This window comes from Nycticebus coucang, chromosome 1 (genome assembly GCF_027406575.1).
Source record: "Nycticebus coucang isolate mNycCou1 chromosome 1, mNycCou1.pri, whole genome shotgun sequence".
NCBI classification, from domain to species: Eukaryota; Metazoa; Chordata; class Mammalia; order Primates; family Lorisidae; genus Nycticebus; species Nycticebus coucang.
Genome location: NC_069780.1, coordinates 187,878,506 through 188,022,684, shown reverse-complemented (window position 1 = coordinate 188,022,684; position 144,179 = coordinate 187,878,506). Strand labels below are relative to the sequence as shown.

The 144,179-nt window shown below is 41.2% G+C and overlaps 2 protein-coding genes and 1 non-coding gene across 4 annotated transcripts in view; all 3 read left to right on the top strand.

Moving 5' to 3' along the window:
• Positions 1-25,117: 25,117 nt before the first annotated feature.
• On the top strand, positions 25,118-119,437 carry MARCHF6 (membrane associated ring-CH-type finger 6). 2 transcript variants are annotated; one of them, XM_053592986.1, is made up of 27 exons: positions 25,118-25,395; positions 44,891-44,987; positions 45,983-46,056; positions 48,503-48,646; positions 49,810-49,882; positions 53,077-53,245; positions 55,097-55,286; positions 57,844-57,905; positions 59,789-59,821; positions 62,816-62,867; positions 67,167-67,225; positions 69,309-69,389; positions 69,618-69,686; positions 69,766-69,840; positions 71,170-71,304; positions 73,026-73,145; positions 73,915-74,015; positions 76,122-76,229; positions 76,983-77,120; positions 77,934-78,138; positions 80,811-80,880; positions 85,309-85,490; positions 87,460-87,594; positions 106,232-106,321; positions 109,559-109,691; positions 110,685-110,820; positions 115,642-119,437. In XM_053592986.1, the coding sequence occupies exons 1-27, from the start codon at positions 25,377-25,379 to the stop codon at positions 115,730-115,732; spliced, it is 2,841 nt and encodes a 946-aa protein (XP_053448961.1). In that variant the 5' UTR covers positions 25,118-25,376; the 3' UTR covers positions 115,733-119,437. The 2 variants fall into 2 exon arrangements, with proteins under 2 accessions (XP_053448961.1, XP_053448963.1); XM_053592988.1 differs by lacking the exon at positions 76,122-76,229 and having other exon boundaries at positions 25,169-25,395.
• An 8,350-nt stretch (positions 119,438-127,787) lies between these two features.
• The window catches only part of ROPN1L (rhophilin associated tail protein 1 like), a 19,180-nt gene continuing 2,788 nt past the window's right edge, over positions 127,788-144,179 (top strand). The window contains exons 1-5 of the mRNA XM_053592985.1: positions 127,788-127,827; positions 127,943-128,117; positions 132,329-132,452; positions 133,182-133,343; positions 143,327-143,502. Coding sequence (XP_053448960.1) covers positions 127,987-128,117; positions 132,329-132,452; positions 133,182-133,343; positions 143,327-143,502 — 593 coding nt within the window. The 5' untranslated portion in view covers positions 127,788-127,827; positions 127,943-127,986. The remainder of the gene's footprint in view (positions 127,828-127,942; positions 128,118-132,328; positions 132,453-133,181; positions 133,344-143,326; positions 143,503-144,179) is intronic.
• Positions 137,007-137,113, top strand: LOC128592044 (U6 spliceosomal RNA). Its single transcript, XR_008381751.1, has one exon. It is a non-coding gene; the product is annotated as a U6 spliceosomal RNA (small nuclear RNA).

Here is a 144,179-nt window from a genome sequence, read left to right as displayed (position 1 = left end):
GAGAGAGCTGCAACACAGAAGGTATTCCCCTCAAAAGAGCAAAAAGGGAAAGCATATTTTGCTAATGCAAAAAAAAGCAGCAAAGTACAAAAGAGAGAAGATTCAAACTCCTCGGAGTTGGAAGCGAGCAAAGCACCAGTGAGGACAGAAAGAAGCAGCGGTCTTTTTTCTGTTTCTTGCTCTTCCCTCCCTGACTACCTTTTAGCCTCAAAAAGGGTAAAGATTATTATGCCTTGGAATTCAAGGCTCAGCACTCATAGCACAGTGGTTATGGTGCCAGGCACTTGCACTGAGGCTGGCAGGTTCGAATCCAGCCTGGGCCAGCTAAACAACACTGACGACGGCAACAAAAAATAGCTGGGCATTGTGGTGAGCGCCATCTTATGCTTAAGCAATTCTCTGAGGCAAAAGAATCCCTTAAGCACAAGAGTGTGAGCTTGCTGTGAGCTGTGATGCTACCGCACTCTACCGAGGGCAACATAATGAGACTCTGTCTCAAAAAGCCCCCCAAATCTTGGCATTCAAATCTAAATTCATAGGCTATCTTCAACAACTTTGCTTTCTTATTTCAAAGGTGAAAATTCTAACCTATTGCTCTGAAAAGTTGGGAAATGTCCCATCTCCTTTAAGAGAGGAAATCTACTTTTATACAAAAAGGCCCCATTTAAGATGCTGTTTGTATTGGTTATCTACTGCTTCAGAACAAACGTCCCTAACACTTAATGCCTTAAAACAACATTGAATAATTTCTCATGGCTCTACTGGTTTCTCCTGGTTCACTGAGGCTGGATGGCCGCACCTGTGTAGGGTCTTGGTATGGCTGTCAGCAGGGCTTCTCTCACCAGGTGGGTGCAGGGTGTTCCAAGAGATTGAAAGTGGAATTTATGGCTCGGCGCCTGTAGCTCAAGTGGCTAAGGCGCTAGCCACATGTACCGGAGCTGGTGGCTTCGAATCCAGCCCGGGCCTGCCAAACAACAATGACAACTACAACCAAAAAATATCCGGGCGTTGTGGTGGGTGCCTGTAGTCCCAGCTACTTGGGAGGCTGAGGCAAGAGACTCACTTAAGCCCAGGAGTTAGAGGTTGCTGTGAGCTGTGATGCCACAGCAGTCCACCCAAGGTGACAGCTTCTGTCTCGAAAAAACAAAAAAAAATGGAGGGGTGGTGCCTGTGACTCAAAGGAGTCAGGCACTGGCCCCATATACCGGAGGTGGCAGGTTCAAATCCAGCCCCAGCAAAAAACTGCAAAAAAAAAAAGAAAAAAAGATGGAGACTTTGCATCTTTTATATGTACCTGGATGGAATTGGAATACATTCTTCTTAGTAAAGTATCACAAGAATGGAAAGATAAATATCCAGTGTACTCCATACTAATATGAAATCAATATATAAACAATTACATGTTCCTAAGAACCATCAAACACTATTATAGGCCACTTTGGGGGTACAGGGAAGCGGGAGGGGGGAGGAGGAGGAGGAGATATGGTAGAAAGAGGGAGGGCAGGAGGCGGGATCTCACCTAATGTGCACTTCTGAAGGTATATAACACGCCCCCTGGGTGAGGGGCTCTTCTACAAATGGAACTTTACCCTGGAAGTGAGAACAATGTAACCTGAATATTGTACCCTCATATTAATTTAATAAAGTTAAAAAAATAGAATTTACAATACTTCTTACACTTCTTAAGACCTATTCCCAGAGGTTGTACAAAGTCATTTCTGCTGCATTTTATGGCCTAAAGCAAGTCATAAGGCCAGCTCAGAGTCAAGGGGTAGAGAAAGAGATCCCACCTCTTGATTTAGGGAGAAGGACCAAAGTCACATTGCAAAGGAGTGAGGATACAGGGACACTATTCATTGGGGGCCAGGACTGCAGAAATCTATTACATGTACACAGACCACACTATTGTTAATGATGTTTAAAGCAGATGAAAACACTCATTAAATTAGCTCTTGTCTCTGAACTTGTAAACTGGATGAAATTAGTCCAAAGATATATTTTGGATCAGAAACTTGCATTCAGACCAGCTTTAATACAGTTAATTCTTATTTTAAAACTATCAGAAATCACTTATAGATGAGTAAGAGAAACCTGACCCCCTGGTTGTTATGGGGGATATTAACCATCAGCTAAGATAAAAACTAACACAGAATCCATTTAGTTATTTTAAAATGTATTATAATTCTCTAATTGGAGGTTTCGTTTTCTGATGTCTAAGCATTTCACAATGTTGTAGAATTATGAAAGCATCCAACTCCCAAGAGGACATGGGCAAATTTCAATATAAATGTGAACTAAAGCTAGACCATTGTCGGGTTTCTAGGGTAGAAGACACAGAGAAAGACCAGGATAATCCTTGCATATGCAGTTCAGACTTGGCCCCCTGTCCCCACTGGCTGCCAAACCTGTCACACTCTGGCAATAAGGAGCAATGCTTGGATAGGGACTAGCACCACGCTGAGATTCAGGACCACCTCTGCAGACTCAGTGAATGCCAAGAAAACCTGGGGAGGAAGTGCCACGCGCGCCTCCCCCAACTATTCACCTTCCATGAATTCTTCACACTCTTCCCAGCTTCAGATACTTTGTCCTAGCTATTCTCCCTGACCATGAACTTGACACCCAGGGACATGTAGGTGAGTAATGAAGAGTAGGGGCATAAGCAGAGGTTTCAGCTTGGCATCCTGAAAGTGCTCTCTGCCTTGCCACTCCACAGCTCCAGGTCAGATTTTCAGCTTCCATCCCTCCTTCAGGAATGCTTTTCCTCTCATCTCTTCAGCCAGGGCCCCTTTCTGGAAGTCCCAGCCTCTGCCTGAGCCCAGGGCCTTAATGATGGAGAGAGTATGATGCCACCTTGAGAATGGCTCGTCAGGAACTCCAGAGCCACTGTAGAATTCCGGGTACTTACAGGGAAAGAGAGAGAAGAAACACAGAAACAGAAATGAGAAAAGGAGGAAGAAAAAGGATGAAAGAAAAGAAAAAAGATGAAAAGATGAAATCTAGAGACAAAGGTTTCCTTTTCTGTGCTTTTGCTTACATTGAGGTGGGCCTTAAGTTGCCAGCCAGAAGGAGTCTGGAGAGGTTTGGTTGCTTCAGAGTGGAGTGGGGGGCCTGCCAAAGAAGGCGACTTCTTGGGCAGCTGCTACAGGATGGGTGCCCATCAGGATAGAGACCAAAGGCTTTGTCCTGAACCAAGAGAACTTGCAAGTTCTGAGTTTTTTTCTGAAGCGAATTCCTTGCAATTAACAGGGTAAACCAATCATGCAGTTGAAGCATTTAGAAGCTATACATACCCTGAGTGTTGTAAATACCACCCTGAGTGCTGTAAATACCAAAGACAAGGCTATTTATCTCCATGGGGGTGGGGAACCCCCTGAAGCTTTAATAAACTTGGGTGGCTGTCTCCATTCCCTCACTACCTGCACCTTTTGTGTAGCCCTGTGGACATTATGACCTGTGTCCTCCCCTTGATACCAGAATTTCTTCTTCAGTCCTTGGTCTTAGAGATTCGAAGAATGAATTCACAGACCACATATTAGTGGTAAGACAAGATTTATTTTATAGAAAAGAATACAGAGAAAAAAACACCAGAGCTCCTGGCAGAGAGAAAAATCTAAGTGGGAAGAAAGCTCTCTCTCTCTGCCTGGGTTCTTTGTCTAGGGGTGTAGATAGTCTCACGGGTTCCTTGTAGTTACTTTAGGCCTGGACTTGGTAACAAATGAATGGATAGGTCTTTTCTCCCTTCCACTGGGGTAAGATGAATGAATGCGTTAATGCATGGATACAGTCCATTCATGATAATGACCAGGCCTGGGAAATGGGGGCGGGGGTTCCCTGTTTAGCTGCAAATGCCAGGGGAAGGAGACACAAGGCACTGGTGTCTCCCCTGCAGTTGTCTGGCCCCTCTGGCTACTGGCGCCTTCTGCTGCCTACCCCCCACCCCCAACCTGCTGATTCCTCTGCAGCTGAGGGCTGGGGTGGCAGGTCCTCCCCTCAGCTCCAAGGAGCTGGCTGGGGCGCCACCCACCCTGTATGACCCTCTTCCTCACCCTTATCCCCAGACCTACCCCCGGCTTTCCTGGTCTCCCTTTCCTAATGGCAGTCTCCCTCCCTGATTCAGACCCATCTTCCGTCCTGTTTGCCCCCCCACGCCCAAGGCCATGGCTCCAGAACATGAGTTGACCATCTTGCACAACCTCAAGTCCTGAAATGGCACCCAAGCCCCATAGATTAAAATTTAAACTCCCTAGTGTGGTGTTGAAGTCATGCTCAGCCCATCTCCCCTGATGTCTATCCTCCTCCTCCTCTAACCACTGCCAAATGTATCAAGCACTCCCACGTGGCTGGGCTATAACCTGGCTTGTTCTCTCCTCCCAGAAGGCTCTTCTTTGACTTGCTGACAAAACACAAAGTCCTTTGGAGGTGGAGATAAATATTATTTCAGCTGTAAAGCTCCTCCCCAGGGCCTCGCCAGTCCCCAGCTCAACCAGCCTCTTGGCCATTCCTGTGGGTCTCTGCACTCTGAGTTAACACATCTGTAATGGGTTAGCCGGGGAATTGGAATGTCTGCCTCCCTTGTCACTGAGAGGAAGAGGAGGTCCTCAGTGGATGGAGCCTTCCCTGAACACTGGCTTGTTCCTTTCACTATAGTGAGAAGGTCTCTGTACAGAAGGCTCTCCATAAACACATGAGTGTTCATTTATCCACTGCCGTTGCAGATCTGTGAATTGCTTTATTTATTTGTTTTGAGACAGGGTCCCACTCTGTCACCCAGGGTAAAAGGCAGTGGGGTCCTCATAGCTTACTGCAACCTCTAATTTATGAACTCCAGTGATACTCCTGCCTCAACCTCTCCAGTAGCTGGAACTACACACACCCTTCACCACACTGGGATCATTGTTCTATTTTTTGTAGACAAATAGAATCTCTTGCTCAGATTGGTCTTGAACTCCTAAGCTCAAGCAATCCTCCCACTTTGGCTTCCCAGGGTGCTAAGATTATAAGCAGAAGCCACTTCTCCTGGCCTGCAATTGATTTTTTTTTTTGGAAACAGAGTCTCACTTTGTTGCCTTCAGTAGAGTGCTATGGTATCATAGCTCACAGCAAACTCAAGCAATCCTCTTGACTCAGTCTCCTGAGTAGTTGGGACTACAGCCTCCTCCCCCCCCGGCCCACCCCACAACAATATAGGGCTTTTTTTTTTTTTTTTTTGAGACCAGGGTCTCACTTTTACTCAAGCGGGTCTCAAACTTGTGAGCTCAAGCAATCCACCTGCCTTGGCCTCCCAAAGTGCCTGCAATTGATATTTGAACTGGCCCTACCTCCCTCGGCCCAAAATATCTAAAGTTGGGTCTTTGATGATTCTTCAAAATACTAAACTTAGAGTTGCATGCCCCCATAATCACTCAAAGGTGTGTAGCCACAAGAACTGAAAACATATGTCTATATGAAAATTTAAACACAAACACTACAGCATTTTTCTCATCCAAAAATTGGAAGCAACCTAAGTGTTCATCACCAGATGAAGGGATTAAATAAATGTGGTATGTCCATACCATGGGATATTATTTGGCAATTAAAAAGAATGAAATACTGACGCATGCTACCACATGGATGGACCTTGAAAGCATTATGTTAGGTGAAAGACACTGGCTACAAAAGACCAGTATTATATAATTTCATTTATGTGAAATGTACAGAAACAAATATGTAGAGAAAGGAAACAGATTAGTGGTTGCCAGGGACGGGGGGACACAGGAGGATGGGGATGAGTTAAAGGATATGGCTTTCTTTTTACCTAGAAGAAAAGGTTCTGAAATGGATTGTGGTCATGGTTGCAAATCCGTGTGCCAGTTACACCACATCACTGAGTCGCACCCTTCAGACGGGTGAGCAGCACGGCCTGTGCGCTGTGTTCTCAGCCGTGGAGGGCTGTATATCACGTTTGTCTTAAGCGCAAGAAAAACGCTTTGTAACAGCTCCTGAGAGGCCGGCGCCGGGTGCCAGAGGGCACTGAGGGTCGTCTGGGCAGAGGCTGCCCAGGCCTAGATGCTGTTGGGGTTGGGGGTGGGGCCGACCTAGCGCACCAGGGGCTTCAGTCCGGGAAACCGCTGGCACATGACGCTAAACGGGCTGTTTTCAGCTTCCTTCAAGTTCTCGGCGCCAGCGCGCTCAACTGCCCTGAGAAACCCCCGTAAACCAACCGTCTGCATTCCAAGCCGAGGGACAGGGCTTTCTGGAGGGCACGATGTCGGGCCCCACCTGCTCGCCCTCTGCTCTGCACCGCGCCTGGGTTGCGTCCCCCCGGGATGGCTGCAGACTGGAGGCTGGGGGCGGAGAGGAGAAGGAGCCGGGCCTCGCGGGACCACGGGGACAAGGCGGGCTGCGTCTGGGCGGGCGCGATGCTGCCCAAGGGCCACCAGAGATCGGAAGTGGACAGACTGGGATGGGAACCGTGTGCACGAGTTTGGGACGCCGAGTCAGCGGAAAGAGTCCTGACCGCCCCTGACCGAGATCCGGCTCAGAATCAAAGGGACCGCAGGGGGCTCGGGTGGGGGTTGGAAGTTTCCGGAAATGACAATATTTGTACTAGGGAGAAAAAGAAATAGGAGCGTCAGCAGCAGGGGTTCGGGCAACGCGGGAGGGAGGAGAGAAAGCTGACTTCCTGCGGCCGGGTGGCGAGGGGCTGTGGGGACCGCGGTTCACAGGACGCCCCGAGGCGGGTTCCGCAACCACACGGTGCTCGCAGCGCGTCTGCCCCAGTGGAAGCCGCGTTCCCAGCGCTTTGTCCTGGTCTTTCTTCTAAAACGCATGTCAGCGGGAGGACTCGCAGAGCGGGGAGGGAGCACGAAGTCTTGCCTGGGGGGGCTCTGGCCACCTGGCCGCTGAGTGTTTGCTGGGCCGCCCTCGGCGCAGGGCGGCCGCGCAGCTCCCAGGGCGGGTGGAGGTGGCTGCAGGAGCGCGCTGCTCTTCTGGGCTTTTTTTTTTTTTTTTACAACTTTTACTTTGTTTTTATATTCTCAAAATAATTGTTATTTATTTTAAAAATACATAAAATAGAGCGACGCCTGTGGCTCAGGCGCCGGCCCCATATACCGAGGGTGGTGGGTTCAAACCCAGCCCTGGCCAAACTGCAACAAAAAAAAATAGCCGGGCGTTGTGGCGGGCGCCTGTAGTCCCAGCTACTCGGGAGGCTGAGGCAGGAGAATCGCCTAGGCCCAGGAGTTGGAGGTTGCTGTGAGTCGTGATGCCAAGGCACTCTACCGAGGGTGATAAAGTGAGACTCTGTTTCTAAAAAAAAGGAAATACATAAAATAAATTGTAATGGTCAGGATAATGGCCCTCCAAAGATGTCCACTTCTTAATCTTTTTTTTTTTTTTTTTAGGAAAGAAATGCATGCACAAATATGTTTTTAAAAATAAAGAAAATAAATCACTTATAATCCACCCCCCAGAAGGAACTCCTGGCTGCTATTATGTATAACTTAGCCGTCTGATTAGCAGAACAGCTGTGTGAAGGCATTTGTAAAGGGCAAAGTGCCATATAGCTAATAATGGTGGTGCGTCCCAGTGATTCCAGTGGCTGAGGTGGCCTTGAAGCTCAGCTGGGTTTCCAAATACCATTGTACACAGCTATGATTTAATAAATAAATAAATAATAAAAAAAATGAAATGAACTTGACACTGAAGAAAGAAAAAAGAAAAAAAAAATACCATTGTTCACGAAAAGGAACCAAGGTTAACAAATGCAATCAGTGTAACTCGGTTTCTTGTACCCTCAATGAATCCCCAACAATAAATTTTTAAAAAAGGAACCACGGTGCTGGTGAAGGGAGGAAAAGAGTAAGATGAGCCCAGAACATATTATGCTGGCAGACGGTAATGAAGTGCTCATGGAGTGATAGGAATGTATCAAAAGAACAAAAAAGAAAGGAAGCTTGAAGGGACTCTCCTTGGCCAAATGTGGGGATCATTTGAGTAACAATAATGATAGAGTTGAATTTTAACTCTTCCTCCTTTATTGTAATCCGTCTAAAGTAAGAGTGAAGGAATTCATACTGATATATAAATGGAAAAATAAATAAATGGGGACAAAGGAAAGCTCTACCTTATGGTAAAATATCAACTAACAAATGGGGAAGAAATACGGGGAAGAGGAACTGCCCTTGGAACCACCATGGTAATAATGGTGGTGTCAGGGAGAATAGCAAATGAATGAAGTGATGAGGAAAGTCTGAGAAACAGGATTTGCCTATGGTCTCAAACTATCTCCCCAAGGGGAGATACTTACCAGCTACAAAGGGGAAAATAGTAACTTCATACTGGAGGAACCTGACAAACTTCAACCAGGCAATCCAAGCTAACGTCACCGGTAACTGGACAAGCAGACCACAGGTGCCCCTGGCATGTTGCAACAGAAGGGCACCAGAGTCCTTGCTGCCCTGCTCTTGTCAAAGGCCCCAACCTGAATTCAACTGTGAGGAAATATCAAACAGATCAAATCGAGATATGTCTTGCGAAATAACTGCCCTGTAGGTCACAACTGGATACAATATGAATTTTGGATGCTGGGCCAGGAAAAAAAATTTTTTTCATTATCAAGAACATTCGTCATACTACAACACAGGTGAAACTTGAGGACATTATGCAAAGTGAAATAACCTAGACATAAAGAGAAAAATATTGTGTGATTTCACTTACATCAGCTATCAAGAATAGTCAAATTCATAAAGACAGAAAGTAGAGTGGTGCTTACTGGGAGCTGGGAGGAGGGGAAATGGGAAGTTTAATGGGTCCAGAGTGTCGGTGTGGCATGATGATGAGGTGCCAGAGAGAGATAGTGGCAGTGGTTACACAGCATTGTGAATGTCATTAATGCCATAAATCATGTGTTAAATAATTGTTAAAGTGGCATGTCATAATATACTGTTTATATTTTACCACAATAAAAATATTTTTTAAAAACAGCAACTTTCAGCCAGGTACAGTGGCTCATGCTAGTAATCCCGAGATGGGTGAATTGCTTGAACTCATGAGTTTGAGGCCAGCCTGAGCAAGAATGAGACTCTGTCACTATTAAAAATGAAAAACTGAGGCTAGGGGATCACTTGAGCCCAAGAGTTTGAGGTTGCTATGAGCTATGACACCATGGCAGTCTACCAAGGGTGACAAAGTGAGACTCTGTTTCCAAAATTAAATAAATAAAATAAAATGCAATGAAAACATTAAAAAAAACCCTGCAACTCTGAAATAAATGGACATCAGTAGATAACCAAATATGTATAAAGTCTGTAGATCATATAATAATGGTGTGCCAAAGTTAATTTCCTAATTTTTATAAATGCATTGTGGTTATATAAGAAAATGTGTATGGGGTGGCGCCTGTGGCTCAGAGGGGTAGGGTGCTGGCCCCATATGACGGAGGTGGCAGGATCAAACCCCACCCCGTCCAGAAACTGAAAAAAAAAAAAAGAAAAAGAAAATGTGTATGTGTGTTTGAGAATTATACACTGAGGTATTTAGGGGTACCAAAGCATCATGTTGTGTATGGACAGAGGTAAAAAGAGTGGTGAAGCAAGTGTGGTAAAATATTAAATATTTGACGAGTGTGAGTGAAGTGTTTATGGGAACTTGTACTATGTTGTGGCATTTTATAAGCCTAAAATTATTTCAAAATAAATAGTTTAAAAAATTAGAAGAGGGTCACCTAACTGAAATGGGACACTCTCTGGAGGAAATATAATTCCTAAGGTCCGGATGCAGTGAGCTGTCTGGCCGGCCAAGGCTCTGGGATGTCCAAAGGCAGAAGGGCTAGGAACAAGGGATTCAGGGGCCCAGTCTCACTGGAAAGCAATGCAGAGATGGGCCAAATCCAAGGATACAAGGTGAGCCTGGGTTTGGTTCAGACAGGCAGCCATCTGAGGAGCACCAATGTGGAAGGTGAGGCTGAGAAGCCATGAGGCTGATCAAGGTCAGTTCTGGCAGTCCTGGAGCTTGGGACAGTGGGATGGTGCTCAGCAGCACCCCCTTCTCCAGCACCACATTCACGACAGGCAGACTTTCACCCACTTGAGTGAAGTAAATTATCTCCACACACTGTGTGTCTATTCATATGAAGCTCAGATACAGACAGAACAAGTAGATGGTGACGAAAGTCATATCCATATTCACGGGAAGTGGGAACATGGTGGGCTTCTTGGTGGGCTTGTTGTTTTCAATTTATCGAGATAGCACTTACATTTTGTGCACTTTTCCTAGTATGTGTTAATCCTCCATTTAAAAAGTTTCACCCCCACCCCCACCTTGGCGTAGAGCACTGAGATTTTGTTCATCTAAATGAGGCATTCACAAAGATTCAATAGAGATTCGATTAGCCTTGTTTGTTATTTCGTTGCTAAGCAACAGTCTAAGCTGCACAACCAAGCAACGCCAACCATCCACAGCCAAAGACTGTGGGGGATGTGCTAAGCCAGGGACCCAGGAGTGATAGCCATGGACGATACCCCTTCTTCCCACCCTGCTTTTGTTCTCAGAGGTGGGAATTGGGGGGTAGTGGTCATGGAGCAGTACAGGCCCAGCAGAGGGCTCCCGCCCCTCCCTCCTGGTGTGGTCACGGGGCTTCTGTGAGCCACTCTCCCGCCTGCCTCCCTGCTGCATCCATCGCCATGGCAACTGCTTCCCCAGCTCTGGGGCTAAAATGAGGCTCTGTGGGTGTCTTGCAGTGATTGGAGGTCTCCCTGCCATGGAATGGAATGGCCTTATGAGGAAACTGATGAGTCATTGCAGGGAAAGGCTGATACTCAATGGACAGGGTCATTCCTGCCAAAATGGTACAGATTTGAGGCTGGTGGGCAGCTCTCAGAGCATGGTGAAGGTTGTGTGAAGGCAGGGGCAGCAGGCCCTCCACAGAAAGACCTAACAACCAATTAAAATTAAAACGATGAGGAAATAAAGACCACCCAAATGAGAGCAAACAACGGCTATTCAGAGCTTGCTCTGCAAAAGGAGTCAGCCACCTGTCCCTTGTGTTTGGCAGAGATTCAAAGGCAGTCAGAGGAGTGCAAAAGCTTCACAGTGGGAAAAGGGAAGGCTCCGTGTGTCCTGACTGCAGGCTGCTGGTCTGGGGACACTGCAGGTGGCTAACTAGAAGCAGGCAGCCCGTGTGACTGGGAGCAGATTTGGCTTCCTCTGGCTGGTCTTAAATGGAAGCAGCAGCAAATGGTCAGGAAGCTGGTAGTTGTTAAGTACTGGCCACTTTGGGCAGACTGCTGCAGAGGCTATGGACTGGCTTCCTGGCTGGCTGCAGCAGACTATAGGTCAGAGTTCTATTGTTGTGCGTGATCTGACTTAGGCATGGTCTGTTTGCATACCCAGCCTCTTGGTGAATACCATAAGTTGGACTGGTCAAGAGAAAGGTCCCCAATGATTTTATTAATAAGGGACTAGGGCATTCTGAAGTACAGGGGCACAGTTTTGAGGGCTACCCTAGGAGACGTGGGACACAGAACTTCTGAATACTTGGTTATAATGTAAATGAAAAATACTGTTATGATCACTGTCACTCTCTGTTGGTGCAAGTGTCGACTAAAGTGTGAGAAGCCTGGACTCCCAGTGAGGCAAAGGGTAGTAGGTAGGTTGAGGGACCAGAGGTAGAAACTCAGCACCAGTGGCACCAGGGGATGTTTGGTCCTGCCTAGACAATCTGTCCTCCCCAGGAGAGGGAAGGATGGGCCCATGGGGAGACTTGCTGCTCACCCTAGAACTCTGTGTCTGAGTGAGGGAGGAGCAGGTCTCCAAAGGAAATGTGGATATTATCATCAGGAGAAGAGGGAAGGAGGACTTCACAGACAAAAATAACATCCATGTATTCCTACATAGTTCTTTTTTTTGAGAAAATGTCCCACGCTATTGCCTGGGCTTGAGTGCAGTGACATCATCATAGCTCAATGCAACCGCAGGCTCTCAGGTTCAAGTGATCCTCTTGTCTCTGCCTCCCAAGTAGTTGGAGCTATAGCTGTGTCCCAACATGTCAACTAATTTAAATGTTTTATAGACATGGGGTCATACTACACTGCTCAGGCTGGTCTTAAACTCCTGGGTTTTCTTGGCTTCAAGTCATCCTTTCACCTCAGCCTCCCAAAGTGCTAGGATTATAGGCTTGATCCATCCTGCCCAGCCTCACAAGTAATTATTAATTCAACTGTAACTTTATTTGAGGATAGGAATCAGGTCTGAGACCTGCTTAACCTGCTTATTTGGGGGTCTAACCTAACATACGCCACAGAAGAGGCACTCAAAGGATGTTTGATAATAATTGTCTGCTGTAACAGAATATCACAGACTGGGTGGCCTAAACCTCATAGGGACACTAATCCCATCAGGGGCACCCCACTGTTATGACCTCATCACAACATAATTACCTCCCAAGGCCCCATTTCTAAATACCATCGCATTGAGAATTAGGATTATAATATATGAATTTTGGGGAGGGGAGCACAAACGTTCAGTTCACGGTGATAATAAAGACACACAAGAAGATAGCAAAGGGGGCAGGGCCTGTGGCTCAAGGAGTAGGGCGCCGGTCCCATATGCTGGAGGTGGCGGGTTCAAACCCTGCCCCTGCCAAAAACCAAAAAAAAAAAAAAAAAAAGAAGATAGCAAAGGAAATTCAACCTCAGAGCTTAATGATTCCCACAAATAAAGGAAATATGCCAGATAAAAACCTAAAGGTTTCTTTGGATTCTGTATATCTAAGATAAAGACTTTCAGGAAGAGTTTTACTTTGGAGCAGATATACAATTTCAAATTAGAAGCCAAATTTTCAGATGAAAATGTAAGTCTCTTCTCAGTATTCATGGGGGAACAGTTTCAGGACTTTGAAAATAGCAAAATCCAGGTGGTGCCTGTGGCTCAAGGAGTAGGGCGCCGGTCCCATATGCCAGAGGTGGCGGGTTCAAACCCAGTCCTGGCCAAAAACTGCAAAAAAAAAAAAAAAAGAAAAGGTAAAATCTGTGAATGCTCAGGTAGGTCCCTTATATGAAATGGTGCAGTATTTACATATACTGTGCACATCCTTTTGTATACGTTAAATCATCTCTAGATTACTTAGAACACCTAATACAATATGAATGCTCTGTAAATAGTTGTTATACTATATTGATTAGGGAATAATGATAAGAAAAAACAAGCCTATGCATGTTCAATACAGGCACAACCGTCCTTTTTCTTTTTTTTTTTTTGGAGACAGAGCCTCAAGCTGTCGCCCTGGGTAGGGTGCCATGGCATTACAGCTCACAGCAAACTCCAACTCCTGGGCTTAAGCGATTCTCTTGCCTCAGCCTCCCAAGTAGCTGGGACTATAGGCACTTGCCACAACACCTGGCTATTTTTTGATTGTAGTTGTCATCACTGTTTGGCAAGCCTGGGCTGGATTTGAACCCACCAGCTCTGGTGTATGTAACTGGTGCCTTAGTCGCTTGAGCTACAAGTGCTGAGCCCATCCTTTTTAATTTCTTAGAATATTTTTGATCTGATTGGTTAAATTCGTGGATGCGGAAGCCATGAATATAGAGGGCTGACTGTGTATTTAAAGGGAATCATCGATTAGGAAGTACTCACCCACCGGCCTGATCCTAAGGAATGTTGCAGCCTTGTGTGGCACAGGATGTTTAACCCTTGGCTCTGCTACAGCCTTTGAAGTGATGGAGTCATCACTGAAGTCTAACCTGGTGACGACTAAGGTGGCAGCAGGCACCAACACTCCTCACCTGCAGTTGCTGTAACAAGCTACTACAAAGTGTGAGACTTAAAATAACATGTTTATTCTCCCACAGTTCTGGAGTTGAGAAGTCTGAAAAGCAGGTGTTGGCTAGGCCACATGTCCTGAAGAGACTACGAAGAAAATCCTTTCCCTGGCCTCTGGCTTCTTCACTCCAATCTCTGCTCCGTCCTCCTACTGTGTTCTCCTCTTCCTCCCCTTGCCTCATTTTTCTTCTTCTTTTTTTTTTTAATTAAATCATAGCTGAGCACACTAATGCAATTATGGGGTACAATGTGCTGGTTTTATATACAACTTAAATACTTTCATCAAACTGGTTAACATAGCCTTCACCTCATCTTCTTAGTTATCGTGTTAAGACATCATATTCTACTCTTAGTAGGTCTAACCTGTGCTCCTGCCTCATTTTTACAGGGACACTTGTCATTGGCTTTATGACCCACCTGGATAATCCAGGATGATCTCCTCATCTCTGGATCATTCATTTAATTACATCTTCGAAGATGTTTTTCCAAATAAGGTAACATCACAGATTGTGGGGGATCAGACACATCTTTTGGGGGTGCCACCATTTAGCCCATTACACTCACCTCCTAAAGGCAACAACATTGAGAAGTTCATGGTCTGCTGCTGAAAATGCACATGACTATCACAGAGCTCCCATGACGCACTGGAGCTAAGCCTATGGACTGCCCTGGGGCAACTCAGCATTCACTCTCAGAGATGGGATTTATTGCCTGCCTGAGGTGATCTGACTTAGCCTGGGGAACCCAATGTGGCTTCAAAGTGATTCTTGGGTTAAAAGAACTACTGGAAGTGGATGGTTCCACAGTCAATGCCATCAATTAAATGGATGAACCTACCCCCAATTCATATATTAAACTTCTATTCCCCCAGGTGATGGTATTAGGAGGTGAGGCCTTTGGGAGGTGAATAGGTCAATAGGGTAAAGTGGGATTAGTGCCCTTATAAAAGAGGCCTGGGCGGTGCCTGTGGCTCAGCACGTAGGGCACCAGCCCCATATGCTGAGGGTGGTGGGTTCAAACCTGGTCCTGGCCAAACTGCAACAAAAAAATAGCCAGGTGTTGTGGTGGGCGCCTGTTGTCCCAGCTACTTGGGAGGCCTAGGCAAGAGAATCGCCTGAGCCCAGGAGTTGGAGGTTGCTGTGAGCTGTGTGAAGCCAGAGCACTCTACAGAGGGCGATAGAGTGAGACTCTGTCTCTACAAAAAAAAAAAAAAAAAAAAAGAAGCCTGAGAGAGACCTCTCAGTCCTCCTGCCATATGAGGTTATGGTGACAAGGCTCCATCTGTGAACCAGGAAGAAGGCCCTCACTGCACAATGTATAAGCTGGCACTTTGATCTTGGACTTGTTGGCCCCCAGAACTTTGAGAAATACATTTCTACTCTTTATAAGCTAACCAGTTTATTGCATTTTGTTATAGCAGCCAGAACAGACTGAGACAGTTGAATCTGGTGCTTTTCTATTCTAGGGGCAGATTTCTTGGTTCTTTTGTCCCTGGGATTTGTAGGGCTTGCTTGGTTTAGCATTTTGCAGAGTGTATGCTAGGACCCTTGAGCTATGTGAGATGACCTCCCAGGAAAGGTTCACTGGTCAAGGACTTGTGAGCCACTCTGGCAACGGTTTTCCCTTTTTCAAGACCTTTGCCGCCTTTTAATAGGTTAAACTCACCCAGAAACCCTAGTTCCCAGCTTGCCTACAACCCTTCACAAATACTAACACACACACTGCTAAGGAAGGGAAACCTATTGAAAAAAAAAAAAACGTATGGCCATGTGTTTGCAGTGTGTGTGCTCTGGGTTGGCAGAACTAGGGAATGTCGGATTGGGCCTGATATCCGGCCTTCTTCCAGGGCTGGTGCCAGTTGCTGACTACAATAGCCCTGTTCCTGCTAAACACCTGCTCACCTGCTCACATATTGCTTCATCCAAGGATTCAGTCATGCTTGCGCAGGATTTATAGGTCTTGGTTGACACTGTACCAGAGAGCACAGAGCCCTCAGGTAAGCAGAGCCCCTTGCGGCTCTCTCCATGTCCTGCCTTCTCACAGCACTCAGGGAACCTTTTGCATACGTGGGTGCTAAATAAAGCTGCATGTTCTCTGTCTGGCTTCACTGAGTAAAGAGGTAAGAAGTGTGGCAACCGGATCAAGATTTATGTGTGTCTAAAAGAAGAGGTTCCAGGCTTCTCTTTTCCCTCTTTAATCGCTTCACAAGGAACTTCAAGGTCCATAATTTTACACAGACACTCAGGCGCTATGGCAGTGGTCAACCATAGTTTTGTCTGTTTTTGCAGGAATGAGGAGATTAATGCAAATAGAAGGAGGTTTTATCTCATTGTAAACATTATGAGGAAAAGCTTAGAAAGTTGTTTATTTTATTTTATTTTTTTGACAGACTCTCTCTCTGTAGCCCTGAGTAGAGTGCTGTGGTGTCATAGCTCACAGCAACCTTAAACTCTTGAGCTTAGTGAGCCTCCTGTCTCAGCCTCCTGAGTAGCTGGGTCTATAGGCAGCCACCACCATGCCTGGCTGGTTTTTTTACTTTAAGTAGAGATGGGGTCTAGCTCTTACTCAGGCTGCTCTCAAACTCTGAGTGTAAGCATTCCACCTACCTCAGCCTCCTAGAGTGCTAGGTTTACAGGCATGATCCACTGCAACCTGCCAGCTTAGAAGGTTTTGTAAAATAAATGTATCTTTATGAATATTAATAAGAATGTTTTCAATGATAATATGCAATTTCAAATTTAAGAGGCTTGGCACCCATAGCTCAGTGGTTAGGGTGCCAGCCACATATTACAGTGCCAGCCACAAAAACCTGACCTAGGCCTGCTAAACAACAATGACAACTGCAACAACAACAACAAAAAATAGCCGGGCGTTGTGGCGAGGTGCTTGTAGTCCCAGTTACTTGGTAGGCTAAGGCTAGAGAATCACTTAAACCCAAGAGTTTGAGGTTGCTGTAAGCTGTGAGGCAACTTCACTCTACCGAGGGTGACATAGTGAGACTCTGTCTCAAAAAAAATTTTAATAATAATTTTAAAATTTGGCTGTCTTACTTAATGAGAAAGATGTGAGTGGAAGAATATGACGATTGTGGCATCAATGTATTACTTCTAGATTGCTTAATAAATGGTAAGACTTGATGGTCATTACCTTAAGCAAGTGATTAAACTCAGAATGCTAATTATGGAACAACATGACTTCCTGGCCTCCTGATGGACTGTACATAATGTGAAAAGCACATCATCATCTATCAAATATTCTTGCTAAAACATGCTTAACTTGAATCAAATCAAGCCCCTAGGTCTAACGTCTAGTTTATAGGAAATATAGGGACTAAAGGAACAAGTTAAATAACACCGAAAGGAATCAATCATACAATCTAGAATGAGGAAAAATTGCATAAAACAGCTGTCTTGTGGTCTTCCAAAAGGCACCGTCATCAGGAAATTGGTGGGTTGCAGTGGTCACACCTGTAATCCTAGCACTTTGGGAGTCTGAGGCAGGTGGATGGCTTGCGTAATCTCTGTAAGTCTCTAAAAGACTTTGAGGTTGCTGTGAGTTATGATGCCACAGCACTCTACCAAGGTGACAAAGCAAGAGTCTGTGCAAAAAGAAAACAAAGGAAATAAAAAGAAAAAAAAGTACAGGGAATGTTATAGATTAAGCGAGATCAAACAGAGGCAATGTGTTAAACTAGATTGGGCCCTTGTTAAACAAACAAAATTATAAAGGACATTCTCGGAACAATTAGAAAAAATTTAGATTCTATACATTATTAGGGAATGGTGATGATTTTTAAAGGAGATTATGCTAAACCTAGGAAATGCTTGCTAAAGTGTTTAGGGATGAAGATGTTCAAATACATACTTCCAAATGATACAGAAAATCAAATAAACTATGTAGTTAAAATAAACATGGCTAGCCAGGTATAGTGGCTCACACCTGTATTCTTAACACTGGAGTTTGGAGACCAGCCTGAGCAAAAGTCTCTACTAAAAAAAAGGAAAACAAAACAAAACAAAACAAAACACCAAAAAACTAATTATGTGTAGTAAGGAGTGCCTGTAATCTCAGCTACTTGGGAGGCTGAGACAAGAGGGTTGCCTGAGCCCAAGGTTACTGTGAGCTATGATGATGCCATAGCACTCTACCCAGGTGAAAGAGTGAGATTCTGCCTCAAATACGTGTGTATTTTTACATATTAATGTAAATGTCAATGATTCCGAATCCAGGTTGAGGATATAGGTGTTTATTGTATTAGTCCTTTAACTTTTGTGTATATTTCAAAATGTTTAGTAACAAAAGTTTAGAGAAAAAAACTACAGTCCTGAAGGCCTTCATCTCAGCAACATTTTGGGTTAAATTATAAGTAATTTTTATGTGAATACTATATCTGAATATGTTAAAAATAAGAAACGCGTGGTGCTCTACTTTGCTTATTTGAAGTGACTCAGTGTACATCATTGTGGAGAATATCTACATGAAGTACTGAAATTAAATTCATTACAACCAAGAAATCCAGATATAAAAGTATAGGCACACTAGCCCTAATGTATGCTTGTTACTGGATTAATTTTTCAGCTATCCTATAAATTCGTTTCTTCCTAAGAGAGGCATCAATACATGTTGTTATTTCAGGACCATAAAGTATCTCTAGGAAAATTCTACATTATTCATTAGGCCAAAATTTATTGACACCCTACTTTATATTAAGCTGAGTGTTTGCCTTAGTGAAATATCAGAGACCACAGACTTTCACAAGAACAGGTGTGCCCTCATTCATGGAAAAAGTGCAGAGTTCTCTAAAGATTTTGCTTGTGTACACCCTAAAAAGTTCTAATTTTTTATTTTACATTGACATGGTGGCAAAGATGTAATTCCAGTGTAAAAATTGGTATTTGAAAATAAAATTGTTTCGTAGTAAGTGCAGTTGCTTTATAACCTGTGTCTGGCAGCTTCTGGACCTGAGGTCTTTGTGGATGATTTTGTCTGTTCTTGCCCACAGTGTCTAATGCTACATGTGCTATATGATGTGCGATGTTAACTATTCCTCAAAGACTCTCCACAGGTGAGTTTACAAGGACAATGCGTAGCACGTAGGTACATTCTTCCAAAGACAATTTGTGTTTTCTTCTACCAGGTGCTTAGGGGTCCCAGCAGTCCAAGATTATTTCAAACTAAATTTACTGTTTGCGATTCTTTGATCATGACAGTATGAGTTTGGTATGCAGTCCATGCCAGAGCTGATTCATGTGCACAGGTCTTTAGGAACTTAAAAAATTAAATAAGATTTAGCTAAGACAAGTTTCCTAGAAGTCTCCAGGACTCAGATTTCCTTTTGGTTCACCACTCCCCTGGCCTGGGAGCATGATGAGGAGCTTGGGGAAGGTCCCGGTGGATGGTCTCTTAACATGCCTCATCTTGGGCAGGCTCTGGGCTTTGGCAGCTTCCTTTTTGCCCCAGAAACTGTCAAAACAGAAGCTCAAGTTTGCCTGGATCAGCAGAATAAAAGCAGCTTTCATGTTCCATTTACCTTGTGATATTCCTTCTTGTCCTTAGATTTTTGTCCTGGTAATCACTTTACTGTTTTTATCAGCTCTTCAGTGCTTTTAAGAAAATATTTCTTATATTTTATCTAGTATTTCAACTGTTGGTCTAAATAACCCAGCCTGACAATGCTACAAAACTACCATTTACAGATTCTATTCAAATTTCAATTTTGCCAACTGTCCCAAGGATGTCCCTTTAAAAAATATGATGGGCCAGGTGTGCTGGTTCACACCTATAATCCCAGCACTCTGGGAGGCCAAGGCAAGTGGACTGCCTGAGCTCACAGTTTCAAGACCAGTCTGAGCCAGAGCGAGACCTTGTCTCTAAAAAAACTAGCCCTTGGGCAGCACCTGTGGCTCAAGGAGTAGGGCGCCGGTCCCATATGCCGTAGGTGGTGGGTTCAGACCCAGCCCCAGCCAAAAACCACAAAAAAACAAAGAAACAAAAAAAAACTAGCCCTTGTGGTGGGTGCCTGTAGTCCCATAGTCCCAGCTACTTGGGAGGCTGAGGCAAGAGAAATGCTTGAGCCCAAGAGTTTGAGGTTGCTGTGAACTATGATGCCACGGCACTCTATCAAGGGCAACAAAAGGAGACTCTGTCTCCAGAAAAAAAAAAAAAAAAGGAAAGAAAAGAAAACTAGGCCGGGCTCCATGGCTCAGGGCTGTAATCCTAACACTCTGGGAGGCCAAAGCTGGTGGATTGCTTGAGCGCACAAGTTGGAGACCAGCCTGAGCAAAAAGCGAGACCCCATCTCTACTAAAAATAGAGAAACTGGGGCAAGAGGATTCACTTGAGCCCAGGAGTTGGAGGTTGCTGTGATCTATGACGCCACAGCACCAGGATGACAGGATGACAGCATGAGACTCTGTCTCAAAAAAAAAAAAAAAAAAAAAAAATTCTGGTCCAGGATCCCATATTCAGGAACACACACTGAATTATTAAAAAAAAAAAAAAAAATAACCAGACATTGTGGCAGGCACCTGTAGTCCCAGCTACCTGGGAGGCTGAGGCAAGAGACTTGCTTAAACCCAAGAGTTTGAGGTTGCTGTGAGCTGTGATGCCATAGCACTCTACTGAGGGTGACATAGTGAGACATTGTCTCAAAAACAAAACAACCCCCCTGCCCCCAAATCTGTGTTCAGTGTGCTCACAACTACTGGGGTATCATTGCATGGAGATCCTCTCAGAGGGCAGAACTGGGAAATAGATTTCCTAGTATTTATCTTATATGTACTATGTATACACATATAAAGTATATAGGGAGAGGTGCACACATCCATATACAACTAACTCTATAGTTGTTTATAATTTTAAAAGTGGATCTATAAAAAAAGAATTCATAACGATACTTACATTTCCATTCTAATACCTAAGGGTTCTTTTTAGCCTTTTCTTTTCATGTTTGCTTTTCTCCAGCAGGGAGAGATATGGCCATTGATATTTTCAATATATTTACTTATTTGCTCCATGTAATGAGTTATCCAACCACACCAGTCTTCTGCCACCTGTCCCCCTCCTTTCAGCCCCTGTGTTCTTGTTCCATCATTGTGTGTCACTGAAGGAAGATAAGAGAAACAGAAGCAAAAAAAGATGGAAGGGAAGGGAAGAAGAAAAGGGAAAAGAAAATAGAAAGTGAAGGGAAGATGGAAAGAATTTAATATTAAGATAATGACATGAATTGCCTTCAGTAATCTGTTAATGTCAATAATGTTAAACTTACGGTAAGGCACTTTGCTTAATTACCACATCCATGTTTCTTCAGCAGCAATTCTATGCAATTGTTGTAAAGTCACAAGTTTCAATACAAACTCATGCTCCAAGTAAAAATGTTGAGTTTTATGACAATGTTAGGCAGGTAGCTGGTAATGGCAAACTAGTGAGGTTTAAAATTGGGAGGCCTGGAGTCAGGCAGACATGTGCCTCAAATCTGCTTCCTCTTCTGCTATATGTGTGGCTGAAGGCTCATTACTCATCTTTGAGTAATTACTCATCATTGGACAGCTGCGTGTCCAATTCCCCAAATGTAAAATGTATTTAATATTTACTTTACGGGATTGTTATTGATACTCATTGGACATATTTGGGAGTTTGGTTAATTATTAGTTTGTTCTTGTTATTATAGTTAGCACTTGAAAACTGTACTGTTCTACATTTCTCCTCTTATCCATTTTATTGCTGTATGGGAAATCAGCACTACTATAATATCCTCACAGTACAGTAAACACACATACACACACAAATGAGGCAGGAATCATTTGTACTTTGTGTCTTTAATAAACTGTGTCTCTTGATTGGAATAACATTTTTCCAGACTGAAATTCTATACTAATTCTAACAGAATTGGTTTTCTTGAATAAAAGTGCAGCAAATGAAACTATTTTCATAGGTAGTATAATCTAAGTGCCTTCATTTGAAAACAGAACAATGAGAATTCTAATTCTATGGACATCTATTCTGTCCTCCCCTTCTTATGGGAAATTTTCTCTCCCTACTTCAACAGGTAACGTCCATTTTTCTTACACGGCAGTGCCAATGTTCTTACATGAACATAGAGTTACAAGAACATGATGTGTTCATACAGATTCTAGATCTTCAGCACAATCTTTTGGTTCAGGGATGAACAACTAGCTGGATAAATAACTGTTCTTTTGGGGAAAAATTTTTTTTACTTTTTTTTTTTTGAGACAGAGCCTCAAGCTGTCACCCTGGGTAGAGTGCTGTGGCATCACAGCTCATAGCAACCTCCAACTCCTGGGTTCAAGTTGATTCTTCTGCCTCTGCCTCCCAAGTAGCTGGGACTACAAGCACCCACCACAAAGCCTGGCTATTTTTTTTGGTTGCAGCCATCATTGTTGTTTGGGGGGCCCGGGCTGGATTCAAACCTGCCAGCTCAGGTGTATGTGGCTGGTGCCTTAGCCACTTGAGCCACAGGTACCGAGCCTTTTTTGGGAAACTTTAAACTTGGAACCAATGTTCATCATCCTTAGCCTTGGGCCATGGAAAAGCTGAAGATGTGACATTGAGAGATATTGTTGGCCTGTTTCAGCCAGGTGGAGGAAGTTTGTCCAAAAGCATGAAGCCAATCTGAGGAGAGAAGCAGAGCTGAGGGATTGGCAGAGAGAGGGACTCAGGGTCTAGCAGTTCCTGAGGCCCAGCAGACCCCTCCTCTTCTTGCAGTTTGTTCACATCAACAGCACATTTTTCCACCTAACTGTTGAGTTCATGTCAATGGTAAGCATGTGGTGGACTGACTCACAAATTCAAAGAGCTGTAGTGAGAACCACTGCCTGACATGAAGTAAGGACGCAACAAATGTCGGTTTATTACTTCTATGTTCTACACCCCAAATCTGGATGATGAAAAAAAGGCTAGGGCAATCCCAGAAGGGTATTACCATGTAGAAGGGAGAATTGGTTAAAAGGTTAATTTTCCTATGAGCATCATATAGGAAGATATCTAAGGAAGGAGCCCTGGTCGGTGCAGTGGCTCAAGCTTATAATCCCAGCACTTTAGACGGATAAGGAGGGAAGCAGGAGGATCGCTTGAGGCCAGGAGTTTAAGATCAGCCTGAGCAACATAGTGAGACCCACATCAAAATGAAAAATTAAAAAATAGCTGGGCAGATGTGGTGGTGCTCCTTGTAGCTCTATCTACTCTGGAGGCTGAGGTGGGAGAATCCCCAGGAATTTGAGTTTGCAGTGAGCTACCACACCACTGCACTCCAGCCTAGGCAACCCAATGAGATCTTGTCTCAAAACAGGGGAAAAAAAAAAAAAATCTCCCAACCAAAACTGATACCGGACACGTGGCACCCCAGCCAGCTTGGTGGAGCTGGTGGACCGGCTGCCTCAGGCTTGGCAGTGATGGTGCCCTGGCAGCAAGTAGAGGAACCAGCCGGCTGAGGGTAGGCAGGGCCTCCCTCCTCTCCCCACAAGGCAGGAGGGTAGGCAGGTCCCTCTCCCCCACAAGCTCCTGTAGCCAGAGGGGCCAGACAACTGCTGGGGAGACACCAGCACCTTAGGTTTCCCTCCACTTGCACTTGCGTCTTAATAGGAAACCCCCATTTCCTAGGCCTGGTCAATTTCAAGCAAATTTTCTAGGCCTGGGAATGAAAGGGATTGTAGCCATTCATTCATGACCCAGACGTGTTCCAGACAGGCTATCCCAGACATGCTAAATGTAACTACACAGGGTCCCAGACACGCTAAATGTAACTACCCAACCCCGCTACATGTAACTACAAAGGGCCCGTGCGACTATATATACCCCAGACAAAGCGCTGGAGTGAGACAGAGAGCTTTTCTTTCCCGACTTGGCAGCTTTGGCGTTTTTGTATTCTTTTCTGTAAATAAGTCCTATCTTACCACTGATCTGTGGTCCGCGGATTCATTCTTCCAATCACGGAGACCAAGAACCTACTGAAGACGAAATTCCAGTATCAAAACCAGGGAGCTACCTTTACTACAGGTACAACACAACATTCCCTAATTCTAATCTGGCTCTGGGCCTGGAGGGCAGAAGTACTTGCCTTGCCTTTAAGTACTTCTCGTCTTTCCTTTAGCAAATCTCAGTCTTTCTTTCAGAATCTTTCTGTTATACATCTGATGGGTCTGATGGTCCAGATCTGTGCCTGTGCCCCTAGTCTCAGCCTGTGTGATCTCTTGTTGGGCTTGAGTGGAATGGGTGGAGGGTTCGGTAAAGAGCTGCCTTCAAATTTAGTTTCCAAGCAGGTAGAACAAACTTGTATTTAAGGAACAACTTAAATATCTATTCAAGTCAGCTCCTGAAACCAGTGGGTGTCCGCTGTTGTGCAAAGGCTCTTTTTGAAGGACTCCATTTCATTATTTTTATTGTAAGCCTTATTGTGATGAGGCTTGGGGGAGAGGTCTTCCCAATTCTTCCACTCAGACAGGAGAGGTTGCTACTAGCATTCTTAAACCTACTTGTGCTAAGTCATCTGCATATTGTTTAAACATTTTTTTTGAGGTTGTAAAGTTTTTCTAATGAGGCAATTCTACTGTGGTGGCTCTTCTATATCTGCATCCTCTAAGTATTCCTTCATTCAGAGAAAAAGCCAAAGATGATAGTGAGGAAGGGTGGTGCAATGAGGGCAGAACTCATCTTTCTTTCCTTCGCACTTCGGCTCTGGCCAAGACGGCTTGCCCTGCCGGCATCTGCCCCATTTCCCTTGGAGACAGATTATCCTTCAATCTTCAGGTAGTCCTTCCAACCAAATGCAGAAGTATCTTTGTGAAGAACTGTGGTAAAGTCAGTGTTTGCCTTTTTCCTTTCACCGACCTTTTACTATTTCCTAAAAAAACGTGCATCTCAACTACCCTGGTGCTGAACAAAAATGCTTATTCCGGGTCTCTCTCTAGACAAGCGGTAGCAGAAGCGCGGGGAGTCGGTGTGTGTGTGTGGGGGGGACGCGCAAGCTTGTACTTTTATAAGCGCCTCCAGCCGCAGCTAAGCACCCTAAGGACCGGGCCTTTGTCTCGCTGATCGCCTGGGTGGGCGCCAGGCTCGGTGCTCTATGCTCGCGGCTCTCCGTCTTCTTTGTTCTCTGGATGCTGCCATCAAAGGTCAGATGCTGCTTAGATCTCAGCCCCATTCTCCAGCAGACTTCGTGCTTTCCCGACGTGGCCCAGTAGCCGCCGGGGCCAGCAGCCCCGCCCGGTACAGAGCCTTTTGCTTCCAGTTGTCAGCCGAACGCGCGCGCCCCCGGAAGTGACGCCACATGTCGTTGGAGCGCTCCCGCCCCTTCCGCCTCGGCGCCCCGCCCAGGCCTCGCCCCTCGGCGCTCCCTGCCCCTCCCCCTCCCTGTCGCTCGCTTTCTGTCAGCCTCTCTCCCTCTCCCTCTTCCCCTCTCTCCTTCCTCTCTCGCACCTGAGCACACGCACCTGCCCAGGCCCGGCTCCCTCTTCCTTCTCCCCTCCTCCCCCTCCCTTTTTCCCCGCCCGGCCGGAAGGCTAGGGCCCCGGCTGCGGGAGCCTCGTGGCTGCGTCACCGCCGCCCCCCCAGACAAGATGGACACCGCCGAGGAAGGTAAGTCGGCGGCGCCCGCGCCCTCGCCCTGGGGCCCGCGTTCGCTCCCCGACCCGCGCGGGTCTGCGGCGCTCCAGGCCGGCGGCAGAATCGCGGTGGGGCGGGTGCCCGGGCCGTTTGTCCGCGGACTGGTGCGAGGGGCGGCCGGGCGGCTCGGCGGGGAGCAGAAGGTGACCCCCCGCGCGTCCCCTGCCGTTTCCCGCTCGCGCCGACGAGGGGGGCGGGGACCCTTCCCAGGCCCAGCGTGTCCGGGCCGCGAGTTGCCCGGAGCTCCGAGCCGGGGTGCCTTCCCCACGCTGCGGCCGTCGCGCCTTTCCCTGGAGGAAGGGGCCGCTGTGGTTGCCGTTTGAAGTACGGGGGCGTTTTCTACACCCTTCCCCCACTCGGTTTTGTCTTTCTTTATGTCCTTTTGCCTACTGCTGTAAAGGCCCTAGCCCCTCGCCATAAAACTTCTTTGTTGACTTGGAAACTTCGCGAAAAACACCCGCCAGGTGACGTCCGAGTGGAGTGAACTGACCCCTATTTAAAAACCTTGCCCTCTGATTACCTAGCCCTAAAGCATTTGTTTACTAAGCCGGGAGAGGAAGGACTAAAGACGTTAATCGGAGGAGGGAGGCTCTTTTGTTTTGGTGTTTTTTTGTTTTGTTTTGTTTTTTTTAATCCTAGATACCAATAAGCAGGGTTTTGTTTTGCGAGTGAGTGTTTTGATGTGGTTATTTTGAACGAACTGATCCCTGTAAAGCGAATACACCAGATATGAAGAGCCAAAAAAAAAATTTTTTTATACTTTATGATTACTGAAATGCATTTTCTTCTCTGCTGAAGGTTAGGGTTATAGTGATTTAATACAGGAAATTATTAAATTATTTTGCTTCTTGATGTTCTGGTTATTGGTGCAGATACTTTTACATTTTGGGTATATTTGTGTGGCGATAAGGGTCTTTGAACCTTATGGATTACATTTTGGCGAATTTAAAGACTAAGGAATTTTTGAACACTCGTGTAGTGCAATGATGAGTGATAAAAAGTTTAATATTATCTGTGTAATGAGTTGATAAAACTTGACTTAAGGAACTTTTTCATTAATAAAAACCTTAACAATAATGACATATGACACTTGACAGGTTACAAAGCGTACTTACATACATTCCCATTTGATCTTCCTAACAACCCTGTGGATTAGATAGGTATTGTCTTCTACAGATTTGGAAATTTAGGCTGAGTTATTTTTGTTTGTTTATTTATTTATTTTTGAGACAAGGTCTTGCTTGGTCTGTTGCCCCCCAGCAGAGTGCAGTGGCATTGTCATAAGTCACTGCAACCTCAAACTCTGTGGGCTCAAGCTGTGACTACAGGTGTGTGCCACCTTATGCGGCTAATTTTTTTTTTTTTTTTTGGTACAGATGGAGTCTTGTTCAGGCTGGTCTTGAACTCTTGGCCTCAAGTAGTCCTTGGACCAGGTTCCCAAAGTGATTTATTACAGGTGTGAGCCCCTGACCAGCCCCTGACCCCTAGTTATTTTAATAGCTTGTCCAAGGTTCACACAGGTTGTAAGAGACAGATTTGGACCTAAGTATTCTGATTGCATATAGTCTCCTTTTCATTATGCCACACTTAATAAAATTCCCATTCTTTTGACCTTGGTACTTAGGATTTGCATATGTTTATGAAACCACAGTAGTTACTGGTAATTCAGTAATTGAAGAATCTTGGTATATGTCTGTGAAAGGAATATTTTCAGTGTACTGTGTTTGAAAACCTTTTTTACCTTATTAAATTATGATTAGGAGAAGGTATAAATGATACTTACTGACTTGAACACTATTCCCTATTAAAATAACTAAAGTATACTGAGTAATTGATCTGTGGTATATACTTTACTAAACATGTTATGTACATCTCATTTAATTTCCTCAGTATTTTTTAGATAGGCAGTATGCACATTTTACAGATAGGGAAACTTATGGTTAATATGGTTAAGTAACTTTTCCAAGGTCACATGGGTAGTAGTAAATGGCAGAGGCAAGATCTAAACTTTTGTCTGACAGACTGTACTTAATTATAAGTATATACCAGGTGGTGCCTGTGGCTCAAGGAGTAGAGCACCGGTCCCATATGCCGGAGGTGGTGGGTTCAAACTTAGCCCCGGCCAAAACAAACAAACAAAATAAGTATATACCAAGTGTCCAATGTTTAAATTATTTTTGTCACTTATTCCTTTTTTTTAATTTAAAAAAAAAATTTTTTTTTTTTTTGTAGATAGAGTCTCACTTTGTCACCCTCAGTAGAGTGCTGTGGCATCAAAGCTCACAGCAACCTCAAACTCTTGAGCTCAGGGGATCATTACCTCAGCCTCCTGAGTAGCTGGGACTACAGGCACTCACCACAATGCTTGGCAGGTTTTTTGAGATGGGGTCTCACTCTTGCTCAAGCTGGTCTCAAACTCCTGAGCCTCAGGCAATCCACCTGTCTCAGCTTCCCGGAGTGCTAGGATTACTGGTGTGAGCCACCACACTGGCTTTTGTCACTCCTCATTCTATGGATGAATCATTTGTAATATTTGATGGAAACTTTGTTTTGCAGATGTATGTTTTATGAAAACATTTTTGAAAGTGAATTTTACAAAATTCCAATTTGGAAATCTGAAATTTTCATGATTTAGATTTTATTTATTTTATTTATTTTTTTGAGACACAGTCTCATTATGTCGCCCTTGGTAGAGTGCCCTGGCGTCTAACTCCAACTCTAAAAGCAACCTCCAACTCTTTGGCTTAAGCCATTCTCTTGCCTCAGCCTCCCAAGTAGCCTGGGTCTCGCCACATCACCTGGCTATTTTTTGTTGCAGTTGTCATTGTTGATAAACCGGGCTGGGCAGGTTCAAACCTGTCAACCTCCGTGTATGTGGCTGGCGCCATAACCACTGTGCTACAGGTGCCGAGCCAAGCCCATAATTTAGATTTAACTTAAAATAATAATTGAAGGAAAAGTGAGGGTAACGGAAGATTAAAACTGCTAAAGTGAAGATGTCAAACAGCTTATAAAAACTGTTCTGTTTATAAATCAGTAATGGATAAATTTGAGACAGAGTTGTAACTCATTTGCCCTTGGTAAAGTACTATGGCATCCTAGCTTACAGCAACCTCAAACTCTTTGGGCTGAAGCAATCCTGTTGCCTCCTTCTCCCAGGTAGCTGGGACTACATGCACCCACCACCACCACAACTGTATCTTGCTCTTGCTCAGGCTGGTTTCGAACCCTTGAGCTCAAGCAGTCCACCCGCCTCAGCCTCCCAGAGTGCTAGGATTACAAGAGTGAGCCACCATGCTGGGCCTATTTTGTATATTTTTTAAATTGCAACTTAGGTTTTTATCTAATTATAAGAAAAGTTCTTAGAGACAATTTGGAAAATTTGGTTAAACAGAAAATCAAATTAAAAATCTTTTAATCTTATCACCCACTATTGAAAGCACCAATAATGTGGTTTATCTTTTCTCTTTTTAACAAAATATTTTAGTATTCTGAGCAACGAGATTGTTACTAAAACACAGTCTGTGCAAATAGAGTGTAACTCTTCCTTTCCTGTGTAAGAACACAATATATAATATGTATAACATATAAAATGTGTCAGTTGACTCTTTGTTATTGGTAGGGTTGGTATTAGGCTATTCATTATCAGAGTGTTTTGTATCTGTAGTAAACAATTCTATGATCTTGTCTTTTCATAGTAAATGTTTGCTATATTTTAAAGATCTCTGAAGGGGCTAGTGTTAAATTTTATTTTTGTAAAATCAGGCTTATAATCCATTTTCATAATGCAAATAGATGAATCCTTTTTTTCATTTGTATGTGTAGATTTGTTATCTCAACTGCTGTCATCAAATCTTTAAGCTTTTTGCATAAGGAGGAGATCCTTAGATGTTCAGCCTCCTCACATTTTATAGGTTTGTAGTCTGATCCTACAATGCACTGAAGATTCTGTTTTAGAAAAACATCTGTCCTTAAGATTAAACACTTAAGGGAAAAGCACACCAGTATTGGAATAGGTGTTACAAGTATCAAAATGTGAAGCTCTCATAAAGATAATTATTATTTTGTCAGAGTAGAACACTCACGTATGTAGAATGCTCAGTGATATGTAAAGCTTATTTTTTTTTCGTTTTGGTAGATTATCACTTAAATTAGCAAAACATAATATAAAATCTTACCAGTAGTTTTTTATGGGGTACCAAAGCAATTGTTACGGTTTATGGAACATATTCATTTGAAAGGTATAAAGCTGAAGTATATTGCAGTTTGATCACATTGTAATCCACTATGAAAAAAATTTGTAACTTAAATTAGGAAGAAATGAGATAAAAGGATGAGAAGTTGTCAGGATCAGCATCTAGTTACCTTCTTTCTAGAACCATATGGCCTTTCTTCTCTGTTTACATATATATCTGCTTCATTCTTCTTGCCACAGATCAACTTTCTTTGCTTTGGCATGCTTGTGACAAAGCAAACTTGCATTTCTTTGACAGATGTTTATTGAGCACCTATTTTATGCACCCTTTGCTAGGCAAGGGAACAAAATAAAGTTCCTTCTCTCTAGTTGTTAGCTTGGTAGGGGAGGAAGAGAAAAAAAAAACTTCTAATGACTTATGGCATAACTGTATGTTTATAAGTGCTGTAGGGAATAGTAAATTGGGAGAGAATAAAGAGTGCCCAGGTTATGAGAGCAAGGGTTGCAGTTTTAAAATACAGCAGTAAAAATAAAGTGCTGAGGAGTTAGGCATGCAAATGATCAGTGGCAGAGCATACCAGGCAGACGGAACATAGCCTAAGTGAGAAGTCTCTGAGATAGGAGGATGCCTAGACTAGTATTCAAGTAATAACCAGGATAGCAAGGTAGCTGGAATGGAGTAAATGAGTTGGGGAAAGAATAAGTATACTAGGAGGTCTCAGAGATCATGGGGTCAGCAGGGAATGCGCATGTAAGAGTTCCGTTGACTTTTATTTATTGAGCTAGGGAGCTAGGGGAGGGTTTTGAACAGAAGTGAGCCATATAGATCTGTGAATTCATCCAACTTTGGATTGAAAATACTCAGGAAAAAAGCTCCAAATAGTTGTGTCTGTACTAAACCATGTACAGACTTTTTTTCATTATCATTCCCTAAACAATATAGTATAACAATTATTTGCATAGCATTTACATTGCACTAAGTATTATTAGTCACTGAGCTATGATGTAAAATAAACTTGACCCTTAAGCAGCATGGATTTGAACTGCCTGGGTCTATTTATCCATAGATTTTTTTCAATATATATTGGAAAAATTTTTGGAGATCTTTGACAATTTGAAAAATTTGCATATGACCTGCACCTAGGAATATGAGAAAAAAATTAGAAAAAGGTATGTCATGAATGCATAAAAGTAATGTAGATAGTAATTAATTTTGTCACTTACTACCGTAATATATACAAAACTGTCTTAAAAAGTTGAAATTTATCAAAACTCACAAATACAGAGACCATACATGGCGCCAGACATAAAGATGCAGTGTTAAATTATAACTGCATAAAGTTAACTGTAGTATGTACATACTGTACTATAATAATTTTGTAGCCACCTCCTATTGCTATTGTGGTGAGGTGAGCTAAAGTGTTGAGAGTATTCCCTTAAAACACCTTGTGGCTGGGTGGCGCCTGTGGCTCAAGGAGTAGGGTGCTGGTCCCATATGCTGGAGGTGGCGGGTTCAAACCTAGCCCCAGCCAAAAAAAAAAAAAAAAACAAAAACACCTTGTGGCATGGGTGGCGCCTGTGGCTCAAAGGAGTAGGGCGCCAGCCCCATATACCGGAGGTGGCAAGTTCAGTCCCATCCCTGGCCAAAAACTGCAAAAAAACCCAAACAAACAAACAAAAACACCTTCTGGCACTAATCATCTCTGCATGAGCAAGTCATCTTACCAATTGCATATTGTAGTAAAAAGTGATCTCTTGTGTATTTTTCGTTATGTTTAGTGCAATACCATAAACCTTGAATGATACCAGGGGACTCATTCAGAGTGCCATTAATGATGCTGGAAGTGCTTGCAAGAAACAGAAAAGTCATGACATTACGAGAAACAAGTTGAATTACTTGATAGGTGTCACAGACTGTGAAGTTTGCAGCTTTTGGTTGCCCACCATTTAAATCAGATAATTCATCTTTTAAACAGATATAAAATTATGGTATCAAATATAGTGCAGTACTGTTGTTAATAACTATTTTCTTTAGCTTAAAGAACACAGTATATAATATGTATAACATACAAAATGTGTCAGTTAACTCTTTGTTATTAGTAGGGTCAGTATTAGGCTATTCATTATTAGGTAAGTTTGTGGGAGTCTAAAGTTACATGGGATTTTTGATTGTGTGACAGGTTGCTGTCCTTAAATCCCCAGGTTCTTCAAAGGACACCTGTATATAGGAGGATTTGTACAGGTTATATGCAGATATGTTGCCGTTTTATATAAGAGACTTGAGCAACTGTAAGTTTTGGTATCTGTAGCTGGGCATTGTGGCGGGTGCCTGTAGACCCAGCTACTTGGGAGGCTGAGGCAAGTGAATCGCGTAAGCCCAGGAGCTGGAGGTTGCTGTGAGCTGTGATGCGACGGTACTCTACCGGGGGTGACAAGTGAGACTCTGTCTCTAAAACAACAACAACAACAACAAAGTTTTGTTATCTGTGGGGATCCTGAAGTCACTGCCCCACAGATACTGAAGGACACCTCTTCTTGCCTCATCGCCTCTTAAACCTAAATTTCTGGTAACTAATCTAATTGAGTCATTTTAGGTTAGGTGGCTGCCCTTAAACCAGGTGGCTGTATAGTGGTGAGAAAAAGTAATATAAGAAAAAAGTACTGAGTGGTTATTTCTCTTCTTGAGCTGGGCAAACATTCCAAAAGAGATCCGAATACTTCTTAGGCTGAAATGCTGTAAGTGAGTAATGCTGGGCTGTCATCCTCTTCCAGACACAGACCAGGTATGTTTAGTGGGTTTTATTTTTCTCCTGTAATGACATGAAGATAACTTGATTTTAATGTGATACAGGCAGAATGGAAAGAGTTCTTAAAAAGGGAACAGGAAGTCAGACCCCTAAAGGGGGTCAGACTATGCTATGGAGTACTATTGTTGGCAGGTAGGCAAAATATTATAGGAGTTTCAATTAACGTAATGGGAATGGAAAGAATGGGAAAGAAGAAACAGACCAGAGTAAAATTAATAGACCATAGTAATTGATAAAGTGAGGTAGCAAGAAGGAGTTAGAAGTGATTGATTTTTAGCGTTTTTCGTCAACAGGGAATGGGAGGAGGTAAGTCCAGTTTTGGATGTTCTAGTTTACAAGGGCTGCCATAAAAACAAAATGTAGTACAGAGTGCTTAAACAACAGAAATTTATTTTCTTAAGCAGTTGGGGAGGCTAGAAGTCTGAGATCAAGGTGCTGACAGGATTGGTTGCTTCTGAGGCCTCTTTCAGCTTGTAGGTAGTTGTCTTCTCCCTGGTTCTTCATGTGATCTCTGTGTTTATGTCCTAATTATTTTCTTTAAACGATGCCAGTCATATAGGATTAGGTCCTGCTCTCACGACCTCATTTTAATTTATTCACCTTTTTGAAGATCCTATCTCCAAATAGTCACATTCTGAGGTCCTGGAGGTCAAAGCTCCAACATAATAAATGAATTTTGGGAGAGATGGGGGACACACAGTTTGGCAATTATAATATGATGATTTCTTGAAGGCTTGAAAGACATTAAAGCATTTCCTGTATACTTAATTTCATTATAATACCCTTTTTACTTTTTTATCTCTTCCCTACTGTCCCCTGGAGTCAGGTTAATAAAATATAATTTACACAATTGAATTTGTCCTTTTTTTTATTGTTAAATCATAGCTGTGTACATTAGTGCAATGAAGGGGTACAGTGTACTGGTTTCATATACAATATAAAATATTCTCATCAAACTGTTCAACGTAGCCTTCATGGCATTTTCTTAGTTATTTCTATGTAGACATTTGTATTCTGCCTTTTGAATTCCTTCTTTTAAACATGAAGTTCTAGCACTTGTGAAATAGGAGAATTGGAGATTCCATGGCTTTTTTGCTTTTTTTCCCCATTTACCAAATACTGTACATGTACCTACCATGTACCTAGAACCTTTGCCAATAATGTTTCCTAAATAAATTTCATTTCCCTAAGACATTGCAAAGTGTTTAGAGGCACTTTCATTCAGTGGAATGGCTTCAAGATCATGATACAGACCAGCGATTCTTCATAAAGGGGTCTTGGTAAAGGGATCTCAGGGCCCCTTTAACACTCTTAAAAACTGAGGACTCAAAGGATTTTTGTTTATGTGGGGTACTTTTTTTTATAGAAACAGAAAGAACTTTATGATAAATATTTTTTTAGAGAAAATTTTTCTAGTGAGAAGAGTAGCTTATTTTTTTAAATTTTTGCAAATCTCTTTCATGTCTGGATCATTAGAGACAGTTGGATTCTCACCTGTACCTTTGCAATCACTCTGTTACTATATGTTTTGGTTAAAGTATGTGAAAGTTTGGCTTCACACACATGTGATTTGAAAGATGAGTATTATTTTCAGATACTTTTGTATGTGCCTTTATATTATATCAAAACTCAAGGAGAAGTAGTTTCTTTCTTTCTTTCTTTTTTGTTCTTCTGTTGCTCTAGGCTGCCAGGCTAGAGGGCTGTAGTGTCATAGCCCACAGCAACCTCAAACTCCTGGGCTCAAGCAATACTCTTGCCTCAGCCTTCTGAGTAAACTGGGACTATAGGCACCAGCCACAATGCCTGGCTAATTTTTCTCTTTTAGTGGAGGCAGGGTCTTGCTCTTGTTCAGGATGATCTGGAACACTTGAGCTCAAGCAATGCACCCACCTCAGATTCCCAGAGTGGTGGGATTACAGATTTGAGCCACTGCTCCCAACCAAAAAGTGGTAGTTTCATTTCATTTCGTTTCTTTCCCTTTCCTTTCCCTGTCCCTCTCCCTTTCCCTCTCCATTTCCCTTCCCTTTCCCTTCCTTCTCCCTTCCTTTCCCTCTCCCTTCCCTTCCCTTTCTCTTCCCTTCCCCTTCCCTTCCCTTTCACCTTTCCCTTCCCCTTTCCTCTTCCCCTTTCCCTTTCCTCTCACTTTGTCACCTTTCCTCTACTGTGATGCCACAGTAGAGTGTGTGGCATCACAGCTCACAGGAACCTCAAACTCTTGGGCTCAGGAGATTCTCTTGCCTCAGCCTCTCAAGTAGCTGGGATTACAGGCGCTGCCACAACACCCAGCTATTTTTAGAGATGGGGTCTTGCTCTGGCTCAGGCTGGTCTCAAACCTGTGAGCTCAGGCAATCTGCCTGCCTCTGCCTCCCAGAGTGCTGGGATTACAGGCATCAGCTACCATGGCTGGCCAAAAAGTGGTAGTTTCTCAATCAATTTTGTATCTAAAAACATGTCAATCAATTTTCAAAAATTATATCAACAGTTGAAAGTCATTGGTTTAATATTGTGAGATAGAGAATCCAGAAATAGACCCACACATACATGGACAGTTGGTTTTTGAGAAAAATGCAAATGCAGTTCCATGGAGAAAATACAGGTTTTTCAATAAATGGTGCTGAAATAATTGAATATCCTTAGGCAAAAAATGACTTTGAGCTATAAATTTTGCTATATACTAAAAATAACTCAAGGAGATGTTACACATCTAAATGAAAAATCTAAACAAGTGTGAAACTTCTAGAAGAAAATATAGGAGAAAATTTTTGTGGTCTTGAGGTGGGTCAAATTCCTTAAGCATAAGCGGTAAAAGAAGATTGGATGACATCAAAATTCTGAACTTCTTTCAAAATTTGAAAGACACTGTTAAGAGAAGGAAAACAGGCCACAGACAATTTTTGTAAAATGTTATCTAATAAAGGGCTTAGAATATATAGAGAACTCTCAAAACTCACTAAGAAAGCAAATAGCGCAATTTTAAAAATGACCCAAAGATTTAGATGATCACTTCACCAGAGAATATATGTGTGGATATAATTATTAAGCCTATGAAAAGACGCTGAGTATCATTAATCATTAAGTAAATACAAGTCAAAATCATAATGAAATACCACTTCACACACCCTAGAATGTCAGTAATCAAAAGGGACAGATTACAAGTGTTGGGGAATAGTGTGGAGAAATTGGAAGCTTCATTTGTCGATTGGAAATGTAAAATTGTACAACTAATTTTTGTAGTTCCTCAAAAGGTTAAACTGAGTAATTATATGACTCAGCAGTTCCATTTCTAGGTGTATATCCCAGAGAATTTAAATATGTATACTTACTTAGCAAAAACCCAAGTGTTCATAGGAGCATTATTCATACTAGCTAAATAGTAGAAACAACCCAAGATCTGTCAACTGATGAATGCATAAATGCCATCTATACATAAAATGAAATAGTATTCAACGATACAAAGGAGTGAAGTACTGACACATGTTAGAGCTTGGATGCACCTCATAACATTAGGCTAAGGGGAAGAAGCCAGTCGTGAAAGGTCACATTTTATATGATCCAGTTTGTATGAAGTGTTTAGAATATGCAGCCCCATAGAGAAAAAGTAAACTAGTGGTTGCTTGGGCCTGGGGAAAGCAGCGGGAACAGGGAGTGACTGTTAATAGTTATGAGATTTCTTTCTGGGATAATGAAGTTGCTCTAAGATTATGGTGATGGTTGCAAAAGCCGGTAAATACACTCAAAGCTGTTGAGTTCCACACTTTAAAAGTTAAAACTACAGGGGTGGTGCCTGTGGCTCGGAGGGCTAGCGCGCTGGCCCCATATGCCGGAGGTGGCGGGTTCAAACCCAGCTCTTGCCAAAATCTGATTAAAAAAACAAAAACAAAACTACAACGAGGTAACACTAGATGTTACTGAAGTGGCTAAAGTGATAATATAAAGACTGACCATACCAAGTGTTGGTAAGGATGTGGAGCAACAGGAATTTTCATATACTGCTGGTGGGAATACATAGTGGTGTACTACTTTTTCTAGGGAGCAGGAAACAACCCTTCATGGGGCGCATGAGCCAAGGTTGATGGCGTGTCTTGCAGAGGGAGTTGGGATATCACTGTGTTTACCTGGAGTGTACTGAGTGGGCTGTGGGAAGAGGGAAGGTGATAATATTAAAACAGACCTACTGACAGCAGGAGCAAAGATGCCTCCTTCCTCTTGGATGGCCCTCTAGCACCCTCTACTGACAAAGTTTAACTTAAAAAAAAAATAAGGCTTAGAGATCAGGGCCCCGGTCACTCTGGGAGGCTGAGGCGGGTGGATTGCTTGTGCTCAGGAGTTCAAGACCAGCCTGAGCAAGAGCTCAAAAACCAACTGTCCACATCTGTATGGTCTCTAAAAACAAGCTGGGCATTGTGGCAGGCGCCTGTTGTCCCAGCAACGGGGGAGGCTGAGGCAAGAGGATCACTTGAGTCTAGGAGTTTGAGGTTGCTGTGAGCTATGATGCTATGGCACTCTACTGAGGGTGACAAAGTAAGACTCTGTCTCAAAAAAAAAAAAAAAGTTCAGTCTCTATCACTGAACAGGTACTGACGGGGAAATTTGAAACTGAAGAGGAGATATACTGATAACTGGCTCCCTCCTGCTGATACTGTTGGAATCATTGCCTGTGCTGCTGAAGCTCGAAGTTGCCCACTGTGTCAGGCAGAATCACCACTGTGATGGTAGCTCTGGATAACTACCGCAGAAGTCCACACTACCTACAGTTAGCTGCCACTGCTGGTCTTTAGAGACAGAAGTAGAAAATGTGTTTGTACTTTTCTCCCTCTGATCTCACAGAAGTGCTCAAAATTGATAGAATCTAATTCAAGTGCAGTCAGCGAAGAGACTAGAAAATGCAGTTTTCAGGCTTCTAGTACCAACAGTGAATTGTTAATTTAGTAATAATAGTAATCTGGAGAGATAAGAACATAAATAGAATTATACAGTATGTAGCCTTCAAGTCTGGTTTCTTTAATTTATTATAATGAGTTTAAGATTTATCCATATTGTTACATGTATTGGTAATTCATTTCTTCTATTGCTTAGTATTCTATAGTAGGGTACACATAACATAGTATGTGTATTACCCAGTTGTGGAATTCTTGGGTTGTTTTATTTTCAGGTTTAGGGAATTATGAATGAAACTGTTATACAAATTCACAAAGGTTTTTGAGTCATTGTTAAGTTTTCATTTTACTGGGTTGAATGAGGAGGATTGTTGGGTTGTATGGTAAAAGTGGTTTTTTTTGTTGTCTTTGCCATTTTCATAGGTATGTAGTGGTATCTTACTGTGATTTAAAAAATTATTGTGGTAAAATATACATAACAAGATTTGTTATTTTAGCCATTTTTAAGTATATAATTTAGTAGCATTAAGTACACATTGTTGTGCAAACATTGCTATCTTACTGTGATTTTAATTTGCATTTCCCGAATGACTAGAACTTTTTTTTTTTTTTTGAGACAGAGTCTCACTCAATAGAGCGCTCTGGTGTCATAGCTCACAGCAACCTCAAACTCTTGGGCTTAAATGATTCTCTTGCTTCAGCCTCCCAAGTAGCTGGAACTACACGTGTCTGCCACAACACCTGGCTATTTTTTGGTTGTTGTTTGACAGGCCCAGGCTGGGTTGGAACCCTCCAGCTCTGGTGTATGTGGCTGGCGCCCTAGCCACTAAGCTACAAGCGCTGAGCCGACTAAGAACATTTTTTAAATTTGTATTCTTCCTTTGGTGAAGTCTATGTTCAGATCTTTTGCTATTTTTTTTGATGTCGTTATGACCCAAATTAGTAAGTTAGACAAAGAACGTGAATAGATAATTCTCAGAGAAATAGAACTTGGTAAAATGTGTAGAATATGTTTAGGTTGTCTAGTAATAAGACTGGTCCTTCCCCTCCCCTCGCAACCACACCCCCCCTTAATAGGAGGGTGCATAGGATTAGGTTACATTGTTTGTCTTTGTAAGGTAAAGGTAAAACTCCTTTTAAATTAGATGCTATACTACTTAGTTTTTATCCTTATATTCATTAATATGTGTTTTATTAGAGCATTGGTTCTCAACCTTCCTAATGCCTCAGCCCTTTAATACAGTTCCTCTGACCCACGACCCACAGGTTAGAGGGACCAGTCTATTGTGGAAGTAGGAGAATATTCTAAAATTGGAGGAACAGATAGTAAAGATAAGTAGAATATTGATATTACGAAAAAGATAAAACATTTAATATAACTTGTTTTCATCGTGAAGGTAGTTGGGGAGGAAGTATGACAAGGTCAAATGAAATACTCTTTTTGGAACTGGGAGTTAAGTTGTTAACCCACATTTCCTCACTTGCTTGTTAATTACATGGGTCTCAGTAACTGCAACAGAATCGGTTTTCTGATGTGATAATTCAGTAGTACCCCAGATTGCTCGCATACTATTATTTAGTCCTATGTTGCCTTAGATGCGTTGCCCTCCCTACTCCTTTCAACCTCAGTTTCCCAAACTGTGAGTATTATGAGGAGTCAATGAAATAAGGCATACAGAGTGCTTAGATCTCCACCTAAAGATGTTAGGCACTAAATAAAGGGTAGTGTTTACTGTCAGTCAAAAATTTGGGGCTTTTTTTGCTACTTATTTGTTTGAGGGAATGGCTAGTCTTTTTAAATGCCTTTGTTAAAGGTCCTTGGTCATTAAACCAAATAGGAATTAAAAGACTTGAAAGATCAAATGCTATTAATTACTTGAGAGTATTTTGAGGCTAAGAAAACACCAATTTGGATTTATTTTCAGGAGAATACCATGATAGAACAGAAAATTAATTTTCCTGTTTTTGATCTTCCTTTTTATGTGAAGACCCAATAAAGGTGGGAGTGGACTCTACAATATAATGGAAAGATTTTTATTCTTTTATCATATCTGTAATATTGTCAGTAGAAATAATGCTTTATGAAATAAATGGCCATTTTACTAGCTTATAAAATAAATTTTGACTTAAAAGCCTATAGCAATAGAGAATGAATATTAACTCTTTAAAATTATTTATATTTCATTATACAATTGGCTAAATGTGAAAATAGGTAAGAGGGAGATTTTTAGGAGTTATTAATTACTGGTTGGGATTAGTGAGATGTTAGAATTCCCTTTAGGACTTTCTTTTTCTCTCACTAGAGCAGCGGTTCTCAACCTGTGGGTCGCGATGTACAGGAACTTGCATACTGGCATTAGGAAGCTTGAGAACCACTGCACTAGAGACCCTGTGTGCCATTGTTTTCATATAATCAAGACTAAAGTAACAAATGGATTAATGCACTTGTTCTTTGAACTCTTTAACTCTTTGAAGAACAATTTTACAAATTTGTTAATCACTTAAAAAATAACACCTCATCATGTGCTATTATAAATAGTATTTTCAAGGAAAATAATATATTCCAAATCCCCAAAATTGGTGAGAAAAGTGGATTAATTTTATGTCAATCTCTTTAATATTTGGTTTAATGGGAAGCAGTTGGATTTTTTTGGTCTGTGCCTACTTTCATTCTTTTGTATAGGCTCTAGAAAACACTGTAAAGTGTCAAAGACAATGTGAATAGAAGTCTATGAAAATAGTTTTGATCTTTCAGTCTCTAAGTGGACCACAGGTATCCCATTTCTCTCCTCTAGGTCAACCAGAGCTCCAGGGCTTGATTTTAGAGTTGTGTTTGCTTTGTGTTGTGTTGGTTTTGTGTTCCGAGGGGCAGAAATCTGAAAATCACTGTCCTGTCTAATGCATGTGTGTCTCCATCTCTCAAGTGTAGAGATCCTGGCATTTTTGCCCTATATCCCCACCCCCGGTTTGATCATTTGCCCACTGGCTATCTCCCTGGATCCTTGGAGCAAGTGAGCATTCCTTATGTGGGTGAATGCTTTTTAGAATTTGCTGCTGCTTTGCTCTCTCCTGGTGCTTTCTCAGGCCATCTGGTGTTAAGTCACCTAATGTGGGCTAGCTGCAACGTGGAATAAATCTACCAAGTTACCAACCAGCCAGATGGATATGGCTCCTCTTATTGTCCTTGCATCTGACAGGCAGTGGGGTGCCAATAAAGTCTATCCTTGCCTTACCTCAGTTCGTACTTGGTGGCCATCCAATCACCTTGTTCCTTGAGGGCAGCGTGGCAACTCTTGTTCATGTGAGTGTGGCTGTGTGCCTGCTGTCCTGAGATGCATGATGTCCTTTTGCCACGTTGTAGGTGCTGTGCCCTACTGCGATTTCTACAGTGGAGGGTGGTTTGGGGAGACTGGACCCTCTGGCACCTGTCCACCAAGCATTCACCCCCATCCTGCCTGGTAGACACTACAATAGCACTTCCTGGTCTAAAAAGTTAATCCACAGGCATCTAAGTACTCTGCAGTGACTCAGCTACCTAGATCGTAGCCAGCAGTCTTGGTGATTCTAGGTAACCTAGAGTGATTGCATGCCCCTGTGCCTATCAGGGTGACCACAGTGACTGGGAATCTTGGTAATGAGCAATCTTGGTTCTGTTCAGTTTTCCTGATAAAATAATACCTCCTCTAAGGAGGGCAGCAGGCACACAAATTACCTGCTGCCAAACTGGAAGGCACGCAAACAACGGGACTCTTGCCCTGTAATTGGAATGAGTCTGCTTTAAGTCCTTTAAGGAGGATCAGTTGCAGGGGAGGTCTGGTGCTGGTAGCCTGTTTCAGTGCCATGTATTAAATTTGATGCAAAGTGCTTGTACTTGGACCTTCAAATTAAGGGTGGGCTGTGAGGAAGTTCCCACCCCTTGCCTCTAGGTGCCTTAACAAACTCATAGCCATTTCCCTTGGGGGCTGAAGCATGTATTTGGAGAAAATTAAGAGTGTTTAAAAGTGGGTTAGGGCTACCTGGATACCACTGGTGGGATGATGGAATGGGAGAGTGGTTCTATTTTGTTTATGTTGGAACTTTGGGGAAGCTGATTAAGCAAATGATCGGGTTGTCAGTATTGAGCCACTAGAAGTCAGATCTTGGGCCAGAGTGAAAACCTTTTGCCAAGGATGTTTTCATTTATCAAGGATGAAGGTAAGGTGGGAGGTTTAAAGAGGTTCAGGTCCCATGTAGTTCTGACCACATATGATAATGCTGCTGACTGTGACATTATGCCCATAATAAACTGGCAAAAGTCCTTCAGACATGGTGGTTGGGGAAGGTTCTAGTTTCAAAGATGAAATTGAAAAGCACCTGCAGGGGCATCCGCAATTAATTTGACTCAACACAGGCCACTTCCCCCAGCTTCAGCGTGGACAGAATTGACCCATTGATTGTTCTTCCATGGGTGGGAGTGCCTGACTTTTCTGGGTAGGTGGAGCGATTTGCCTGGTTAATTGATAACTGGTTAGTAGGTGTCACTAAATGCTCAGTATCTTTCAGTTTAGACAAGTGGCACTCAAGACACCAGAGATTGAGCAGCCAACCAATTAGGCACTCACATCCATTAAATCTATTAGTGATGGGGTTTAGGATTGCAGTTATTTTTCATTAATGAGGAATTCCCTGTAAGAGAGGAGGGAAAAAGCCTGCATTAAGTCACTTCCTTGCTCCTTGTTCATACTGCCCATCATGCCCCTCCCCTGCACTGGCCATTTGGGATTGGCTGTTGACCCTGACCAGTAGCTGAGAAGATCCCCTATGTGAAAGTTGTAACCAGGTTTCCCTCAGTAGACTGTAGAGAAGCTTTAAGGAGCCAAGTGAGTGCATGTGGAAAGGATCATTTGTTAGCATGAAGGATCAGTCGGGGTTCCTGGGGTTCCTTCATGTTCCTTCATAGCACTGTGTCACAGGCCACTGTGGACCACTCCAGGTGGCAAGAAAGATGTGCCATTAATGTTACTTGGTGCTGGGTGTGAGGGGCAGGCTGCGGTCCTTAGGCTGTGGACCTCTCAGCCCTGCTTAGTCCCATTTGTTTAAGGCAGCCTCTGGCTCACCTCTCTGTGGCCTGACACCATTGTGGCTTTGGGATCTTCCCTCCCCCTGAATCCTGATATTACCTGTTTGTGCATCCATGGATGGCTTTAGACAAGTGGCAGAGCTTTTATCTAAAAGCTCTGGTTCTTTTGGGGACAGATGATGCTTAAAGTGCTGTTTATTGTACCCATCTACTACTGTTACAGTGTTAAGTCATCAGATATGTTTTTTTTGGGTTTAAACTATTGAGACTTGAAACAGTTAAACTTTTAAGGCTGGAGTTTGTTTTTTTTTTTGTAGAGACAGGGTCTCACTTTATGGCCCTCGGTAGAGTGCCATGGCATCACACAGCTCACAGCAACCTCCAACTCCTGGGCTTAAGCGATTCTCTTGCCTCAGCCTCCTGAGTAGCTGGGACTACAGGCGCCCGCCAAAACGCCCGGCTATTTTTTGGTTGCAGTTTGGCCGGGGCCGGGTTTGAACCCGCCACCCTCGGTATATAGGACCGGCGCCTTACCGACTGAGCCACAGGTTTGTTTTGTTTTTTAATTTAAGAGACAGTGTCTTACTCTGTTGACCTCGGTAGAGTGCTGTAGCATCACAGCTCACAGCAACCGCCAGCTCTTGGGCTTAGGAGAGTCTCTTGCCTCAGCCTCCCGAATAGCTGGGACTACAGGCACCCGCCACAACACCCGGCATCTTTTTTTTGTTGTTGTTGAAGTTTGGCTGGGGCCGGGTTTAAACCTGACACCCTTGGTATATGGGGCCAGCGCCCTACTCACTGAGCCACAGGTGCTGTCCCAAGGCTGGAGTTTAAAAATGTGGGGGTACCAGGTGGGCATGGAGACTCATTCCTGTAATACTAGTGGTCTGGGGGGGGGCCCTGTTGGGGAGGATTGCTTGAGCCCTGGAGTTTGATGCTGTGGAGTGCTGAGTTAGGGCTTACTGTACTGCAGCCTGGGTGGTAGAGCAAGGTGTTGTCCTAAAAAACAACACACCAAATGGTGACCTAATTTGCATATTTCTGTTAAGTATTTGGTTAGTAATAGGAGAATGTATTTTTTTTTTTTTTTGCAGTTCTTGGTGGGGCCAGGTTTGAACCTGCCATCTCTGGTATATGGGGCCGGCACCCTACTCCTTTGAGCCACAGGCACTGCCCATTTTTTAAGATTTTTTTTTTAATTCGAGACAAATTCTCACTGTCACTCTCGTTAGAGTGCTGTGGTGACACAACTCATAGCAACCTCCAACTCTTGGGCTCAAGGCATTCTCTTGCCTTGGCCTCCCAAGTAGCTGGGATTACAGGTGCCCACCACAACATCTGGCTATTTTTTTTGTTGCCCTTGTCATTGTTGTTTTTTAGCAGGCCTGGGCTCGAATCCACTAGCTATGGTGTATGTGGCTGACGCTGTAATCACTGAGCTATGGGTACCAAGCCAGGAGAAAGTATTTTTTTTTTTTTTTTTGAGACAGTGCCTCAAGCTGTCGCCCTGGGTAGAGTGCCGGAGCATCACAGCTCACAGCAACCTCCAACTCCTGGGCTCAAGCGATTCTTCTGCCTCCGTTTCCCAGGTAGCTGGGACTACAGGCACCTGCCACAATGCCCAGCTATTTTTTGGTTGCAGCTGTCATTGTTGTTTGTTGGGCCCAGGCTGGATTAGAACCCACCAGCTCAGGTGTATGTGGCTGGCGCTTTAGCCGCTTGAGCCACAGGCACTGAGTCGAGAATGTAGTTTTAAATAAAACCAACTGTTCTATTATTTTCAATTTGGGTTTATTTATAGAGCTCACATTCAGAGGAACAGCTACCTTTTAATAAATTATGTAGGATTTTTTTTTTTCTTTTTTAAAGATGGTATCTTACTTTGTAGCCTGGGCTAAAGTGCATTGGTGTCATCATAGCTCACTGCAACCTCCAATGTCTGGCCTGAGCGCAAGCAATCTTGCCTCAGTTTCCAAAGTAGCTGGGACCACAAGTGCATGCCACCATACCTGGCTAATTTTTTAAACAGTTCTATAGAGAGAACTGGTCTTGAACGCCTGGCTATAAGTGATTCTTCAGTTTCACCTCCCAGAGTGCTAGGGATTACACATGTGAGCCGACATGTGACTGCTTATGACCCATTTAGGACATTTTTTTATTTTCAAGTGTACAGTGGATGCCAAAAAAAAGTATACACATTTTAAGAAAGGAAAAGTCTATTAAAATTGTAATATTCAGCATATACCAATTAACATTTATTATCTTGTAACTGCAGAAGTCAAACGTGACTTGAGTATTGCAATTTTAATAGCTTTTTCTTTTTTAAAAAATGTGTGTACTTTTTTTATACATTGTTTTGATACCCTTTGTCTACTCAGATATCTTAATCACAATTTTAAGTTTTCCATACTGCTGATTAATATTTTGTCATATGATAGATTCTTACTTTAGTGGGCAATATTTTAGTTTTGGATTGTCTGATATAAAAGTTATGCCCAAAAGACATTCAGTTTTTATTTTTTATTAACAGACATATGTAGAGTGTGTCGGTCGGAAGGAACACCTGAGAAACCTCTTTATCATCCTTGTGTATGTACTGGCAGTATTAAGTTTATACATCAAGAATGGTAAGTGATACTTTGAATTTTATCTATAATTATTTTTAAAACACTTATTGTAAAAATTCAAATATTTGGAAAAGAAATTCTCCATAATTTTTATTATCATGTCTATTTTTTTTGATATACTATTTTTTAGGTGCTTTTGAATACTTTATTTCTATAATGGAGAGCTTATTTTGTCCATTGAAAGTGTTACAGATTTCTAGTTTTTCTTGACATAATAATAGCTTAGGATGGCTCCTGTAGCTTAAGCGGCTAAGGCACCAGCCACATATCCAGAGCTGATGGGTTCGAATCTGGCCTGGGCCTGCCAAACAATGACAACTACAACCAAGAAATAGCCGGGCATTGTGGTGGGCACCTGTAGTCCCAGCTACTTGGGAGCCTGAGGCAAGAGAATCGCTTAGGCCCAGGAGTTTGAGGTTGCTGTGAGCTGTGACACCGTGGCACTCTACCCAGGGCAACAGCTTGAGGCTCTATGTCCAAAAAAAAAAAAACCAGCTTACATTTATAAAGTACTTTGTGCCAAAAACTGTTCTTAATGCATTATACATCTTAACTCATTTAATCTTTACAAGAAAATTGTGAAGTGGAGTAGTATTATTATGCAGGTGAGAAAACTGAAACTTAGAAAGATTAACTTGTCCCAGGCCAAATAGCCAGTTAGTTAATGACAGAACCAGGATTCAGACCTAGTGTTGGAACTGATGCTTGGAGATTTCTTTCATATTCATTTATTGATTTGAGGAGATTACAATTTAGATTAATAGAACTGTGTTAATAGTAGAAATAACATTTTTAAAAATCTTAAGCCGTTGCAGTTCTGTACTCTTAGATGACAGTTATAAAATGTTAAGTATACTCTAAATTTGAAATTATTGAAATTGTAAAAGCTCTGTGATAGGTAAAGTTTTAATAAAAGCAGAACATTACTTTTTAGTGAAACCTTAATGTTTCTTTGTTGTAAATCCTATGCTTATGAGTGTATTTGTACTTAACAGCTTAGTTCAGTGGCTGAAACACAGTCGAAAAGAATACTGTGAATTATGCAAGCACAGATTTGCTTTCACACCAAGTAAGTTCTTTAAAATTTCTCACTGAATTTTCTTTGTTATTTACTGGTTGCATTAAGGTGTTTAAGAGTTGGAAAGCAACTACAGGGGTTTTCAAGTTATCTTTGGTAGTAACAGGAAGTATAGGAAAACATTTTAAAAATTACATGTCCTCTTTTAACACACATATATGCGTGACTGAGATTTAATTTGTAGGGTTTTGTTTTTGTTTTTACTTGTAATTGTAGACAAGTTCAAACATAATATAAAGGTATAGTGAATATAATGAGTCTCATGTACCGATTATTAATTTCAAAGCAGGGCCTGTCTTATTTTACTTATGCTCTCTTTCTCCAACTCTCCTTTCTTTTTATTCTCCGTTCCTTTTAAAACAATCCCACCATTTACAATTTTATCTGTACATATTTCACTATGTATCTCTAAAATTAAGAATTCTCTTTTAAAAACAAATATAATACCATTATCTACTTAGAAAAATGAACGGTAATGCTGTGATTTCATTGAATGTCTAATGTTCAGTTCAGACTATTTTTTTCAGTTAGAATTATTATCTTTTAGAGGGACTTTACCTAACAATTGCAATCAGTGTAACCTGGCTTATTGTACCCTCAATGAATCCCCAACAATAAAAAAAAAAAAAATTATTATCTTTTTTTCCCATAAGACTAACTTTTTAAGTTCAGTATTTGTGAAGCTTCTAATGTTTTGCAGGTCTTTAAAATCTTAATTATAATTCCTATGCTTATTGATGATACTTAGTATCATTCATCTTAGATAAGTAGAGGATTGTACTGATACATTTTTAAAAATTCAAAGCATAATTTTTCATTCTGGGATCCCACTACATTGCCCTCTCCAACAAAGGGTTTTTGTGTTTTAGTTCTTTTTTGGAAAACATCTTGAGCTACTTAATATAAATGATGTAAATTAGTGTTAGTTTTGTTTGTTTTTATTTGATGAGTATAAATTATTAAAGTTATAACGTTTTTACTTTTTGAGTTTTATAATCATCAAAAATGTTGATTCTATTTTGTTGTCTTTAATTTTCTGTAGCACATAAAACCTTTATAGCTTGTTATGGTTTATAGAAAAGTAAGACTGAATAGTTGCGTATCTTTGTGAAGTGTAATTGATGGGAAATACTCATATGGGCTTTTACTTTGAGGCCAATAAAAGCTTGTTTTGTGTATTTTAGTTTTCATTTGACATCTGTTTCCTTCATCTTTCTCAAAAACTATTACTGGTTTAATGACTTGGCTCTTGTATACCTAATATCTATTAAAGTCAGTGCTCTGTGTGGGTATATTATAAAAAGTCATTGGTTAATTCTTTTTTCTTTATCATTCATGCGTATTAATAGTTGTGTGATAGTGCTCTCTGAAATTTTAGATCATTGGTTTTATGACCTTGCATATTGGGGCTGGGCACAATGGCTGACACCTGTAATTCTAGCACTGTGGGAGGCTGAGGTGGGTAGATTGCCTGAGCTCACAGGTTTGAGACCAGGCTGAGCCAGAGCAAGGCTCCCATCTCTAAAAATAGCCGGGTGTGGTGGCAGTCAACTGTAGTACCAGCTGCTCTGGAGGCTGAGGCAAGAAAATCTCTTAAGCCCAAGAGTTTGAGGTTGCTGTGAGCTATGATGCCACAGCACTCTACCAAGGATGACAAAGTGAGACTGTCTCAAGAAACAAACAAACAAAAAAACCCTTGTATATCATAATTCCTTGTTTAGGCCTCACTGGACAAAGTTGTTTTTCCTGTATGTTCCGAGTTACTTAAAGTGGAGCTTTTTTATAAGCAGTAGCTTTTAAGGGAACCATTTTAAAAAGAAATCTTTCTAAAATGTGGTAAAACCTTTTTCTGAGTGTGTTGAACTGGGCACATTTTACAGGGAAGTAGGAAGCTCTGAATTTATCATTTGAAATTTTAAGTATTATGCTAAAATTGGGAAGGTGGCTGACAAATGTCATTGGGTTGTTTGCTCCCATGTGAAATGGTTTTGCTGAAGATTATGTTTTTTGAGTGCTGTGTCTAATTTTTGTATTTGGGGGGAGTTCTTTTTTGATAATGTCATCAGCTGCTTCTTTTTGTCCCGTTTGTTTTATTAGGTCTTTTATAATTTGGGAAATCAGATAATTATACTGTTTGAATGCTAAAATATGTGTAAATAACTTTGGTATGAAGTTCATGGTTATGAGTGAAGAATGTGAAGTAGTCTTTTTTCCTGTTCAGAGGCCTCTTTTTGGGTTAATTTCCATATTTCCCAGGTGATTTGTCTCATAAATTATTTCTTGGGTAAATGTGATGTTATTGTACTACTTGATTCATTGTTTTTAATAGGTAAAAAATTAAGCCAAATAAAAATGTTAAAAGTTTAATTCATGCCTATTTTGAGTTGAGCTATTTTTGAATCTTTGTAAAATTGTATGTAATTCTCTCCTTTTATAGTTTATTCCCCAGATATGCCTTCACGGCTTCCGATTCAAGACATATTTGCTGGCCTGGTTACAAGTATTGGTACTGCAATAAGATATTGGTTTCATTATACACTTGTGGCCTTTGCATGGTTGGGAGTTGTTCCTCTTACAGCATGTGAGTATTCAGGCCTCTGGTTGGAGTTATTTAATCATTGTGTAACTATTTAATGTTATAAAGTAATGCTGTATCATTATTGTTTGAATGATGTTTAATCATTTGTATTTTAAAGTTGTGTTAGGAAAGCCTCATTTAGAAAACATTCATCTGAACTAAGATTGATTTTTTTTTTTTTTTAATACATCACTTTCTTGAATGAATGTAGGAAAGAAAAATACAGAGGCTAATGATGAAAGTTCATGAAAGAACAGAAATAGCAAAATGAAACCATAATTAGAAGAAAATCAGATTTTATTCTTTGAATTATACTTTTTTTGCTGTCAAGGACTGCAAAAGATGTATTATTTTGGGCTCCCCGACTCCCTTTAAAAAATACTACATATATCATGGTCTCAGATAATTGGAAGACTCACCTTTCTTTCTTCCTTTTCCTTTTTTTTTTTTTTTTTTTTTTTTTGAGACAAAGTCTAACTATGTCGCCCTCACTAGAATGCTGTAGCATCACAGCTCACAGCAACCTCAAACTTTAGGCTTAAGCGATCCTCTTTCCTCAGCCTCCCAAATAGCTGGGACTACAGGTGCCTGCCACAATGCCTGGCTATTTTTTGGTTGCAGTTGTCATTGGTGTTTAGCATGCCTGGATGGGACTCGAACCTGCCACCTTTGGTGTATGTGCCCAGCACCCTGCTCACTGAGCCACAGGCACTGCCCGAAAATCTCAGCTTTTTTACTCTTGTGCCCCATTTTCAGATCTATGGCCTGTTATCTCATCCTATCTAGAATTCTGCCTGTCTAAAAGCCATCCTGCCTGTTCTGACTAAGAGGATAAGGGGGGGATGGCAGTGCATTCACCCATATTTCATCTTTTCTTCAATGCTCAGAATGTTGTGGGGATAATATATTCTAAGAATTTAGAATAAGGATATTCTCTATTTGAGGACTTTTAAATCCATGATTTAAAAAAATTGTCAGGTAGCCATTGGTGGCATTGCAACATACACTTTCCTGAAAATTTTTCCTAATTGTAAAGATGTCTACCTCTAGAACTGAGACTCCTTATTTTCATGAGTAGACGTAATGAATTCTGGAATTGCAAATTGGAAAAAATTCTCCATAGTTTTGGAGATCTTTGCTTTAGATTATTTTCTCTTTTTTGGTAGGCCGCATCTACAAGTGCTTGTTTACTGGCTCCGTGAGCTCACTACTGACACTGCCGCTAGACATGTTATCCACGTGAGTATTGAACTCGTGTGACCATGAAGATTGCACAAGGTAGATACTATAAGACTTGGTTTTTTTCTTCTCCTTTTTGTTACAATTTGAAGATTCTTTTTCTATTCTGAGGACAATAACTTATGTCTCCTATTATTTGTAGCTATAGTGGAAGTAACTGATAAATGTAATTGGCGTTTCTTTTAACAGTGTACCTGTTTTAAAGGACTGTTTTGTAATGGTGGGATGACTTGTTAGGCTGTCATGCAGTTTGAGACATATACTGTACTGTGTTTGTATGTTGAAAGTTCATTTAAACTTGGTGTTTTTAACACATATACTTGAACTGAAATTTATTTTTAAAATGTTTCTTGTGGCTGTTAGACTATAGATGGTAAAAACTTGTTCATTGTAGCTGTTTTACTGTATCTTATTTTGATATTGTTCATTATTGCTTTCCTTACCTTGTCAGGCTCCCCTTTTCTCTCTGACTTGATTGGCTTATGGGCCACCTGAATTGCCTACTCACTAGGCCAGGCACAGTGGCTCACACGGTGTGATCCTAGCATTCTGGGAGGCTGAGGAGGGTGAATTACTTGAGCTTAGGAGTTTTAGAACAGCCTGAGCAAGAGCGATATCCCTGTCTCTAAAACTAGCTGGTCAGGTGCCTGTAATGGCAGCTGCTTGGTAAGCTGAGGTGGGAGGATCACTTGAGCCCCAAGAGTTTGGGGCTGCTGTGAGCTATGACACCATGGCACTCTACCAAGGGCTACTTGAGTGAGACTCTGTTCTCTAAAAAAAAAAGTACTCATTGAGACCAGAAAAATGCTGGAGGCCCAGTAGGGATAGTCAAAAGAAATTGTGCATGTGGATATGGCTTGGTTTTGTAACCAATGCTGCCTTTTACGGTTTGAAAAATTGACTTGGTTTTTTCTGAAAGCAGTTGTAACTCAGCTGCTTTTTTTTTTTTTTTTTTAAGAAACAATGTTTTCATTTTGTCACCCTCATTAGAGTACTATGGCATCACAGCTCACAGCAACCTCCAGCTCTTGGGCTTAGGGGATTCTCTTGCCTCAGACTCCCGAGTAGCTGGGACTACAGGCACCCGCCACAGTGCTCAGCTATTTTTTCTTGTAATTTGGCCAGAGCTGGGTTTGAACCCGCCACCCTCGGTTTATAGGGCTGGTGCCTACTCACTGAGCCACAGGTGCTGCCCCAACTCAACTACTTTTTTTCAGAGTAATGATTTGTATTCAGTATAGAATCCTTTTTTTTGGGGGGGGGGGCGGAATTTTACTTTAAGTTTTAATATCTTAGCAGTTGTTAAGTTCTATAGTTCAATAATGGGGATTATATCAAAGTGCACGTTATCAACTACCTATTGGTATAAAAAATGAAAAACACTGTCCCAAAACTTAATGGCTTGAACAATCACCATTTTATTTGCTTTTAATTCTGAGGGTCAGCAATTTGGGCTGGTTTTAGCTGAACTGTTCATCTGTTAGGCTTGCATAGGTCATTAAGATGTTTTACAAGGACTTAACTGTCTAAGATGGTTTCAGCTAAGGTGTCTTGGTTCTACTCTACATGACCTCTCATCTTTCAGAAGGATAATGGGGGCTTTTGTACGTGGTAGTCTCAGGGACAAGAGTGGAAGCTTGAAAGTCCTCTTCTGGGCTCTGGAGCTTGGGCAGCATTATAGGCAGTTTACAAAACTTGCCCAGATTGAAGGCTTTGGGAAAAGAACTCTAAGAGTTTGTCATTTTATTTATTTATTTATTTATGACAGAGTCTCACTCTGTAGCCCTGGGTAGAATTCAGTGGCATCATTGTAGCTCACTGCACCCTCTCATTCCTGGGCTCAAGTGGTCCTCCTACCTCAGTCTCCCTAGTAATTGGATCTACAGGTGCATGCAATACACTGGCTTATTTTTTGATTTCTTAGTAAAGATGGAGTCTTGCCCTTGCTCAGACTGGTCTAGAATTCCCAAGCTGAAGCAACCTCCAACCCCCCTCCTCGGCCTCCCAGAGTGCTAGGGTTACAGGTGTGAGCCACTGCACCTGGCTGAGTTTGTCATTATTTAAAATCTGTAGCCAGCAGCTATTGTTCTCATTGCTGATGTCAAGGAAGGAGTAGAGAGGATGTCAAAAGGTAATGGTCTCAGAGGGTTCCTTAGTAAGTGGGTAGTTAGGATACGATACCCCTTATGATTTAAGATATATTGCATGTAATATCTTCTCAGGGCCATTCCAGTTTTAAGTTTGGAGGTACCAGGCTGAGGTTTACCATATTAACTCTTTCTTAGGTTTTTCATGGAGGAAGAAAGTCATTCCATTAAAATAATGGATTTTCCAAAGGCTACCAAGATATTTTAGTTATTCCTGAATTATTCTGAAATCGTAGGCATGGACTAGGGAAGGATAAACCTGTTCAGAAAGGAAAAAGAAAAGGGGGTTTTTGGTATTACAATATTCCATGTACTATGCGTATTTTTATGTGTGGTTACTAGAAGAATCATAATTTGCCCTCTGGATTTGTTGGGAAACTAGTAGTATACTTTTGTATACTTGTAGTTAGCATCAAAACTTGATTTGTTTTCTAAGTGAAAATTTTCTGTAAAATGTATTATAGACTTCCTTGTCTTAACAATGGCATACTGCATATCTCTCAAGCTTCATTTCTTACATCGTGATTAGGACTTCTGGAGGCGCTTCTCTGCTTTTCTGATTTGATGATTCCATTAATTTATGTGGGCTCAGGTGTCAGCTAATCAAGCTTTTAATCTTGTCTGCAAAATAAGGTTGGATAAATTTTTAGTAAGGTCTGGACAGAGTTGTTTAAAGTATGTAAATTGAATGCCATTCCTTTGTCGAGTGTTTGGCTGTTCTTGTCTTTGTGGCTGCTTTCCTTTTTCTTGGCCATGTTCAAAAGGTAGGCTGTGGATAGCTCATTTCTATATAGGTTTGATGTTATTTTATGCCCACTATAATACATATATATACACACATAATATAGGTACATAAATGCATATATTAGTGAGCTTATAAGATAGAATTATCATCACAGGTAACTCTTTTGAAGAAATTGATTTTTACCCCCCAAATTAAGATTTACCTTTCTGAGGCTTTTTCCTGTAAAACAAAATGTTAACCTTTGATTTCCTGATTTTTAAGTGTTCTTTGGAGTAATTATGTGTCATTTCTTTTTTTAATAGGGAAAATTTGTTGGCAGATTGTTTGCAGGGTTGTTTCGTGGTTACATGCACACTGTGTGCATTCATCAGCCTGGTGTGGTTGCGAGAGCAGATAGTCCATGGGGGAGCACCAATTTGGTTGGAGCATGCTGCTCCACCCTTCAATGCTGCTGGGCACCACCAAAATGAGGTAACTGCCCCACCTTCACAGTTGATTTTACTTGGGTAGTACATGAAAATTATTGTCTCCCTCTGAGATTCAAACCTTTGATCCCATGTTCCCTATAAATATTCTTTTGCTGTTACAAAGGAGGAAAGTGGAAAAGTTTGGGCGAATATTAGTAGAGGTGTGAAAATCAAATTGTGTATTTGCCTCTTAATTTTCTAGCTAGATTGGGAGCCATATTAGGGGGTAGGCTAAAATACTCTTGTCATTCTCTTTGCCTGGGTTAACTGCTCTACTGGGGCCTGAAAGTTAAGATAGGAACTTCTGGATATGTTTCTGACATGCTGTATAAACACTAAGGGGGCTGCCCCACCTCTTTGTTTATCAGTATCTTCAGTACCATCAGTAAAATGCATGTCTTTCCTCTGGAGTTGGAGGATTACCTGAAGTAGAAATATTAGAACACTGTTGATAATAGTCTTGTGCAGTTTTATTTCTTCTTTATGAGTGGTGATATGCTTAGATGTAGGGACAGTGTAAGCAAGGGCATCTAAGGTGCAAGAGGTATCCAGAAGAGGAGGATCTAGTAAGTAAATTTTAGTATTTTGCTTGCTGAGAAATTATGGTGCTGAAATTATCACAGATAAGCTACTTGCATAAAAAAGTTTATACTTTATAAAATTTTATCATGAAAATATAGCTTATAAAATACTGAAAATGATTACTCATGTAATTTTTCTTTCTTTTCTTTTTTTTTGGAGACAGTCTCAAGCTGTCGCCCTGGGTAGGGGGCCGTGGCATTACAGCTCATAGCATCCTCAAACTCTTGGGCTTAAGCGATTCTCTTCCCTCAGCCTTCCAAGTAGCTGGGACTATAGGCACCTACCACAATGGCAGGCTATTTTTTGGTTGAGATTGTCATTGTTTACTTAGCAGGCCCAGGCTGGGTTTGAACTCTCCACCCTAGGTGCACATGGCCAGCGCCCTACCAATTGAGCTACTGGTGCCTCCCTACTGATGTAATTTTTCTTGTTAGGAACTGCTGCTTTTGTCAATGAGTAGATTGATTTCATCAAATTGTGCTTTGATGAAACTGATTTCTTTTTCTCTACAGAGTTCAACTTTTTTGAAGAATATGCATAGACAATGGACTATAAAAATTGACACCATTATTAACCAGTATTAATGCTTTTATCATTATGCCTTGTATTCTGAAGCTGTTAATGCAGCTTCCTCATTAACCCCCTTTGGGGTCAGGTATTTTAACATAGCTATTAACAATTAACTGCAGCTATGTCTTTGCATTTGTTAGGTGGCAGAACTTAGGAAGAGCCTGAGGAGGATGCATTTGGCAACTGATGAAGTCCATATTCACAGTCTTATCTACTAAGCAAAAATTAAAAATCATTTATACAAGTGTTTAACTTATGCAGAGAATTAAGTTGTAATTATATATGTATATAAATTTAAAAAGAATAAATATTTTTATCTGTGAGACAGTCAATAAAAATGAGAAATATATTATAAAAAAAAAGATTTACAGAATGACGTATTTAAAAACTTAGCCAGATTTGTAATTTTCACTTTCTATAATGTTTGGTGAAATGTTAAAGATTAAATTATATAGTTTATATATGTTAAACATGTATAAATATATATGTATATATTCATATTACAGTTTACATAAAGTGAATTTATGTTCTTATGTACTAAGTTGATAAATCAGTTACATTTAGAAAAGATATGTTTTTGTTTTTTGTTTTTTTTTTTTTAATTTTATGATTTGCTGGTTTTATTTTAGCAGGGACAGCGTGACTTGGAAATAGAACAAAACAGAAAAGTTATCCAAATTTCAGGGTTTTTATGTCATTTTAGGCTCCAGCAGGAGGAAATGGTGCAGATAACGCTGCTGCTGATGAGCCTGCTAACCCACCAGCTGAGAATGCAGTGGTCGGGGAGAACCCCGATGCACAGGATGATCAGGCAGAAGAGGAGGAGGAGGACAATGAGGAGGAAGATGACGCTGGCGTGGAAGATGCAGCAGACGCTAATAATGGAGCACAGGGTATGGCTTTCGGGTGTGCTCATTTCTTTAAGACCATGAATTTGTTCTCAACTTACATTGAGTAAAAGGACTGAAGTTCTCATTTTAATGTTTTAAAATTCTATTTGTAACCTATTTTTACTTTATTTTGGCAAACGAATATTTGTGGATATACACATGCATAAATTTTTTTCTGTGAAGCAGGGCACATTTTGTGTTTTAAAATTCTCCTTTACATAGTAATAGAATGGATAAGAAGAAATTTTTTTTTCGGGCTGGGTAGATCCTAAATTTTTTTTTTTAAAAGGAATTTGATACAGATTTACCTTGTTTGCTTCTCTTGTTCCTTTTCTATTGCGTTATTACAGCTTTTAAAATAAAGGTGAATGGCACCCATAGCACAGTGGTTCTGGTGCCAACCACATACACCAAGGCCGGCGGGTTCGAAACGGGCCCTGGCCAGCTAAACAACAATGACAACTGCAACAACAACAAAAAAATAGGTGGGCATTGTGGCGGGTGCCTATAATCCCAGCTAATTGGGAGGCTGAGGCAAGAGAATGGCTTAAGCCCAGGAGTTTGAGGTTGCTGTGACGCCACAGCCTGCTACTGAGGGCGACATAGTGAGACTCTGTCTCAAAAAATAAATAAATAAATAAATAAAAGATAAAATTCTTGCACCGTATACTGCAGACCAGGTGCACCAAAAGAAACCGATTTCTCATTTTCTAGCAGTGCGAACTCCAGAATGGAAAATAAGAACCAAGACTGGGTTTACCTGTCAGTTGCTTACTATCTTTCATTTCTTCCCACCACAGAGTTTTCCTGTCAGTCACTGTTTTGTCTCTGGGTCTACTTGAGATGGCTAATAGATGAGTATCTTCTTATGCTAGACATTGGGTGTATAGTTGTGAACAAAACACCAGGCTCCTGCCTTCATGGAGATTTTGGTCTACTGAAAAAGTAGGAAGTACACATTGCGATGAGTGTTGTTCAGGTTTCTCTGAGGATGGGAAGAGACATTATTTATGTTAGATTTCCCTGGTAGTGCAGAGTAAGTGATATTTGAGCTGAGACCTAAATGATGAGAAGAGTCTTGTGTAGTCAGAGCAGGCGATCCTTTCAGGGAGCGCTCAGAGGCTTGGAGAATGCAGCCTGCTGCTACTGTAGTGCTGGCTGTTATTTTTCTCTTGATGTAATGCAGTAACTCCTAATTGGTCTTCCTCCTTCTGTTCTTGCCCTACGTAGTTGTTATCGTTCTCTGGCCTTTATTTTATTTATTTGTTTGTTTGAGAAAAGGTCTCACTCTGTCACCCAGGCTGGAGTGCAGTGGCATGATTTATAGCTCACTGCAGCCTTAAACTACTGGGCTCAGGTGATGCCTCAGCCTCTTGAGTAGACTGGGGCTAGGTACATGCCACCATGCCTGGCCGATTTGTTTTATTTTATTTTTTGTAGAGAGGGGTCTTACTATGCTGCCCAGGCTGGTCTCAAACTCCTGGTCTTAAGCAGTCTTGCTACCTCTGCCTTCCAAAGTGTTCAGATTATAGACGTGAGCCACAGTGACTTGACCCCTCCTCTGTTGCCTTTTTTTTTTTTTTTTTTTTGGAGACAGTCCCATTATGTCACCCTTGGTAGAGTACTGTGGCGTCACAACTTACAGCAACCTCAAACCTCTTGGGCTTAAGCGATTCTCTTGCCTCAGCCTCCCAAGTAGCTGGTTCTACAGGTGCCTGCCACAACACCCAGCTATTTTGCCGTTGTCATTGTTGCTTAGCTGGCCTGGGCTGGGTTTGAACTCACCATCCTGGGTGTATGTGGCTGGGGTTCTACCCACTGAGCTACGGGCGCCACCCCTTACTCTCTTGTTTTTAAATCTTTCAGTGATTTTTCCATTATGTGAAAGAGTAAATAAAAGCCAAACTCCAAATTTATCTTGTATGACTTGATCCCTGTCTGCCTTTTATACTATTCTTTTTTTTTTGAGACAGGGTCTCATTATGTTGCCTTCGGTAGAGTACCGTGGCATCATAGCTCACAGCAACCTCAAACTCTTGGGCTTAAGCGATTCTCTTGCCTCAGCTTCCCAAGTAGCTGGGACTAAGGTGCCTGCCACAACGCCCAGCTATTTTTTTGTTGCAGTTGTCATTGTTGTTTAGCAGGTCCAGGCTGGGCTGGAACCCACCACGTGGCTGGTATCCCAACCACTGAGATAAGGGCGCCCAGCCCCTTTCATACTATAGTAATTATCAGAGAATGCTAGTCCCTGGCTTCCTTACTTTTCTTAAATCACTAGATTCATTCCTGATTCAGAGCTATTGAATCTCTCTCTTTCACATAACCCTATTTATTTCGTTTTCAGTACTTATCTCAATCTAGTATCATCTTGCATGTATTATTTATTTATATATGTCTTACATGCTATAGTTGCTGCCTAAAAATCAGATACTCAGTGTGGAAAATTTTGTAGTGTAGTTTAGCTTCACAACAACAGCTTATGAAATACTAAATTAAAAAAAGTTTTATTATTTTTAGTTAAATTGCATCAGCAGTCTTTAAACTGCAGTTTTATTTCCAGATGACATGAACTGGAATGCGTTAGAATGGGACCGAGCTGCAGAAGAGCTTACATGGGAAAGAGTGAGTAAGATCTTTCTCTATCAAGCATTCTGGTGTTTTAGTCCTGAAGTATATTTTAAAGTTGGGTATATTTAGATACATAAACTAATTTTGTAGTTACATTTGATGAAAACAGTTATCAGAATTTTGTTTTATCTTTTTGAGACAGAGTCTAACTTTATTACCCTCTGTAGAGAGTTGTGGCATCACAGTTCACAGCAACCTCAAACTCTTGGGTGCAAGTGGTTCTCTTGCCTCAGCCTCCCAAGTAGGTGGGACTATAGGTGCCTGCCACATGCCTGGCTGTTTTTAGAGATGGAGTCTTGCTCTTGCTCGGGCTGGTCTTGAACCTGTGAGCCCAGGCAGTTCACCCACCCGGCCCTTCCAGAGTGCTAGGATTACAGGCATGAGCCCCTGCACCCAACCTCAGAATTTTAATTTCTAGAAAAAATAAAGTGATGTACTGCTTGTGGTGAAAATACTGCAGCACTGATAGCTGTTTTCTCTCTCTTTTTTTGTTTTTAATTTTCTGAAAATTTTACTAGGCAATTTTTCAAACATACGTACAGTTAAATAAATTATACAGTTCCTATGTTAAATAATTATACAGTTCCTCATCCTCAGTGAGTAGGATGCTGGCTCTATATACCGAGTATGGCGGGTTCAAACCCGGCCCCAGCCAAACTGCAACAAAAAAATAGCTGGGTGTTGTGGCAGGCGCCTGGCTCGGGAGGCTAAGGCAAGAGAATCGCCTAAGCCCAGGAGTTGGAGGTTGTTGTGAGCTGTGTGATGCCACAGCACTCTACCGAAGGCAAAAAAGTGAGACTCTGTCTCTACAACAACAACAACAAAATTATACACTGATTACCCATGTATCCACCACATAATTTTATCAGGGTCATTGTGGTGAGGGGCACACAAAACTCGTGACCTCCCTATGAACAAATTTCTTTTTCTTTCTTTTTTTTGGGACAGAGTCTTCCTTTACCGCTCTTGGTTTAGTGCCATGGTGTCATAGCCCACAGCAACCTCAAACTCTTGGGCTCAAGCAATTCTCTTGCCTCAGCCTCCCAATTAGGTGGGACTACAGGCTCCCACCAAAACACTGAGCTGTTTATATTTTCATTTATTTATTTATTTTTGAAATAGTCTCACTATGTCGCCCTTGGTAGAGTGCCGTGGTATCAGCTCACAGCAATCTCCAACTCCTGGGCTTAAGCGATTCTCTTGCCTCAGCCTCCCAAGTAGCTGGGATGACAGACGCCCGCCACAACGCCCAGCTATTTTTTTGTTGCAGTTGTCAGTGTTGTTTAGCTGGCCGGGGCTGGGCTAGAACCCGCCAGCCTTGGTGTATGTGGCTGGCACTGTAACCACTGTGCTATGGGCACTAAGCCCACCCGGCTGTTTTTAGAGACAGGTCTCACTCTTGCTCTGGCTGGTCTGAAAATTCTGAGGTCAGGCAGGCCACCTGCTTCAGCCTCCCAGAATGCTAGGATTACAAGTGTGAGCCACTGTGCCTGGCTGTTTTTCTCTTTTTTGGCCTTTGATATAAACCTTACTCTGTTTAAGGAATGTTTCGCCTGAAATTGTGGACTTATGAAAAATGAAGAAACAATTTAAGTATTTTTTATGATTCAGTTGGTAAAATAATACAGTTATGTCAAGAAGTTTCTATCTTATGCCAGAATTAAACCCAAGATGGAATGTTTTTTAGACTGTCTGATCTGTGATTTGGAATAAGTGAAAACAACATTCTCATTAATAATAGTAGTAATTTTTTTAGTTTGAAAATGATAGTATTGGAAAATAAATGGTGAGGACTGTTTAAAGATACTGAAAGGAAAATTAGAATAGAAAATCCTGTTGGATCTTAGAGTAATGATATTATTATTTGTTTATTTTAGATGTTAGGACTTGATGGATCACTAGTTTTTCTGGTAAGTAAAACTAATTCTTTGTAATACCAGAATTGTGAGTTAATTTTGTCCGAGTGATTTTGTAACTTCAGATTTACAGTATGTGCTGCCTTTTTATACTAAAGGTCAAATGCCCATTGGCTTTTGGTCACTTCATATGTTGAAGAAAGAATATTTTGTTTATTGAAAATATTACAAAATCATAAAGGTAATAACTATTTTGAAAGAATTACCACTAAATATTTGACTTTTAGAAACAAAAATGAAATCCAAAGATAACTGTAAAGTTAAAAAGAATGTGCATCATCTTTTAAAATTTCATATTGCAGTGTTTAATGCCATGGGGAAAGCAAAGCAGTGTTGCATATTTTCGTAGTAAGGTAATCTTATGTTTCTGCAGTTTAGTAAACACTACCCATTTTACTTAGGCACTGTGCCTTAGTAGTAAAGATTACAACTCTAAAGGGAAGAGCAATTTTTTAAAGAGCCTTGTTCTTTAAGGGAAAAATATTTTTAGGTCCTATAATATAAAATCCTGTGCCATTTGGAATTTTTAAATGACTGAGAGTATCAAGATGACTTTGGCTACAAGCAGCAGAACCCCCTACTGATCGAAATGAAAACAGGAAATGCTGAGGAAGAATGGCTTGAGGAATGCTTCATCTAGAGGCCCAATGGTGTCCTTAAAGACCTAAATAATTTTTGTCTGTCTCCTTTTCTGTCCTCACTGTTGACCTTTTCCTCAGCTGGTTCTGGATAAAAAGGCAGAAGAGGTTGTTAATGTTTAGGGGGAGTGTGATAGTAATGAGCTTCTAGTCAAGGTTTGATCATAGTCAGTGTAGAAAGGCTTTTTTTTTTTTTTTGAGACAGAACCTCAGACTGTCACCCTGGGTAGAGCGCTGTGGTGTCACAGCTCACAGCAACCTCCAACTCCTGGGCTCAAGCGATTCTCCTATCTCTGCCTCCCAAGTAGCTGGGACTACAGGCACCCGCCATAATGCCCAGCTATTTTTTGGTTGCAGCCGTCATTGTTGTTTGGCAGCCGGGCTGGATTCGAACCCACCAGCTCAGGTGTATGTGGCTGGCGCCTCAGCTGCTTGAACCATAGGTGCTGAGCCTAGAAAGGCATTTTTATCTTTTACATCTATCATTTCCTCGTGAATGACAAGTTGTTGAGGCAATGGTGTTGACTCAATGCCATTTTTTTATTTTTATTTTTTATTAAATCATAGCTGTGTATATTACCTTTTTTTTTTTTCTTTTTTTTGTAGAGACAGAGTCTCACTTTATGGCCCTCGGTAGAGTGCCGTGGCCTCACACAGCTTATAGCAACCTCCACCTCCTGGGCTTAAGCGATTCTGTTGCCTCAGCCTCCCAAGTAGCTGGGACTACAGGTGCCTGCCACAACGCCCGGCTATTTTTTGGTTGCAGTTTGGCCGGGGCCGGGTTTGAACCCGCCACCTTCGGTATATGGGGCCTGTGCCTTACCGACTGAGCCACAGGCACCGCCCCATTTTTTTTTTAATTTAAAGACAGAGTCTCACTCTGCCACCTAGGCTAGAGTGCCCTGGTGTCAGCCTAGCTTATGGCAATCTCAGAACTCCTGGGCCTGAGATTCTCCTGCCTCAGCCTCCTGAGTAGCTGGGACTATAGGCACTACAGTCTATAAAACTACCGCAACACCTGGCTAGTTTTTCTATTTTTAGTAGAGACCGGGTCTTACTCTTGCTCAGACTGGTCTGGAACTCCTGAGCTCAAGCAATCCACCTGCTTCGATCTCCCAAAGTGCTAGGATTATAGGTGTGAGCCACTGTGCCCATCCTCAAACCCATTTGAATTATTGGAAAAAACGATGATTTCATCACTTCAGTGAACAGTATTTTATATGTACTGAGTGCCAGCTGTTGTGATAATTACTGAAGGATACAGTGATTAGTGAAATAAAGTCCCTCTTGTCAAAGATGCTTTATAGTTAAGTAGAGAGGAATGAATGTGTAAACGAAGGAAATTTAGAGGTATGTGTTAGAGATTTGGTGATCAAAAGTAATACATAGGACATAAGAAGTGGCAGAGAAGAGGGCTTGGTCAGGTCTTTCTTAGCAGATGGGGAGTTTTTCAGTAGGAAATTTTTAGAAAAGATAACTTAGAAGTTCAGGCATAAAAGATACTGGGGTTAGGGAGAGTTTAGGAGCTCTTAGGGCAGAGAATCTGAAAAAATAAGGATAAATGGAAATGTAGCAGTCATTTCTTTTAGACAGACTTATCCTTCTTGCCAGTTGGATTTGTGGAAGATTAGATACCTGATTAGAGAAAATTTTCTGAAAAGATCTAGAAAGGATCATTTAACCTGATGGTTGGGGAAGGTTGTGGATCCAGATGAATGAGCTTGGACAGGCTGATGAATGTCAGCATGGGGAATGGCTCACACGTGTGTGACATAACTGGAGGAACAGGTGGATAGCCGTCATCTTCAAGGTGATAATATATAACTGGAAGTGGATCAGATGGCCAGGTGAGACAGGAACAAAGAAAGCCAGGGCATCACTGGGAAAGGAGGGACCATAGAGATGAAGCAGGGAGATTTCCAGTGGGGGCGGGGGTGGGGGGGGAAGGTAGCCCAGCAACTGCAGAAGTCATGAAAGTAGGGTAGATAGGGACAGACAAGCATTCTGTTGACAAGTTGTTTGAAATTTTTTTCCACCTGGAATTTTTAAGTATCCTGTGATTTTGTAATGAAATCTAATAGTTATTTATGGTAGTTTGTGGTAGATTATGAATTTCTAAAATTTATTTGCTTTTTCTATCTGTAACATTATGAACTTTAGTTATTAGGCTTAGTTGTGTGAGCTATCTAATGAAAAATGAAAGTTGCATATAAATTGTATATTGACATCTCAAAATTGTAGAGAGAAAATTTTAGTCTTAGCTATTTTCAGTATTTAGCTATACCTAACTAACTGAGATAGTCCAATTAAACACGTCAAATATTGCTGTATTAATGCTCTTTTCCTTTAGGAACATGTCTTCTGGGTGGTGTCTTTAAATACACTGTTCATTCTTGTTTTTGGTAAGTTGTGTTTGTGCCTTTATTTTTTATAGTTTTGTGGTAGGCGTTTAGTTTTCTAGGAGCCTTGCTATAGACTTTTTTGTTTTTAGCATGGGACTATTAAGGACTATATGAAAATAGTTTTAGATAGAAATCCTATATAGGAAAGCTCCAGCCATAACGGATACTTTCCTAAGGAACCCTGACTGCCCTTACTTACCTGTTTCTCTTTCTTTTGTGCATTTCTGTCTTCTTTTTGTAGAAACTCGTTTTAGACTAACTTGAGAACAGTTAGTTCAGCAGTATCCTACCTCCAGAATTAATTTTGTGCTGATTATCTGTGTGGTCTTCTATGGCAGAAGATCTTGTTTTTTATGGTCAAAATCCTGACCAAGGCCTTCCAGAGACTCTGGTTTGTCATCAGAGGTGGATATGTGCTTGTAGGAGATAGTAAATCTTCCTCATGTGTGAGTTCCCCTTAGAACCAGATTCCAGCACATGCTAAGTCACTTCCAAATACTTTTCCAAATGCAGCTATGAGAACTCTCTGACAGCATATGATACTCCCTCCTGCTGGGAGTAATTAGAGAAAGGAAAGCATAGTTAAGGAGACTGAGTTGACAGAGGCTTTTCTACTTTGGGAGAGATAAGGGAAACTAAGTCAAGTAAACCAGTGCCTTAGAATTCCATTCCTGCATCTCTCAGGGGCGAGGAGGCAGAGTTTGACAGAAGGAGGGTTCTTGTTAGGTGTGCTAGGCTTATGGCTTACAGACCTCAGACAGCATGTAACATACCTTTGTATAGGGATGATCTTTGAGAAATTCCTTTCTTAGTACCTGTGAGTTACCCCTCAGCTCTGCTGCAGTGAAGGAATTAAGATTTCTCAAGGCTACTTCAGCCAAACTCCATGTTATTTGCTGTCTGTTGGGACTACAGAAAGCAGTTGTCTTTAAAGTGAAACCATATGGTCGAAAAGGCTTAGAGTAAATGTTTGGATTGAAGATGAGACAAAAACAGTTATTTCTATCTATTAATCTATAAAAGAGCAAAATAAATTTATCTTGTGACAAAATATTTTGAAAAACTTCAGTTGATTTTTAATTTTCAGTAGCTATTCAGGATGCTGCAAATTTAATAGAAAGCTCACTCTTTGTTTTCCCCTTTCATGTGGAAGTGTCTCTATATTATTCTGCATTTATTTTTCATTATGTAAAATAATATCATATGGAGACTATGAAACTGTTTTTATCTTGACCAAGTTTTTTTCTTTTCTTTTCTTTTCTTTTCTTTTCTTTTCGAGACAGAGTCTCATTGTGTCACCCTCAGTAGAGTGCTGTGGCATTACAGCTCACAGCAACTTCAAACTCTCGGGCTTAAGTGATTCTCTTGCCTCAGCCTCCCAAGTAGCTGGGACTACAGGCTTCCCCCCCAAACACCTGGCTATCCTTTCTTTTTCTTTTTTTTTTTTTTTTTTGAGTCAGAGCCTCAAGCTGTCACCTTGGGTAGAGTGCTGTGGCATCACAGCTCCCAACAACCTCCAACTCCTGGGCTCAAGCGATTCTTCTGCCTTAGCCTCCTAAGTAGCTGGGACTACAGACACCCGCCACAACGCCCAGCTACATACATATATATATATATATTTTTTTTTTTTTTTTTTTGAGCCTGAGCCTCACGCTGTCGCCCTGGGTAGAGGGCTATGGCATCACAGCTCACAGCAACCTCCAACTCCTGGGCTTAAGCGATTTTCCTGCCTCCACCTCCCAAGTAGCTGGGACTACAGGCGCCCACCACAACGCCTGGTTATTTTTTGGTTGTAGCTATCATTGTTGTTAGGTGGGCCTAGGCTGGATTCGAACCCGCCAGCTCAGGTATATGTGGCTGGCGCCTTAGCCTCTTGAGCCACAGGTGCTGAGCCCGCCTATTTTTTTTTGTTGTTGCAGTTGTTTAGCTGGCCTGGGCTGGGTTCAAACCCACCACCCTTGGTGTATGTGGCTGGTGCCGAACCAGACCAAGTTTTTCTTGAGAAGAGAACATTTAGTCTTCACTCTTGCAGAAAAGCTTAATACTTTGTAGAAGTAGGTTACCTTTAAAACATGAATTACACAAATAACTTTCATTTATAAAAGTCAAATCTCATCTAAGTAAATTTATTTCTAATCCAACTTCTTAGGCTTATACTGTGAAAAAAACTTCATCTTAATAAATTCATGTACATTATATTGTTAGGCTCTTTTGAAATTAAATAAATTTTCTTCCTTTAGGACAGTAGTTCTCAACCTTTCTAATGCCATGGCTCTTTAGTACAGTTCCTGTGGGTCACAACCCACAGGTTGAGAAACGCTGCTTTAGGAACATTTTCTTTTAGTCATTGGGATTAAGCCCATTGGGTCTCTTTCATGCCTGCCTTGTTCTACTGGTAGTTTTATACAAAGTTCCCTCGCCCAGTAGAAGGGAATGATTCTGAGAAACTGATCTTAATTTCAGGATACTTTTCTAGTAGTTGCTGTGTAATGGGATGAAAATTGTTCCAATTGGTGTTTAAGGTTAATGATTACATTTGTAAATAGCATTAAAACTTGAAAAATTGCCTTTCCTAGGGGCCTATTTGAGTCATCCTCAAAATGGGGAATGAGAAGAAAATAAGCAAAATTCTACATAAGTATTTTCTTATCCCTTTAAATTTCTTGTCTTTTATAGTACACATAATAGTAAAAAAAAAATACATGTGTATTGCTTATAAATAAATTTAAGTATATTGGAAATACATGTCCAAAAATATTTCTACCCATGGAATAGTCAGAAAGGTTTAGAGGTTTGCTACAAAATTCGCAGTAGGTTTTTATCTTAATGATGGAATCACCCCTTTCCCCAATATACACTATGCTATTTAATCATTTCTAACATAAAGAAAAGATAATTAAATTGTATTATTAGGAATGAAGTAAAACATGGCCATAAAGATTTGAAGTAAAGAGGACTATAAAAATTCTTACTGTGCAGATTTTAAGGGTATAGTTTTACTTAACCATAAGGTCATTGTCAGATCTTATAAAATTATCAGAATTTCTCTAATATTTCCTAATAATCCATATTTAAAATTCCTAGGTTCTCTTAGATGCTATTTTGCATTTGATTATTTGAAGATTCCAGATAAGGTCCACACATTACTTTTAGTTGTTAAATCTTAAGTTTTGGGAGTCTAGAATATTTTCTTTGTTTCCCCCAACCCCCACCCTGTTTTGCCGTCGATTGTTGTCAAGATGAGGTTAACTGTTCTTTACAGTATGTCAGGTTCTGCATCCCTCTGGCTGCTTTTTGATGTTCTTTGCTTTTATCCTTCGTCTCCTGAGTTTCCTGTTCACTGGAAGCCAGATCTAAGGGCCTGAGTAGATTTCAGTTTTGGTATGTTTGGGACAGTTTCTTCATTGGTCCCTTTGGCTGTTGATACAATATAGAGGAGGTATATGATGTTGGATTATCTTTTTATCAGTGGAATCAGGTGATAGAAGGTGGGACTCTACTCTTAGATTTCATTTTTCCCTTTACATCAGAAAGGGATTTAAGTAATATTTTAATGCCATAAAAATGTGCAGTCCATCTAGTGATTTTAGATTTTATTAGCCTTTGATCCTTGCCTAAATTCTTTATTATGTGTGGCAAAATTATTTTAAAATTATCCCTTTTTATGGTTATTTGCTGGCTTTTTCTGTAAAGAAGAAGAAATTGTTTACTAGCTAGGACTATTCAGTTAACCTGAATTCGTTGGCCCAGGAGAAGCAGGACAGATGCTTAATATTTTTCCTTTTGATTATCAGTTTCCAGAGTAAGAAACTGGCCCATTAACTACTTCCATTGGTGTGGTAATTATTTTTAAAACATGAAAGTGTTTTTTGTGATGTTGCTTTTTTCTTTTTGTAGTAATTATTTTAGGTGTTCCCTTTTTGAGCATTATAAGCTCTTGGGTTTGTATGTATTCAGTGTTTTTTCATTAGTTTTTTTTTTTTTTATATATATATGTAACAGCTCTTTGGAGCCATTAGTTTTGATAATTATCATTTTTGATGGTTATACCATTGTCTCTTTGGCCTCTGACACCTCTTCACAATGGTTTCTGCATCCATTTGACATGTCCTATTAGACCTTTATGACTTTCTTGTTTTCTGGTTATAGAGAATGTCCCAGGTGCTATATTTTTGGCCCAGTTCTGTAGTCATCCATATTTCAAAGAAGTCCTGGTTCCTTTTAGTAGGGGATTGGACTAGGAGGTGTTCATTGTATTGATATTGAAGTTTTCATTGAGATTTTTTTCCCTCCTTTTAGCATTTTGCCCTTACCACCTCGGTCATTTCTCCCTTGTTGGTTTGGGATTTGAAGAACACGTGAGTATAATACTTCTACAAACTTAATTTATTATAATTACCCCCAAATTTGATATTTGCCAAGTAAGTAATAATATCTAAAGAGTTACTTCCTTTTTCATTCTGCCTTATGCAAAGGAATTGTTAGCCAACACTGTCTCATTCTTTTCTTTTAAAAATAACAGTGGCAGCTGGGCACAGTGGCTCATGCCTATAATCCCAGCACTTGGGAGGCTGAGGCGGGTGGATTGCCTGATCTCATGGGTTTGAGACCAGCTGGAGCAAGAGTGAGACACCATCTCTAAAAAACAAACAAAAAACTAGCTGGGCATTGTGGTGTGCACCTGTAGTCCCAGCTACCCAGGAGGCTGAGGCAAGAGGATTGCTTGAGCCCAAGAGTTTGAGGTTTCTGTGAACTGTGATGCCACGGTACTCCACTGAGGGCAACAAAGTGAGACTCTGTCTCAAAAAATAAACAAATAAATAAATAAAAATAACAGTGGCTTGGGCAGTGCCTGTGGCTCAGTGACTAGGGTGCTGGCCCCATATACTGAGGGTGGCAGGTTTGAACCCAGCCCCAGCCAAACTGCAAGAAAAAAATAGCCGGGTGTTGTGGTGGGTGCCTGTAGTCCCAGCTACTTGGGAGGCTGAGGCAAGAGAATCACCTAAGCCCAAGAGCTGGAGGTTGCTGTGAGCTGTGATGCCATGGCACTCTACCGAGGGCGACAAAATGAGACTCTGTGTCTAAAAAAATAATGGTGGCTCAATAGACAAGTGGTCCTGTTGCTAATGAGATTATGGTCTGAAATTCCATGATGCACTCTCAGCCTTTCTCAGCCTTTCTGCCCGGTATCAGCCTTTTTGTCCAAGGCCTACTGCAGGAAAGTTTTCTACAGGCTGATTTTTCACCTGTTCCAGGAATTCCTGTGTTCTTGTCTCTCCCCTTCCCCAGGTATTCCATAGTAAATTTAGAAAAGTAACTATGTTAATCAATTTTTTAAAAAGAAATGGGCTGTCTTGGAATATTGAGCTATAGTGTTTTCTAATACTTTGCTTTAATTTTGGCATTTTATCATTATTTTCCAGAGGTAGATAAATAAACTCTTGAAGCCCTAGAAGGACTTTTTGTTTTAAGGAAGCTCTGGCTATCTGGGATCTTATGTTCACTTTGTGTATACCTGCCTTGCAAGATCACGTTCTGGCCTTGGCTCCTATAGCTCAGTGGCTAGGGCGCCAGCCACATACACTGGAGCTGGCAGGTTTGAATCCAGCTTGGGCCTGCCACACAACGACAACTACAACCAAAAAATAGCTGGGCACTGTGGCGGGTGCCTGTAGTCCCAGCTACGTGGGAGGCTGGCAAGAGAATCACTTAAGCCCAAGAGTTTGAGGTTGCTGTGAGCTGTGACTCCAAGGCACTCTACCAAGGGCCACATAGTGTGGCTCTGTCTCAAACAAACAAACAAAAAAACACACACACATATGTTCTGGAGTGTTCTGATAGTTAATACATTTCTCTGATTTTCACTAGTTAGAGGCAAAAACTTGAAAGCTTAGATAAATATTTTGATAAATTTTGACTTTCCAAACTAATTGCTGTTTGCTATCTGAAATTCAGGAACCAAATAATGCAGATGTGCAATATTTGTTACTGTCCAACCTTTCACCATCTGTAAGTTGAGAATGGAATAGATCTGAGGAGCAAGGGAAACTTAAACAGTTCATTCTGCTGGTAGGAAAGGAAATGGCTAGGATGTGATCAGATAGGTGGGCAACTTGGGCATATGCTGCTGCTTTAGCAAATTTGCGTTAGAGAGCAGGCTATTGTATTGTACTCTTATTTTTGTAAAATTTAATTCACTTTATTGCTGTTTTGTCTTTGGGGGGGAAATGCTGCTTTCAAATTTTTCATTTTTTAGTAATATATATCTTATGCCAGTGGGAGATTCTGGTTTTCAGAGATATCATCCAAAGGGGATTTTACGGTTACTTTCTAGTTACACATTGTGTAGACATTTCATTTTTAGTTATTCAGATTTGTTTAATACATTGGGAAAGGTCATGTGGTAAAATTAAATTTTGTTTTCTTTTTTCTCATTTCCAGGTCCAAGCATCTCATTTTGAAGGCCTAATTACAACCATAGTTGGGTATATACTTTTAGCAATAACACTGATAATTTGTCATGTATCCTTTCAAAAACCAACTTGAGTATTCAGTATTATTATATTAAAGAATTGTTCTCATTAATAGCAAAATTTTCTCTCTCCTTGTTGTTTTAGTAAAAGTTGTAGGTATTTGTAATAAGGGCGAGTGTAGACAAAATGTGAAATAAATTGTTCTGTCAAAAAATATTAAGTAACCTGTCTCATTGGGTGTTTAAACACTCAGTTTTTCCTTGACTAGATGCTGTAGGGCTTGGCAACTCTTGTTAAATTTCATAGGTCTCGTCGCTTACTGGGAGTCTGCTATATTGTTGTTAAGGTAATTCCTGTTATGAGTTAAAACTAACACTATTTCTACTAAATTTGGATAATATTGATAACCCTTATTTTCATTTAAGGTTTCTTTGTTAGTGGTAGTAGAAATTGGAGTATTCCCTCTCATTTGTGGCTGGTGGCTGGATATCTGTTCACTGGTAAGTTGAGTATTCATTATTGTATAAAGTCACAATTTTAAGCCTTAGAAAAAGGGAATTTTTCAGGATCATTCTTTTAAAGGAAAGTAAATATTTGATAATTTTTATATTGTTTCTAAAAATATATCACTGTAGAATCTTAATGTTGTTAATGAGTACCTGATTTTTTTTGAAGGCTTTGCGCAAATTTTAATTTGACTGACTAGGATCTTTCTAATAATCAGTGGAGAATTTTATTACACATTTTGTTCTAAATTTTATGATAATGCCAAAACACATATACATACACAGTAATTGGATAAGGAAACTCTCTTAAATTCAACTCTTAACAATTTGTTTTTATAAAGATATTCAGCCGGGAGGTGCCTGTGGCTCAAAGGGGTAGGGTACTGGCCCCATATGCCGGCGGTGGCGGGTTCAAACCCAACCCCGGCCAAAAACTGCAAAAAAAAAAAAAAAAAAGATATTCAGCCTTGATGATAATCTTTAATGCCTATTTGTGATTATGAGTTTTTGATTTTTCAAAAATATATGTAGAAAAGCTGTATTACCTTCATACCTTAGTGTTAAAATATCTCAGGAGTACAGACCTATAACCAAGAACAGAAGCTCTTATATTAATCAAAACTGGTTCTTTCACAGAATTCACATTAATAAAGCTCTTACCAACTGGTTTATCATTCTTTTTTTCTTTCTTTTTTGAGTCTCACTTTCTTGCCCCTGGTTGAGTGCTTTGGTGTCATAGCTTATAGCAATCTCAAACTCTTGGGCTCAAGCAGTTCTCTTACTTCAGCCTCTCAAGTAGCTTGGTATCACAGGCACCCACCACAACGCCAACCTATTTTTTTTAGATATGGGGTCTAACTCTTGCTCAAACTGGTCTCAAACTCCTGAGCTCAAGCGGTCTACCCACCTTGGCCTCCCATATTGCTGGGATTATAGGCGTGAGCCACGGTGCTTGGCCCCTCATTTATCATTCTTTATATTTGAAAAATTTTATGTTATGTACTTCTTTTTTTTAAATCATAGCTGTGTATGTTAGTATGATCATGGGGCACCATACACTTGGTTCATAGACCGTTTGACACATTTTCATCACACTAGTTAACATAGCTTTCGTGGCATTTTCTTAGTTATTTTGCTACTTCTTTAAAGTAGTATCTGATACTTTAAATAGAGACCTGTGGTAACCATGAAATGGCATTAAGAGAACTATAGTCCTAGAATAGCACGCCTTTGATGCTTAGTGATTTACTCACTTCCTAGAAGTTTCAAATGTTAATTTGGCAAATGTACATGGTATCTCTTATCTGCTCTCTTTTGGCTTAGGAAATGTTTGATGCTACCCTGAAAGATCGAGAACTGAGCTTTCAATCGGCTCCAGGTACTACCATGTTTCTTCATTGGCTAGTGGGAATGGTGTATGTCTTCTACTTCGCTTCCTTCATTCTGTTACTGAGAGAGGTAAGTCTTACCCACAGCTACTTGACCACTGAATTACAGAGGATATAGAGGGAAATGCTAATGCATTTATGAAAAGGACTTTTGCTTTCACCACCAGTTATCCCTCAATATGATGATTACCTAATTAAACCATATTCTCTGCAGTTTTATTCTAAGAGAGAGTAACTAGTAGGGGATTTTGGCTTGACTGTTTTAAACTATTTTTAGTTATCTCAAAAATTGACAGGTTTTAATATTTCCATCTGTAATCAATTATGAGTTAGAAAGGCGATTACACTGGTATCTATTTTAGCCATCTTCTAATACAAACTCTTAGAATTTTATGAGAGATAGAAGCCTATCTCAGATTTCATTAAAGGGACGGTAATGTGGTTACCCTCCACATTATGATGGTTTTGTAGGATTGAACATGTAAAAATGGTTTGGAAGCAGGTACCTGAAGTATAGAATTACAGGGAGGGTCCTTCCAGTTCACTTGCCAGGTGGGTCACTTTACTATTCTTGTTTTTGGAATCTGGTTCTCACTGATTTGAAGATGATGAAAGAAGATTACTATTTGATTCGTATCCATCTTAGCTGAATCGTTCCCCAGATATCACTGAATGTTCATTACATGCCAGACACTATACTGTATGCTGGGTGAAGAAGAAAGGCTTAATTCCTGTTCTCAGTTTTATAGCCTGGGAAGGAATACAGCCATTGAACAAATCAGCTTATTCCACTGAGACTGTTGATGGAGGTGTGCAGGGCGGGGAGAAGTAGGCTAACAGTTCTAGTGGGAACAAAGGCTGAATGCCGTTCTTGGTATCCCTTGGTCTTTGGAAGATTTGAGGAGGAGGGGAGATGCTATCCGGGACCAAGATGTTCTCTTGAATCATATAGTGTAAGTAAAATCTGTTTGCAAATACAGCTTATGGTCTTTTTTTGAAACAAATGATTGAGACTAAGGAAAGTACAGTAATGTGTTTTTAAAAGTTGTAATTACATGTGAACTTGAAATTACATTGTTTGGTGATGAATGTTTTATAATGAATTTTTCATTCCAGCAATGTAGTAGTTTTTTGTTAATACAGAATCCTAGGCCAGGTGTGGTGGCTTATGCCTATAATCCTAGCATTCTGGGAGGCTTAAGCAGGTGGATTGTTTAAGCTCAGGAGTTTGAGACCACCCTTAGAAAGAGTGAGAACCCCATATGTACCAAAAACAGAAAAAACTAGCTGGGCATTGTGCTGGGCACCTATTGTCCCAGCTACCTGGGAGCCTGAGGCAAGAGGATTGCTTAAGCCCAAGAATTTGAGGTTGCTGTGAGCTATGATGCCATGGCACTCTACCGAGGGTAGATAATGAGATTGTATCTCAAAAAAAAAAAAAAAAGAATGAGATCTTCTATTTAGGATGTTTATATGTTGCAACATAATCTTTTCACCAGATGATACAACATACTACAGTAATAGTTTATTTTTCATCTTGGAGGTTTAGATTTCTTGATAAATTGGACTCAATGAATGTTTTTTCCAGTGAATGATTAAAAGCTTCAAAGGACAGCAAACATGGAAGTTTTCAAACAAATTATGATTTCTTAAGTTCCTTTCCCAGGAAAACCATTTGCATTTTGGATGCCAGAATAATTTTAGATGCTTACATTTCTGTTAATTTTGTAACTCATATGCAGAACCTGAAGGCGTTGGTGAATGTTTATAGTGTTTAAAATATATTTGCAGGTACTTCGACCTGGTGTCTTATGGTTTCTAAGGAATTTGAATGATCCAGATTTTAATCCAGTTCAGGAAATGATCCACTTGCCTATTTATAGGCATCTCCGAAGATTTATTTTATCAGTGGTAAGCAGATCTTTTTATTTTTTTGAGTAAAGAGTGCTGCCCTTTTGTTTTACTTCATTTTTTTTTCTTCCATAAAGAAGAGGCGGGTAGAGTATATTTTACTTAAATTTATCTAAGCCCATGGAACTCCAGTTGTCAAGTAGCTGTTTTATTGGTAATTTTGTTAAAGTAAATAAACTGATGTTTACTAAAACAAAGATGCCTTATAGTTGTGCAGTAGTATAATTCATTGCCAAATTACCGTTATCGAATTATATTTAGTTTGCATTAAACCAGTGTAGACTTATTATTGGCTTTTAAATTAAACTCTCAACAGAAGTATCTCAAAGTTTCTTCACCACCTGGAAGGAGAAATTACCTATTTAAATCTAAGTTTTTCTAAAATAAAATTCTATGCAAATTATGCCCTTTCAAAACTTTTATAGCCATTAGTGTGGGCTATGTCTTAGACAGTTACTAATTTATTAAGTTGCAGGTATTTCTGTTCCTTTATTGTATGTTTTTAGCTCTCTCTTTATATACCATGAAGTGATTATCCTTTATGGCTCCTGTTTTAGCCCTTGTGTCTTCATATTGAGAGGATCAGCCATCTCAGAAACACATTTTTTATACAAAGTGACCCAAGGATAGTGTGTAAAGTGGAAATGCCTCGGCTCTGGGTGGATCTAGGCCTGTGTTGCATATTGGGTGGGTGTGTTCAGGTGTCTGCCTGTCTTTTATGGGTGTGAGTGACTCTTACAGTGGTGTCCTGTGTGGTTTCCTACTGCAGATCGTCTTTGGCTCCATTGTCCTCCTGATGCTTTGGCTTCCTATACGTATTATTAAGAGTCTGCTGCCTAATTTTCTTCCTTATAATGTCATGCTCTACAGGTAAGTTTTGAAAATTCAGGATATCTTTACTAATTTATTCTGTTAGGGATTTGATATTCTGATTACATTAGACATGTAAAACATTAATTTCTTATAGATATTGTTAGAAATCATCTGACAGTTAAATTTTGCTATATTCTAGATCATATAAATATTAGTTTAGTACTTATGTTTTCCAGTGGATGACATTTATTTCTCTGCAAATAAAGTGTGCATTTGTCCAGCATTGAAATGTTTTACCATACCCAATGGGAATGTATGAACAACATCATCTTTATTTTGAAAAGCATATTGTGAGGAATGAAGCACATTTAATTATGGATTAAAGTAGGATATAAGGCTTATAGATGGGAAATATTTTTTGCTTTAAAAACTTGAAGTCACCTAAAAACTTCTACCATTCATCTTATATTCCCTTTCTTAGGGATTTGCACTATTCCCACCCTGGTTATCATATTCCAGGCAAATGAAAGATTTCTTCTTTAAATTGTAGTTAGTCTTTTAAGTCTTGTTAATTCTAATTCCCTAAAATCTCTTGCTAATCCAACTTTTGATTTGCCACTTATTGCCTTAGTGTAGGCCTTTTTCTTGCTCTATGTTTATAATCCATCCTTGATGTCTCTGCCTCTAGATTTTCTAAAAATCTGTTTTACTCCTTGGTTTAAACATTGTTAGTAGTTCCTCCATAGTGTACACAGCAATACCCAGGTCACTGAGAATAACTTACAGGCATGGCATAGTCTTATTCTGTCTTTCCAACATCTTGTCCCAGTGTTGTTTGACTTGACTTTTTCTCGCCTGCCATGCTGCAGTGCACAGTCTTCCCAGCACTGCTTAGCTGTTCTTGGTCTTTCACTCAGTGTTTGTAATGGCCTCTCCATGTTTCATGGCAAGCTTTTGATATTCTTTCCCAGAATCCAGATTAATGTTTTATTTGCCCTAAGTAGAGTAAATCGTCATTCCATCCTTTAAATTTCTCCATTGTTTTAACACTAAGCTCTTTTTATAGCATCTCTTGCATTGTTTCATAAATACTTGTTTTATTGAACATGGCAGAAATCCTATCTCATTTGGATCCTAATTTTGCACAGGAAAACATTCAAAAATGAAAGGTTTATTGAACATAAAGTAAAATCTCAAATTTGTATGTCATTAAATTAGAATGGGCCTGTAGTATGTACTAGTATACCCTGGTTCCTTAAAGTGGCAGAAAAAATGGTAGTGAGTAATTTAAAATGTAGCATCAATTAATGGCTCTTTAGATAGTTACTCTTTTGTAATAAAACCTCATTTTTTCCATACCTTAAGATTATTGCAGATTTGGAGGACGGTTCTCTAAATTTTACCTTTAGGTCAGGTAGTATATGTTTGAGTCCAGTTGTAATGAGAACCAGGAAACATGGGTGTAGCTTTGTATGTTACTGAGAAAAATCAGTTGTACTAGTTACTTATCCCTAGAACTTTAGTAGTTTTTGTGCTGTCTAGTAGTATTTAGTCTATTCTTCCATTCAGCTAAATTGAGAGCCCATTATGTGCCATATTACTTTCTGTGCACTGGGGATATAACAGTAAATAAAACAGAATCAAGAAAAAGAATCTCTGCTCTAGTGGAGCTTACATTTTTATAGGGGAGACAGACATTAAAATAAATAACATACATGGTATGTAAAATAGTCCTAAGAGCTATGGGAAACAATAGAGAAAGGGGATAAAGAAAGTCATTAGGATGAGGTTACATTTAGGAATAGTGGTGAAGATCTGAGAGGATGACAGGTGAGCAGAGCCTTGAAAGGGGTGATAAGAGAGTGAGCAGGAGCCACGGCACTCCACTGAGGGAGACAAAGTGAGACTGTCTCTAAAAAGAAAAAAGAGAGTGAGCCATGTGGATCCCATTGTAGAAGGTAGTCGCAGCAGCACTGAGGTCTATTTGAGTAGTAGCAGAAGGCCAGTTTGTCTGGAATAGAAGGGGGTAGGCAAAGTAGTTGACTATGAAGTCAGAGAGGAAAGCCTCCTAGAGCCTCATGGGCTGTTGTAGGCACTTTGACTTCTACTTAAGTGAGTTGGAAAACTCTCAGAAGACTATGACAAAGGAGTGATCTAACTTAGGTTTGAAGAGGATCATTTGGCTGCTATGATGAGAAGAAACTGGGTTGGAGTGACCAGGTCAGAAAATGAAAGCCAGCTAGGAGGACAGAGCCTTGATCTTGGTGAGAGGTGAGGATGGCTAGTGGAGGTCATAAGAAATGGGGTTAGAGTTTAGGATGTTATTATGGCACACTCAAAAAGATTCTCTAGCTATTTGGATGTGAGGTGTAAAGAAAGGAGTCAAGGATCAAAGTTTCTGTCTTGAGCACTTGGAAGGATGGAGCTGCCATTTACTGAGTTGGGGGATGATTGTGGCAGGAATAGGATTAAAGGGAATATTGGGAATTTGATATTGAAAGTGCTCAATGTTAGATGTCTAGCACTTGTTGATGTGAAATGTTAATTTGGCACATTGAATACACAAGTTAAGGTTAGCAAGATGCCTGAGGAGGAGATAGGTCATTTTAGAAGCCACATGAGGGTCACATTCACTCAGAGTCAGTATAGGTAAGAGAAGAGAGGACAGAGCCTGGGGCCCTTCAGTTTTCTCAGGTTGGAGATGAAAGGAAGCAGTGGGCCTTAGATGCTATTCAAGGAGAAAGTGTTTTGAAGAGCAAGGAGTGAGTGACCAGTTGAGTAACATGTTACTAATATCATAGGTGAGGTGAAAAATCAATACCTGACCACCAGTTCAACAAAAAAGTTGTTGGTGACACTTAACAGAAATAATTTTGGTGGCATTTGTGGGGAGAGCCGTAGTTCTAGAGAGTGGGGAGGAGAGATAATAAGGACAGGGAATTTATTATTTATATTTAATATTATATAGTTAAAATGGAAAGTGGAATGCACATTATCAATCCTGACTCTTCGTAATTGTCTTAGTGATGCTCCAGTGAGCGAACTGTCCCTTGAGCTGCTTCTGCTGCAGGTTGTCTTGCCAGCGTTACTTGAGCAGGGACACACCAGGCAGTGGCTGAAGGGGCTGGTGCGAGCATGGACTGTGACCGCTGGGTATTTGCTGTAAGTATGGACAACTCATTCCCTAGGCATACATGTCACTGTGTCCATTGACTGACTTTTCTGGAAAAGTTATGTCCCATGCCCTACTTAAGAAGAAATCAGTTTTAATAAGAAATAATTTAGTAATGTCTACAGGTGTGTATAATACTTATTTCTAAAATTTAAAACACTTTTCTTACTGTCCATCTCTTATAGAGAATATATGCATGTTTTAGCCCTTTAACATGAAGTTTGCTGCTAGTCCAATTTTTTTTTTTGATACTATATAATATGGGGTAAAAACATTTTTTTTTTTTTTTTTGTTGTTGTTGTTGTTGCAGTTTTTGGCTGGGGCTGGGTTTGAACCCGCCACCTCCGGCATATGGGGCCGGCGCCCTATTCCGTTGAGCCACAGGCACCGCCCCAAGGGTAAAAACATTTTAATGCATTAAAAAAATACCAGCTTACCTTTATTTAGAGCTTAGAAGCGGGTAGATAAGTTCTGGGGTTTGGTTTCTCAATCATTTGTTTGGTCAATATGCTGCGTTTATTTTTTCAAGCTTTATATGCTTATTTAAAAATTGAATCTTTGGAATTAAACACAAAATAGATTGAATCTATGGGATAGTCTATAAGTTAACCAACATTAAATTTAGAAAAGTTTAATTTAAACCAGGCACCAACATTTAGATTAGGGTTTGGTAATAATACTACGTACAGATTCTATGTATGTGTTTTTTACCCTGTGTACTAAATATTAAGAAAATAAGTCTTATGTCTGCAGTTTCATTCTGACCTAAAGTGACATATTTCACTGATGTAATTTTTGTGCAGGGATCTTCATTCCTATTTATTGGGAGATCAGGAAGAAAATGAGAACAGTGCAAATCAACAAGTCAACAATAACCAGCATGCTCGAAATAACAACGCTGTTCCTGTGGTGGGGGAAGGCCTGCATGCAGCTCACCAAGCCATACTCCAGCAGGGAGGGCCTGTTGGCTTTCAGCCTTACCGCCGGCCTTTAAATTTTCCACTCAGGGTAAACACTACACAGACTTAACCAGAAATAGAGTTTTTTCAAATTTCTATGAAGGATTGGTACTGTTAGCATAGTGCTGCACAGTCCTCTGTGTAGGCATGTCTTACACATTCCTGACAAGAAACCCATGTTTTATTACCTTCATTATATAGCATAATATATGTAAATGACCAAGTAAGTTGATCAAATTTTAGAAATAGGTCATAGAGTTGGGATTCCATAGACTCTTACTCTCTGTTTGGGAGGGAAAAAATCCTGTAGAATAAACTAACATTATTTGTACACTTGTTATGTGTCAGGAACCATGGGACTGAGTATTTTGATATTTTTCTACCCCTTAATTCCTACTAAATGACTGCAGAGTGATTCAGAATTTTGTCATAAGTATAAACTGATGAATACTGTATGATTACAACAAAGTCATTATTCATTTACAGTCTGATTATTATTATTATTATTATTTTTTGGAGACAGAGTCTCACTTTGTCACCTTCAGCAGAGTGCTGTGGCATCACAGCTCGCAGCAACCTCAAACTCTTGGGGTCAAACGATTCTCTTGCCTCAGCCTTCCAAGTCGCTGGGACTGTAGGTCCCTACCACAAGGCCTGGCTATTTTTAGAGATGAGGCCTTGCTCTTGCTCAGGCTGGTCTCGAACCTGTGAGCTTGGGCAATCCACCCAGAATGCTAGGATTACAGGGCTGAGCCACTGTGCCCCAGTCTATTTTATATGTTCTTTAATGATAATACGGGATTGTGAGTCAGATCATTTTGAAACTTGGGCAGATTGTTTAACCTTTCAGCTTTAGTTTCTTTCTTTCTTTTTTTTTTTTATATAAAAATAGTTATCGTAATACCTTTGTGGATTACTTGTAGATCTAGTGAGTTCATTCATTCAGTCATAAATAGCCATATTTTTGGTGTAGAGAGCATATGCACAGTCTTGCCCTGAAAGAACTTATAGTCTCTTTAAAAGATGAGAAAAATGGTGGCAGATTTGAGTTCTCATGGTAGTTGTTTATAGAAGGTGCTGTGACTGCTTCGGTCAGGGGCCACTGGTTCTTAGAATGGGCCCAGAGGAGTCGCATAGAGAAGGTGGTACCTGAATATCTTAAAAGTTGAGAGGCCAGGCAGAAAAACAGAAAAAAGGAAGTGGCAAGGACATTCTAGGCATATGCCGGGACAAAGGTACATAAAACACGGTAGCTTGGAGCTGCAGGTGGCTGAGTATACTTAGATGGTGTGGTGTATACTGCTGTTGGTGAGGGGATAACGGGAGGAGTGAGAGAAGCAGTAGGAGGTGAGGCTTTTGGATGGGTGGGAACCAGACAGTGGAGTGCTTTGAGTACCTACCATCTCTGCACTAGTCAGCATCCACTGAATTGTTTTTCTTTTTTTTTGGTTATTGGCCGGGGCTGGGTTTGAACCCACCACCTCTGGCATGTGGGACCGGCACCCTACTCCTTGAGCCACAGGCGCCGCCCTCACTGAATTGTTTTTATGCTTCTTTGTCCCCCTGAGGGACAAATGTCTTGGGGTAGAGAACTTGGAAAACAGCAGGGTCATCTTTTCCCTTACCTCTTAATCTTGAAAGCAGACCTCTTAGCTCCTTTTTTAATTTTTCTCTTATCTTTACTCAGCCCTCTCAGCTCTCAAGAGACAAAAAAGCCTTTTGACCAAAAGGTACTTTTTGGCCAGACCAGAGACAGAATCAGTAATGGATTTTTCAGGTAGTCAAAGCTGACAAAAACCTCTAAATCTCAGTTTTGTCATCTTTCCTTTTTGGGCTTCCCACCAGAGCTCCACACTCTTGTGGAGTTGCGGCTACCTGTAATGGTAAGGTGGGAGGCAAGCCACAGTTGCTGCCTGTCGTTCCAGGAAAACCATTTCCTTCCTCTCTGTGTAATATCTTTTTATCTGCACTTCTCTCTCTCTTTTTTTTTTTTATCTGCACTTCTCAATACAGGAGCACTAGCTTATGTGGCTATTTATATTTCCATTAAAATTAAAAATTTCATTACTTTTTCACACTGACCACATGTCAAATACTCAGTAGCCATGTGGCTAGCTGGTGGCTGGCTACTGTGTTGAACAGTGAGTATCTAGACATTTGTCTCATCACAGAACATTCTAATTGGATAACACTATTTGATAAAAAGATGAATACTTTTAATTTGTAATGTGTTGTTTTAACTAATAAGGGAAAATTTAAGCCAAATGTGTTTTGTTTTAATGCTCTCTGATTAAAAATACAGAGCATGCCAAAAATATGTATACACATTTTAAAAAAGGAAAAAACTATTAAAATTGTAATAATACAATTGCAAGAGGTGCTCAAAAGTGACTTGTATTCATCTTTTGTTATTGGTGTATATTATTACACTTTTAGTGCAGTTTGTTTCTTAAAATGTGTGTACATTTTATTTGGCACTTTATATTTGTTAACTTGTGGATGTATCTGATGTGAGGATGGACACTTTCCTTTTGGTCTAAATTATAGGTAACTTTATCTAAAATAAAAATTTCCCGTTTACATGAAATTGGAGGAAATCTGGAAATAAACATACAGACAGTTTCTTTTTAATGGGAGAATTGTGTTGATTTTTTGACGGTTATCATAAAATACATTGAGCACCATGAACCATTTATGTACTCTTTGTGTTTTACCTTGCAGATATTTCTGTTGATTGTCTTCATGTGTATAACATTACTGATTGCCAGTCTCATCTGCCTTACTTTACCAGGTATGAGCTTGACCTAGCTTTCAGCTGATAGCATACTGTTTTTTTTATTTTAATACTGTTTTTTTTTTTTTTTTAAGTTAATATATTGCTCAAGTGTGATCCCCTCCCCCCCAAAGTAAACGAGATAGTTTTCCTTTCAGGTTTATTTGATTGAATATGGGATATTGAATCATTTAGGGCTCTCCTATCTTACTAGATTGATTTATATTGGAGCACAAGAGGAAAATGTATGATTTGATTTTACAAAAAGTACTTATGGTCTTGTCATGGATATTGTCTGTCTTATTATAGTAGTGGTTTTCAAAAAATTCATCTGTATGATTGAAGTTTTTTTCCAAGTCTTTGATGTTTATTATGTTTGTCTTCATTATGTAATTATCTTTCCAGTCTTACTTGCATACCGTTGCTAGAGCACATTACATTATGAAGCCAGACTATTTTCCCTTTATTTTATGATATTCACAAATATTAATCTTTTATGGCGTTGGGTTTGTTGGAAGTTTCTACTAAATGTTTTTTCATTTAACAAGACACTGGATGATATAGTTGTATATAGTAGTCAGTCATTTCTCCAAAGAGCAGGGATAAATGGGGGTGGAGTCCAAAGCCATTGACAAAGTGCCAGAACAGTTTGCTTCTCCTCTGCTGCACCTTTATTGTTATATCCAGCCAGAAACTTCTAAATCACATTAGTATATGTTAACCACTTCAGTAATCATTAAGTAGAAGATAATATTCAGCCCTTATCAGATATAAATGTATATTGAATTATTGTCTTGATTATAACACTAACTCACTATAATTTTATGCATCAAATTTGTGGGAAAGAGCAATTTAGAAAATTAATTTTGGCTTGGCACCTGTAGCTCAAGCAGCTAGGCCACCAGCCACATACATCAGAGCTGGCAGGTTCGAATCCAGCCCCAGCTGCCAAACAACAGTGACAACTACAACCAAGAAATAGCCAGTGTTGTGGTGGACGCCTATAGTCCCAGCTACTTGGGAGGCTGAGGCAAGAGATTCACTTGAGCCCAGGAGTTTGATGTTGCTGTGAGCTGTGACACCATGGCACTCTACCCAGGGCAACAGCTTGAGACTCTGTCTTTTTAAAAAAAAAAATAAATAAATAATTTCAACTGTTATTTCTAAAAAAAGGAAAATATTTTCTAATGTGTAGGGATTGTGATTTTACCTTAAACTGGTAAAAATACTGATATTTTTTCTTCTGCGTAATGATTTGATCTTTAGAACTTTGCTCTTAAGCTCGCTACTATTTCAGGGGTCCTCAAACTGCGGCCCACGGGCCACATGCGGCGGTGTGATTGTATTTGTTCCCGTTTTGTGTTTTTACTTCAAAGTAAGATATGTGCAGTGTGCATAGGAATTTGTTCATAGTTTTTTTTTTTAAACTATAGTCCGGCCCTCCAACGGTCTGAGGGACAGTGAACTGGCCCCCTGTTTAAAAAGTTTGAGGACGCCTGGATCACAGCTGTTAAAATGACAAAGTCTGTTTAACCATCTGAATGTAATGTAGTAAACATTTCTGAGAAAACTTAGTTTTTGAACTTAGGACAGTTTTATATTTGTGGTTTTATGGTCTATTACCATGTTTTTATCAGAAGTATTAAGAAAATTTTCAACAAAAGAAGGAAACCTAGTAGGTTTTTGCTTGTTTTTTTAAGAGACGGGGTCTTGGCCAGGAGGCATGGTGGTTCATGCCTATAATCCTAGCACTCTGGGAGGCCGAGGCAGGAGGATCACTTGAGCTCAGCAATTCGAGAACAGTCTGAGCAAGAGCAAGACCTTGTCTCTACTAAAAATAGAAAAACAAGGTATAGTGGTGTATACCTTTAATCCCAGTTAATTGTGAGGCTGAGGCAAGAAATGCTTAACCCCAAGAGTTTGAAGTTGTGACACCAAGCTATGACACCACAGCACTGTACCCAGGGTCACAGAGGAAGACTCCAGAGAAAAGAGGGTCTTGCTGTGTCATCCAGGCTAGAGTGCAGTGGTATGATCATAACTCACTGCAACTTTGAATTCCTGGGCTCCAGTGATGCTCCTGCTTCAGCCTCCCAAGTACCAAGGACTACAGATACATGCCACTGTCCCCAGCTAATTATTTTTATTTTTTTGGAGATAGGATTTTGTTATGTTGCCCAGGCTAGTCTTGAAACCCTGGGCTTGTATGGTGCCCCACGATCATACTAATGTACACAGCTATGGTTTAATAAAAATAAATAAAAAAAAAAGAAACCCTGGGCTCAAGCAGTCTTCCTGCCTGGGCTTCCCAAAGTGATGAGATTAATAAGTGTGAGCTGCTGCACCTGGCTGGGAAACCTAGTTTTAGTACTGAATTTGGCAGTAAGAGTAACTTAGTTTTGTTAAACATTGTTAACTAAGTATTTTCCTTTGATCCAGGTCTACCATTTAGTGGACAGAACAGTTATTTTTAATTAAAGAAGTGCTTAGACTCATACTAGATATTTATTTCCTCCCCATAGGTTACTTTTCTGGAACTACAATTTAACTGATGTTGAGTTACTACAAACTAAAAATTAACCATGTCTTCTGAAAAACACTTTTTTGATGAGAAGTATACGAAGTATGGAATAGAAAATGGCCATTAGGCTCCACACCTATAGCTCAGCGGCTAGGGTGGCAGCCACATACATTGGGGCTGGCAGGTTCAAATCTGCCAAACAACAATGATAACTACAACCAAAAAGTAGCTGGGCATTGTGGCGGGTGCCTTTAGTCCCCACTACTTGGGAGGCTGAGGCAAGAGAATCACTTAAGCCCACGATTTGGAGTTTGCTGTGAACTGTGAAGCCATGGTACTCTACCCACTCTATAGCCTGAAACTCTGTTCACCCCCCCCCCCAAAAAAAAGAAAATGGCCATTAAATTTAAAACAGATAAGAAATTCCTCAAATCAAAAAATGTAAATTCTAGAGTAGAAGTATGTATAGAGCACTAGACATTTCTACAGGAAGTTATGATTTTGATAATCTTCAAATGAACTTGCATTTTTATTTATGTAATATATACTTAAGTATTTGTCTTGGTTTTTGGAGACAGAGCCTCCAGTTGTCACTCTGGGTAGAGTGCTGTGGTGTCACAGCTCACAGCAACCTCCAACTCTTGGGCTTAAGCGACTCTCTTGCCTCAGCCTCCCAAGTAGCGGGGACTACAGGCGCCCACCACAATGCCTGGCTATTTTTTGGTGTAGTTGTCAGTTGTTTGGCAGGCTGGGGCTGGATTCGAACCTGCCAGCTCTGGTGTATGTGGCTGGTGCCTTACCCGTTTGAGCTATAGGCGCCAAGCCAAGTGTTTGTCTTTAAAAGAGTTATTTTTGTACCCAAGTTATTTTGCAAGTTTGTAAGAAGTTTGTGTTATCAGCATTATGCCTTGTAAGACTTGATTGTTGAGCTGGTTTAGTTTGATTTGTGAGGCATTGTAGTTCAGTGGTCAAGAGCACAAGCTTTGTCATGTAGACATGCATTCAATTTCATCTCTAGCCAGTGTGACTTTGGGCAAAGAACTTTTGCTGAGCCTTTATTCGTAACTTTTAAAAGAGGTCATATCTGCATTGAGGGGGCAAGGTTGTTGAAAAAATAAATGAAAAATGCTCAGGATAGCCACAAGCTCTTTTTAGGTATTCAAAAATAACACCACTGTATTAGGAAGGCAATCTATATGGTAAATTGAGAATTGCTCAATCATATGAGTCCATAAAACACACTACACTAAAAATGTGGGTCTTGCTGTTCTCTCTCACCTTACTGAGAAGTAATCGTGGAAAGAAAGTTACCACAGTTTATAAAGGATCTTTCTTGCCTGAAAAATTATTGTGGATACACTGTAGAATTTATTTCTAACAACAGATCTGTTTCTTACATTCCTGTCTATTTGGATGGTCTCAGTTTTTTCTAAGAAAATTATGGTATTCTTTGATACTGTGCATAAAAACATTGTATCCCACCTCTTTAGTTTTCTGTCTTGTTGAATGAGCCAATTGGAAGAAAGTTACTGTACATTATTTGTAATGTTCTTGAGTATTAAAAGTATTCACAGCACAAACACTGGAAAAGAAATTCTCCTTTGTCCTCTCATATGGATAATAGTTTCATCTGGTGGTAAAAACAACAATTTTCCCAAAAGCCTTTTCAGACTGAAAAAAACAGTAATTGGCAAGGCAAATCAGAGTATGTACCCCAGTGAAGTTCATCCCTATTGACTGCTGTGTTTTGGTTGTGTCTTAATCAAATAATTGTGCATTTTTTAGAGTCTTTGGTTTTTGATGAAGACATTAATACTGTATATCATTATCTTTTTCCAAATGTGAAAGTATTAATAGAACAACATCAAGATCACAATTTTCTTTACCTAACCTCATGTCTCATTTATCTGTCTTTGTGTTTGCAGTATTTGCTGGCCGTTGGTTAATGTCATTTTGGACAGGGACTGCCAAAATCCATGAGCTCTACACAGCTGCCTGTGGTCTCTATGTTTGTTGGCTAACCATAAGAGCTGTGACAGTGCTAGTGGCATGGATGCCCCAGGGACGCAGAGTGATCTTCCAGAAGGTTAAAGAGTGGTCTCTCATGGTAGGTTTTTATAATAAAAGACTAATCTTGCAAATATTTTTCTAGTCATTTTTAAAACTCTTTTTATTCACTTGTATTTGTCTTCTCATTATGTTGATAGTGTTGAGAGCCTTTTTTTTTTTTTTAATTAGAAGGAAAATCTCTTTAAAATAGCTTTCTGGTTCATTCTGAGATCTACATGCAGATGTGTTTGAAAGTTAAAAGAGAAGCATTCTACTATAAGATCTAGTAAGGCCCTTGAATAGGAAATTAATTAAAAATTAGAAAAACTTATTTTTGGAGATTGCATTTTTAAGAAGTGAAATAATTTGCAGAATTTAAAATTGCATTTTTAAAGCATTTTCCTTTATTAGTATTTTTACAAAATTTGATTTTTTGATCTGTTTGAATATATAACATCTTGACTTCAAGATACAGTCAATTTTTTTGATAATAAATGAGATTTCTTTATACAGTCTATTGCTAATTCAAGAATGTTTGGCTAATATGAAAGTATAATAAGTAATTGAGGTTATTGCTATCAGTAAAGAACTTGATTACCCACAAATGTGGGGTTAAAAAAAAAACCCACTATAAAATGATTATCCTAGTGTGGTGCTTTATGTATGTGAGTAATACATACAACTGGGAAGTACCTGTAAGTCCCTGTATATGACTTTTCATTTATGTAATCAACTCTAATTCTGTATATGGATTTATATTTTGATTTCACTAGAAGTTCAATATCCATTTAATAATTGTTGTTAATGAAAAACAAAATCCATTTTTATAGTAAGAGATTATATGTTGTGAGCAAAGGAATATAATTACTATTTAATTCATAAGATAATGGGACACTTAGCTATATTTAAAATACAGAAACCAGCTAATTTGGGTTTTCATTTGCTATTTTTCCCTATCACAAATTGCCATGTAAAGAAGCAAGCACTGCATCTTCTATTCATACCATGTTTAGTCTCTTATTGAAACAGACGTACTCACCGCATCATCCAAGGCCACTTTAGACACTAATTTCTTTGTCAGGATTTTGTAGTTACTCTTTCATGATATCTCCTTTCTCTTTGCATCAGCTTTATTTATTGTTTTACCTTTTAGTCTAAATTCTAGAACTGTACTGTCTAATACTCTTGCTATGTGGCTAAATTGCTACCATATTAGACAGTTATAAGGCATTTCTATATAATAGTAAGTTCTTTTGGATCACACTGTGCTAAAGAGAGCCTAGTTTGGTCAGTTTTATTAATTTTCTTAATTAAAACTATGCAGAGCTCTTCTCCTATACTAATCCTCCTCAGGGATCACAGATCAGCCTATGGGTTGGACACCATTGGACCAGTGACCTTGGCCAATCACTGGCTTTTCTTGGACCAAAAAGCCTAGTCCTAAAAATGAGATTGTGAGAAAAACAGCACAGCCACCTATTATACAGTATATAGTAAAAGGAATTGTTTGTAATTTTCCCCTTTTATACTAGCAATGCATAGTAATTTTAGGTTTTCATTATCTTTTGAACCCTTACAGTCACATATTCAAGAAATCTCATTGAAACATGTAACATAAAATGTAAGTTGTTTAAGGTAATATAGTTAGCCTTCCACATCCATGGGTCAAAAATTTAGGGGGAAAAATAATAATAGAGCAATAAAAAACAAAACTAAACCAATGTAGTATAGGAACTATTTATCTAGCATTTACATTGTATTAGATACCATAAGTAATCTAGAGATTTAAAGTATACAAGAGGATGTGTGTAGGTTATATGCAAATACTAAGCCATTTTATATAATGGACTTGAGCACTTGCAGATTTTGGTTTATGTAGGGGTCCTGGAACCAGTTCCCTATGGATACCAAGTAGTTTTGTTAGGTATCAGATCCAAGAAGAAAAATAAACTTCAAAATGGAATAAAGAGTTTGGCTTAAAGTCCGAAATATTCTCTTTAATGATGTGGTTCCTTGTTCCCTAATAGATAATGAAGACTTTGATAGTTGCAGTGCTGCTAGCTGGAGTTGTCCCTCTCCTCTTGGGGCTCCTGTTTGAGCTGGTTATTGTTGCTCCTCTGAGGGTTCCCTTGGATCAGACTCCTCTTTTTTATCCATGGCAGGTAAATGGATGTCTTTTGCTTTTATTTCATTAAAGATTTGGGATCAGAAAATAATGATTAATTATTATAAGTGATTTTTAAGCAGTTGGGTTAGAAAGACTCCTTAACTTTTTGTCCATTCTGGGTACCTTTGTAAAGGTTAATTACTGCCCTTTAAACTTTTGCTTCCAAAATATGCAGGTCGTATAACTCCTTTAGAGAAGAGTTTACTTTACAGGTTAAAATATCACTGTTCATTTAGGCTTCTCCATTGTTTAAAGATAACAAACTAGTATGTGTTGATTTTTCTTTTTTTTAACCTTTAAAACAGAGTGAAATATCCTGCTCCTTTTGACATTGAGACTTTAATACTTTTGAATAGTTACAGTATGTTTTCCAACAAAATTATAGCTTATTAAAAGGAGCACCCTAGGGGGACCCATGAAAGACCCAACAAAGGTCTTAAAGCTCATGGAAAAAGACATGTACCTTCTTCAATGTATTTGTAACCTGAGGTTATTAACACTTTAGTAAATATAAAGGGGAAAAAAGCGAGGCATTGATTTCAGTCATTCAAAGGCTTTTTATGCTTTGTTTTAATCTTGGTGTGTTACAGTAGATTTTTCTGACACTGAAAATTTCTGGGACCGTATTTCCCTTCCTCTGCTTTCCAGGTAGAGGACCTCCTCAAACTTCATTTACATGAAAACATTTATTTAAGTGCTTTAATATGGTTTAATATGGTTTAATATTTAATATGGTTCCAAACCCTGTATCGTGTAACCAGATGAAAATGAAGCTATATGGAAACTTTCTACAGAACTTACATTCTGGTAGGAAAGCTACAGGAGCACAGGTGGTCTGTGGTGATTAAGGGAAGCACAGAGCGTGTGGCATCCTATAGGAGAGGGATTTCTTACAGTTCTGGGAGTTTCAGGTATAGTTTTCTGTAGGAGATAATATCTAAGCCTACCTAACCAGTAAAGTATAGAGGGTGAGAAAGAAATCCAATAAATCTCTGTAAATTGACCACCCAGCAGACTGTAACAAACTGGTCAACATACAGAGGTGGTCAGCATAAGGAACTAGGCCTATTGTACTGGTCTATGCAAATTAGGTTAACTTAAGGAGGTAGTCAGTATAGGGAGGTGCTCAGCTATGGAAGTTCTACTGCATGTTCCAGGAAAGAGCCAAAGGGCAGACCTAGAAGTAAGACAGAGCATGCATATATGGGGAACTGCCTCTTTGCTAGTCTGGCTCATAGACTAGAATTGATGAGAGAAATAAGTAATAAAAGTACAGACTTGGCTTACCAATTTATGATTTTTGCCTATAACATAGTGATGGCATGAAAGTGATATACATTCAGTAGGAACTGTATTTTTGAGTACCCGTACAGTCGTTCTGTTTTTCACTTTCAGTATGTTACTCTGTAGATGTGTGAGATGTTCATTACTTCATTGTAAGGTAGACTTTGTGTTAAATGATTTTGCCCAACTCTAGGCTATTGTAAGTATGCTGAACACGTTTAAGGTAGGTTGGGCTGAGCTGTGATGTTTGGCATGTTAGGTGTATTAACTGCATTTTTGACGTAACAGTGTTTTCAATTTACGGTGAGTTTATCAGGAGGTAACCCCATCATCAGTCAAGGTGCACCCTGCACCTATAATTAAGCATGCAAATGTCTTTCTGTAATACCTGTATTGTAAGGTAGTCAAGTACCAGCAATAATTGAAGAAAAGCTATTTTTTTTTTATTTTTACAGTTAATAAAGGTAGAGAGGTAAACAGAATTACAATATTACTATTTTGCAGTGCCTAACAGAATAATTGATTACAGCAAAAGGTTGTACATCTTCGGTTATTGCTCTGTAACAAGTTACCCCACAATTTAGTGGCTTAAGACAACCATTTTAATTTTACCAACAGTGTCTATGGGTCAGAAGTTAAGATAGGGCATATTGGTTTGTCTGTATTCATGGTATTTGGGGCCATGGCTGGGACTGATTTGACAGCCATAGCTGGGATCATTTGGAGATAACATCATTGGTGACTTGAGGGTGGAGACTAATTGTTGGTTGGTACCCATCTGAGGCTATAAGCTAGAGCTTCTTGATGTGCCTGGGCTTCTTCACAGCTTGGTAGCCTCAATGTAGTTGGGCTTCTTATATTGCTGTCTTAGGGAAATGAGTGTCTCCACAAACTAGGTAGAAGTTGCATTGCCTTTTATGACCATGTGTCAAAAGTCTTAACAGCAGCCAGCCATGGTGGCTTGTGGCTATAATTCCAACTGCTTTGCTGGGCAAGCTCAGCGCTGATAGCTCAGTGGCTAAGGGCGCCGGCCACATACACTGGAGCTGGTGGGTTCGAATCTAGCCTGGGCCTGTCAAACAATGACAACTACAACCAAAAAAAAAAAAAAAAAAAAAACTAGCTGGGCATGGGGGCATGTGCCTGTAGTCATAGCTTCTTGGGAGGTTGATGTGGGAAGATTACTTGAGCCCAGAAGTTTGAGGATTCAGTGGGCTATTTTAGTGCTACTGCCTGAGGAACAGAGTCAGACCTCCATCTCTTAAGAAAAAAATTAGAGACTCCCATAGATCTGAGAGAAAGCTGAATTGGTGAGTTCGATTTTGCCTGCCTGTGAGCCTGGAAAGATACAGAAAAAGCACAGAGGTTTTCTCTGTGTTCCTCAGTAAGAGACTGTCGCCTTGCTCTGTCAAAGGTCTGGGGGGGACAAAAGATTCTTTTGAAGCCCTTTTCGATATCCTTAGTCAGACCTGAGCCTCCTTGATGCTGCAGAGGAAAGTAAGTGCTTTGTATAAGGAGGGTTCAGCAGCCACAGAAAGCTCAAGCAGAGAGTCAGATTACATGCCCCTGACGGAGCTGTTGCAGAGCCATGAGCTTCCAGCAAGGAGAGTGAACACACTACTTTGTGCATACTCAGTACACAAACAGCAGCACTAAATCAGAGCACAGTTGTTGTGAAGCTGTCTAGTATGAATTCTAAGCCAATTCAGTAGATGAATGAAGATCTGGTCAGTCACCATAGGTCTTGGATTGGAGGTCCTGGAGGATCAATGAAAAATACAGAGTGTAACTGAAAGGGAAGTGAAGGGAAATATAAGTGTTTCGGAGGATATGTGCAGGAGACTTAACATACTGGTAGCGGGGTTTCCAGAAGAAGAAAATTTGAGTTAGCATGAAAACAAAAATAGAAAAAGTTAACTGAATTGAAGAAAGATCTGATTCTGTAGGTTGCATAGGGTCATCAGATTTTATGAGAAGAGATTGATGAAATGAGATTATAGGAAAATATTTGGATAAATATGCATAAAAGTTTTGAATTCTGAGGATAAAAAGAAATCTTAACAGACTTCAAACAAAAATCATAGTGCTGGTAGCACCTGTGGCTCAGTGGGTAGGGTGCCGGCCACATTTACCTAGGGTGGCAGGTTCAAATCCAGCCCCGGCCAAACTGCAACAAAAAATAGCCGTGCGTTGTGGTGGGTGCCTGTAGTCCCAGCTACTTGGGAGGCTCAGGCAAGAGAATCACCTAAGCCCAGGAATTGGAGATTGCTGTAAGCTGTGTGACGCCACGGCACTCTACCAAGGGCGATAAAGTGAGATTCTTGTCTTTACAAAAGAAAATCATAGAGCTGTTGAACTTTTTTTCTATAGCACTGAAAGCCATAAGATAGAGGAGAGTTTATAGATAACTGCGATGAAAGCGATAAAAACCAAGTGTCCTATTCCTAGACAAAATGGCATTTAGCCATTCACCTGACAAGATGCTGATTGATATTTGAGGGTATTCAAGAATTCAGTGTATCAACCTCTTACCCTATTTGAAGAAGATTCATAGAGCACTAGTCAGTCCAGTAAATGAGAACATTGGCCTCAAGATGGTAAACAAGGTGGGCGGCGCCTGTGGCTCAAGGAGTAGGGTGCCGGTCCCATATGCTGGAGGTGGCGGGTTCAAACCTAGCCCCGGCCAAAAACAAAACAAAACAAAACAAAAAGATGGTAAACAATGAAGAGGAGAATAAACAAAATGAGCAACAGTTGTATAAAAATGATACTGCATATTTTATTTTATTCTATTCTATTCTATTTTTAAATCATAGCTGTGTACTTTAATGTGATCATGGGGCACCATACATTGGTTTTATAGATCATTTGACATATTTTATCACGCTGGTTAACATAGCCTTCCTGGCATTTTCTTAGTTATTTTATTAAGATATTTATATTCTACATAGTTTCACATGTACCCTTGTAGGATGCACCGCAGGTGTAATCCCACCAATCCCCCTCCCTCTGCCCATCCTCCCCCCTCCCGCCCCACCTCTTCTCCATATGCCGAGGTTATAACTGGGTTCATATGCCGAGGTTATAACTGGGTTATAGCTTTTATATGAAAGCCATAAATTAGTTTCATAGTAGAGCTGAGTATATTGGATACTTTTTCTTCCTTCCTTCCTTTCTTTTTTTTTTTTTTATTTATTGAATCATAGCTGTGTACATTAATGCGATCATGGGGCACCATACACTGCTTTTATAGACCGTTTGATACATATTCATCACACTGGTTAACATAGCCTTCCTGACATTTTCTTAGTTATTGTGTTAAGACATTTACATTCTACATTTACTAAGTTTCACATACCCTTGGAAGATGCACCGCAGAGGTAATCCCACCAATCACCCTCCATCCGCCCATATCCCCCCTGCCTCCCCTCCCTTTCCCCCTTCCCCCTATTCTTGGGTTATAACTGGGTTATAGCTTTTATGTGAAAGCCATAAATTAGTTTCAAAGTAGGGCTGAGTACATTGGATACTTTTTCTTCCATTCTTGAGATACTTTACTTAGAAGAATATGTTCCAGCTCCATCCATGTAAACACAAAACAGGTAAAGTCTCCATCTTTCTTTAAGGCATAATATTCCATGGTGTACATATACCACAATTTATTAATCCATTTGTGGATTGATGGGCACTTGGGCTTTTTCTATGACTTAGCAATTATGAATTGGACTGCAATAAACATCCTGGTACAAATATCTTTGTTATAATGTGATTTTTTGTCTTCTAATAGAGGAATTATAGGATCTAATGGCAGATCTATTTTGAGATCTCTAGGTGTTCTCCAAACATCTTTCCAAAAGGAATGTATTAATTTGCATTCCCACCAGCAGTGTAGAAGGGCTCCCTTTTCTCCACATCCACGCCAACATCTCTGGTCTTGGGATTTTGTAATATGGGCTAATCTTACTGGAGTTAGATGATATCTCAAAGTAGTTTTGATTTGCATTTCTCTGATGATTAAAGATGATGAGCATTTTTTCATATGTCTGTAGGCCGTGCACCTGTCTTCTTCAGAGAAGCTTTTCTTCAAGTCCCTTGCCCAGCCTGCGATGGGATCCCTTTTCTTGCTTATACATTTGAGTTCTCTGTGGATTCTGGTTATTAAACCTTTGTCGGAGACATAACCTGCAAATATCTTCTCCCATTCTGAGGGCTGTCTGCTTGCTTTATTTACTGTGTTCTTGTCTGTGCAGAAGCTTTTTAGTTTGATCAGGTCCCAGTAGTGTATTTTTGAAGCTACTTCAATTGCCCAGGGGTTCCTCCTCATAAAATACTTGCCCAGACCGATTTCTTTAAGAGTTTTCCCTGCACTCTCTTCTAGTATTTTTATAGTTTCATGTCTTAAGTTTAAATCTTTAATCCAGTGAGAGTCTATCTTAGTTAATGGTGAAAGGTGTGGGTCCACATTCAGTCATCTACAGGTTGCCAGCCAGTTCACCCAGCACAATTTGTTAAATAAGGAATCTTTTCCCCACTGAATGTTTTTAATTGGCTTGTAAAAGATTAAATAACGGTTAGTAGCTAGATTCATCTCTTGGTTCTCTATTCTGTTCCAGACATCTACCTCTCTGTTTTTGTGCCAGTACCATGCTGTTTTGATCACTATCGATTTATAGTATAGTCTGAGGTCCCTTAGCGTGGTTGCTCCTGCCTTGTTTTTATTTCTGAGTAATGTCTTGGCTATTCAAGGTTTTTTCTGATTCCATATAAAACGAAGTATTATTTTTTCAAGATCTTTAAAGTATGACAGTGGAGATTTAATAGGGATTGCATTAAAATTGCATATTGCTTTGGGTAATACGGACATTTTAACAATGTTGATTCTTCCCAGCCACGAGCATTGTATGTTTTTCCATTTGTTAACATTTTCAGCTATTTCTTTTCTTAGCATTTCATAATTCTCTTCATAGAGATCTTTCACGTCTTTTGTTAGATAAACTCCCAAATATTTCATCTTCCTTGACACTACTGTGAATGGAATAGAGTCCTTAACTGTTTTTTTAGCTTGACTATTGTTGGTATATATAAAGGCTACCTGTTTATGAATGTTGATTTTGTAACCTGAGACGCTGCTGTATTCCTTGATCACTTCTAAGAGTTTTGTAGTAGAATACCGGGTGTTTTCCAGATATACAATTATATAATCTGCGAAGAGCGAAAGTTTGATCTCTTCTGACCCTATATGGATACCCTTGATCGCCTTTTCTTCCCTAATTGTGATGGCTAAAACTTCCATTATAATGTTAAAGAGCAGTGGAGACAATGGGCAGCCTAGTCTGGTTCCTGATCTAAGTGGAAATGATTTCAATTTAACTCCATTCAATACGATATTGGCCGTGGGTTTGCTGTAGATGGCCTCTATCAGTTTAAGAAATGTCCCTTCTATCCCATTTTTCTTAAGTGTTCTGATCATGAAGGGATGCTGGATCTTATCAAAAGCTTTTTCTGCATCATTGAGAGAATCATATGGTCTTTGCTTTTTAATTTGTTTATGTGCTGAATTATACTTATAGATTTACGTATATTGAACCAGCCTTGAGACCCTGGGATAAAACCAACTTGGTCATGATGTATAATTTGTTTGATGTGTTGCTGGATTCTGTTTGTTAGGATCTTGCTGAATATTTTTGCATCTATATTCATTAGTGATATTGGTCTATTAATTTTGTTTTCTTGTTGGATCTTTTCCTGGTTTGGGGATCAGGGTGATGTTTGCTTCATAGAACATGTTGAGTAGGCTTCCTTCTTTTTCTATAGGTATTAGTTCCTCTTTAAAGGTTTGGTAGAATTCTGACGTGAAACCGTCTGGTCCCGGGCTTTTCTTTTTAGGGAGATTTTGTATGGTTGATGCTATTTCAGAACTTGATATGGGCCTGTTCAACATTTCCACTTGATTCTAAGTCTTGGAAGGTGATGTGCTTCCAAGTATCGGTCAGTTTCCTTGAGATTTTCGTATTTCTGAGAATAAAGTTTCTTGTAATTTTCATTAAAGATTTTTTGAATTTCTGAGGAATCTGTTGTTATTTCGTTTTTGTCGTTTCTGATTGATGAGATTGGAGATTTTACTCTTTTTTTTCCTGGTTAGGTTAGCCAAAGGTTTATCTATTTTATTGACCTTTTCAAAAAACCAACTTTTTGATTTATTGATCTGTTGTATAATTCTTTTGTTTTCATTTTCATTTAATTTTGCTCTAATTTTGGTTATTTCTTTTCTTCTAGTGGGTTTGGGGTTGGAATGTTCTTCCTTTTCCAGTTGCTTGAGATGTCCCACTAAGTTGTTAACTTCCTCTCTTTCCATCCTCTTGAGGAAGGCTTGCAGTGCTATAAATTTCCCTCTTAGGACTGCCTTTGTGATATCCCAAAGGTTCTGATAATTCGTGTCTTCATTGTCATTTTGTTCCAAAAATTGGACAACTTCCTTCTTAATCTCATCTGACCCAGCTATCATTCAGCATAAGGTTATTTAACTTCCATGTTTTTGTATGAGTATGCAGATTCCTGTTGTTATTGAGTTCAAATTTTATTCCATGGTGGTCCGATAAGATGCAAGGAATAATTTCTATTCCTTTACATTTACTGAAGTTAGACTTGTGACCTAAGATGTGATAGATTTTGGAGTAAGTTCCGTGGGTTGATGAGAAGTATGTGTATTCAGTTTTGTTAGGATGAAATGTTCTGTAGATGTCTGCTAAATCCAAATGTTGGGTGGTTAGATTTATTTTTTTATTTTATTTTATTTTATTTTTTTTATTAAATCATAACTGTATACAATGATATGATTATGGGGCATCATACACTCACTTCATAAACCATTTGACACATTTTTATCACAGTGGTTAACATAGCCTTTCCGGCGTTATCTCAGTTACTCTGCCAAAACATTTACATTCTACATTTACCAAGTTTCGCAAATACCCCTGTAATATGCACCACAGGTGTGATCCCACCGATTCCCCTCCCTCTACCCACCCCCCCCTTTCCCACTTCTCCCTATTGTTAAGTTGTAGCTGGGTTATAGCTTTCATGTGAGAGTCCCAAATTAGTTTCATAGTAGGGCTGTGTACATTGGGTATTTTTTCTTCCATTCTTGGGATACTTTACTAAGAAGAATATGTTCCAGCTCCATCCATGTAAACATGAAAGAGGTAAAGTCTCCATCTTTCTTTAAGGCTGCATAATATTCCATGGTGTACATATACCACAATTTATTAATCCATTCGTGGATCGATGGGCACTTGGGCTTTTTCCATGACTTAGCTATTATGAATTGGGCTGCAATAAACATTCTGGTACAAATATCTTTGTTATGTTGTGATTTTTGGTCTTCTGGGTATATGCCCAGTAGAGGAATTACAGGATTGAATGGCAGATCTATTTTTAGATCTCTGAGTGTTCTCCATATATCTTTCCAAAAGGAATGAATTAATTTGCATTCCCACCAGCAGTGTAGAAGTGTTCCCTTTTCTCCGCATCCACGCCAACATCTCTGGTCTTGAGATTTTGTGATATAGGCTAGTCTCATTGGAGTTAGATGATATCTCAAAGTAGTTTTGATTTGCATTTCTCTGATGATTAAAGATGATGACCATTTTTTCATATGTCTGAAGGCCGTGCGCCTGTCTTCTTCAGAGAAGTTTCTCTTCAAATCCCTTGCCCAGCCTGCGATGGGATCCCTTGTTTTTTTCTTGCTGATGCGTTTGAGTTCTCTGTGGATTCTGGTTATTAAACCTTTGTTAGAGATATACCCTGCAAATATCTTCTCCCATTCTGAGGGCTGTCTGCTTGCTCTGCTTACTGTGTTCTTAGCTGTGCAGAAGCTTTTTAGTTTGATCAAGTCCCAGTAGTGTATTTTTGAAGCTGCTTCAATTGCCCGGGGGGTTCTCCTCATGAAATACTCACCCAGACCAATTTCTTCAAGGGTTTTCCCTGCATTCTCCTCTGGTATTTTTATAGTTTCATGTCTTAAGTTTAAATCTTTAATCCAATGAGAGTCTATCTTAGTTAATGGTGAAAGGTGTGGGTCCAATTTCAGTCTTCTGCAGGTTGCCAGCCAGTTCACCCAGCACCATTTGTTAAATAGGGAATCTTTTCCCCACTGAATGTTTTTAATTGGCTTGTCAAAAATCAAATAGCGGTAAGTAGCTGGATTCATCTCTTGGTTCTCTATTCTGTTCCAGATATCTACTTCTCTGTTTTTGTGCCAATACCATGCTGTTTTGATCACTATCGATTTGTAGTAAAGTCTGAGGTCTGGTAGTGTGATTCCTCCTGTTTTGTTTTTATTTCTGAGTAATGTCTTGGCTATTCGAGGTTTTTTCTGATTCCATGTAAAACGAAGTAATGTTTTTTCAAGATCTTTAAAATATGACAGTGGAGCTTTAATAGGGAGTGCGTTGAAATTATATATTGCTTTGGGTAGTATGGACATTTTGATAATGTTGATTCTTCCTAGCCATGAGCATGGTATGTTTTTCCATTTGTTAACATTTTCAGCTCTTTTCTTAGAGTTTCATAGTTCTCTTTATAGAGATCTTTCACGTCTTTTGTTAGGTAAATTCCCAAATATTTCATCTTCTTTGGCACTACTGTGAATGGGATAGAGTCCTTAACTGCTTTTTCAATTTGACTGTTGTTGGTGTATATAAAGGCTACCGATTTATGAATGTTGATTTTGTAACCTGAGACGCTGCTGTATTCCTTGATCACTTCTAGGAGTTTTGTAGTAGAGTCCCTAGTGTTTTCCAGATACACAATCATATCATCTGCGAAGAGCGAGAGTTTTATCTCTTCTGACCCTATATGGATACCCTTGATGGCCTTTTCTTCCCTAATTGCGGTGGCTAAAACTTCCATTACAATGTTGAAAAGCAATGGAGACAATGGGCAGCCTTGTCTGGTTCCTGATCTGAGTGGAAATGATTCCAATTTAACTCCATTCAATATGATATTGGCTGTGGGTTTGCTGTAGATAGCCTCTATCAGTTTAAGAAAAGTCCCTTCTAGACCAATTTTCTTGAGTGTTCTGATCATGAAGGGATGCTGGATATTATCAAAAGCTTTTTCTGCATCAATTGAGAGAATCATATGGTCTTTGTTTTTTAATTTGTTTATGTGCTGAATTACATTTATAGATTTACGTATATTGAACCAGCCTTGAGACCCTGGGATAAAACCAACTTGGTCATGATGTATAATTTGTTTGATGTGTTGTTGGATTCTGTTTGTTAGGATCTTGTTGAATATTTTTGCATCTATATTCATTAGTGATATTGGTCTATAATTTTCTTTTCTTGTTGGGTCTTTTCCTGGTTTGGGGATCAGGGTGATGTTTGCTTCATAGAACGTGTTGGGTAGTCTTCCTTCTTTTTCTACATTTTGGAACAGGTTGAGTAATATAGGTACTAATTCCTCTTTAAAGGTTTGGTAGAATTCTGACGTGAAACCATCTGGTCCCGGGCTTTTCTTTTTAGGGAGGTTTTGTATAGTTGATGCTATTTCTGAACTTGATATGGGTCTGTTCAACATTTCCACTTGATTCTGGTTAAGTCTTGGAAGTTGGCGTGCTTCCAAGTATCGGTCTATTTCCTTCAGATTTTCATATTTCTGAGAATAAAGTTTCTTGTAATATTCATTAAGGATTTTTTGGATTTCTGATGAGTCTGTGGTTATTTCGTCTTTGTTGTTTCTGATTGATGATATTAGGGATTTTACTCTTTTTTTCCTGATTAGGTTGGCCAGAGGTTTATCTATTTTATTGACCTTTTCAAAAAACCAGCTTTTTGATTTATTGATCTGTTGTATTATTCTTTTGTTTTCAATTTCATTTAATTTTGGTTATTTCTTTTCTTCTACTGGGTTTGGGGTTGGAATGTTCTTCCTTTTCCAGTTGCGTGAGATGTCCCATTAAGTTGTTAACTTCCTCTCTTTCCGTTCTCTTGAGGAAGGCTTGCAGTGCTATAAATTTCCCTCTTAGAACTGCCTTTGCAGTGTCCCAGAGGTTCTGATAGTTTGTGTCTTCATTGTCATTTTGTTCCAAAAAATTGGTGATTTCTTTCTTAATCTCATCTCTGACCCAGCTATCATTCAGAATAAGGTTATTTAACTTCCATGTTTTTGTATGGGTATGCAGATTCCTGTTGTTACTCAATTCAAGTTTTATTCCATGATGGTCTGAGAAGATGCATGGAATAATTTCTATTCCTTTAAATTTACTGAGGTTAGACTTGTGACCTAAAATGTGATCAATTTTGGAGTAAGTTCCGTGGGCTGATGAGAAGTATGTGTATTCAGTTTTGTTGGGATGAAATGTTCTGTAGATGTCTGCTAAATCTAAATATTGGATGGTTAGGTTTAAATCTAAGATTTCTTTGCTCAGCTTCTTTCTGGAGGATCGATCCAACACTGCCAAGGGAGTGTTGAAATCTCCAATGATTATGGAGCTGGAGGAAATCAAGTTACTCATGTCTGTTAGAGTTTCTCTTATAAATTGAGGTGCATTCTGGTTGGGTGCATAGATATTAATAATTGAGATCTCGTCATATTGAGTATTACCCTTAACAAATATGAAGTGACCATTCCTGTCCTTCCTTACTTTTGATGGTTTAAAGCCTACTGTATCTGCAAATAAAATTGCAACACCTGCTTTTTTCTGATTACCATTTGCCTGAAATATGGATGACCATCCTTTCACCCTGAGTCTGTATTTGTCTTTTAAGTTGAGATGTGACTCTTGTATGCAACAAATATCTGGCTTGAGTTTTTGTATCCAGTCAGCTAACCTATGCCTCTTTAGAGGACAGTTTAAGCCATTCACATTGATGGAGAGTATTGATAAGTCTGGTGGAATTTTGGGTGTCGAGTTTTTCAAAGGTCCAGTGGACATTTTTAATCCTTTCGCCAGTGTGGAAGTTGGAGTTTGATCCGAAGTTTCTGGGTGATTTTACTTTTGTGGTATAGGATTGGGTTGGTCATTGTGGAGGATAGGTCTGAGGACATCCTGAAGAGCTGGTTTACTTATGGCAAATTTTTTCAACATATGAATGTCATTGAAGTATTTAATTTCTCCATCATAGATGAAACTCAATTTAGCTGGATACAAGATCCTGGGTTGAAAGTTTTTTTGCTTTAGGAGATTAAAAGTTGATGACCAGCCTCTTCTTGCTTGAAAAGTTTCAGCAGAGAGATTTGCAGTTATTCTAATATTCTTACCTTTGTACGTTATAGTTTTCTTTCGCCGGGTTGCTTTGAGAATCTTCTCTTTTATGTTAACTTTAGTGAAGCTAATTATGATATGTCTGGGAGATGGCTTATTGGGGTTGAATCGTGCTGGGGTTCTGAAGCTGTCTGCTATCTGAATTTCAGATTCTCTGGGCATGTCTGGAAAATTTTCTTTCATAATTTCATGTAGAAGGGCCTCTGTGCCCTTGGCAGCCACTTCATCGTTCTCCGGAATTCCTATAACCCTTACATTGTTTTTTTTCGAATTATCTGAGAGTTCTCTGAGTGAGTGATCCGTTTTTGCTCTCCATTTCTCTTCCTCTTTGAGAGATTGGGAGCGTTCGAAGACTTTATCTTCAATGTCAGAAATCCTTTCTTCTGCTTGCTCCATTCTGTTACTGAGGGATTCTACTGTATTTTTCATATCTTTGAGGGCTGTAAGTTCTTGTTTCAGTGTGTCTAAGTCTTTGGTGGTTTTGTCTTTAAATTCGTTAAATTCTTGAGACAATTTTTGAATTTCTCCTCGAATTCCTAATTCCATTTTATTGATCTTGTCTGCAAACCAAATTCTGAATTCGACTTCTGACATCTCAGCCAGTTGTTTATGAATGGGATCTTCAATCACATCTGCCGTATCTTTTCTTGGGGGGGTTGATCTATTCTGGTTATTCATGTTACCAGAGTTTTTCCGCTGATTCCGCCCCATGGTTTACTCCCTTTGGTTTTTCCCCTGGGGTTTTATCGAGGGCCCGTACAGTGTTGTGGCCTGAGAAACTGGGGCCCTGTCTGGTGTGGTGGAGCAAAGTGGTTCTGTCTTGTTTTCAGCTGGTTTCTGTTCGATCCTATTGCAACTTCTACTCTGGCTTGAAGTCTCAGCTGTGTGGAAAAATCAGCAATTAAGTCACCCCGCCTGCCCACCTCTGGCCCCAGTTGGAAAAGGAGAATCAAACCTTCCTACAATCGCACACCCAGGGCACCGCCTGAAGAGTCCTCAGTCTATTAGCCCAGTTCAAAAGGTCCGAATCAACTGTCTCAATCGGCACTTGTCTCGGGTGGAAGGGTTCAAGAGGTCTCTGAGAACTGGATCACAGCGGCCTGGTTACTCCTCTGACACAGTTCACCCCAGTGCAGCGTGGAGTCAGGAGGAGCCACCCAGCAAACAGAGCAGTCTAGGAAGGTTGACCTCTCCTTCCCCACTTTGCCCCTCCGTCGGACCCAGTCACTGGTATCTCTGCAGATGTCTAACCCAGTTGCCTGCAGTGAACAGACACTCCAGGGATTTGCACCTGCCTGAATCGCAAGGAAGTCTGCCAGGCCCCCGCAGACTGCCGCTATCTAGCAGGAGGAGATGGGGCCTGACATCTTTGAGTGTTTGATGCAGGTGATGGGAAGGAGGTGTTCACTCAGGCTTAGCCCCGTCCCTGATGGATGCTGCTAACAGAACAGAACAGAACAGACAACTTTGTGAGGTTCTGTCTCTGTTCCTGTCGTCGCCTACAGAAGACGGGCTGTTTTGAGTTCAAACGTCTTTGCTGCTGGAGAATTGCGTCTGAACACCTCTCTTGGTCGGCCCCGCCCTGGAAGCTTCCCAGGTTTGTGAGCCGCGTCACCCGGTGGCCTCCTCTGGTTGCCCAGGGAGACAGGGGGTGTGGCCTCAGAATATCCAGAAGTGAGCGTTCTGCCGTTAAAGAAAAAACGGCTGTTGATCTACCTCCAGGGAACTGCTGCTCTGGTGTGGGCACTCAGGCGACCCTTTTCTCCTCTGTCCCGCGCCCCAGAGTCAGCACTGAGCGGCCGCAGTTTGTGCTGGGTTCACACCTCTTAAGAGATCCCCCAAGAATCAGAACTCTTGGGGGATGGGCCCCCAGACCCCGATTGGGAGTGGGGCGGGGGGAAGCTAGAGTTTCATTCAGTTTCACGCAATACTTCGGTCTGGGGAGAGCTCCTGCACTGCACCGCAGGGAAGTGCCGCCAAGGCTTGATTTCCCCTTAGCAGAGTGCCCTCTCCTCGCTCACGTGTCCCAGAGTCAGCGCTGACCTGACGCAGCTCAGGCACTGTGCACTCCCCTCGAGAAATCACCCAAGGAGCCGAACTCCTGGGGGACAGGCCCTCAGACCCTGAGTGAGAGTAGGGGTTCTCAGCTCTCAGCGGGGAGGCCAGAGTCTTATTCAGTCTTGGGCCCGTATGCCCGGGGAGGGTTGGTGCACTGCACCGCAGGGAAGTGCCGCGAGGCGTGACTCCCCCTCAGCCCGGTGCCCTCTCCTCACTCGCGCGCCTCAGAGTCAATGCTGACCAGTCGCAACTCGGGGACTGTCCACTCCCCTTGAGAAATCACCCAAGGATTCGAACTCCTGGGGGATAGTCCCTCAGACCCCGAGTGAGAGTAGGGGCTCTCAGCTCTCAGCGGGGAGGCCAGAGTCTTATTCAGTCTTGTGCCCGGGGAGGGTTGGTGCACTGCACTGCAGGGAAGTGCCGAGGCGTTCCTCCCCCTCAGCCCGTTGCCCTCTCCTCACTCGCGCGCCTCAGAGTCAATGCTGACCAGTCGCAACTCGGGGACTGTCCATTCCCCTTGAGAAATCACCCAAGGATCCGAAGTCCTAGGGGACAGGCCTCCAGACCTCAGTGGGCGGGAGGGGAGCGCCGGGGATTCAGGGTTGCCGGCAAAGGATTCCCAAAGTTTTATTCAGCCCTATGTCCGGCAGGAGAACGCCACGGCACCCCAGTAGGGGAGGTAGGTCCAGTTTTTAGAAGGTCTCTCCCGTGGAGTGTAGTGGGAGGGCCTTTAATTTCTGCCCGCTTGTTCAATTTTGGGGCTCTTGAGCCGGTCTCATGGGGGAGGGGGACTCCCGTCCGCTTGGTGGTGGATTTTGTACCTTTTGTTTGCGTCCTTGTGATCACAGCTTGCCTCAGCGGTGTTGATGTGCGTTCTTCAGCCTTCTCTCTTGGTGAGGCTCAAGTCCACCAGGATACTTACTAAATTCCTGTCCCTTAACTCTCCTTCTGGACGGGAGCCTTTGTTGAAAGCTGGCTTCAGTCCGCCATCTTGAAGCTGAAATTTCGGGTGGTTAGATTTAAATCTAAAATTTCTTTGCTTAGCTTCTTATTGGAGGATCTATTCAACACTGCCAAAGGAGTGTTGAAATCTCCAAGTATTATGGAGCTGGAGGAAATCGAGTTGCTCATGTCTGTTTCTCTTATAAATTGAGGCGCATTCTGGTTGGGTGCATAAATATTAATAATTGAAATCTCATCATATTGATTATTACCCTTAACAAATATGAAGTGACCATTCTTAACCTTTCTTACTTTTGTTGGTTTAAAGCCTATTGTGTCTGCAAATGGAATTGCAACACCTGCTTTTTTCTCATTACCATTTGCCTGAAATGTGGACGACTATCCTTTCGCCCTGAGTCTGTATTTATCTTTTGATGTAAGATGTGATTCTTGTATGCAGCAAATATCTGGCCTGAGTTTTTGTATCTGGTCAGCCAACCTGTGCCTCTTTAGAGAACAGTTTAAGCCGTTCACATTAATGGAGAATATAGATAAGTGGCAGAATTTTTGGTATCGAGTTTTTCTTTCTTTTTCTTTTTATAGAGACAGAGTCTCACTTTACCGCCTTCAGTAGAGTTCCATGATGTCACAGGACTCACAGCAACCTCTAGCTCTTGGGCTTCCGCGATTCTCCTGCCTCAGCCTCCTGAGCAGCTGGGATTACAGGCGCCTGCCACAACGCCCAGCTGTTTTTTGGTTGCAGTTCAGCCGGGGCTGGGTTTGAACCCGCCACCCTCGGTATATGGGGCCGGCACCCTACTCACTGAGCCACAGGCGCCATCGAGTTTTTCAAAAGTCCAGTGGACATTTTTAATCCTTTCACCACTATGGAAGTGGAGTCTGATCAAAAGTTTCTGAGTGAGTTTACTTTTATGGTAGAGGATTGGGCTGGTTATTATGGAGGATAGGTCTGAGAATATCCTGAAGAGCAGGTTTGGTTATGGCAAATTTCTTCAACATGTGAATGTCATTAAAGTATTTAATTTCTGCATCATAAATGAAACTCAGTTTAGCTGGATACGGGATCTAGGGTTGAAAGTTATTTTGTTTTAGGAGATTAAAAGTCAATGACCACCCTCTTCTGGCTTGAAAAATTTCAGCAGAAAGATCTGCGGTCATTCTAATATTCTTCCCTTTGTAGGTAATGGTTTTCTCACGTCTGGCTACTTTCAGAATTTTCTCCTTCATATTAATTTTGGTGAAGTTAATTATGATATGCCCGGGGGAAGTCTTATTCAGGTTGAGTTGTGCTGGGGTTCTAAAACTGTGTGCTATCTGAATTTCAGAATCTCTTGGCATGTCTGGAGAATTCTCTTTCATAATTTCATGGAGAAGGGCCTCTGTGCCTTGTGAAGCCACTTCATCGCTTTCAGGGATTCCAGTAAGGCAGATATTAGCCTTCTGCGAGCTCTCTGAGAGAATGATCCATTTCTGCTCTCCATTTCTCCTCCTCTTTGAGAGTTTGGGAGTGTTCAGAGGCTTTATCTTCAATGTCAGAAATCCTCCCACTCTGTTACTGAGGGATTCTGCTGTATTTTTCAGATCTTTGAGGACTGCAAATTCTTGCTTCAATGTGTCAAATCTTTGGTGGTTTTGTCTTTACATTCGTTAAATTCTTGAGACAACTTTTGAATTGCTCCTCAAATTTCTAATTCCAACTTTTCCTCCATTCTAGTAATCTTGTTTGCAATCCAAATTCTGAATTCGATTTCTGATGTCTCAGCCATCTGTTATGAATGGGATCTTCAGTTACATTTGCCATATCTTTCCTTAGGGGGGGTTGATCTACTCTGGTTCTTTATGTTACCAGAGTTTTTCCACTAATTCTGCCCCATGATTATTTTACACTGTTTGACTAAATGAGTGGATGAAGAATAGTGGGGTTCGGGGCTCCAGGAGTAGTAATTAACCAGCCCTTTGCCCAAAAGCTGGGACTGGTGTTTGTACCTTTTTCCCTGGAGCTTTACTGATGACCCATACAGTGCTATGGCCTGCAAAACTGTGGACCTGCTTGGTGTGGTGGGGCTAAGTGGCTCTGTCTAGTGAAACAGTTACTCTGGGTTGAAGTCTCAGCTGTGGAGAAATACCAGTAATTAAGTCACCCTGCCCCCTGCAAGCAACAATTGGAAAAGGAAAATCAGACCTTCCTACAACCACACACCCAGGGCACCACTTGGATAGTCCTCCAGTAATTGGCTCAGTTCAAAGGGTCCAAATCAAGTGTCTCAGTGAGCACCCGCCTCAGGTGAGAGAGTTTAAAAGGTCTCTGGCAACTAGATCACAGGGGTCTGCTGACAACTCAAATATGACTTGCTCTGGTACTCCGTTAGGTCAGGAGGACCCACCCAGCAAATAGATCAGTCTTGGAAGGTTGATGCCTCCTTTCCCACCTTGTACCTCTGTCACACCCAGTCACTGATAACCCCGCAGGGCTGTGACGCAGTTGCCTCTAATGAGCAGATACTCCAGGGGTTTGCACCTGCCTGAAAGGAAATCTATGTCTCTTCAGCCAGGCCGCTGCTCTCTGCCACTATCCAGCAGGGGGAGGTGAGGCCTGACAAGCTTGGGCTTGATGGAGGCTGGGCTGTTCACTCAGTTCCAGCCCCACCCATGATTGATGTTACTGATAGAACAGAACAACTTTGCGGAATTTGTTTCTGTCCCAGCTAAATTCCCCTGCAGAAGAGAAGCTGTTTTGAGTTCACAGAACCTGTGCTTCAGGCCCTGTCTTTTTGCTGCAGGTTTGTATTTACAGCATGGTTAGCCGTCAGTTCTAGCCTCCTGCCCTCTCTTTGTCTAGGCTGATGATCCCCTGAGGGCCGGGTGATGGAAACATTGAATATTGGACAAAAAAATTCCCCTGGATTTTCCAGTATATGTTAATCTTCTGTAAAATTGCTAACCACTCCTACAGAACTTCTGATTGGAAGTGAAGTAATGAAAAAATATTGTACAGACTTCTTGCTAGGTTTGTTGTTAAAAACAACAGAAGTGTGCTAAATGGTTTTTATTATTTTAGGACTGGGCACTTGGAGTCTTGCATGCCAAGATCATAGCAGCTATAACGCTGATGGGTCCTCAGTGGTGGCTGAAAACTGTAATTGAACAGGTAAGCAAGATCAGTTTTCAGAGCAAGACAATCTAGAACTGGTTGTGATTGTGCTTCGCTAATGGAACTGTTTTTTTGGAGGCACATTCTCACTTTGTCACCCTCAGTAGGATGCCTTGGTGTCATAGCTTATAACAGCTTCAAACTCTTGGGCTCAAGCAATTCTCTTGCCTTAGCCTCCCAAGTAGCTGGAACTATAGGCGCCTGCCATAATGCCCAGCTATTTTTTAGAGACGGGGTCTTGCTCTTGCTCAGGCTGGTCTCAAACTCATGAGCTCAGGAGATCTGCCCACCTCAGCCTCCCAGAGTCCTAGGATTATAGGCATGAGCCACCTGATCAAACTCTTAGTTGTAATTTTTTTACTTTTCTGAATTTTCCACATTTTCTTTAATGAGCATATATGATTATTATTATTTTTTTGTTTGTTTTTGAAGAGAAGGCAGTTTTGGTTTACTTGTAAGGAAAGAAAAATTTTGTTTTTCTCAACCCTCATGTGTTTTTAGTTGGAATGAATGTCTGTAATAAAAGATTAACAAGAGAAAAACAAGTCATATTAAATACACATTTTATATCTACATAAGACATACCCAGAGAATGACTAATTTTCAAAGAGGTCACTTTGTATTCCAGTGAATCGTCAAGAAAGAATAATAAATTCAGGAAAATGAAAAAGTTTGGGCCCCCAAGGCCAGCAACTTGGGGGGAAGGCAAACAAGGTGGCAGACATCTAGGCTCCTCTAGTGCCTTGTCCAGGCCCACAAGGATCCAAAGCTTTTCATCAGGTTGACCTTTAACTTTTCTGGTGGAGAAGGGTGGTAGGTCATCTTTTATCTTTGTAAATTTATGGCCTGCTTTTAGGCAAGTATAGAGAGTACAGGGAGCTTTCTTGCTGCTTCTGTTTCTTAGTTGCCGTCAGCTCAAAATGGTTCTTAATGCGAAAGAGACTTATTTTGAGATGGGATATTCTGGTCTTCCATGCTATTGACAGAAAAAGGAATTTTTATCTCAGGAATGCAAATCCTTTTATTATTAGCCCCAGAAAGACATTAAAGTGAGACCACAGTTATTTCCTGTTATCCCTGCCCTCCTTTGAGTTATGTATTAATCTCTTGAAATTGCCTGTTATTTCCACTGGGCACTATAAACCATACTCTATAGTTTTAACAGTGTGCAGCCGCTGTTCACTAATCAGTGCTACTTCTCTAAACCAATGAGAGTTCCTGACAAACAGCTTTGTATCAGCACTCCCTATCCCCTACCTTCTCTCCCTCACCTTTTTCACCTTTAAAAATCTACTTGTAACTGCTGCTAATTGAGTTGTATATTCAGGGCAACTCCAATCTATGTCCTGGATTGCAGTCCTTAGTCTTGGTCCAAATAAACTCTTCGTATATTACTTTTGCCTTAGCTTCTCCTTTAGGTTGACACTCCTTTAGGTTGACACGGCTATGAATTTTCACTAGCTACTCTTAAGTCTTCCCTTACCTGAAGGTTAATCAGTAACTTAAAGGGCCTAGAACCCTGTCCACAATAGAAGCAGGAAGTGCTTTTCACAGGGCACGAGTTCTGATGAAACTTGGTATTACTGTTTCTAAGCCTGTAGTAGACAGGAGGAAAGGGCTTATTCCTTAAGGCCATATATAAAAGACAAGGGAAAAAAAACATTAAAAAAGCAGAGCTATTTAGGAATATTCTATTTAGGAATATAATAGCACCTAAGACTATTTATTATTATGGAACTGTCAGATAATTTGGTTGTTTTGGTGATAACCTTGAAAAAGATAGATTGTGCTTTGTACTCTGGTAATAAGACTAGGAAGTATGTTAATTCATTTTAGAAAAATTTCTATCTAAAATAGCCAGTGTGACAGATTTTGACACTTAGGTTTTTAAACTTTAGTTATTGAGAAAATGTACTTGTGAAAAAAAGAAAAAGAAAATGTACTTGTGGGCCAGCACCAGATAAAAAAGGTGATACAGTTCTGTAGCAGTGAAGGCATAACCCGTTTGATATCTGGGCAATAAAGATGGTAGTTCTTGGCCCGTGCACAAGAAAACTATTGAAGAATATGCCTTTATCTCAAGATTTTGGTTCTTAGGAATGGGGTTGGGAAAGCTGAGGAATTGCTGTGTGTTTGCTTGTTAACTATATGGGCTAATTGTGAAGGCCACTGGAGTGGCTTCAGAGTATAGGTCAGTCCAGTCTAGTCTCCAGATAAGTAAGACTCTGGTTCTTACAAAAGGTATGTAGGGAAGCTGAAACATCACTGCTCTTCATAATGTTTTGTTATTATTTTCTAGTGCATTATTTTCTCATACATTATGTTTGTGCATGGGCATGTATGTGTATAAATTTAAGTAAAATGGTTTAGATTGGTTGAGAAACACTGAGATGCCTGGCTTCCTTAATTAAAATGCATGTGTGTTAACTAGGTGTCTTGGGGAATGGAAGCATGCCTTTGAAGGGTTAAGCCTGTTTGTTGTTTAAATCCTTGAGGCTATGTTACTGAGTTACTCTATATTGGGTAACTGGACTAAGAGGAGAAGAAAACAAGAACAACACTCTTCTGTCTTATCCCTGGGGCACTCTATCCATATTTGCTATTCCCAAGGTTTTTTGACTTCCATCCAGTCTTTCCTATACATTACTATCTAGTAGAACTTTCTGGATAAGATGATGGAACATTCTGGAAATGCTTGAATTTTTATTTTTGTATTTACTATAGAATTACTTCATACTAAGTTTTTAAACATAACATACCTTCTGATTTGTTAAAATTTGATTTATAAGCTTTTCAGAAACATGTTTTCTTTTTACAGTGTTTTCTTGTCACATGCAGATAAAATGAATACAATCTTGGATAATAATACAAGTCACTCTTACATAAGATATATGTAACTTGATGTTATGTAGTCTTCAAGTAACATTGACTGTCATCTGGTATTGTGTAGTGCAAAGATAGCGTAAGTTATGATTCTAGATTAGTGTCTTATCACTTAGCTGAGTTAACTGTGAAGTGCTGGTAGGTAAATGCACTTGGTTAGAAACTTGTGGGTGCTGTGCTTATCTTTCTATTACACAATTTGCCTTGACTTTGGAAAAACATAGCTGTTTAGTTTGAATCCTTTTAGTTTGGAGGATTCCGTTTATTGTGATTTAGTAGACATCGACCTATTAATTGGGAAGAATTCGTCTTTTATCTTTGTCCTAATTATTTTTTTCCCCAATGTTTCAGGTGTATGCAAATGGTATCCGGAACATTGACCTTCACTATATCATTCGTAAACTGGCAGCTCCAGTGATCTCTGTGCTTTTGCTTTCACTGTGTGTACCATATGTTATAGCATCTGGCATTGTTCCTTTACTAGGTGAGTAATACTGGTTGCAGAGCCTTAAAAGAGCTCTTTTATTAACATCAGCACATTCTTGTTGCTTCCAATAACAAAGGCTCTATGACTCCAGGAACTGTATTTATAAATATAGCTAAAGCAGTGATTTCAAAATACTACTTTAGATTACTTCCCATTAATAGTATATAGACTTAAGAATTACTATATGGATTTCTAAACTAAAACCTTCTCATATTTGTATTATTAAAAAGTTTATTATGAGCTTTGTTTGAAAGACTTCTGAAGGGAAAGTAGTAGTTAATTGAACATTTTTAGCACTTTTTTACCTGGTTTAGATGCTTTACATAATTCTTATATTCTTACGATGGCCTTTGAATATGTTTTTTATCAACTGCATTTTAGATACAAGGAAATTGAGGTTCATCAAACCTCAAAATCTTGCCCAGGGTCTAGATTTCAACAATTAAGAGCAAAATTCAGACTCTAGGCTCAATTGCAAAGCTCATGCTCTTTCTGTTACAGCACACTGCGACAGTTTTTTTATTTCCTTGGAAATATTTCCTCAGATTTTAAAGCCTCCTTCTGTCCTCCCCCAGCCAAGGAAGAGTTAAAACTCGTGAGTTAAATGTAGACTAACAAGTATCAGAGTGTTACAAAGGTTTGAGGAACTTATTTTTCATTATATAACCATAGTTTTGTTTTTGTTTATTAACTGTAAAGCGGTTGAAATATATAAATGACACCACTGCTTGTGGAGCATTAAAATTCTACCTGAGCTAGGAGGAACCTTAGTAGTCATCTAATCCAGCTCCTGCATTTTCCAGAGGAGAAACGTAGGGTCAGGTGTCAGGAAGGGAAGGGATCATGACCCCCCATAGATTGTAAAAAATCAATAGACCTAGGGCTTAGAAAGCTTACCTTAAAAGTCTGGCCATGCTTCCTAGGGAAAGGACATACTTCATGTCACTATTATTCCACATGAAGGTTTTTTTTGTTTGTTTTGTTTTACAGGTGTTACTGCGGAAATGCAAAACTTAGTCCATCGACGGATTTATCCATTTTTACTGATGGTCGTGGTACTGATGGCAATCTTGTCCTTCCAGGTCCGCCAGTTTAAGCGCCTTTATGAACATATTAAAAATGACAAGTAAGCCAAGAGTTTCATTTTTCTAGCCATTCTTGTGTTGTCATTTCTTAATTTTTGTGTCTAAAGTGATAACTCATAGGAGGGAAACTGCTCGGATTCTCAATATATATACCTTAGTATATTTTGAGGTAAGTTTTTTCTTTTTTTTTTTTTTGAGACAGAGTCTTAAGCTGTCGCCTAACATTAGGCGACATTTAGGTAGGGTGCCATGGCATCACAGCTCACAGCAATCTCAAACTCCTGGGCTTAAGCAATTCTCCTGCCTCAGCCTCCCAATGGGACCTCAGGCACCCGCCACAAGGCCCACCTATTTTTTGGTTGCAGTTATCATTGTTGCTTGGCAGATCCAGGCCTGATTCTAACCTGCCAGCTCCCGTGTATGTGGCTGGTGCCCTAGCCGCTGAGCTACAGGTGCCGACCCTATTTTGAGGTAGGATTACAGAATTTGCCAACAGATTGGGTGTTAAAGGCATGAAGGAAAGTAAAATCAAGGACTCAGCTAGCCAGAGCAACGCAGAATATGGACTTGTCATTTACAGAGCTGGAAAAGAGTGAGAGAAACTAGTTTGGGAGAAGAAAATGCCAATTCCAAATAGTTTTTTAGTCTGTTTTCAATTTTTTTTTTTTTTTTTTTTTGAGACAGAGTCTCAAGCTGTTGACCTGGGTAGGGTGTCGTGGCGTCACAGCTCACAGCAACCTCCAACTCTTGGGCTTAAGCTATTCTCTTGCCTCAGCCTCCCAAGTAGCTGGGACTACAGGTGCCTGCCACAGTATTCAGCTATTTTTTGGTTGTTGTTGTCATTGTTGTTTGGCAGTCCCGGGCTGGATTTGAGCCCGCCAGCTCCAGTGAATGTGGCTGGTGTGTTTTCAAATGTTTTTGTTTGTCAGTATGTTAAATAGTTTTAAATGAAAATAAATCTGTATTAGACATTAGCAATGCCTGTATAAGCCTCTCTACTAACTATGGATCACCAGGATATTCTGATTATCCCACAGATCCTAAAGTTACTGTAAAAGTGTCTTGGGGCTCTCTGTTTTGAGGAAATCATTGAAAACTCCCGCTGATCTCAGTGAGAGATTGAGGACAGACAAAGAAAACACCTTCCTGGGATCACATCAGGCCTTCCATGTTCTAATGAACAGGCCTAACCCTCTTCTTTGTTGGTCTCTAGCAGGGAGAGGGAGTTATAACTGCCCACCCCAGTGTGCCTGGGAGGGTCCCAGTTTATACCTGCTGCCTGTGTGTTATCACTAACAACACTCCTTCTTACTTGTGTGTGCCCCACTTTGTACAACAAATTGTATATTCAATTTTTTACTCCGAGGACTCAGTATTTTTAAGAATGAAATTCAAAGTGTGCAGGGCTTCTCCAAAGCATTTACTAAGAGAAAATATACACGTACACTTGGGCAGTCAGTATGCAATGAGGTGCCAACTCCAAACGAAGGAGAAATGGTATCTTTAGTGATGAAAATTGGTTTTTATTACTTGTTTTGGCATAAGAGTAGGTACTTCAGACAGAATGACAAATAAGACATGCTTTCAGTAGCTTTCCGCCTGCTTCCTTCTTTACAGTCAGCGCCTGCTTTTCTTTATTCCCACCCTCGGTATATTCCCTCCTACTTCTTACCATTTCTCATTCTCTAGTTTCTGCTTTCCCTGCAACCCAGTGTACTCCTCTCTTTCTTCATCTGTGCCTCTTGCAGAAGACCAATGAACTATAGATTTTAGAGAAGGCATATCTTGCCTGCCATTGTACATACACTGTCTAGCACAGTGTTGGATCTGTAGAACGTGCTGAGAGAGATTGGGAGTGTGTGTGTGGTGGGCTTGGAAAGTGAGAAGGTGGTAGGGTAGAGAGAGTTGAATTCAGAACCTTCTTTGTCTGCCACAAAGAAGATTTGGATTTGAGCAAATTAATAAACATCACTTTTCTCTAATGCTTTTTATTCACTTCCTCATTGCCATAATGCTGATCACATTCCTGGCACATACTGATATATTTGGTGATCACTTTGTGTCAGGTATGGCTTTGTGTATTTTGTTAGATATTGCTTAGTTGTCATTTAAAACATTTTTTAAAATGTTAAAAAAAAAAAAGCACTGGTTGGGGAATAGTAGGGTAAGGAAGTGTTAACAATTGTTATTGTTTCCTGGATGGAGTTGAAACACATTGTTCATGGTAAAATATCACAAGAATGGAAAAGCCAAGTATCCAGTGTACACAATACTAATAGGAAGCCAGTAGATGAACTAATACTTGCTCACACAAGAGAAAAATCCAATTCGGTTTAAGTTTGGGGAGGAGAAAAGGAAGAGAGGGGAATTGGTGTGCTCTCGCCTAGTGGGCACAACGTAAGGGTATATGGCACACCTTCTGGGTGCAGGACACAGCTACAACAGGGACTTTACCTAAATTGTAACCTAATCTTTTGTACCCTTGTATTAATCTGAAATAAAAAAAAAAAAAAACGTGAATGGTAAAGTCAAAAATAAAAAGAGATTAAACAGTGAGACATGGGTAGAGGCAGTGGGATTAGTGCACATTTTACAGAGTGACTGTTGAACTACTGTACATAAACTGCCAGAATTTCTCCTTAGGTCTGCTTGACAAAAGTGTGATAGATGAAAGTCAGGGTAGAGAAAGTCATAGTGAAAAGTAAGAGCTACCTCACAGAGCCCTCACCACAAGTCTGGCCCTCATTGTCAGGGCTCCATGTGCTCTCCTTTCCTATAGCAGTCCTGTAGAACTGGGGGCTCCTTACTCAGGGCTCCTGAGTAAACTGAGCCCCACCCGACCCCCCAGCACAGGCTTCACTGTCCCCCAGTCTTCTCACCTCAGAAACGCAAGCTGTTACTGTCCACTCTCCTTGATCTGTACTGCTGCCTCCAAACAGGTGCACCCCCCTATAGCTCATTGCCACCAGCTTTGTCACACGATGTCCTTCAGGGTTCAGCTCCAGGTCATCTGCTCACATTGAGTGAAGTAGATTTTCAATGAACTTTCTCCTTCGTAACTCCTGGCCTCCCCTGTTGTGAGAGATGCCCTCTCCTTGGGGTAGCTCTATAGCCTTATCACTCCAGCCACAGCATCTTGTTCCTACAGCCCCCACCCTTTATCATCACCTTCTCTTCTTCATTATATATGTTAAGTTAGGAACACTTACTGTTCTGTTATTGAATACAGTGTCCTACCTCCTGTCACTAATTGCCACATCACCTTTGACCTCAGTGAAATCTGTCCTTCGATTTCTTATTTTTTTTCTAGAACTAGAACTTTTCAGGTCTTTTTTTTTTTGTAGACACAGTCTCATTTTATCGCCCTCGGTAGAGTGCTGTTGTCTCACAGCAACCTCCAGCTCTTGGGCTTAGGCGATTCTCTTGCCTCAGCCTCCTGAGTAGCTGGGACTACAGGCACCCACCACAATGCCTGGCTATTTTTTGTTGCAGTTTGGCCGGGGCTGAGTTTGAACCCGCCACCCTTGGTATATGGCGCCAGCACCCTGCTTACCGAGCCTCAGGCACCGCCTGAACTTTTCAGGTCTTACTTTCATCCTTGCCCAGCTTTTTGGTGATCGTATTATTAGTCAGTCTTCCCAGATCTGTCACTGTTGTTTTTTTTTGTTGTTGTTTTGTTTTTTTTGAGACAGAGCCTCAAGCTGTCACCCTGGGTAGAGTGCTGTAGCGTCACAACTCAGAGCAACGTCCAACTCCTGGGCTCAAGCGATTCTCCTGCCTCTTTCTCCCAAGTAGCTGGGACTACAGGTGCCTGCCACGACACCTGGCTATTTTTTGGTTGCAGCCGTCATTGTTATTTGGCTGGCTTGGGCTGGATTCGAACCTGCCAGCTTAGGTGTATGTGCCTGGTGCCTTAGCCACTTGAGTCACAGGCACTGAGCTGTTTTATAAAACCTGAACCCATAACAGATTAAAAAGTCACTGCATAAATTTACTGTCCCGCCCACCACTGCCTCCAGGTATCTGAGTTTATGCAAACCTGTAACCTATTGCCTGAAGCCCCAGGTCTACCACATAGCATTTGCTGTTCTTGCCTTTCCACAAACTCAGGCCCAAGCTAGATGATGCCTGCCTTTGTGCCTGTAGCAGGTGTTCATCCTAGACTGCCCTTTGACCTGCCTAACCATTGAGGGTTTTAAGTAGCAGTAGGTGATCTGATTTGCCTTTAAAAAGTATTATAGAGGCTGGAAAAGCTGGCTTACACCTGTAATCCTAGCCCTCTAGGAGGCTGAGGCAGGAGGATTGTTTGAGCTCAGGAATTCAAGACTATCTAGAGCAAGAGTGAGACCCAGTCTCTACATAAAATAGAAAAATCAGCCAGGTTTTGTGGTGGGCGCCTGTAGTCCCAGCTACTCAGAAATCTGAGGCAGGAGGATCGCTTGAGCTGAGGAGTTTGAGGTTGCTGTGAGCTAGGCTGGCAGCACAGCACTCTACTTAGGGCAAGAGAGTGAGACTCTTATCTAAAAAAAAAAATATATATATATATATATACACACACACACACACACACACACATATATATGGTAGAATCTTTGCAAGGTGACCCCTCAAGAGACTGTAACAGACTGGTCAACATATGGAGGTGGTCAACAAAAGGGACTGGGCCTCCTATTCTGATAGGTAACATGTGGTGCATGTTTGGTCTATGCAAATTAGGTCAACTTAGGTAGATGGTCAGTGTAAGGAGGTGTTTAACTACAGAGATTCTATTGTGTATATCACTAGCTGTTCTTAGAAAGAATATGTGTACTTTACTATGTCCAATTATATAAGAGAATAACCACCCTGTTTTTACAACCTAGGTACCTTGTGGGCCAACGCCTCGTGAACTATGAACGGAAATCTGGCAAGCAAGGCACATCTCCTCCACCTCCACAGTCGTCCCAAGAATAAAGTGGTTGTCTCAACTTCTTGACCTTCCCCTTGCCTTTACGTGTCCTTTTTTGTGGACTTCTCTCTTTGGAGATTTTCCCAGTGATCTCTCAGCATTGTTTTTAAGTTAAATGTATTTGACTTGTGTTCTCGGCATTAAGAGCGCAGCGATGTAAGGCTCTGCTACTCTTCCTTGCATCTTCTGACATCACTGCTGTCTGAGATCTGTAAATGTGTAAATAGAAGTTCCTTGATCCCCTAAAACCTTGGATTAAACAGAATGTGCATTGTACATCTTTAAACAAAATGTATATTAATTTATTAAATCTAGTTGTCACTTTATTTTGGACCTGCTGTGATCTCGACAGGAAACATGCCACAGAGCAATAGTGCACGGCAAGACTTTGCAGTGCTGTCTTGTGGAGCACAGTTGCTGGTATTCTCACTGAGGGAACTGTACACTCTGTCTTGGCTATTCAGACCTTACGAAGAACTCAAAAGGAAACCAGTAGAAATCAGCAGTGGAGTGCCTGTGGTAAGAAAAGATGAACTTTGTGCTTCACTGTCAGTCGTTTTTGGAAGTTCTTTTGTATAACACCAAAGCTGTTGTACATTTTCTACTGCCTGATTTTTTTCATGTGTCTGTGTTTGTAATATTGTATAGTATCTTGTGCTAGGTGAGGAGATTACTTTTAATTTTGATAATTTAATATTCTTAAGTGGTCATCATTGGGCGTTGGGCTTCTGTGCTTGTTAGGGGCATGTCTACACTTAGAAAAAAATGAGAAAGTCCAAATGAAGGTTTTCCTTAGCCCCTCACCCTGCCACAGCTATCTCTTTCTTTTTGGTAGCAGTGGCCAAAAGTCATGCAGGGTTTATAAATCTTGAAGAATAATGTCACCAACCATACTACATCATACCAGATTTAGGACATTTTGAGATGCTTGTGAAGTGTGGCTGTGGTTGTGGTCTTTTACAGCATTAGAAAAGACTGGTTAGAACATCTAGTCTTGCTAGTTAGTGTATCACTGGGTAAACATTAGGGAGTACCTTTCTCCTAGTTTTTCATCAGTAAATCCCAAAGTTTCCAAAGTTTTTCGTTTACAGAATAAAACTAACTTCATTTTATTTGCCCAGAAGGAAGCTGGCTTTGCTGGCCTTTTAACATAGGAATGTATTTTATTGGAAATGTGCTGTAAAATCTCAGAGAACTGAACACTTGCAAACTTGGGTTTCCCTTATAACCAAAGCTTCACGTTAGAAGTTTGGAGAAATAGAGTGGTTGGACACATGATCTGGATATTTAATGGTAATGGTATGATGTAAGGATAGTGTTTGTTTTTGAATGATACTTTAGAAGTTCTCATAGAAAGTGTATAACATAGTTCTTTAGAAGCTATAAAAGAATTTTCATATAGTATTAAAATTAAAATCCTTAGATTAAAATCTGAGGATTTTTAAAATATGAAAGTTGGCCAAATATAAGCTACCAAAATCAAGAGCAACATGTTCTGGTGGTTTTATACGTCAACATTTTTTTCCCTAAGTAGTAAGCAACTGCTTTAAAATATATTTAAAAAAAAATCAGTATCCCCCCCCAAAAAAAAATGCTTGACAATAGGATTCAGTATTACACTATTTGGCACTTTGTAGTAGCCCTTTCTCTCATATTTTAAGTAAGATCTTTGCTAACCCTACCTCTACTTAGAAATTTAGTCCTACTGTAAAAAATTGGGAGCATTTTAAAATGTAATGCCACCTGTCATGGTGTGTTTCTATATACATTGTTCTCTTTGGGAGAAGAATATTGAATTGGACATGGAATTAATTGTATTAATTTGGGTTCTTTTTAATTTTTGAAAGTTTGTACATGTTGATATAAAGTCATTGGAACCATCTGTTTTAAGAGAAAGAAAGATCTAGGCAGATACTACAAAAGGTTAAAAACTCTTAATCTTGCAGAATTTTATGAATTTTATCAAATGTTTTTAAGAAAACAAATCCAATAGGAATGGCAAAAACATTGCCCTCCATTTCACTGGCAGATAATATATCTTGTCTTACTTAACAGTCCCATGCCAGTGGAGAGGGTGTGTCAGGGACATGTTCATCCCTGACACCCCAACCCCCCACCCCCTGCACTGGCATACAACTTTAAGAATTCCCCTCTAGTTTTTCAATTGTGCTTTGTCCAGTTGTTTTCAGTAAGATAAATGCTTTCATAAGGAAAGCATTTTCTGGCAAAATATTTGCTTGGGTAGCATCCAAGTTTTATTATTAACCAATAGTCTTTAAAATATTTAAAACTCATAGTTCAGAAAGTGCTAGTATTGCTGCACTTAAAAAAAAAATCATAACGTAGTTTTGTTTCATTTTACATTTGAGTAAAATAATCTTCAAGAAAGTTTGCTAGGAAAGAAGACCTTTTTACTTTATTTTTACTATTTATAAATTGAAGACAAATCAGCATTTGGGGTTAGTTTTACATGACCAGTTATCAAATGGTCATAGTATGAAGTATGCAGTTGTTCATTATTAGAAAATTATGTTTGATTTTTAAACTATTAAGTACTAATAGTTGAGATGAGGATTGAAGAAAAATGCCAATGTGAAGTTTGTGTGTAGCTAGCCTTAAAAAAGCTCCATTTCTTTAGGTGTTTTTTTTTTTTTTTTCCTGTTCTCCGGAGAAACAATGGAGATGGGACATTTCAGTTCCAGATCTAAACAAAAATTAATTTTTATTTCAGCATTTAATATACATGTTATTACTATGGATTCTTGTCTTGTGTTTTTTCTTTCCCTTATTCAAGTAATAGAGAATAGTTTTCTTTCAGATTATTTGGTCTTAGATATGTCATTTCTGTACTGGCAAAATGCTATTAAAGTGTAATTCTTGAATTTAGGTTTAATCGATGATGACTTTTTAAAACAAAACAAAAAGGAACACTGGAGATTTCTACATTGTACTGCGTTTGCATACATGCATGTATGCACGCGTGCGCACATACAGAAGGTGGTGCCATTATAAAAACACTGGCACTTTTTAAAACTTTGCAAAGTTACTTATTTTCATTTTCAGGATTGAATATTTTAAGCTCTTTACTTACTGTGAAAAATTTTTTACATTGTAAAATTAAAAGATTATGTTTAAAATATTCTTTTAGAATGTTAATTATTCAGTCATCAAAAGAAAACAGTACTAAAATGTCTTACCACTAAAGTATTATTAAAAGCCTCATTTGTGGAGATGCTCTAACTTCGTTGGTTTAACTGTCTGAATTTACCTATTTAATTTGCCCCCTCAATCAGATGTTTTCTTTTTGGCCTATTACTACCCTGTGGCATTTTTTTTTTAAACAGCCATCATTAGTAAGGGCTTCTTCTAAATAATCTCTGACAATGTCTTTGGCATTAATATAATATAAAGATAAGACAGTATATGTGTTTTCATTCCTGTCTATTTTGTACGAGTGCCTCATTTTGTAGTCATGAAAGTAACATAATACCTTAAATGAAAATGTAATGACTAAGGCCTAGGAATAACTGTTGTAGAAACTAAAAAGAACACTTCGTTATTTGGGATGTCAGTTTTCTATTAAACACCTTAGATACCCAGACCTGTTTTATGTGTATATATTCTAAAGTGCTCCCTTTTTTATGTGGTTGTTTATTGCCTTTTAAGTTGAGAGAACAAAATTGAATAAAGTGAATGTTAGTTGTAGCCTAGTTTTTTTGGTTTGTTTTTGCTTTGTTGCAAGATTGCTTTAAAATTACAGAAGTATACATTATTAGCATACTAGGGAATCCAGGTATTTTAAATAAAATAATTAGGTAGGAATTATAGGAAAGATAATTACGTTAAATGTGATTGTATCCCCTCCCTTTTATTTTAAGTTTAAAAGTATAGTTGCAGAGGACACATCCCTCCTTCCTGTCTCCCTAACTTTAATTGTACATCATCATCCCTGGGAAAAGCAGAAGCCCCTCATCTTGTGCCCACTTCTCCACCTCCACTGCAAGATCAGAAAGTAAGAGCTTCACTTGTCTCTTTTTGATGGACACTTTGATAGAGTAAAACTGATGAAATCCATTTTACATAGTTGACTATATGTCCCAGAAGAAAAGAATTGCATGATGGTTTTTTTGTTTTCTTCTAAGTACCCTAAGTGAAGAGATACTTTAGCTTCAGAGACTTTCTAATTTTTCTTTCTTTTTAGGTTCAGAACTTCTTCTATGAGTTTTTTTTCTCCCTGTCAATTGCAAATTTTATTTATTTTAAATGCAGGGGTGGTGGGGGGAAGTGTTGTTTGAACCATAGACATTTTTATTTGTTTAAGTTGAAATTTTTCAGCATAGAAAATTATATAAAGTTTAGAAACTGGTCTAAAAATCCCCCTCATTTACCCCGTAGTTTGCAGCCACTGTTTTTTTTTTTTTTTTTAATCTTCATTTTTATTTTTTTGAGAGAGTCTCATTCTGTTGCCCCTGGTTAGAGTACTGTGGCATCATCACTCACGGCAACCTCAGATTCCTGGGATCAAGCGATCCTCCTGTTAAAAGGAACAAAATAGGGAGTTCATTAAGTAAGTGAATAATAAATACATAGGACAGAATACTGTGAGGAATCATAAGTCATGTTGTAGAAGCATATTTGATGACATCAGAAATCGTGCTTTATTTATTTTTTTTAGTTTGCAGACACTCTTTGAGACCGTTTCACTTTGTTACCCAAGGTAGAGTGCACTTGTCTCATAGTTCACAGCAACCTCAAACTCTTGGATTCGAGATCTTCTGACTTCAGTTTACTATGATCTACTCGAGTAGCTGGTACTATAAGCACCCACCACAACACCTGGCAAATTTTAGAGACAGGGTCTCACTCTTGTTCAGGGTGGTCTTGAACTCCTCAGCTCAAGCAATCCACCTGCCTCAGCCTTACAATGTGCTAGGATTATAGGTGTGAGCCACCATGCCCAGCTTTGCAGTCACTCTTGTTGCAAACATACAGTGGCACTGTGTGTGTGTGTCTTGTTTCTGGCCTTGCATGTAGTACATAGTTGAATGAGGTATGTTGTCTGCCTTCAAGGGACTCAATTAGTTGAAAAGAACAGAAGCATGAGCAAAGATTCTATGATAGAGGTATGGGTAAAATGCCATGGAGAGTATAGTGCATTCACCTGGGAAAGTCTGTAATGACCTAGCTACTACTACTTTTTTTTTTTTTTTTTTAGAGACCGAGTCTCAATCTGTTGCCTAGGCTAGAGTGCAATGGGTGTTATCCTGAATACTTAGGACTATAGGTACGCTGGCTAAGACGGGGTCTCCATGTTGCTCAGACCTGGTCTCGAGCAATCCTCCCACTTCGGCCTCCGAAAATGCTAGGATTGTAGGAGTAAGCCACTGCCACTAGCCTACTTGTTACTGTTTTGTATATGTAAGCAACTCCCTACCTCATCCCCCTTTTCAGCCTTCTGTGGTCTAGTTTTGCTCAGAACCACACTTTATGCTTGCCTTAAAAAAGAAAAGAACCACACTTCTCTAAAATCATCCAAATGTAAACACTAGATAAAGGTCCCTTTTGCATCATTTTCCATTGCTTCAATTGTCTTTGGAAATTTCTTCCTTTACACATATAACAATGCTTGCGTTCTCTGCTTCTCCACGTTTATTCAGTCATTCTTTAGGACATACTGGAAGAAGAGACGCTTCATATCTAGCAGTCCCATTCATTCACATATTTGTTCTTTGCTTGTGGGATCAGTTCATTCTACCACTGTCCACTGGCCTGATGGACCAGAGTAGGGCATCCAGATATAGACTCACCCATGGGTGGATAGCTGATTTTTGACACAGATTCAAAAAAGCTTTGAAAAAATGGTGCTGAAATGATTGCATGCAAGATCTAAGGTTAAAAACACATTGATCTATATCTTAATAACCACATGCAAAAATTAAACCTAAAATGGGTTATAGTCCTGGTAAAACCCTGAACTTGTAGTAGAAAACCAAGGGAAACATATTCATCCTTGGGTTAAGCAAAGACTTCATAGATAGAACAGAAGCACAGTCTATGGAGGAAAATACTGACAAATTGTATTTTATCAAAATTGAAAACAACTTCTTGAAAGATACCATTAAGAGAACAAAAAATAGAAGTCATACAGTGGCAGAAAGATCTGCAAAACATTCCTGATGAAAGATACAGATCTATAATATATAAAGAAATCTCAAAACTGAATAATGAGCAAACCCATTTACCCATTTAAAAAGTGGGTAAAATTCCAACAGAGATAGGGTATTTGCTAAAAAATAAAATAAAAAGTAGGCAAAATATTTAAACAGGCATAGTTTACAGATAAGCACATGAGATGCTCAACATATTAGTCACTATGAAAAGGCAAATTAAAACCACAGTGAGATACCACTATTAGAATGTCTAAAATTGAAAATATTGATGTACCATGTGTTGGGGAGGATGTGGAGAAACTGGAACTGGCATACTTTGCTGAAGGGAATATAAAGTCATACAACTACTTTGGAAAACAGTTTGGCAATTTCATGTGTACTTAATACTAGTTATCAAGAGAAAAGAAAGCTTATGTCCATGGGAAGACTTGCACCTAAGTGTTCATAGTAGCTTTATTTTGTAATAGCCTAAAGCTGGAAGTAATCTACATACCCATTCACAAGTGAAAGAATAAGCAAGCTATGATTATTCATGTAATGGGATAGCATTTAGCAATAGAAAGGATTTAACTGTTGATATATACAACATAGACACCTCTGAAAATAATTACGCCATGCTGTGTGATTTCACCTGTAAAAACTTTCAGAAATTGCATAATAATCTACGGAAACCTATAGAAAGATCAGTGAGTGTGAGGCTTGAAAGGAAGGGACTTGGAGGGATTTCTAAGGAGCACAAAGAAATGTGGATGATGGATGTGTTCACTGTCTTGATGTGGTTCTAGTTTAATATGTATGGATAGGTCAAAACAGCGAATTTTACACTGTAAATTTGTATGACTTATTGTAAATTATGCTTCAGTTTTTAAAAGTGCTGCTTTGTTCATAACATGTTCTTGTAAAAGACTACCTTACACCTTCTCTTTCCTTGAAGTACCACCTTGATTTTGATGACTTTTATTTGTATTTCACCAAGAAGATAGCAGCAGTGTCAAGTTCACAGCACAGCACCTATCCACTGTCTCACCTGCACTGTGCTGGCCAGCTAACTGAGCTCCTAACAGGCTGTGCCTGCCCTTGATGTAGACTGCAGTGTAAGAGGATCCCCTGAGCTGTGTCCAACTACCCACCCCCATTGGTTCAGTTAGATTTCGTGGCTCTGGCCTGCCCAAGTGTGCTGCTCTGCAGTTCTTCCTTCTGCGTCATTCACACATTGCTATGATTTCTTCCACTAAAAACGGTTAATCCCACTTTTTTGTCCAATTGCTATGTTTCACTTTCCTTTTTAACAAATGCCTTAAGAGTTATCTGTATCTACTGTACCCATTTTTCCTCTCTCATTGTCTTATAACTGTTCCAATTAGGTGTTTACTCCAACTACAGGTTGAATACTCATTATCTGAAATACTTGGGAACAGAAGTATTTTGGATTTCAGATTTTTTTTGAATTTTGTAGTATTTCTTACTGGTTGAGCATCCCAAATCTGAAATGTTCCAATGAGCATTTCCTAAAGTTTCAGATTTGGGGCCATTTTAGATTTTGGATGCTCAGCCTGTGTTTCATTGGAATTGCTCTTGTAGAGATCACCAATGACCACATCTCAATATTGTGGTTAATTCTCACGCCTTATCTTTCTTGTCTCATATCATGTGGTTGATTGCTTTTTCCAGTGAAACCATTTCTCTTGGCTGCTAGAACTTTGCACTCTCCTAATTTTCTTCCCATGGGTCTGGACTCTGCTGTGTAAACTTGGCTGGCTCTGTCTTGTCTTCTAACCTATTGGCTTGGTTTCCTCAGTCTTGTGGCTTTAAAGATCACTCCCAGGCGGCACCCGTACCCCAGTGGTTACGGCACCAGCCACATACACCGAGGCTGGAGGATTTGAACCTGGCCTGGGCCAGCTAAATAATGACAAATGTAACAAAAATAGCGGCCATTGTGGTGGGTGCCTGTAGTCCCAGTTACTAGGGAGACTGAGGCAAGAGAATCCCTTAAGCCCAAGAGTTTGAGGTTGCTGTGAGCTGGTGACACCATAGCACTCTACTGATGGCGACATAGTAAAAAAAGATCACTCCCAAATGTAGACAGATACATTCCATCTTCCTCCCCAGGCATGTATTTGCACTCACCTATGGGGACATCTTCCAGACACCCCAAACTTAGGTTCAGACATTTACCCTAAACCTGCCATGTTCCCAAATGTCTGCATCTCAATTACAAGGCAAAATTGGATGGATTAAGTTGCTAACTCAAAAATGTTGGCAAAACCATTGGCACTTTTTCCCACGCCATATCCAGTCTGATCAAATCTTTTATCTTAAAAAGAATCTAGAATCTGGCCATGTCCACTGCGCCATCCTGGCACTGTTGTCTGTATTTTTCCCAAGCTTGCTGCCTCTGCCCTTGCTCTCTTTTCATTTTCAACCTGAATCCACAGTGTTCCTGTTGAGCCATGTCAGATATCAGTCCTCTATTCCAATCCCAGTGGACCACCACACTCAGCATCTACAGTGGTCTTCAATGCTAGGCAAGAGGAGTGGCATCCTTTTCCTCCCTACTCTGACCCCTTCACCTGTGTTTAATTTGCTTCAGGTCCTCCCTGCTTCCAGAACATGTCAGGCCTCAGGACATTGGCACTTACTCTTTGTCATGACCCCAAATTCTTTATTCAGGTGCCCTTCAACCTCATTTCTTTACTTAAGTGTCACTCTCAGTGAGGCTTATCTAAAATTGCAGCTACTAGGATGTTACCGTCTCCTTTCCCTGCTGTATTTTTTTCTTTTGTATCCTTTAACATACAGTTTGCTTTTTTTATATTTGCATATTTTCCCCACTTGAATGTAAACTCCAGCGTTTTCTATTAAAAAAAAAAAAAAAACAATTGCAGCTGTATTCCCTGAATAGTCCCTGCTACATACTTGGTACTCAGTAAGTAAATGAATGAATTCAGAATCATTAAATAAATGATGAATTCAGAATCAAATAAGTATATAGCTAAAATAAAATCTGAAAGTCCGGTCCCATTCTCCAGAGGCAGCTGCTGTTACTGGTCTCATTAAATAAATGATGAATTCAGAATCAAAGTAAGTATATAGCTAAAATAAAATCTGAAAGTCCGGTCCCATTCTCCAGAGGCAGCTGCTGTTACTGGTCTCATGGATGCGTCCAGGCAGTGTTCTGCATAAGCATACATTCACAGGATCATTTATCACAATAAAAGTATCATTCTACACAGAACCATTGTCATCCGTGGTGCTTTTTTACAGAGCAAAAAGCCTTCCCTGTTTGTTATCAAGCAAAAGGCTTGATAGAAGCCAATTCTATGCGTGGCACTGGCTTTTTGAGAAAAGAAGAGCTTTATTCCAAGTCAACCAACAGGGTGACTGGAGGCTGGTGGAAATCTGTCTCCCTGCTCTGGCTTCAGGACAGTACTTTCATTAGAAAAGGTTTGAGGTAGGGGTGGATTCTGGCATTAGCAGATGACTGGGGGAAGGAGAGAAGAGGGTGACTGGAAAGTGTTCTTTGCAATTAATCTGTTCATGTGGCCTCATGGGTTACATGTATAGACTGAGGGGAGTTAGTATAAAATATGGGGCAGAAATTCAGGTAGTGACATGAGCAAGCTCTTTTTCCCTTAAGACTCCAGTTGGCTATATTGGTTCTAGGTTCTGATTTCAGCCAGTTTTGTTGTCTTCAGTGGAGAGAGGTTTTTATTTTTGTTGTTTTCTTATCCTGTAAGCTCAAGACTTTCTGGTAGTTATTGGTTTCTTTTAACTCTTTGAGGCATGGTTTTAATACATAAGTAGCTACTTCATTTTTTTTTTTTTAATTCTAGCTGTATTGTATTCTATTGTGTGGACAGACCATGATTTAAGTTTTCTAAAAGACAACTCTTTTAATTACATGCTACAATAAACACTTTTGCTTGAATTCTTTTTTATAGTGTTTCTGTAGGATAAATTCCTAGAATATTGCTAAGTCATAAAAAAAATCTTACCATGCTAAATTGCACCTTGGTATCCAGGTGCTATACTCTGTAAAAGAAACCATACTCTGTAAAATAATTTAAAGAGGTCTATTCTGAGTCAGATTTGAGGACCTTGACCTGGAGCCACACCCAAGAAACCTCGAGCAAGTGGATTTGTGGTAGGGTTACAGTTTGGTTTTATACATTTAAGGAGACAGGAATCACAGGTAAAGTCATAAATCAATACATGGAAGAGATAAATGCTTTGGCCCCAAAAGGAGGGACATTTCAAAGCAGGGGGCTTACAGGTCATATAGGTGGGTTTAAAGATTCTTTTGCTGACAGTTGGCTGAAAGAGGCTCAGTCTATAGATCAGGAGTCAGTGAAAAGGAATGCTGAGTTAGAGAAGGGTTTGTTGGGCGGTGCCTGTGGCTCAGTGAGTAGGGTGCTGGCCCCATGTGGCGAGGGTGGCAGGTTCTGGGGCCAAACTGCAACAAAAAAATAGCCGGGCATTGTGGCTGGGGCCTGTAGTCCCAGCTACTCGGGAGGCTGAGGCAAGAGAATCGCCTAAGCCCAAGAGCTGGAGGTTGCTGTGAGCTGTGATGCCACAACACACTACCGAGGGCAGGGCGACAAAGTGAGACTCTGTAAAAAAGAAAAAACAAAAGTTAAGGGTTTGTTAATCAGAGACAAACTACAGGGCAGTATGCCCAGGTTCAAGTAGTTTATTATGTTGAGGACTTGAGGTTATGTCTGGCATAGGCTTGGACTGTCACACCTCTAAGAAGGAGGGACAGGATCAAGCCTGTATGATGTTTCTCATGGCTAGCAATTCCGTTTGAGGAAATCCCCTTGGCCAAGAGTAGGTCCAGTCAGCTGCAGGGCATGGGGGGAGAGCATTGAGAGTTTTAGTTCACATCCTGAACAGTGTAAGAGATGCCTGTTTTCATAATGACATCAACAGTGTAAGAGCTTTGTTTTCATATTGTCATCAAACTTAAGACTATTTTCAGTTTTTGCTAGTGCTGTTAATCTGGAAATATGCGTGTGTGTTCATCTGGTGGGTGTGTGGACCCAAAGGCAAAAATCGAAATCAGGCACACACACACCCCCAGGTCCCTGGAGGGACAGCCTGTCATGACTCACGTGGTTCTCCCTCTTCCTGCCTGGTGGTGAACTAGGGGAGGCAGTCTCGGAGCCTCGTCCACACCGCAGCGGCCAGTGGGACGGCCCTAACCCCGGGCTCGCACCTCGCTGGCTGCCCTGGTCTGCATCCACCAGAATCCAAATTTCTCCTACCCTTCGACTTAAAACTGTCATCAGTAGTAAATGGTTTATTTCCCCCTAGACCCAGTCAGATTGACTCCACTACCCCATCTCACTTAGGAAAACAAGATAGAATGTTTTAGCCGGAAACTGCCCATCGAGACCAGAGGTCGGCTGAGGGGCGGTTTGGGCAATGGAAGCCGCGTGTGCGTAGGCACGAGGCAGGAGACGCTCCGGAGAAGGTGCTGGGGCTTCGGAGGGCTCGTGCTGCCTGCACCGCCAGCCCCGACGATCCCAACGGCTTTTCTTCCCAAGAGGACGCGAGTCACATCGCTTCCAGGCCTCACGTAGCTGCAGCAAAGGCAAGAGGGGGTCCTTTGCGAATTCGCGGCCCGCATTCGGTTGTGGAACTGTGAAACGCCCAGCTCGCGCTGCTCTCAACCACCGGTTAGCCGCCGAAGCATCGCGGGGCCCGACTGCGCAAGCGCATAGCCTCCTGGCTCCGCCCCCGCCTCAATCCTGGGCGTGTGCGCGTGCGCAGGACAAGGGGCGTGGCCTGGCGCGTCCCGGTTGCCTGGATACCGAGGTGCAATAATAGCAGCGGCTGGCGCTCGCGAGCCAGAGGGCTTGGGGTGTCGCTAGACCGGCGGTTGGCCCCTATTTCCCGAGGAGGCCGAGGAGGCCGAGGAGGAGCGGGTAAGAGCCCCTGTCCGCCCCCGGGGCCCTGCGAAGTCTGCCCCATCCCCGGGGGAGGGCGGGCGGCCCTGGCTGGGGGCACTCCAAGTTGATGGGCCGCCTCTCCTCTCCGCAGCACACCTGGATTCTCCCCAGCCCGGTCCCAGTCGGCAGAGAGCGATGCCGCTTCCCGACACCATGTTCTGCGCGCAGCAGATCCACATTCCCCCGGAACTGCCGGATATCCTGAAGCAGTTCACCAAGGCGGCCATCCGCACCCAGCCTGCCGACGTGCTGCAGTGGTCCGCGGGGTAAGAGCCTCCGGGCAGCGCCCGGCGAGCCCCGCGAGCCTTCCTGCCCCTCTCGGCACCCTCGGGGCATCAGGCACAACGTGCCCCCAACAGTGCCGGCGTCCGCTCCTCGGTGTTGGTCTAGGGACCATTACGGTCTGTTGATCACGGGGCCGGACACTTGTAAAATGCTCACTTACAGAGCAAGTAATGGCCACTCTGTGGATGAAAAGCGGTATTGTGTCGATATAGGCCAAAACAAAGCAATTGAGTAGGTTAAAAACTTTCTGCATTATGTTTAAAAAATCACACTGTTACTGTCACTTTACCTGTGAAGTAAGATTTTTACAAAGAGGAATCTCTTAGCTGTTTGTGGTCCACACAGAATGCTCCCAGAGTTATGTACCTACTGGTTAAGTCTATTAGAACCCCACAGCACGGGCTTGGTGCCTGTAGTACAGTGGTTATGGCTCCAGCCACATACACGGAGGGTGGCGGGTTCCAACCCGGCCCAGGCCAGCTAAACAATTGCCGTGATGGGCCCCTGTAGTCCCAGCTACTTGGGAGGCTGAGGCAAGAGAATCGCTTAAACCCAAGAGTTTGAGGTTGCTGTGAGCTGTGACGCCATGACACAACCGAGGGTGATAGAGACTCTGTCTCAAAAAAAAAAAAACAAACAAAACAGAACCACACCGCGAAGATCATACCGAGGTTATCCACCCATGGCTGCTAAAGGACAAATAACCTCTGCCCAACAGATTCACAACGAATAAACCTGCCCACTTTCTTTCCGAAAACATTCCAGCCCTTTCCAGGACTAGACATTCCTAATATTAAAGTTACAAGTCAACAGGCCTTAGAAACAGTAAAATACATCCTTTTGATTTTACAGAAGGGTTCTTTGCTCCTTTTCAGTAAACAGACATAGAATAAAAGTTCGCTTTTTTGATGACAAGTCAGTATAGTTGTGTACTTTAATGTTTTAGTCACCAACAGGTCACATCTTGCTGACTTTCTCTAAGCATATATAATCAAGATAAGTTAGTTTCCTTTGGCTGCTGTAACATTTCCACGGAACAAGATTTAAAACAGCAGACATATATCCTTACAGTTCCGGAGGCCAGAAATCCAAAATGAGTTTCACAAGGCTTCAGTCAAGATGTTGGCAGGGCTTTGCTCTTTTGGGTGGTTTTGGGGAGACTCCAGTCCATTTACTTGCTTGTTTCAGGCTCTGGAGCTGCATTCCTGTACTCCTTGGTTAACAGCTACTTCCTAAATTTCAAAACCAGTGTCTTCAAATCTCCCTCTGCCTCCCTGTTCTTAGGACACTTGTGATTACATTCAGGAGCCATCCAGATAATCTAAGACAATTTTCCTATCTACAAACCTTAATCAAACTGCAAAGTCCCTATAAAGTACCATTAACAGGTTCCAGGGATTAGGACCTGGAAGTTTTGGGGGCTATTATTTAACCTACCAACAGAGCTACTGGTCAACCCATTGCTTGTTGTCTAAGAACCACTCTTCTCAATTGTTTCTGAAAGATTCTTTCAAGGTTCTACTCAAAAAAAAAAAAAAAGATGGCTTCTAGTTTTAACCATTATTCAAGCCTAATTAAAGGACAGGATTTAGGCTTGGTGCCCATAGGTTAGTGGTTAGGGCACCAGTCACATCCACAGGGGCTGACAGGTTTGAACCCAGCCCAGGCCTGCTAAAACAACAATGACGTCTACAACAACAACAACAAGCCAGGTGTTGTGGTGGGCACCTGTAGTCTTAGCTACTTGGGAGGCTAAGGCAAGAGAATGGCCTAAGCCCAAGAGTTTGAGGTTCCTGTGAGCTGTGATGCCCCGCACTCTACCAAGGGCAACATAGTGAGACTCTGCCTAAAAAAAAAAACAAAACCCCACGATTTAGCAATTTTTCTCTGGAATATTATATTTGGTCACATTCTAGTTATTTTAGGCTTCACTTTATAGGCTTAATTGAGAACTTTCTGAATGTTCTGTGCTGCTAATTTCTCTCAAGAACAATTTTTGAGTTTAGGAGAAAGCAGGGATTATTCATTAGGTAATGTGTGTGTAATTGGCTGAACTATGTCCTGGCTCTCACAGAACATGATCTATAAGAGAGAGATGTTCATAAACAAATTGAGTTAAGGAGGAGCTTGGTAAATGAATAAGTGAAGGGTCATGAAAGTTGAGCAGCTGGGTGTTTGAAAGATCTCATAGGTAGAAAGTGGGGATCAGGGGAGGTAGAGGGTGTTCCAGGAAGAGGAAGCAACATAAGGAAGAAGGTGGCGGGGACAGAAAGAAAAAAAGTAACAAACACAACAGAAAATAACCAGGATGCATGTGAAAGCAGCTCTTCTGTAGAATACTCAAATAGGCATTCCTGTTTCCTCAGGTTAGGGGTTTTTCAAATAAGATTTTCAGGTGGCCAAATATCAGAGATGAGCCAGTCTTTCTCCTACGCGTGTCTACTCCACTGCTCTTCAACAGTCACCTGGACATTATTATGTCATCATGCAGTTGTGCATCATGCAGGACAATGGACTCAAGAATTGGTCAAGTAATAAAGGCTGCTTTGGCTCACATGAGTCTCAGAGAACTGGCAGAGAGGAGCATGAGCTGGTCTCTCTGAAACAGGCTTTCTTAGCCTGCACTAGGGACGATGGAGACGGGTGGAGGGTGGGGCTCCTGGCCTGCACCCTGCCAGTGGGACCACTCACCTCTGCTGCGACTACAAAAAAGTCTCCAAAAATTGCCAAACATGGGGGGCAGGGATTGAGGGGTACGTGAAATTACCTCCTGTCAAGAATCCTTGCTCCAGAGGCTGTTTCCAGCTTGGTTACTCCTTTGACCAGATAGGAGGACTAACTCCCACAAAATAGACAGAAACCCTCCATTAGGACCAATACAGCAAAACTAAGCACGTACCATCACCCCAGCCCCCAGGGTCTTAAGATCCACACTGGTCTGACTCACTGCTGCCTTTGTTATAACTTTTCTTCAAATCCTTAACGAAACTACAAAATGTAGCTGAAGTCTTCTTACAAGCATGAAAATAGTCAAATTTTAGGAGTGAAAAAGGGGACAAACTATGAAATTCCTTTAGTCCAGTAAATATCCACTTATCCATATTTATCTGTTACATGGTAGCCAGAGCATTTCTAATGACTCATGCCTTAGAAATTATTACCTGTGGCCCTGGTGGAGGATTTAGTGTTCATTTCCTGGCTCTGCCATCATTTTTTGTCGTGTCAAATTGTTAGAGAAGCAAATGTTGGGGCTTTAGCAGTGGCCACCTCTGGCAAACGCCCCAAGGAGAGTGAGTTTTGCAGAAGACCCTACCCTGCCTAGCACCAGAGGATCCCCTCTTTTTTTTTTTTTTTTGAGACAGTCTCACTATGTCGCCCTCAGCAGAGTGCAAGGGCATCACAGCTCACAGCAACTTCAAACTCTTGGGCTCAATGGATTCTCTTGCCTCAGCCTCCCAAGTAGCTGGGACTACAGACGCCACAACGCCCGGCTATTTTTTTGTTGCAGTTGCCATTGTTGTTTAGCAGGCCCAGGGCTGAGTTTGAACCCACCAGCCTGGGTGCATGTGGCTGGCACCGTAACCTGTGCTACGGGCACCAAGTCCCCTCTTGGCTTAGTGTGGCAAACTATTTCTATGTCCCCTTTGATCCCCAACATAAGCAGCAATATCAGGAACCCAGAAAGGAACACTTAAGGGGGAAAATGCCAGGCAGGAAGGTGGGAGAGAAGGCAGCACCCAACATTCCCTGTGTCATCTGCACACCTAGGCTGTCAGAGCAGAACAGGGAGAAATGCTTAAACACCTTGGAGAGCAGCAGGACCAGGAAGACGGAAGACAAGCCGGGCTGTGAAGAGTAGGACGACTGTATCATGACGTTACACTTAAATCACTTCCAGGGCCCAGAATCTGCCTTTGGGGACATTTCCCTTGTAGCATTTGCTCCATAAGAATAGCATGTGGTCAGCCGGTGTGAGTGCTGGCTCTTTCTTACTCAGCGCTCCTGGGAACCCTACACTGCTGGCAACCCGCTGACTGAGAAACTGGGCAGTGCAGAGAACTGAAGCCAGTGCTGTTGGTCTGTAGGACTCCTTTCCTAATCACTGCGGGTTTCTTTAGTTGTAAGGGAAACTGCCTTGTATAAAGGGCTCTTTGTGTATTGATGAGCCTTCAGAAATGTCTGTTATTATTAGATATTTTTCAGCTTTGTCGAGAGGAGATCCACTTCCTGTAAAGGACAGACTTGAAATGCCTGTGGCAACCCAGAAAACAGACACAGGCCTGACTCAAGGACTCTTGAAAGTTTTGCACAAGCAGGTATAAGAGGGTCTATGTCATCAGTCCTCTGTCCCTGCACCTTTCATGGCTTGGTAGTAGAGCAGGCCCACCACATAAATACATGACAGAACCACCCAATCCTCCCTGGGAGCCCTTTCCCTGCCAGGAGCTTCAGGGCGTACTCAATGAAGGGATATGTTGCACTCAGTGGATTTTCTCTAGGTTTATTTAAACAACCCCAAATAGCTACTCACGAATTGATTTTAGAAAAGTGAAATATAATTTCTTTTAAAGACAAAATTAAGATGATGTTAGATTCTGATGGACAAAAAATACAAAATTCCAGAATTGGGTGTTTTAATTCCCTTTTTGCAGTGTGCATTTATAAAAATTGTGCACATCCTGAATTTATAAGCTGCCATCTTCATCTGAACACAGAGCTGCCCTTTTGCCCCCCCACAGTGGGAAGTGGCTTCTTGGTTTCCAGTTCTCCTGAGAGCCCAGTACATATTCATTTCAATGCTCTTTTTTTCTTCTAAGAAATAAAATGTTGCTGAAAAGGAGCTGGCGGCCACCTTCCCTACCTGCACGCCCCTCCTCAGTTCTCCCTCCCCAGGCCTGACACAGATCACTGTCATGAATTTAAAGTGCGTCTTCCCCTGCTCGGGTGGGTTACTTGGCATATGTTTAAGTATTGACAAACTATATCGTTTCACAGGTTTTTAAAACTCCTGACATGAATTGTGTCCTACTGTGTTTTCTAAACAGTGTAGCCACAAGCAGTATGTGGAATTAGTAGATCTGGAGCAGAAGTGGAAAAATTTGTGCCTGCCAATAGAAAAGTTCAGAGCACTCTTACAACTGGATTCCTGTGAAAACAAAATCGAGTGGATAAAATTTTTAGCACTTGGATGTAGCATGCTTGGTGGGGTATGTACCTATAAATAATGTATTAGTAATTCTGTGTAATCATGGGCCTGGCTTAAAAGTATCGTAAGTTTCAGTTCATGACTTTAGTAACCATCTTAGAAAAGGCCTGTGGCTCAGTCGGTAAGGCGCCGGCCCCATATACTGAGGGTGGCGGGTTCAAACCCGGCCCCAGCCAAACTGCAACCAGAAAATAGCCGGGCGTTGTGGCGGGCGCCTGTAGTCCCAGCTGCTCGGGAGGCTGAGGCAAGAGAATCGCTTAAGCCCAGGAATTGGAGGTTGCTGTGAGCTGTGTGAGGCCACGGCGATCTACCGAGGGCCATAAAGTGAGACTCTGTCTCTACAAAAAAAAAAAGAAAAGGAGGTGGGGACCTGTGAAGGGAGAGGCCAGGGATGGTGTATTTGGTTATCAGAAATTTGTGCGAATTGAATAAATCAAATCTACTTTAAGAATCTAATTTATAAAAATAGAAAAAAAGAAAAGCAGGCTGCTCCCCAGAGGCCTATTATATTTTCAGTCATATATTTATTTTAATTTACAGAAATTAAATACTTATGAATACCTCATTTTTTAGAAGATGTTAAGAGTAGATGAAAGATATGGATACTATTAAAATGTATTTAGGTTTTAGAAGAGAATACATCAATGACTTTTTAAAACTATGTGTCTGATCATACCTGTCTTCCTCGTTTGTGGAAAAAGACAAAGTTATTTTCTACTTCAGTTAAAATCTATAATTAATAACTTATTGATACAGGAATAAGATGTGGATGATCCTCCAACGTGTGAAGTGATAGTTTGTGAACCTAGGCGGTCAGGTGAAATAGGCCAAGGTTGTGGTGGGGATGATACTGGCAGAACTCTGTTTGGAAGTCTAGAATCTCTCTTTTCAGCTACAGTATTTGAGTTGGGCTGTGAGACATGGAGGTAAGTGAAGGAAGAAGGTAAGTTATAAAGAAAGGGGGTTGAAGAAAGAGACGTGGCTCCTTCAGTGCATAGGCGAAGTGTTTCATCTCACTCACCCGAGTCTGTGGACCCCAAATACCTAACTGGATAGTCCCTAATCCTTGCTTCAGGGCACACGCCCATCTGTGCATCTATACATAAGCCTCTTTAGTTCAATTTTAATTTTTAAGAATTACTCGGTGTGGCTGGACATGGTGGCTCATGCCTGTAATCCTAACACTCTGGGAGGTCGAGGCAGGTTGGTTACCTGAACTCAGGAGTTTAAGATCAGCCTGAGCCAAAATGAGACCCCATCTCTACTAAAGAAAAAGAAAAAATAGCTGGGTATTATCACAGGTGCCTGTAGCCCCAGCTATTCAGCAGGCTGAGGCAGGAGGATCACTTGAGCCCAAGAGTTTGAGGTTGCTGTGAGCTATGACACCATGGCACTCTACCCGGGGTGACAGAATTGAAACTCTGTCTCAAATAAAAAAAACTGCTGAATGTGATAAACACTCAGGAGCTACCCCACGTGGTCACTAACACGGTGACAGTGACTTCACTGCAGTGTTCTCCTCCCACATCTGGTGCCCTGCCTGGAAGCCTGAGCAGTGCCTGTCCTGAAACTTGTGCTTCCTCTTCCCTGGCCTTGTAAAAAAATACTTTCATATATACCCCAAGAAATACATTACTGAATTTGAGTTGGTTTTGATGTGATGAAAAGGTAATTGTTAACAGATCTTTTGGGAGTTCTTTCATTCCAAATCGTAGTGCTATATTTGTTTGTATCATTACAGACCCCTGTAGCTCCCTCACTTCCTCTGTGTGAACACAGAACAGCTTACTGGTTCTCTCGTGGCCCTGCTGGGAAGCACTGTAACCTCAGTGAAATCTGGTGTCAGGCTGGTGGCGGTGTCGTGAGCACTGGTTCTGCTGTGTGACTCCCTAGAGGCAATGTCGGTGTTTCTGTCAGCTCTGGACTAGCTGTGTCAAAGTCTGGACACTGGCAGACCACCTTCCCTCCAGCAGCGAAGACAGGCTCAGTAACACCACAGAAGTGTCTCAGGGGGTATTTTATTGGGAAAAGCAGAGATAAATTTAATTATTGGAGACTTTTTCATGTCACTTCGCTCATCTGGAACTCTATAATCAAGATTTTAGTGATAAAAAATTAGTATCTCATATTTGACTCAATGTTTATTGTTTCTGCTTCTAACCTTAGTTGTGAAATTTTGACTTGAACAATGATAAAGAGTAGAATAATTCATGTATTGGGGTCCATTTTCGTAATTTCTACCTCCCTAATATCATGAAAATTAAGCATTAGATTTAAAACAAAAGTAGATCTAGTTTGGACGATCAAGTCTCTTGTCATGTACAAAGAGTGACACTAGATGGAGACATTTGGTTGAGGATGGAGCTCTGTGGTAGAGACTGAATGCTAGGGAAGGGACTTCACAGGTAGTGTGCCGTGGTTTGTTTTCTTCCTATGATATGTTACCTTGATAGTAAAGGACAAATTTACACCAAGAAGCATATGTGTGGGTCACTGTGGTTTCCTGCCTGTCTCCTAACTGAAGTCAGTGTTGGCAGGAGGTCTCACTGATCCCTTCCTTAGGTGCCAGTGGCCCTTCCCTGGTTGTGGTAGCCATAGCTACTTCTGCTCTGGTCCAGTGTGGCCCTTGGCTTAGGGGTCAGGTTCAAGTGTGAAAGCTGATCCTCTTCTCCCCCAGAGGGATATGATGCTGCCTAGGGTTTATGTTTACTGCAAGAGGTACCTGCTCTGCCCTGGCCTCCCCGAGCCCCACAGCAACTGGGCACATTTTGAAATACCCATCTCAGTGTACCCGTGTGGCTGGGAGGCATGGGCTAGCCAGGCTCCGTGTGCAGGGTGCGTTGGTGTGTTGGGCTTGGGCAGCTTAGAGGTACACCAAGAACACAAAGCTATGAATTCAAGGGCGTGTTTCTTCATGTAGTTTGACATCATGGCATTTATTTTTATTCATTAAACAACCTTCAAAAGGGAGGACATAAAAAAGGGAAGTGAGCGAGTGAGGAGTACCTTGTGATGGGGCCTGCTGAATCTTCCTGGAGGATACTGTGAAACAGGCCTCCAGCGGCTGTCCGCATGAACACAGTGGGTGCTGTTCCTGCTTCTTACGTCAGGGGCTTCTGCATGGCTGTGGCAGGTACATAATGTGTGCTCTTAGATTTCTCTTAGAAATCACTGTTGTCAAATAATCAAGTTTAAGATCCCTAAAAAGCAGGAAACTTCTGCTTAAATTTCTGAGTTATATGTATTATTCATTTATTCTTTCATTCCTTCATTCCACAAATATTTACCAAGTAGTACATTGAGCTGGAGCCTTGTTTAAGTGCTGAAGGCTCTGTTCTAAGTATTTAACAATGAAAAAACATCTGTAGGTGGCAATCCTAGCATAATGGTTAGGGCACCAGCCACATACACAGAGGCTGGTGGGTTCAAAGCCGGCCCAGGCCAGTTAAAACAATGACAACTGCAACAACAATAACAACAACAACAACAAAAAACAGCCAGGTGCTGTGGTGCGTGCCTGTAGTCCCAGCTACTTGGGAAGTTGAGGCAAGAGAATCGCTTAAGCCTGAGTGTTTGAGGTTGCTGTGAGCTGTGACACCACGTCACTCTACCCAGGGTGCAGCTCTAGACTCTGTCTCAAAAAAAAAAAAAAATCTCTAGATTCGTGCTCGCTTCGGCAGCACATATACTAAAATTGGAACGATACAGAGAAGATTAGCATGGCCCCTGCGCAAGGATGACACGCAAATTTGTGAAGCGTTCCATATTTAAAAAAAAAAAAAAAAATCTCTAGATTCTTGGAGCTGATGTTCTGTTACAGCCTGGAAGCTCCAGTTATTAGGTCAGAAGTTGCCCATCTGTGTGGAGGGCATTCTGGGCAGTGGCCGCAGGTGAATGCGGACTCGACTGGTGCCTATTCTCTCTCCCAGTGTCTTGGGGTGCTTGCCTGGTGAAATGATCACATTTTATGTTATGACTTTCATCTTTACATTTCTGCCATGCCATCGATGATCCTAAGCATTAACACTGCAGATCAAAATGTCTTGTTTAGTTTTTTAAGCACAGAGATCTCTTTTCTAAAACATAAAATCATGAACTGAGTCTTTCATCACCACACACACTGGCAGAGGCCATCCATAATGATATAAAACAAACAGCACAACAAGTAATGATGACTTTAGTCAGACTTTTAAAGCATTCAGACTTTATTAATCTCAGGAGCATCTTTCTCTGTTTACAAATGCAAACGTGTGTGTATAATACAGTTTTCCATGTGAACCTATTGCTTGCACTGGGCATAATTTCTAGAGTTCCTACCATGTGCTGGAACATTCAGGGCCCTCTCATGTGTAGTCTCTCTAATCCTCCCAAGAAGGTACCGTGTGCTGAATTGTAATTCAACAGCTGGTGCGTGATGGCAGATACGGGTGACTTGGAAGATGGAGGGGCACTCTCCTGGCACCTCTGTAGTCCTAGGAGTGTGCAGTGCACAGGTTAGGACCACCAGAGTTTATGCCAGCAATTTCCTGTCTGGAGAATAACAACTCCCAGGAATTTTCATTAGTATCATTTCGGGTCCTGAAATGCTTCAAACCCTAAAAGCAGCCTCCTAACAACACTCACCTTGGCGTTCCTGGAACACAGCCCTTAGAGCTGTGCTGCAGCTTCTCACACTGGGTTTCTTTGACTACTGCTATATGCTATATGTCCCAGTATCAGTGGCTGTATCTTGGCTTATTTCCTACTGCTTTCCTTTTTGGTTCCCCAAACAGGGCTCAAAAGCCCATTCTGAGATGTCCAAGCAAGAGCAGCAGAGCCTTTCCCTGTAGCCAGTGAAAACTACACCATCAGTGTGAGCCACTCCTGGCCTCTCCCGGGTTCTCCCCCTGCTTACATCTCTCCCTGTGTGGGAAGGGGGGTGTGCACCCACCAGCCTCCCTACCGTCCCACTGGAGAGTGGCACAGATCAGTGGATACTGGCCACTGTGCTCCTGTATCCCTGCCTGGACAGTGAGGGGGCAGTGGGCAGTATCTGGCTTGACAGGTTGGCTGCCCTCTGGGGCCATCTCCCAGCCACCTGGCTGGAGGCTCCTCCTAATTCATGGCCTCCCACCCTCACTGGCATAAGCCCCAAAGCTCTGTTTTAAATTAGAAAACTGATCAGGATAATACAAAGAGATGAAAAGGCTCATGGGTTTGTACAAATGTCAGGCTGAGTCAGTGTTACTGCTTCACTCTAAGGCTCGTCTCCACCCTCTGGCAGGCAGGCCACGCCTTGGGGTGTAGGACTTCCTTTGTTTGGTTCTGCCTAATGTGGTTCAAGGTAGTGTTCACATTTTTTATTCCCATGCTGGCTAAGAGGCACCCTTAGGGAAGTGTGGGGTGACTGTTACTCAGAAGCTTTAAGTGTCATCATGAGAGCAGATATAATTCTGAAACTGTGAAAAAAATCCCACAGAACTGGCACACTGGAAATGTTCAGAAAAGAATAGTTTTTCACACGTTTTCATTTTAATTTCAGATTACGGATCAGGTGTAAATACTTGGTTAAAAACAAAGTGCAGCTTGCCAGTCACCTCTGCCTGGCACGTTTTCCATAGTGATAATAAATTGGCAGTAGGTTAGCAAGGGGCATTGCCTGCCTCGGAGAGGGTCCTTTGGCTGCTGAGGTTGCAAAGTCCTGCAACCCTTTGGAATTTGAGAAATATGTTTATAAGGAACATAACTCCCAGCACAGGATCAAGCAGGTTGCCTTATGAATACTTCTGGATATAAAAATCACTGCAGATCTTATTGTCAGAAACGTTGACATTGGTAGTGTCATCACGCCTTTGCAGAGGCAGTGATGCTAGAATGTTTTGATGTATTTTTTCCTTAAATACCGCTTCCTCTGAAGCCTTTGAACAGCATGTTACGCAGATCTCATCTGCCTGCTCGGCCCACAACAACTGCTTCCTCCCCAGCGCCGCCTCACAGAGGCTGTACGATTCTGCACGTGGCAATGACTTCCATTTGTGTCAAATATAAAAGTAAATTTTTACATAACAAAATATCTTTTGAAAGTTTCGGTCAAGGAGCATGGATTGTGAAATGCACTTTACTTTTAGCAGACCCCTACAGGAGAGCAGTCTTTTAGAGGAGTCGCCCAGTCATCCTCTGCTGCCCCCCAGAATGAGTACAGTCAGGTTTTCTGATGAGAACATCATTTCGCCTCTCCGAGGTGGACTCAGGGCGGCGGCCCCATATACCAGAGGTGCCGGGTTCAAGCTCGGCCCCGGCCAAAACTGTAAAAAAAACAACAAAACAAACTGCCCTCCAATCTCAGCAAGACACTGTGGCAAGAGCCACCCGTGCTGGCTACTTGGGAAGTAGGTTTCCAGAGTGAAAATGGAGGAAGTGATGCATCAGGCCTGCTGACGGTGACAAGGAGATGAGTTGTGTTCTGGCCCCGCCTCCTGAGTAGGGCTGTGTCTCTGTCCCTTCCCTCTCTGCCCCAGCCACCCCAGGGGCCGCTGGAGGTGGTGGAATGTGGTGGTTGCCAGAAGGAGCTCAGAGACCCACTGGCTGCGGTCCAGTCCTGGTGACTTGGACAGTCCCTGAGCCCTTTTGGCCCTGCTGCCCTCTTCTGTGAGCCGAGGATAACTGCAGTCCTTGCCACGCGTACTTACTGTGAGGAGCAGCCCAGACACCCCTGTAAGGCTCCCAGGACGGTGCCTGGGACATAGCAAATGTTCTGCCTGTGCTGGTGGTCAGCCTGTTCGTAGCACGGGTCATCCTACATGAGGACCACACCTCAGACTTGCCGCCCAGGGCTCAGAGTTCTCTGCACTTCCCTGAGGACATCGGTGTATTTTCCCGCACAGCCCCTGTTCCGTCAAGTGGGCCTGGGTGAGACTGCCCAGCACTCTTCCCTCATCTGCAGCTTTCTTCTGGGGCCTGTGCCCTGTCTCCTCCTGCTGCTATTTCCTCCTCTCATAGGTAGCCCCGGATTCGTTCCTGTGGGCCTCGTCCCAGGAGCGCTGTGTGTGGCTAGCTGGGGAGGCTCCAGACACCAGCTCCAGACGCCAGCTGCTAGCTCCGTGTACTCTTCACAGTGGCAGCTGGGTCTGGGGGAGCCCTGATTTGAAATGTTTGCCAATTAATGTGGTGTAACTACTCCCACCACAGCTGAGTCCAAGCCACTAATGTGAAGTCATCAGTTCACAGAATTCCTGGCTGCGTGGAGTCCAGCCCCAGGCACCTGTCCTTGTCATTCTGGGCCTTTCTTGTCATTTTACACAGCTGACCACTCTTTCTACCTCCAAAGGCTTTTCTTCACTTGCTGCTGACACCCCCCCCCCCCCGCCTGCTCTCCCTCCCCTCCCTACTGTCCCTTCCCTCTCGAGCTTTGTCCACCCCTCCGGCAGTCTCACCATCTCGCTGTGGGCTGGTGCTCCCACGTGGGGTCTCCAGCCCCAGCCTCTTGCCTGAGCTCAGGCCCAAATATCCACCATAGCCTTTCCACATGGGGCCTAACCGACATGTCCATAGAAACGGTCCAAACTGAGCTTCTTGTCCTCCACCTTTAACTTGCCACCCTGTCTTTCTTCTCCAGGTGAGCAGTAAATCCATCCTTTCCCAGCACTTTGCACTGTCCTGTCTCTCTGCCCCGCATCCCAACAGGAGCGAGTCCTAACTTCATCTTCAGGGCAGGCCTAGAGTACAGCCCCTCGCGGCCCTCCACCTGCTGCCACCGGCCTCTGGCTTATTCCAGCAGCCTCCCTGCTCGCCACTGGTGCCTCCTCTTCACACATGAGCTGGGGGGTCCTTCCTAGGAACTCTATACCGTTTCTTAGTTTAAAGTCATTTAACACCCTCTCACAAGACACAGGAAAGTTCTCCCTTGGTCTATAAGGGACCCACAACCTTCCCTCACCACCTAATGGAGAAATGTCACCTTCCCCCAGCACTTCCTACCCCGCTGCTCCAGGCATGCTCTCTTCCAGAGCATTCTCAAATCCAGGTATTTCCTGGCTCTCCCGCCTAGACTCCCATCTCCATGAGAGCAGGCATGAGCATCTGTACCTGCTACGTCCCTGTCTGGGGGGGAGGTGGTGAACTTGGGGAACTGAGGAGTAAGCCTGGCCCAGGGTGTGTGTTGGTGACAGGCACTGCCCTGAGAGTTCCCCTTCCTCCGTCAGTAAGCAGCATGACAGCCAGGCAGAGAGTCCCTCTGGCAAGGATGGTGGAGAAAGGTTCAAATTGAGATGTAGGCCCCTTTGGCCACTTGTGGGATTAGAGCACTGTCCCCAGTGTGCCCCGACCAGCATGCCAATAGCTACAGGTCATGGTGTCCTACTGGGGAAGGAGAAAAAGAGACCTGGGCTATGTGTTGTTTTTCAAAAGATAATATTCTATCAGAGGATTTTTACTCCTTTTAAAAAAAACCTCACCTTTTCTCACCAAGAATTAATTGAGGGGGTTGGAGGTAAGAGGCTGTAGGTGGCACACCTGGGCCCATGAGGCTCCTGCCATCTGGAGCGTCTGGTCTCATGAAGAAGACCTTAGTAGCTACACTGCTGTGGGTCTTGAAGGGGAGGGCGGAAAGTGGAGGATGGGGCTGCTGCCCGTTGGGGTGAAGCACGCAGCAGGAAGGAGCAAGGCCTGGTAGTCCTGGGACTGAGACAATGCTGGAGCCTGGACACTGTGGGGCACCTCCTTGTACCTAGGCATGCGGGCTGCCCTGCCAGCCCTAACCCCGGGGCGGCTCTCCGGCTGGCAGCAGAGTCTGCTCGGTCCCTGTGCATCTCCAGCCCGACCGGGCTGTGTCTGCTCTGGCTCAGGAAGTTCGTCTTTAACACACTGACTGCCACGGAAGGAAAAAATATTTTCTTGGGGCTACTGTGTTTTATTGCAAAAATGGAACAAAAACTTCAAAAACAAAGTGATCCTTTATAATTCAATGAAAAATTTATTATTTTGTATTGTTTTGCCCAGGTGGCCGCTCATGTGTGCTATAGCACGGCAGGGTGAGCTGCCTGCATACCAGGCGGCTTGCTCCTAAGGTCAAGAGACGTGTGAATTACACGTCCTTTATGAGGTCCCAGGCTCAAAACTAGCATGAGGTTAAATACATTTCACATGGCAGTTAATGTGTTAAAGACACTGATGTTTCTTCTTGTCCATAACAATCATTCTGATTTTGATATAAAATAAAATCTGTGAATTATTTTTTTCTGGCTCATGACATCCTGTTTAAACTTTCTCTTTTTATTTTTCATTATGACAATTGACTAGTCCTTTTTTTTTTCCCTCTTTTAAAAAACAGTCTTGGGCCAGGCGCGGTGGTTCACACCTATAACCCTAGCACTCTGGGAGGCCAAGGTGGGTGGATTGCTTGAGCTCATCTGTTTGAGACCAGCCTGAGCAAAAGCAAGACCCGGTCTCTACTAAAAATAGAAAAACTGAGTCAAGAGGATCACTTGAGCCCAAGAGTTGGAGGTTGCTGTGAGGTATGAGGCCACAGCATGCTAACCAGGGCAACAGCTTGAGACTTTCTCAAAAAAAAAAAAAAATAGAAGACAGAGTCTTGCTCTGTTACCCAGGCTGGAGTGCAGTGGTGTCGTCATAGTTCACTGCAGCCTCCAACTCCTGGCCTCAGCCAATCCTCCAGCCTCAGCTTCCCACCTGAGTGGCTGGAATAATAAGCACATGCCACCAGGCTTGGTTAAGTTTTTGGCTTTTGTAGAGACAAGGTCTGGTTATGTTGCCCAGGCTGGGCTTAAATTAACCTTGGCCTCAAGTGATCCTCCTGCCTTGGCCTCCCAAATGCTGGGACTACAGGCATGAGCCATCATGCCTGGCCTCACCTAATTCTTAATTTAGATGGAGAACTTTTAGAGAATTTCTGTCAAATATGCTTGGGTGTTTATTCTTCTGGTGTTAACTTTAAATTTTAGTGATTCTAAGAGTAACCTTTTTCCTTCCTGGCCTGTGTGCTTCCAGTCCCTGACCACTGCGATGAAGCACCTGTGTGAGATCCTCACTGCTGACCCGGAGGGCGGGCCTGCTCGCATCCCATTTGAGACTTTTGCCTACGTCTACCACTACTTGGCCAGCTTGGACCCAGACTTCTCTTCTGAGGAGGTGGATACCTACCTTACCACTTTAAAGGGAATCATGTAAGTATGTGCACTCTGGGGTCCTTCCTCTCACTTCTCCTTTATAGGGAAAAATCTAGTCTTTCCTGTGCCCTCGCACTACAACCACAATCAACACAGAAGACTTCTGTGACCAAATGTGGGTTGTTTTTCCTCCACCAACAAGCAAGCGATGTCTTCTGCAGTGGACACCAGCTGGGTGTCCTCTAGTTCAGTTGCAACACTAACCACCCGGGGATGGCAGAAGATCCACAGGGTAAGGTCAGTCTCCAAGACTGCCTCCCTTTCCAATGCTACTCTTGAAGCCCAGGTTGCTTTACGGGTCCTTTTGACTATGAATGGAGGTCCCAGCAACGCCCTCTTTGGGTTTGATTAGTATGCAAAAGTAGTTCACAGAACTCAGGGAAACTGCTCACCAGTTTATTACAAAGGATATTTTAAAGGATACAAATAAATAGCTAGATAGATGATGAGGAACTTGGGGTGAGGCCTGGAAGGGTTCTGAGCATGGGAACTTCTGTCCCCATGGCATTGGGGGGCACCAGCCTCCCTGCACGTGGATGGGTTCTTGTTCACATTCGTGGGGACCTCCAGGTGTCCAGCTGTCCAGTAGCTCCCTAGGCTGTATCTTCTGGGGCCTTTCATGGAGATATCTTTGGTTGGACATGATTAATTAAGCTATTGACCACTGATGATGA

Excerpts from the sequence above, each read along its gene's own strand:
- MARCHF6 (XM_053592986.1), top strand. Across the intron at positions 59,822-62,815 it reads ATGGATCACTAGTTTTTCTG|GAACATGTCTTCTGGGTGGT; the intron begins GTAAGTAAAACT and ends CTTTTCCTTTAG. Across the intron at positions 69,687-69,765 it reads TCTGCTATATTGTTGTTAAG|GTTTCTTTGTTAGTGGTAGT; the intron begins GTAATTCCTGTT and ends TTTTCATTTAAG.